Here is a 144,179-nt window from a genome sequence, read left to right as displayed (position 1 = left end):
GACTCGGTAGGAGGCGATTTTTGTGAAGAGATTTTCATACCAAACTATTGGGTAAGTGATTTTAATCAATTTTCAACTATATTTGATGATTATATATTAGATTTAACATCAAATTCATAAGAATCTAAGAGGAAATTTGAGAATTTTGTCAAAGTTTTGAAAAATGAAAATTTTGAGATTTGAGAGTCGAATTGGACTCGGATTTGAAAACAAATACATATATGGACTCGTGGGATTATGGATAGTCAAGGCCTGCCCTTAGACCCGGGTTTTGACCGGGCGAGCCTAGGGTTGACTTTTGTTGACTTTTTGGAAATTATATAAAGATCATAGCTTTGTTAGTTGAAATTATTTCATCTTGCATTGTTTGATGTATTTAAGTCGTCTTTGGCTAGATTGAGCTGAGCGGAGGTGAATTTGTAAAGGAAAAGCTAATTTGAGTATTGATTTGGCCAAATTGAGGTAAGTATCTTGCCTAACTTTGTGTGGGAGAAACTACCACTTAGGTTTTGGATTTATGATACTAGTTGAGTTATATGGAAGGCGTGTATATGAGGTGACGAGTGTGTATACGGGCTTATATATGATATTTGACCGATTTAGACTATTAGGCTTCTTTCATGCATTTAATTGAAATTATCATTTCATGTTATATCTTTTGTTGCTAGGCTCGCCCTTACGTGTTATATTTGAAGTTGTTAGTACATGTTCTATCTTTTATTTGCCAAGTGCACCCTTATATGTTTTTAATTGTTAAATTGCAATTACTTGTTGAATACATGTCTTGTTTGTCACATGCCTTCATTGTCAATTGATTCTCGGAGATTGTGTCTTGGTTTACGAATTGTCATTTCTTGTTATTTGATTTTGTGAGTTATCGTGTAACTTCTTCAACCATTGTGACTTCTTTGTGTAGCTTCGTTATTGCGTTGATTTTCTGATATGTCGTAGTTGGGTGTAGCTCGTTTGCTTAATTCACATTGCTAGGGGAGCGGATTGCGCGCTGCAATGGTACTAATAATGATGATATGGTGGAATAAAGAAGGATTATGGTGTTGATTAATAATGATATGGAGGGATCGGTTACGCGCCGCAACGGTTTGTGTACGTAATACTTAATATTGATAATGATGATATGGTGGAATAAGGGAGGATTATATTATTGATAAATGATGATACAGTGGAATCGGGTTGCTCGCCGCAACGGATTGTATATGTGATACTTGATATTGATTAATGATACTATGGTGGAATAAGGGAGGATTATGATATTGATAAATGATGATACGGTAGGATCGGCTTGTGCGCCGCAACGGATTATATGTATTGTACTTGTTGTTGTTGTATCTTGTGTGAGTCATGCATCCTATGTGAACTGTTGTATTACTTCAATGTGTCAATCTATGCTTCCGTCGTTACTTGATGAACTAATTTTCAAGATATATTTACTGCACGGAGTCATTATCTCATACCCCGTTGAGTTGTGGGTAATGCCACACCCCCTTTTTCCCTCGCGGGAGTCCGAGTTTCGACGTTCATGGGGGAATAACTCATTTCCTTTTGGGAATTTGGGTATTTGGAGAGTCGCCACCTAACGAATTATGGTGCGTAAGGGCACCTAGAGCGATTAACTCATGTAACTAGTTTGCATTACCAGAGATTAGGGTAAGGGCTCGAAATAACCTTGAGGGGAAGGTGTTAGGTACCCCTCGCGGTCCACAACGGTGGGCCCCGATCGAACTTAAACTATGTGAATCAGTCATTTTAACAAATAGATAGTTTTAACACATACTCGCAAATAAAGGCATGTTTTGACATTCTAAGTGTATGATTCAAGTAATGAAAACAAGGAAAAAGGTTTGAAAAAATTGCACACATATAAAGAAAAGTAAATTCAACTAAACAACGGGAGTTGGGAAAGAGGGGTCCTAGGTTGGTTAGTCTATAGGATCATACCCACACAATACCCGGTAATCACTCCTCAATAAGGGGCTACACGTGACATTAGCGTGTAGTCATCATATCTTTACTACCCAATTTCCTTCCCTTGGTCATAGCCTAAAGCGTTATAGCAACCTTGAAAGATATCCTATGCGTGCACTACCCGTCCCTTCCCTGTGGACTTGGAGGTATTTAGGACCTCTAATTTAGGTAGTTCTAAACCATCCTAATGTATTTAAAGGAGAAAATCTAGGCTTCAACCAAAACAATTAGGACTGCATTAAAGAGGGAACAATTAAAGGCTCACATTTTACCTCCACAAACAGAACAAGTAAGTGCACATCTCAAATAATAGTTTTCAGATATTTAAGAGGAACTCTAGAACAGGATATCTAGGTGAGCAGAGAATATGCAATATTAAGTTAAGATCAAAGTGTAAAAGAACTTAATCCATTTGCCTACTAATTTTAGACTTGTTGAACATGAGCAGTCACAAATAACAAAGCGTGGTTTTTGCAGTTTGCAGAATTTTAGTCACCCTACAGGCTTGCCTAGGCGTATAATAGTGATGTCCTATGAGCATGGTATCTAATCATTGATTAGGAATGCAGTAAAACAGTAAATAATTTAAACGGGCCATTTGGATCCTATAGGCATGATTTCTAGTGATGTTAATTAATGCAACGTGGAAGAGATGAGTAGGTTAGTTAATTAAATCGATTCAGAATCTACAAACCTGAGTTAAAGTTCATCTGATTTTAGGTCTACCTAAACTGGTTTTTGATCCTAGTCATGACTTCCAATTAAACAAAAGGTGAAGCAAGCAGAATTTATTTGACCCAAGCGAAATCCCTATAGGCATGATTTCTATTAAAGCTGATTTTAAATTCTATATGCATGGCTTGTAATTATGTAAAAAGTAAAGCAATCAGAACTTATTTAAACCAAAACAGATCCTATTGGCATATTATCTAACACACACATTTGAATCAAAATGGACCCTATAGGCATGTTATCTACCCAACTTTACCCACAGTATACAACTACCCTTCCTTTTCACTAGTCACCCCAATATTGTTTATAATTAATTATTATAGACCAAGAATTGAACGAATTACATAATTATAAATATACATTAAACTATAGGGAGCCTGAAGTAGGCCCAAAGCAATTTCCAGCCTTCAGTAGTCTCAAATGCCCAAAGTTCCATAGCCAATTTCATGTCTAGGTGTGTCATAGTTCCCTAAGGACCTCAAGGATCTCGGACAGTGCTCACACCCAAACCTTTCTCAAATAAGGACTGATTTGTGTGCAGTGTGGAAGTGTCAGCCCTGATATACCAGAGTTCAAGGAGACCTCAGGGATCTCCAAGCAGTACACATACCAGAGGGGCAAAACTTAATGAACTAAGAGTAAGTGGAAGTGCATAATTTTAACAGTATAGAGAAGGGTCTTGGGGATGAGAAGATTTTTGAAAACCAGTACTAGTTTGAGTAAAACAGTAGATGGAAAAAGCATGAAAAGAACATCTTGAAATCAGAAAACCAGTCCCAGAACAGCTTTAGAAAACACTTTGGCAAACAGACTTCACACAAGGAGAAAGGGGTAAGGGACACCTAAAATATACCTTAGTGATATCAAACAAATACACAGATTCCTCAAGAAGTTGTGAAATTGACAAGTTAGTTACAAAAATATGTTGAGAACATATAGGTCTTAGACATAACCAATACACATAACTAAAGTACCTTTGAGAGGACTAGATGTCTTAACAAGATTTCATTAGTGAAGTAGAGTAGGTAATACTTAGATGAATAAACTAGATAAGCACTTTATGAAGCATTCAAAGTCTTTTAGAAATACTAATCACATATAGAACAAGCAGTATTTGGACATGCTGGATGAGACAGTAAACAAACAATGCAGCTTGGACATACTAGTGAACAAATAGGATTCATGCAATTATCTAAAGCAGGATTGGGCATGCTAAACAATATACTAGTTATAGCTTTAACAGAACAAACTTAAACATAGTAATTAGGCAGTGTAATCTACGCATGTTGGTTACACATTGAGCATATGACAGTAGAATAGCAAGTAGAACTGGAAATCACAACTAATGAACTGTAGCAACAAAGAAAGCACATAGTTTTGGAATGTGAATTTAATTAGGACATACCAGCTAAGGAGAGAATACAGAGTATAGAGGAAAGATGGTGCAAATAGCTAACCTTGGCTTATAGCAGGTTGGATTAGTGAAAATTACAAGTAACAGAAGAGAATACAGAGCTTTGAGAGTGTGTGAGTGTAGATAAACTATTGTTTGTGCCTTTGAAGTGAGAATAGGTAAGGGCATATATAGTAATCGAGACTTAAACAAAATAAGGTAAATAATCAATTATGTAGCAATTAGGGCAATTTACAGAATCATTCACACACATGAAATCAGTAAAGTTTTTCCCTTAATCAAGGGGCATTCAATCATCGATAAAAGCAAGACAGATATTTAAGGAAAGAAATTAAGTAGGACTTAGGTACAGAGTACGTAATTAGGGGTGAATGAACATGAGTTCAATTAAGAAAACAATTAGTAAGAATCAGCAGGTAATATTGTTAACTCAAATAAGGTAAGAGAAAACTAATTAAGGCAAGAAGTTCAATCAAACTGAGTGAAGAAGTAAGAATCAAAGGTTTTGTTAGGGAAAAGAGTTCAAATCAAACCAAAAATAAGAACTTCAGAATAGTCAAGGGTTTAATTAAGGAGAAAATCATGTGAAGAGTCAGCAATATCGCAGAAAAAATAAGGCAAGAAAGGAATAATCAGGATTCGACACATAAGTTTTAACGAAACAAATTGGTAAATCAAAAAAACAACACCGATTTAAGGAGAAAAATATAGGTTTACCATGAATAGCCAAAAATGAATATAGAAATATGGAATCACTAGAGAAGTCGAACCAAAAACATTAGTATAGACATATCAGGATAAAAATCACAAGACATCTAATTAGGCTAAAGCAAAGTCACAGGATCCAAAGCATAAAACAAAGTCGGTACACAAGTAACTCAAAAGCCAAACTACATGTTGAAAAAATTAGGGGTTTTAGTATAAACGAGTTATGGTTAGAGCAAAACTTACGAAATCGGTTAAAACACATAAGAAATAGAAGATTAAACACTCAAAATTATCAAATATTTTGGAGAAAGAAATATTCGAGAAATCCTAGGTTAGAAAAAAATGAAAAACCATTCGAACATCATAAGGTTCTTGTAAAAATCAAAAAGTTCTTGTAAAACTTATACGAAATAAGTTCAATCTATCTCAGATCTTGCACAGATCTGAGAAGTTCAAAGGACAAATATTAGGGTTTCGAGAAGAACAACACAGAGGTGAAGAAGCAAGCTTAGAAATCCATAGATCTAAGGCGATATAGGAAGATCTTACTCAAAATCGAACAGGAACAGCCTGAAACAGGAGAGAAAAGACCAAAGGCGTAAGCAGACTAAACATAGTCCCTTGAGGACCCTGGAGATGGTGATACCAGTACAGGAGAGGCCATTAGAGGCCTGGGGGTGGTGAGCAACCACCATGGATGGCCATAGACAAGTGACGGCGAGGGTGGATTAGGGTTAGGTTTTGAGAGCGTTGGAGAGGAAAGGGGTTTCAGGGCGACTATTTCGGTGAGAATGGACGGGTTTAAGGGGTCGTTTGGAACTAAAAAAAGGTAAGGGGTAATGGCGGCTGTTGATCTTTGTGATCAACGACAGGATTGAAAGGATATGGGGCCGGGTCGGGTGTTATAGATTGGGCTGGGTAAGTTTTGGACCCGATTGGGATTTTGTTTTTTTTTTGGGGGGGGGGGGGTGGGGGGGTTAAAATTGGGCTAATTTAATAGGCTAGGTCCAAAAATAAAAAGGGTTATTTGTTAAATACGTAATTAATTGCTAAAATAATTTTAAAAGATGGTTAATAAATTTTTAAAAATGATTTTCATGCATGTAAATGTTTTAAAGTAATTACTTAATATTTAAAAAATATAAAAAGCTATTTTTCGGTAAAAATAATGTAATAATGCATGCATAGTCTATAATCGCAAAGTAATTGCAATTGCATCCTAAAAATATCAATGTGGTTGTTTGTGCAATAATTGAAACTTAATATTAATGCAAATGATAAATTAAGCCACAAAAATTATTATTAAACTATTTTGTGATGCAATGAGTGATAAAATGCTGGGATAAATTAATTAAAATATTTTAAAAATGCAAAAATTTTATGAAAAATACTAATTGGTGTCACACCTCCTTTTTACCCGACCCGAGGGCAGATGTAAGGGAATTTTTCCAATTTAAGTGACATTATTTGAAATGGTATTATTTTATGTATTTTTCAGAGTCGCCACTTGGAATAGTTAATGGTGTCCTAAGTCACCGGTTTATTTTTAAATCCCAAATCGAGGAAATCTACTTTATTTAAAAGACTGTAAAACCAGAAATTCTAAGTAAGGAATTCTGTAAATTCGGGAGAAGGTGTTAGGCATTCCTGGGTTTCGTGGTTCTAGTACGGTCTCTTAAACTATTAATAATTGGCCTATTATATGATTTACTACACATTTTAAACCTATTGTGCATTTTTAACTTTATAACCGCTTTTAATTATTTTATGAAATTAATCTGGAACAAGTTACGATTATCGTACACTTGTTTGTTTGATACACATTTCGAATCATGTCACGGGAACCATACCCACGATCTACAACATGTTTAATTTATTTAAATTTATTAGAAATTGTGACCGGGTCACATAAATGTACCCCCGAATTTGGAAATTAGGTATCACAAACTACGTCACGGGAACCGTACCCGTAGCTATGATAATTTTAATATAAACGTGCCTAAAGCAAACTATGAATGTTCAAAATATTTTCTACACTAAGTTATAATATTAATGTGAGGGCCATATATTAGGGGGTTCATTTGTGAATGGCACGCCTCAATTTATTTCAAAAGGTTTTACTAAACTAAAACAAACTATGGATGTTCATATTTAAAACTAATTTGAAATTAGATATCACAACTATGCCACAGGAACCGTACCCGTAGTCGTGATGATTTATTATTAATCGCGCCTAAAGCAAGCTACTATGTTTGTTTTCTTTCCTAATCTATTTTGAGATTATTGCAAGGCCGTAGATTATGGAATCACTGTTGGAGATCAAGGTGAACCAATTTGGAAACAAAAGGATCAATCTGCACATGTGGAGTCATTAGGAAATTACTCTATTCAAAAGTTAACACTCCAAGCTCGCTACTGTTTCAAGGAATCATATGCTAATCTAGTGTAGGTACTTTATTTGTCGTGAATCAATTCATGGCATTTTCGAAAATGTCCAGTGGCTTCTGCAGAATCAAAGCAAACCACAACCAACCAACTGTGATAATGAAGGTACACAAAACATAATTTATCTTTGAAAAGAAGGAGAGATTGGTTTATTTTACAGCGGCATTATTTATTCCAATCGAATTATAACGTAGCTGCATCTAACATATATACCTCTATTTTTCCTGGAACATTCATCTATTATATAATGAAATTAACAGTAATCTTGCCTTGGAATTAACCTATCTATAGCATTAATTTAAGTATGAATTACTAAATTCTAAAGTATTAACTAGAAAATAGCAGTACATTCTTCCCTTAATTAAACATGAGCAAACATCTAAATACACTAACAACATTTAGAAGCAAATAAAACTATTCAAAAGCAATATATCATTTCAAACATGTATCCTTTAGTCACTTAAGTTTATCTTTGCAGCATTTACTAAACAAGAAAAAATAATTCAGAGTGTAAATATTTAAACCAATTTCTAAACATATATACAGAGTATTCAATAACTTAAAATAAACCAAAACCATATATCTACTTCAACAATTTAACTGACTTATGTCCATCATTTTCCGCAAAGCCTAAAATCATCTAGCGTCCATGGAAGAATTAATGTTTTATATCATTTAAAATTCAAATAATTACAGAGCTTTCATGTTTACCTTCTACGCGGAGAAAATAGCTGAATTTCCAAATAAAGGCAAGAAAGCAGTGAGAATGAGGCTCGGCAAAGACTCCAGCGAAACAACCCCAGATTCAGCAATCAACAGCATTGAGAAAACCCAGCAGAAAACTTATAGCTTGAAAACCAAAATCTTTGAAGAACCAACACTAGAACAGTAACACTAGAACTTACAGAATTTTCTAAGCTCTGATGGAATTTCTGTTTCTTTCTTTAATTTTTAGCCTGAGCCGGCGGCGAAAGACATTCAAGAGAGTGAAGAAGACGGAGAAGAGGAACAAGGGAGTGGTGATGCACTGTATCTCCTTCTTGAGAGAAAAATCAGAGAGGAATCCCTTTTTGAGATCCGCCGGTTTTCATTGTTGAAGATGAGAGAGTTGCTTCTTTGTCTCTAAGGTAGGGAATCCGATTCTTGGTTTTTTGATGAAAATGAAGGAGAAACCTCAAAAAACCAGATACGCCGTTGCTCTCCTGATGAAGGGGTTCAAATCCTTTTTGTGTCAAAGATCTGATGTCTTAGGTCTAGGTTTTCTTAGGCATTTTTAGGGAGATGGGTCAGGCGGGTCGATTTTAATGGTTTCTGGGCTGGAGCAAATTTACACAATTGGGCCACTGAAATTTTCTTTGGCCCAAATCCTAAGCAAGACCCAAAGAACATTAATTCCTCTTCTTTTCTTTTCTTTAAAAATTCTAAATTAAACCCTATCTAATTTGCAACATTAATTCTATTTATCCATTTTCTAACAACTAACTAATCTTCCAATTTTAACAAATGCATGTAAAATATTTAAAAAAATTATTTTTGTTTCTTTTTTATGTATTAAATTTAAACGATTAAAGAGTAATTAATTTCTAAAAACGCACATTAAACCTAAAGTGACATGAAATGAAAAATGTGACAATTTTTATGGTTTTTCGTATAATTTTAAAATATTAAAAATGCATGAAATGCAACTAAATAAAGAAAAACTTCTAAAATCCCTTAAAAATTATTTTTGGTCTATTTTTAGGAGTTATTTCCATGCGGAACAAAAATTAGGTGCTCACAGCTGCCTCTCTTTGCTCAGAAACATGAAGAGTTTTCGGGCAAAGATAAAGTGAGCAATTGAGACTCCATTTGGAAGCATTTTGAAAAAGTTTAACCGAACCTTGCTTCGGAGGTTGCCTAAATATCCTTGGCTATAACGTAATCAGGTCGGTGTAGTTCTGGAAGTTTTGGTAGCTGGGACTACAGGAAAATTGTGATTCACTGTTGTTTCTGCTTGCTAAGCTCCTTATTACACCAAAATAAAAAATAAAAAGCTAAACTAGCTAAGCCTATCAACTACGAGTTACAAGATTCCTATCTACAAATCTTTTGAAGCTTGATCTTGAGTCTTGGCTAGTTCTTCTTGCAGACTCTGATCTGGATCTTGATGGTCATTAGCTGCAACTGCTGGATCAAGGCGGGACATGCGAAACTTGTCACTTCAATAAAATTTTGAGTAGTTCGCATCTTTTCTCCGCTTCTACGCCTTGAGTTCAACTTCTTTTCTTTTATCTGGGTTGAGACTTCTTCTTTTGGTCGTCTCAAACCTTGTGCCTCACGGTGAAAACCTGTTAAGGCACTAAAGCAAACAAATGAACGAAATTTTCTGCCTCTGTTTTCGCTAGGAATATTTCGTGAGTTATTGTAACAAAAATCTAAACTATTTTTTTATTGAAAGCAATATAATCAGGATTGTGTATCCTTGAGAAAAAGAGATTAGGGAGTGGGGACACTATATCCAAAATGCGATCAAACGGGGATCAGAGGCCCCAAGTTGGGAAAATTACCAGGTTATGTTAGGGAAATGACTGAGTTATGCCGGAAAAGAAAAAAAGGTCCTCATATTATGTCGGGGAGGTCTACGGGTTATGCCGGGGAAGGTCATCGGGTTATGCCAGAAAAGAAAAAGGTCTTTGGTTATGCCGAAAAAGAAAAAGGTCCTCGGGTTATGCCAGGGAGGTTCACGGGTTATGCCGGGAAAGGTCATCGGGTTATATCGAAAAAGAAAAAGGTCCTCAGGTTATGTCGGGGAGGTCCACGGGTTATGCCAGAAAGTCATTGGGTTATGCCAAAAAAGAGAAAGGTCATTGGGTTATGCCGGGGAGGTCCACAGGTTATGCCGGGAAAGTCATCGGGTTATGCCGGAAAAGAAAAAGGTCCTCGGGTTATGCCGGGGAGGTCCACGGGTTATGCCGGGAAAATTATCGGGTTATACCGGAAAAGAAAAAGGTCATCGGGTTATGCCGGGAAAGGTCATCGGGCTATGCTGGAAAAAAAAAGGCCCTCGGGTTATGCCGGGAAGGTCATTGGGTTATGCCGGGAAAGTCATCAGGTTATGCCGGAAAAGAAAAAGGTCATCGGGTTATGCCGGGGAGGTCTACGGGTTATGTCGGGAAAGGTCATCGGGTTATGCCAGAAAAGAAAAAGGTCCTCGAGTTATGCCGGGGAGGTCATCGAGTTATGCTGGAAAAGAAAAAGGTCCTCGGGTTATGCTGGGGAGGTCCACGGGTTATGCCGAGAAAGTCATCGGGTTATGACGGAAAAGAAAAGGTCCTCGGGTTATGCCGGGAAGGTCCACGGGTTATGCCGGAAAAGTCATTGGGTTATGCCGAGAAAGCCATCGGGTTATGCCAGGAAAGTCATTGGGTTACGTCGTAAAAGAAAAAGCTCCTCGGTTTATGCTGGGGAGGTCCACGGGTTATGCCGGGGATCAACTAAGGAGTGGAACCCTATAATGGAAAAGACTACCAGGTTATGCTGGCAGCGACTAGGGAATGGAACCCTATGTTGGGAAGACATAGCTAGAGATTGGAGACCCTATGCTTCCATGGTTTTGAATTTTTCTTCTTCTTTTCATTTCATTTTGTTTATTTAATTTTAGTTAAGAAAAATGAGTAAAAATGCAGGAAGAATTTGGAAGAGACTTCCCTTTTGGATTGATTATTGCTGCAAAGCTGTTTCTAGCTCTTGTGCAGTTTCTTTTTGGTTGCACCTGCTTCTTGCAAGGCCGATTTTGGATTGCACTTGTTTCCTGTTTTCAAACAAAGAACAGCTATTAGTTTGAAACGGTGGTTGGTTTTGTGGCCCTGATTGTTTTGATCACTTGATCTCGGCCAAACCCTTTTTGCTGAAATCCTTTACTGTTGGCTGGCTTTCTGGAAATCGATCTCTTTTCTAAAACAAGGTAACTTGACTTCTACCAGAATTTCACATGATGATTCACCCATATGGGGCTTTGGCCTTTCATTTTATTCTGCCTTTATGGGCACTTAACTTTGGATTTCTTTCGTTTTTCAAGATTTTGATTTCGGAGCATCGGTCATCATGGCCAGTCGGGATCGACTTGATGTACCCGCTGAGGATGGGTGCTTTTCATTGGATTTGGCTTTGTTAAGCAGAACCCTGTAAACCAATCTTGCCACCTTTTCTTTGTATTAGTCTCGGAAAAGAATCAGACCGAAAGGGATTCAAAGAAAAGTAAATGAAGGACAAGAAAGTGAATTTAAACAGAAGTGTCCCTTTCGGGAAGGATGAGAAAGAATTATCTGGAGTGCGTGCAGACTTCAATAGACATGACATGCTTCTTAGACTGGATACCCGATCTGTGCAACCATCCATCTTCTCATAAACCCATGATGAACCGAGTTTTAAAACCGGAAAACCTTGCCAGGACTCCTTCAGTGCCCATGGTTGTAAGGGATTCTCTCTTTTCGATCAATGGCGCCCTTTGCGGGTTTTCACTAATTGACCTCTTTCATTTCTCTCCTCATCGTCGCCTTGTAGTGCTCTTTTTACGAGTTTCACTAACAAGACTCTCTCATTTTTCAATTTCTCTGCTCACCATCGCCTTACGGTGCCCTTGGGTTTTCACCAATAAGACTCTCTCATTTAATTTCTCTTATCTAGTTGCATTGGATCCAAGAAACCGCATTCTCCGATTTTGAACACCTTTCACTGATTGATCGGAAGGACTTGAACAAGGTTTGGGTAAAAAGAGCTTGGATCGAATTACATCTTTGGAACCGTTCAGGCAGTATCATTGCCGAACCATTATAATATCTGCCCCAGTTTTACTTTGGGGAAAATGGATTTTTGTTTTGGTGTGACTGAACCCAAGGGAGAGGTTGCCTGCATATCCTTTCGGAATCAAGTCGAACGTAGTTTAGGGAAACATTTTGTTTTGTTGTATTTTTTTTTACAAACGTTTTCAAGTTCCAAAGAGGTTAATGAAAGAAAAGTAACCGGCTCAAGGGGTTAGCAAAGGATTGGAGTGTTTGGGGTAGCGAGAATGAAAGCCTTTGTCATCCCAATCAGATAATGTTGTTGCTGCAAAAAGACAAGACATAATATCTTTTGACTGCGTCTGCATTTATAGCTGTTTCGGGGTCATTTCCTTCAATGTCTCCCAGGTATAACGCCCCTCTTGGCAATATTTTTCTAATAATGCATGGGCCCTTCCAGTTAGGAGCAAACTTTCCTTTTGCTTCCTGATGGTGGGGGAGATTACGCCTCAAAACGAGTTGCCCCACTTTAAAGTTTCTAGGCCGCACTTTCTTGTTGTAGGCACGAGCCATTCTTTGTTGATACCAGCTGCCCGTGGCAGACTGCGGCCATTCGCATTTCATCAATCAAGGTTAACTCTTCCAGACGGGTTTTGACCCACTCACTGTCCTCAATTTCAGCTTCAACAATGATCCGAAGAGAAGGGATTTCAACTTCTACGGGTATTACGGCTTCAGTGCCATAAACCAAACGATACGGGGTTGCTCCGACTGATGTGCGCATAGTTGTGCGATATCCCAACAATGCAAACGGAAACTTTTCATGCCATTGCCTGGAACTTTGGATCATCTTTCTCAGAATCTTCTTGATGTTCTTGTTTGCTGCATCAACGACACCATTAGCTTTGGGCCAATAAGGGGTGGAATTCCGATGCATTATCTTGAATTGTTTGCATATCTCCCTCATCAAATGACTATTCAAGTTTGCAGCATTATCCGTAATGATAGTTGTAGGAATACCGAAATAGCAGATGAGATTGAGTGCATGAAGTCTACCACAGCTTTCTTGGTGACAGATTTGAGAGTAATTGCTTCAACCCACTTTGTGAAGTAGTCGATAGTGACAAATATGAATCTATGCCCATTTGAAGCTTTTGGCACGATCGGCCCAATGACCTCCATACTCCAGGTAACAAATGTCCAAGGTGCTGATATGTGATGCAGTTCTATGGGCAGTGCATAAATCAGGTCACCGTGCACCTGACACTGATGACATTTCCGGACGAAACTGAAACAATCTTTCTCCATAATCATCCAATAATAGCCCGCTCAGAGGATTTTCTTTGCCAAAATGTACCCATTCATGTGAGGTCCACACACTCCTGCATGCACTTCATACATGATTCTTCCGGCCTCTTCAGCGTCAACGTATCTTAACAAATTGAGATTTGGAGTCCTTTTGTACAAGACCTCACCGCTCAAGAAGAAACCACTTGCGAGCCGTCTAATGGTTCTCTTTTGGTCTCCATTGGCTTGATCGATATATTCTTTCGTTTTCAGAAATCTCTTAATATCATGATACCATGGCTGAACATTTGGCTCCACCTCGACCGTATTGCAGTAACCATGCCTTTCCCGGATTTGGATTTCCAATGGGTCAATGTGGAGATTGTCCTGATAAGGCAACGTTGAGGCCAAAGTAGTGAGTGTATTGGCCAACTCATTGTGAAAACAAGGAATGTACCTGAACTTGACTGACTTGAACCATTTACTAAGATTTTCCACATGTTTCCGATATGGAATAAGCTTGATATCCCGGGTTTCCAATTCTCCCTGAGCTTGTCGGATAATCAAGTCTGAATCTCCCATGATCAAAAGTTCTTCGACATCTTGGTTGATTTCCATATTCATACCCATAATGCAAGCTTCAATCTCGTCACTGTTATTTATGTAGAAAAACCAAATCCGGGTTGTGGCTGGATAGTGCTGGCCCGTGGGTGAGATCAAGATTGCCCCAATTCCGATGCCTTTTGCCTTCACAACTCCATCGAAAAACATTTTCCATGCATTGGTGTCTTCTAATGTCACCTCAACGAAATTCACCTCCTCATCTGGAAAGTAAGTACTTAGAGGTTGATATTCATTGTCAACAAGGTTTTCGACTAGGTGATCTGCTAAAGCCTTTGTTGTGCGGGTAACATAGACTATGTCAAATTTAGTGAGTAGGATATGCCATTTTGCTAACCTTCATGTGGGCATCGGCTTCTGAAATATGTACTTTAAAGGACCCAACTTGGTGATGAGGTAAGTGGTATAGGCCAACAGGTAATGCCTAAGCTTCTGAGCGACCCAAGTTAGGGCGCAGCAAGTCCTTTCCAACAGGGTATATTTGGCTTCATAACTTGTGAACGTTTTGCTCAAATAGTAGATTGCCTGCTCTCTTCTCCCGGTCATATCATGTTGCCCAAGGATACATCCGAAAGAATTCTCCAAGACTGTCAAATACATAAATAAAAGACCTCCCAGGTTCAGGTGGGACCAAGACTGGTGGGTTCGATAGATATTCTTTGATTTTGTCAAAGACTTCTTGACACTCATCCATCCATTTAATTGCTACATCTTTCTTTAACATCTTGAAGAAGGGTTCACATGTAGAAGTCAACTGGGCGATGAATCGACTAATGTAGTTCAATCTTCCCAGCAGACTCATAACCTCTTTTTTGGTTCTTGGAGGAGGTAAATCCCAAATAGACTTTATCTTTGTTGGGTCTAGCTTGATACCCCTCTGACTGACTATGAATCCCAGCAGTTTGCCAGACAGAACCCCAAATGCACATAGCTGGATTTAGCTTCAAATCAAACTTACGCAGCCGCTCAAAGAACTTTCTCAGGTACCGAACATGGTCATCCTATGTTCTGGATTTAATGATTACATTGTCCACATATACCTCAATTTCTTGGTGCATCATGTCATGAAAGATGGCAGTGATGGCCCTCATATAAGTTGACCCAGCGTTCTTCAAACCGAAAGGTATGACCCTATAACAGTAGGTGCCTCATGGTGTGGTGAAAGCTATCTTTTCCGCATCATCTTCATCCATCAACACCTGATGATATCCTACATAATAATCCACAAAAGACTGTATCTCATGTTTGGCACAGTTATCAACAAGGATGTGGATGTTTGGTAAAGGGAAATTGTCCTTGGGACTTGCTTTGTTCAGGTCCCTATAGTCAACACACACTCGGGTCTTCCCTTCTTTCTTTTGTACGGGAACTAAATTGGCCAGCCATGTGGTGTATCGGACCACTCGGATCACTCCTGCCTTTAACCATTTTGTGACCTCTTCTTTGATCTTGTCACTGATATCAGTTTTAAACTTTCTCTACTTTTGCTGGACAGGGGGACAATCGGGGTAAATCGGCAGCTTATGGACCACCAAATCGACACTTAATCCTGGCATGTCATCGTAAGACCAAGCAAACACATCTTTAAATTCGAACAAAAGTTGGATCAATGCATCCCTGGTTCTTTCATCTGTGTGAATGCTTATCATGGTTTCTTGGACCTCTTCAGAACTACTCAAATTAACCGGCTCGGTTTCATTTAAGTTCGTCTTAGGTTTATTCTCAAATTGTTCCAATTCTCGGTTTACTCCCCTAAAAGCCTCTTCTTCATCATATTCCGGTTCTTGGTTCATTATTTCACAAGTAGACAGCATGTTTGGATCTGGGTATGAAGTCCGTAAGCATGTCATGTTATTTAAAGCCGCATTATTAGAACTGAAAGAAGAAATAAGAAAAAGTAACAAAGATCAAAAAGAATAAAGAGATATGAACGATGAAATATTGATTTCATTTCATTGAATTTTGAAGACAACAGGGTTTACATTGGAAATTAAAGACAATAAACTGAAAGAAACATCCGAGTTACACCCTGAAATAACTTGTGATGTAGAAAAGGTGGCAAGACTGGACTACCGAGATTCCCGCCTGACTAGGAACGGAGTAGCCTTCCAATTTTGCAACTTGGCATCGGGCCCCATATACAGCACCTCAGTGGTGCTCGAGCCTTCTCTCGGCTGAACCATGTGGGTTTCATACAACATCTGCCTCATAGCCCCACAGATTTCTTCAATTTCCTCGGTCGTGAAGGCCTCATCTTCTTATTCTTCATTGTACTTGGGCCTGAAGAAGGTTCTGAACAGATGTGGGATCGGCTGAGGCAAGACCCAAATGTTGTTCTTTAGCTCATTTGCCCATGTTTTATCAGCTGGCATGGCTTGGAAACCCACACCACAGAACTTCTCGCTAGTAGCCAGAGTGATAGGTTCTGTGATTCCTTGCAATGATGTCCCGAGCCCCTTCCTAGGTTTATAATCATGCCTGATCATTTCCTTGGCAACCATAATTGACGCTTTTGAGAGAAAGGGTTGAGGACAAGGGCTTCCTTCTTCACAATGGTCTGCGACCACAACCTCGAAAGCTTGATAGACTATATCTTCACTTCCTTCCCTAGCTTCGAGACATGGGACTAACAGGTCTCAGTAAATTGACTGCACGTCCTCTCCATGGACTACAATCTCCTGATCTTCACATTCAAATTTCACCATCTGGTGGAGAGTGGAAGGTATAACCCCTACTGTGTGAATCCAAAGTCTTCCCAAGAGGAAATTGTAGGAAGTATCCATGTCTGGAAGCTGAAAGGTCACCTCGAAATCTATAGGACCAATAGTCAAAATCAAATCGATCTCCCCTATGGTATCTCTCTTTATGTCATCAAAGGCATGCCCACAGACATTGTTAGACCTAATTCTCTCAGTCCCAATCTCCATTCTTTTCAAAGTTGAGAGAGGGCAGATATCAACTTCGGACCCGCCATCTAGCACGACTCTTTTCACATAGTACCCCTCACATTTAACTGTCAGATTGAGGGCTTTGTTGTGGGAGGCCCCTTCCAGGGGCAAATCATTCTTGATGAAGGAGATCTGATTGATTGCGAAGAATCTTTCTGCCATCCTTTCCAGTTGCTCAACAGTGGTTTCAATTGGGACATAAGCTTCATTGAGGGTTTTTATCAACACCTTCTGATGCTCGGTTGAATTCATTAACAAAGACAACAAAGAGACTTGAGCAGGAGACTTTCGGAGTTGGTCAATTATCTCATAGTCCGCAGTTTTCATTTTCCTGAAGGACTCTTCTGCTTCTTCGACACTAACTGGCTTCTTGAGTGGAAAATGCTTTTTCGTGGCATTATTCACTTCCTCCAAATTGAGGTATTTCTCAGCCAGGTTAGTTTCATTTGCTTCTCCCGGGACTTATTTTCCTTTGTAGGTCACTACCTCCTTGTTATAATTCCATGGGATGGCAATAGGATCTGTCATGGGCCTCTACGGTGCACGGCTAATAACCACGGGCTCATTTAGCCTTGGTGATATTGCTGGCCCCCGTACCACATAGGTCCCTTTAGGCACATACATTTTAGATCCCTTATTCAACTCAAACCTTCTTGGTAGGGCTCAATGTCACTTGTCCTTTCCTGTGACCCCGGGGAACATAGAGAACGACATCTTTCGAGGGTACTGGCTCAGCTTTGGTTTCCACTGCCTTTTCTGTGTTTTGAGGGGTGGGTTTACTCTTCTTCTCCCCTTTTTCTTGTTTTGCATCAGCCTTTGGCTTTTTCTTGATGTTAGCGATTGCAATGATGGCTTTCAAGGCAGGATCAAACTCTTTATCTTCGCAGATCATTCCAATAACCGGTCTGTTGTTGTGAGCTGGTAATGGGTTGTTGGTCACATTAGGAATGTCTTCGTCCTTTAGCACTATCTGTTTTTGTTCTATAAGATTTTCAATAGCCTTTTTCAAAGTCCAACAGCTGTGAGTGTCATGCCCTTCCACCCCAGAATGATAGGCACATCGGGTGCCAAGTTGGTAAGAAGGTGACTTTATGTTTTGCCTATTCGGGGGTACGGGTTGTACAAACCCATTTAGACCAATTTAGGGAAAAGGCTAGAATATGACTCACCAATAGGTGTGAAGTTTGTTTTCCTGGGTGGCTCCCGAGCACGGGCATTATAGGGGAAACTATTTTGTGGAGGTCGGGGATTATACTGAGCTTGGTGAGTAGGTTGATTTCTGGGAAATGAAGATCGGTTTTGGTGGAATTGTTGTTATGGCCTAGTGTATGGTTAGGCATTAATTACTGCATATGGCTGAGGAGCCATATCATAGGCCGCGTCTTGATGGGGATAATAATGTTGTGGGGGTGCTTTTATAGAAGTAATTTTTTGGTGGACGAGGTTTTCTTACACTTGAAGTTTCCATTGCCACTTCTTCCTTCTTCTTTCGGTTTGCTACACCTTCAAACCTGCCTTGAATTTCTTGGTAGGTAGCCCTTATAGTAGATTGACTCAATATGCGCCCTGTTTTTAGACCATTCTCAGCTATTTCACCAATTTTTATGGCCTCGGCAAACAGTTTCCCCATTGCAGACATCATGTTCTGAAAATAATCAGCCTCTCGGGCTTGAAGAAAAACACTAACCATCTTTGTTTCATCCATTGGTGGCTTGACTCTAGCCACTTGTTCGTGCGATTTGACAGCATACTCTCGAAAGCTTTCCGAGGATTTTTTTCTTGAGATTCGACAACGAATTCCTATCAGAGGCTATGTTGATGTTATACTGAAACTACCTGACAAAATCCCGAGCCAGGTCATCCCAAATATGCCAACGAGATATATCTTGATCCATGATACGCTCAAATTACACATTAATAAATAGTGTAAGGCGATCGGTGTCAAATATAATAACCCAACAAGGTTGGGTTTGAATCCCACAAGGAAGAGGTGTGAAAAGGTTACTCAAATAGTGTGTTGCTCGACTAAAGTCGTAGTTCTATCCGGTTAACAGTAACAAGAGTATGAATTAATGGTAACAAGAGTATGAGTTGAGTTTAATTTGAAGTAACAGCTAGTTGATATATTGAAAATGCAAATAATTTGATTAAAGAAACCAAGGTTGTGTCCCCTTTAATGAAGTGTAATGTTATCGGTGTTAATATGATATATTTCTAATGGAAGGTCCTTTTGATATGCAAATGATGTCTAAATGACTACCTAATATTTTCAATAGTTGGGTAGTATTTCCTCTTTATGATTTTTTCCAAATATAAAAGAGCTACAATCAAGGACAATCAATATATGCCAAATAAAACCCACTTATTCCTAAGCGATTCTATTAAACAAGGGTTAAAGCCTTGAGTCATTGATATTTACTCCTACCAAATTCCTACCCACTTTCCCAAGCAAAGCAAGAATTTAATGGGACTTGTTAATGTTTGCAACCACCAACAATAAATGAAGAATGAGAAGTAAATAAACATCAAAATGAAAATTAAATAAACATCAACCAACCATTATATATATATATATTCAATGTTAAACACTCATTAACATAACACCCATTTAGGGTTCACAACCATAGTATTTAAAGTTAGCTACACATGCTAAAATACAAAAGGAAGAGAATATTTAATGCCATAAAGCTTACAAATAAAATATTCTTGGCTCAAAAGCTTCCAAAAGAGAGGAAAAGTAATGCCTTGTATTGTCGTTTCAAAGTCAGACAAGATGAGCCCACAAAATCACAATAAATCTATTTATAGAGGGCCAAAATTCGGAACAGAAAATGGACAAAAATTCCCTTCTAGGTCAAATATGCGACCGCATTTCTATCGCATAACAGACATGCGGGCTGCATTCTCGTCAAGCCCATCGCACTTCAGAACCCTAGTTTCCAGCGTCCACCACATTCATGGTTTGCGATCCGCATTGTGGAAATGCGACCGCATTTTGCGTCGCATTTTCTTCCTTCAGCAGCCTTCGTGTTTAGTTTGCGGTCCATTATGCGGCTCACAGACACATTATGCGATCGCAGACTGGACTGCATTTTTGACGATGAACTTTGCCCAGAGGACTGTTTTGGTTTGTGATCTCAGTGTGACATCTGCGGCTTGCATATGGGTTTTGCGATAGCATTTTCACACTTGCGATGCCTTTTTGCTCTTTTCTTGTCTTTTTGTGGCTTTTTGGACTCCTTTTCATGCTCTTAGGTCTTTAAGCACTACACACTGCAAAACAACACTAAAATAACATAAGTACACAAGGAAATTGCATTTAAAATAAACTAAAATCGAAGCAATTAGTACCAAATGTGCCGAAATTCTCCGGCACATCAACACCCCCAACTTAAACTCTTGCTTGTCCTCAAGCAACTAAGACAACACTATCCTATTCTAGACTCCATCTACAAAACATGAAACAATAGTGACCATGGATGGTGTTTGTTGTTAGTACTTCAAGCATGCATCTTCGATTGTTTTACCCTTCCTGAACCATCAATATATACAAGGAAAACTAATCAACTTGTGAACTTTGAGCCTCAGACAATGTGACAAAATGCTACCTTCAGCTAAGTGCACTTGCATTTGACTCAAAAACTCACTCTTGTTCAATCTCACGGTTCATGTGCCCTCACTAGAAAAAAAGTCTCAAAATCACACTATTTACAATCACAACAAGAAGGGACGAATTCACAAATACACTCACTCTCAAAAAGAGTTTCAAGTGTTGCAACACACCATACCATAGGCTTGCCCTTATGTTAATTCATCGCTTAATTCTAAGAACTCTCGGTTGAAGATCCTATAAGGACTTTTTAAGCTTGTAATGTAGGTTTAGGGAAGGGTCGGATAAGCATTTAGGTACAAGTGGCTAAACCTTCCTTGAATACTAATCACATTTTTCTTTCTTGTTGCTCTTTGCTTCTTTTTTTCAAACTACATAGCCTTCATTAGCTTCACTTTCTCTACCATTTGGCCACCTTAATTACCCCTTCAATTCTTTTCAAGACTCCGTATATATAGATAATCAATTTTCTCTCTTTTTTTTGGTTTTGCAGCTTAAGTAGTTTCACACCTTGAGGTATACTTTACTACACTCATTGTACAACCTATCCCATTTTCGGCGTGACACCACACCCCCAACTTAGGCTTTTAGCGTCATTCTTAATGCTCAAGGAGGGACGGGTTCAAAAGAGGAAATTATTTCACAAAAAGGGAGAGTTTTGTAATGAGGTAGTCAAAGAAAAGGTTAAAGGCTCAAATGGGGTGACTAGTGATACTATCTGTGTAATGGGTGGCTTGAAAGGCTAATTGGCTTTCTAAAAATCACAAAGACTGCCTAAGGTCATTTCTCCAACCAAATGTAATTATTATAAGCATCGAAAAACCAACTGGGCAAGTTCTAGATGGCAGAAGTAAACATAAGAATTATTTACACAAAGAACTCACACACATGGCACATGAACTGTTTGGCTTACATAGTTTGAAGCCCTCGAGTCAACACTTGGCAACTCAAAGCTTTCATCATATATACATGTATAACTCTAGGTAGACATAGAGTCACAGAGCGAGCCTCAAGTTCACACAGTTGATATTTCTTTTTTTTATATTAATGGAAGGCTATATATAGACACACATGCTTGAGACAAGAAAATTACACCAAACCGGTCAACATGTTTCTTCTACTGTCCTGGTTCTACTATTACACCCTTAGAAAAGAACCTGGTGAAGAAAAACCAAGGGGAATTCATTGCTAATTACTACAGATGGACAACTATCTACTTGTTTTTGTTTTGTTTTTTTTTTTTTGAACAAGGATAACATAACTTATGTACGGAGATCACAAAACACTAATATATACACAATCACAAACTACACAACATAACTTAAAGCATAAACACAAAACACTGATATATACAGAATCATAAGATACACATGGGTACATAAGTCTATTTGTAGCACAAGAGCATCAACATGTACAATAATTCCCAATGTCATAACTAATATTCACAACCAAAAGTATATACACGGTTACCATCCACTCACAACTAAAAGCATGCATTGTCCCTAATGCATAAGAACATAGAGTATAGTTTAAGGGGCTCCCTAAGGCGCACTAAGAGCTATGGGAGTCGGCAGCTGGCTGAGTGATGATGGGGTCACCCTCTGATGCTGAAACTGGGATCGATGAGACCTCGGCCTGAGAAGTGACCTCTACTGATGGAGGAGGGATCTTTGGCTGGTCCAGAACTGGAGCTGGGGCCTATGAGCTGCTAGCCTTGCCTGCTGATGGCTAAGTGGCCTATGGATCTGCAGGGGGGCCAAATCTGCTAGCGAATGTTCTATCGCCATCTGAATGTCTGCTTGCTCCGCATCCTTAACTGTAGGAGCAGCAATCTACTTGCCCTTCTCCTGAGGGCCATCCTCCTCCGAGGACCATGAACTTTCATCATCCTCGCCCTCATCTGCCTCTTCACCCTCGGACTCAGTAGAGCGTCCAGAAACCTCCTTATCAGGAACATCAATACGTACAGGAGTAGCTAGAGGCTGGGAAGCCCTGGCAGTCCGAGGGGCAATATCAGTCATCAGCGTGGAGAAGTCAAGGCCTAAATCTGGTGCTGCTATGTTTGCTCCCTGCTCACCTTCCTTGGGCAGGAGGGATGATATGTCAAACTCCAAAGTCTGCATCTTATGAAGCTCGGTATTCATAGTGGCAACCTCCTCCCAGAGCTTAGGCAGGTCACCAACCTCACCTCGCTCGATATTCTCAACCCTCAACTCAAGATGCTCCAGGCGATCCCCAAATATTGTTTGTTGTTGTTGGAGGGTTGTCACTGAGGATTGTGTTGGAGTCGGGGCTTGTTTGATGAGGTTGGGCAAGGTCTTCAAAAGCTGGTCTACCTTGGCATTGGCATGCTGAGCAATAAGACCAAACCTCGAGCCAGTTGGCAGTGCAGCAGAAGGCGAAGCAATGGTAGACTGAGAGGTAGGCTCTAAAGTAGAAGTGGATGCCACTAGAACCTGAGGAGTCATAGGAGTCTGGGAGTCTGAAGGTCTACATCAATTGGGGCTTGAATCTGAACCTCTGGTGGGGCAACAACATCACTAATATGTGTGATATCAATGTCCCTCGTATCCTTCAATGTCCTGTCAGAGTGTGGCATGATAGGGAACTTCAAAGCCTTACAGAGGGCTATGATCAAACAAGGAAACGGAAGCGAAGTGGCATGCTGCTTTGTCTTGATCCCTATCTCTTGGAAGATCAGAGCTCCCACATCAATCTTGAAGCCCTCCATGATACATGCAATGAGAAGAGCCTTCTTAATACCTATGCCAGTTTCGTTCCGGGACGGTATCAATCGAGAGGTAATAAAGCTGAGCCAGAATCGACCCTCTCTTGTGAGATCCTCCTTGTATATCTTATGCACAGGGTTGATCCAAGCAGGGGTCCCCTTTGCTATCACCTAAGCAATCCAACCACGTTCATTCTCCCTATTCGCCCATTTGGCAGCATATTCAGCGGCGCTCGATCTCCAGTCAGGGAAATACAGCTCATTAATGGTCTCACTGCTGCAAACCAAGCTCCTCCCCGAACAAACACAGTGTCAATAAAGATCCTGTCGCGTTTGTGGTGTGCATTCCGGGAGGCCCCATATGAGGAATAGAATTCCTGGACGAGGGTCTCATTATAATCCGCATGTGGCTCAGTGAAGCACTCCCATTTTCTTGCTTTTATGTCCTCCAAGATGTGGGGGTACTGTTGTAGCCCGTTCAAGCTTAATTGTTTCTCGGCCAGGATTTTTTGTTTGGTGATCCCTTCTCTATCCAATGCCCTAGAACCCTCAACCCCAAATCGGAGTTGGAAAACATCTCCTTGCTTCCTTCTTGCCTCAGTTTGTAAGTCAACTGAGGGCAAGAGCTCCTCCTCATTAGACTGGGAGGGACGTGGAATATTAGGGTCCGTCCAGGGCCGTTTTGCTTGTGACGCTTGATGAATGGCGGAGGCCCTTTTCAGTGTAGAAGATGCATGCTTATTGGGAGCCATATCTGACAACTTTGCGGTGGGAAAGTCACCGCATAACACACTATGCGACCGCATAAGTGTTATGCAGTGGGTTCAATTGACTTGTTGAAGGGTAAAGAATGTGGTGCACAATGCGATCGCATAGTTGAAATGCGGTCCGCAAAGTGCACCACCTTGTCGCATTCTGACCAACAATACTAGCCAAACTCACTACTTTGGTTTGCGATCAAAATGTGGTCCACATAGCGAAAATACGACCGTATATTTATAGCAAACTTCACACGGTGATTTTTCTTCCCTTTATTATGCATTCCTACCCGGTGTTGTGATCTTTTGAATCCCCTGCACTCTAACACACACTTTAAATTGTTCAAGTAAATATATCTATCAAAAATTAAAAATTTAAAGAACAAAAGGATGTTACCACACATGGGTTGACTCCCATGAAGTGCTTGATTTAACGTCGCGACACGACGAAGTTGATGTTCCTTTGGATTCACTCAATTGTCGGGAACAAACCATCTTTGAGAGCCAGCTGCTCCACTAAATGTTTTTCTCCATATGTGCCCAAGTAGTGCTTGATGCGTTGGCCATTTACTTTGAATGTCTAGAGCCCATCTTCCGATGGTAGTTCCACATCTCCAAAAGGAGAGACATTGACCACTTTGAATGGACCGGACCATTTTGATTTGAGCTTGCCCGGAAACAATTTGAGCCTTGAGTTAAAAAGCAAAACTAAGTCACCCGACTTGAACTCTCTTTTCAAGATCTTCTTGTTATGGACGAACTTCATCCTTTCTTTGTACACGGCTGCAATTCATAAGCATGGAAACGGAATTCCTCCAATTCATTGAGTTGCGTTAACCTCAAATTTGCAGCTTCAGCCCAGTCCAAGTTCAACCTCTTTAACGCTCACATGGCCTTGTGCTCCAGTTCCACGGGTAGATGACAAGATTTGTTGAAGACTAACCAATAAGTAGAAGTACCAATAGGTGTATTGTATGCTGTGCAGTACTCCCACAATGCGTCATCTAGCTTCCTTGACCAGTCGGTCTTGTTTGCATTAACAGTCTTTGCTAGAATGCTCTTGATCTCCCGGTTGGAAACCTCAACTTGACCACTTGATTGGGGGTGAAGGGTGTGTCCAACTTGTGCTTAACACCATACTTCTCTAGTAGCCCCGTGAAAGCCTTGTTACAAAAATGAGACCCACCATCACTAAGAATGGCTCTAGGAGAGCCAAACCGAGTGAATATGTTTTTCTTCAAGAATGCGGTCACACTTCTTACCTCGTTGTTTGGTAAGGTAGTTGCTTCAACCCATTTGGACACATAGTCCACAGCTACCAAGATATATTTCATCCCACAAGAGCTCACAAAGGGACCCATAAAATCAATTCCCATGCGTCGAAGATTTCGATCTTCATCACAAAGTGCATTGGCATTTCATGCCTCTTGGAGATTGATCCTTGCCTTTGATATTGGTCACAATCCTTGACCATTTGATTGGCATCGTGATTTATTGACGGCCAATAGTAACCACATTCAAGCACCTTAGCCGCCGTTCGGTTTCCTCCATGATGACCCCCAACCAGTGAGTCATGGCATGCCTTTAGAATTGGCACAATCTCTTCTTCTGGAATACACCTTCTGATAATATTGTCAGCACGAACAAGAATAGTTCCTCCCAATAGTATTGCCGGTAGTCACTCAAGAACTTCTTCTTTTGATAGGATTCCAATCCGTCCGGAATAAGGTCACTAACCAAATAGTTAGCAATATCGGCATACCAAGGAGCAAAAGCGCTAGATAGTGCCAATATGTGTTCATCCGGGAATGCATCGTTGATTTCAAGATCTCCTTTTGGTCTCCCTGCCTCTTCAAGCCTTGACAAATGATCTGCCACTTGATTTGAGTTCCCTTGCGATCCTTGACTTTGAAATCAAACTCTTGCAACAACAAGACCCATCGAATCAGACGAGGCTTTGCATCCTTCTTTGCTATGAGATAGCAAAGAGCCGCATGATCTGTGTACACTATCACCTTGGATCCCAACAAATAAGCCTGGAACTTCTCAAAGGCATAGACAATGGCAAGAAGTTCTTGCTAAGTTACCGTGTAATTCATTTACGCCCCATAGAGTGTTTTGCTTGCATAGTAGGCCGGGTAAAGAACTTTGTTGTGACGTTGGCCAAGCATTGCCCCAATAGCTACACCATTGGCATCACCCATGAGCTCTAAAGGAAGAGACCAATCGGGTGTGACAATAATAGGTATCGTGGTGAGCCTTTGCTTCAACTCCTCAAAGCCTTGGAGGCATTTCTCATCAAACACAAATTTGGCATCCTTCTCAAGCAGTTTGCACATAGGAGTTGCAATCTTGGAAAAGTCCTTGATGAAGCGCCTATAGAACCCGGCATGCCCTAAGAAACTTCGAACACCCTTAATGGAAGTAGGTGGAGGAAGCTTAGAAATAATCTCTATCTTTGCCCGGTCAACATCTCTGCCATGCTTTGAAATTTTATGCCCCAACACGATGCCTTCATCCATTATGAAGTGACATTTCTCCCAATCGAGCACAAGGTTGGTCTCTTCACATCTCTTAAGCACTTGTCTAAGATTGTTAAGTCAATGCTCAAAAGAATCACCTACCACTGAGAAGTCGTCCATGAAGACTTCTAGAAAATCCTTTTCCATGTCGGAGAAAATGGACATCATGCATCTTTGAAAAGTCGCTGGAGCGTTGCATAAACCAAATGGCATCCGGCTAAAAGCAAACGTTCCATAGGGTCAAGTGAATGTTGTCTTCTCTTGATCCTCCAATGCTATGTTGATTTGGTTGTAGCCGGAATATCCATCAAGGAAACAATAAAATGACCTTCTTGCTAGCCGATCAAGCATTTGATCAATAAAAGGCATAGGGCAATGGTCCTTGCATGTGGCACTGTTGAGCTTCCAATAATCCATACACGCCCTCCAACCGATCACAGTTCTTGTTGGGATGAACTCGTTTTTCTCATTTTCAATTACGGTCATGCCTCCCTTTTCGGCACACATTGCACCGGGTCACCCAAGAACTATCGGCAATGGGGTAGACTACCCCGGTACCCAACCATTTGATGATTTCTTTCTTTACTGCCTCTTGCATTGACAGGTTCAACCGTCATTGATATTCCACCCTTGGTTTTGTTTCACTTTCCAATTGGATTCTGTGCTCGCAAATTAACGCGGGAATCCCATGGATGTCCGCAATTGTCCATCCAATGGCTTGCCTATGCACCTTAAAGACTTCCAACAATCGTTCTACCTGCACATCATTCAACAAAGAAGAAACTATTACCGGTAAAGTATTATTTGAGCCAAGAAATTTATACCTCAAGTGCGGTGGAAGTGGTTTGAGCTCTAGTTGTGGTGGATCAATAACATATGGATTTTTGGGAGGTGTGGCTCTATTCTCCAAGTCGAGAGAGAGCTTTGCCAGAGCATAATCGTAGGACCTAAGCCCCTCCAATGCATTGACCGACTCCATGTACCCCTCCATATCTTCACCATCAAAGTTCACCAAAATAGCTGCCAACGCCTCACCGAGGCATTGTTCTTCCATTTTCATTTCGACCGCATCTTCCACCTCATCAACAACATCAATCACCAAACTTCTTTCATACTCATGTGGTAGTTTCATACCCTTGCTTGCTTGGAATGTGACCTCTTCATCATTCACACAGAATTTGATTTCATTCTGTTCTGAATCCATGAGTGCTCTTCCCATGGCTAGGAATGATCTCCCCAATATGATAGGGATCTCTTTGTCAACCGCACAATCAAGGATTACAAAATCGGAGGGTAAATGAAACTCTCCCACTTTTACAATCACGTCATCAACAATTCCTACCGGTCTCTTGATGGAACGATTGGCCATTTGAAATCTCATAATTGTTGGCCTTGGAATCCCTAATCTTGCTATCTTGTAAATGGAAAGCGACATTAAGTTAATGCTAGCCCCATTATCACAAAGAGCTCTAGCAAAATCATGCGCCCCGATAGTACATGGAATAGTAAAGGCTCTCCGGTCTTCTTTCTTTTGAACTGTGGTTGTGGCAATAATGGAACTAACCCGATGAGTCATGTTCACCACCTCATTCTTAGTGGTCCTCTTCTTAGTGATCAAATCTTTCAAATACTTAGTAAAACCCGGCATCTCTTGAAATGCTTCCACAAATAGAATATTCACTGATAATTGTTTGAGAATGTCGTAGAACTTCTCGAGTTTGCTATCATCAACCTTCTTGGCGAGTATTTGAGGGAACGGAGGAGGAGGTCTAGGAATAGGTGGAAGAGTTTTTGGTGTCTCTTTTACCTTTTCCTTTACCTCTTCCCGGTTCTCTTCTCTTCTTGCACATCTTCTGGAATTATCTCAATTTCGACAACACTTGGCTCTTCAACCTAAACCCCTTTCTTGAACTCTTCTACTTCAACCACTTGTTCACCCTCTCCTTGTATTACCTTCCCACTCGTATTAGTAATTGCCATGACATGAGAAGTTGGGCCACTCCCACCACCCTTTGGGTTCACAATTGTGTCACTAGGGAGTGTTCCCTTTTGCTTTGGATTTTGTTCCCTAGAGAGGTCTCTCATTTGCATCTCCAATTTTTGAATGGATGCGGTATGAGAGCCAACAAGCTCGGTCATGTTTCTCATAGAAGTGTCAGACTTTTCTTGATTTTGAAATATTCGTTCAAGCATACTTTCCAACTTAGACTCACTAGAAGAACCTTGATTTGAATATTGACCCTTTGGGGGAACATAAGGGTTTGAACTCCGGTTTGAGAAGTTGTTGTTGTTCCAATTTCCTTGGGTTGAGCCACCTTGATCATTTCGCCATTGTTGGTGGCCTTGCCCTTGAGGGATTGGCCTCCATTGATTTGGTTGTCCTTGACCTTGGTATTGTTGCCTTTGATAGCCTCCTTGAGAGTTGTTGACATAATTTGCTTCCTCAAAATCCTCATTTGATACGGGTTGCACATACTAAACCACATTTACCTTCTTCGTTTGGCTTTTGGTGAACATCTTTGTCAACACATTGACATTTTGTAGCAAGCCCTACAATCACCTGATCTCTCTCTTGATTTTCCTTGATCGTGTTGCTCAAGGAAGGAGAACCATATGTAATTCCACCTGTGGTGTCCTCGAAATGCCATGCTTGATTATGCTTTGCCATTTTGTCAAGTATTTGTGTCACCCTTGCAAATGATTTGTCCATGAAAGATCCGTCAGCTGCATTCTTGGCTATAGACCGGTTCATAGGATCCAAGCCCATATAGAATTTTTCCAACAAGATAGAATCCGAAAAGCCATGGTTGGGAGACCTCACCAAATATAATTTGAAATGATCCCATACCTCATGTAGATGTTCTCCTGGTACTTGCTTGAAAAAGAAGATTTTATCCCCGAGCTCAGACTTCTTACTTTGCGGGAACCATTTAGACAAGAAGGCTCGGACAAGTTCGGTCCAAGAATGAATGCAGTTTGGGGGCAGATTTTGAAGCCATTTCCTTGCGTCCCCAGCTAGAGGGTACTTGAAGCATCTCAACCTTAGGGAATCATCAGAGACGTTGTTCTGCTTATGCATTGCACACACACCCAAGAAGTTTCTACGATGTTGTTTCGGATCATCATCAGTGGAATTCCTGAAAAATCCCTCCGCTTTGAGCAAAAGGATTAAACCATGTTCTACCTTGAAAGTTGCAGCGCCAACGGCGGAGGTGCAATAGCATTTGTATCCGCAATGTACTCCTCGATGTCCGCAAAAGGATTTTCTTCCATTTCTACCTCTAAGTCTTCACCATATTCAGACATGTTTTCCTATCAACACCAAGCAAAACAAGCAAAGTGTGATGTAATAGAATAAGACGTAAAGTAAAGTACATACTAATTAGTAATTTCAAAATCGTATTCCCCGACAACGGCGCCAAAATTTGATACGCTCAAATTACACTTTAATAAATAGTGTAAGGCAGTTGGTGTCAAATATAATAACCCAACAAGGTTGGGGTCGAATCCCACAGGGAATAGGTGTGAAAAGGTTACTCAAATAGTATGTTGCTCGACTAAAGTCGTAGTTCTATCCGGTTAACAGTAACAAGAGTATGAATTAATGGTAACAAGAGTATGAGTTGAGTTTAATTTGAAGTAGCAGCTAGTTGATATATTGAAAATGCAAATAATTTGATTAAAGAAACCAAGGTTGTGTCCCCTTTAATGAAGTGTAATGTTATCGGTGTTAATATGATATATTTCTAATGGAAGGTCCTTTTGATATGCAAATGATGTCTAAATGACTACCTAATATTTTCCAATAGTTGGGTAGTATTTCCTCTTTATGATTTTTCCAAATATAAAAGAGTTACAATCAAGGACAATCAATATATGCCAAATAAAACCTACTTATTCCAAAACGATTCTATTAAACAAGGGTTAAAGCCTTGAGTCTTTGATATTTACTCCTACCAAATTCCAACCCACTTTCCCAAGCAAAGCAAGAATTTAATGGCACTTGTTAATGTTTGCAACCACCAACAATAAATGAAGAATGAGAAGTAAATAAACATCAACCAACCATTATATATATATTCAATGTTAAACACTCATTAACATAACACCCATTTAGGGTCCACAACCTTAGTATTTAAAGTTAGCTACACATGCTAAAATACAAAAGGAAGAGAATATTTAATGCCATAAAGCTTACAAAGTAAAAGATTCTTGACTCAAAAGCTTCCAAAAGAGAGGAATATTAATGCCTTGTATTGTCGGTTCAAAGTCAGACAATATGAGCCCACAAAATTACAATAAATCTATTTATAGAGGGCCAAAATTCGGGATAAAAAATGGACAAAAATGCCCTTCCAGGTCAAATATGCGACCTCATTTCTGTCGCATAATAGACATGCGGTCCGCATTCTCGTCAAGCACATCGCACTTCAGAACCCTAGTTTCCAGGCCTCCACCGCATTCATGGTTTGCGATCCGCATTGTGGAAATGCGACCGCATTTTGCATCGCATTTTCTTCCTTCAGCAGCCTTCATGTTTAGTTTGCGGTCCATTATGCGGCTCGCATACACATTATGTGATTGCAGATTGGACTGCATTTTTGACGTTGAACTTTGCCCAGAGGACTGTTTTGGTTTGTGATCTCAGTGTGACATCTGCGGCTCGCATATGGGTTTTGCGATAGCATTTTCACACTTGCGATGCCTTTTTGCTCTTTTCTTGTCTTTTTGTGGCTTTTTGGACTCCTTTTCATGCTCTTAGGTCTTTAAGTACTACACACTGCAACAAAAACACTAAAATAACATAAGTACACAAGGAAATTGCATTTAAAACAAACTAAAATCGAATAAATTAGTATAAAATGTGCCAAAATTCTCCGACACATCAATCCATGTACCATTCAGAAGCGATGCCGACCAGGCTCTCTCTAAAATAAGTCATGAGAAGCTCTTTTTTTCCACCTTCTCCCTGCAATTGGTTGCAGTACCTCTTGAGGTGGGCTATGGGATCCCCATGCCCGTCATACTTTTCAAACTTTGGGGTTTTGTAACCCAGGGGTAAATGCACGTGTGGGAACATACACAGATCAGCATAGGATATGCTCTTTTGCCCGCTTAAACCCTATATATTTTTGAGACTCTGCTCCATGCTCCTCATTTTTCGGGTAATCTCCTCTTGTTCAGGGTTCTTTATGGTTTTCTCCTATCCCGCGGTAGACTTGTACCGGGATGGCTGAGGGTAAGCATTGGTAGTGAACTTGGTATGTTCTGCTGGGAAGGATGGTACCTGGAAGGTGAAAGATGATAGATCAAAACTAGGCCTGGGCAAAGTGGGTTGTGTCGTGGCTGAACAAGGTGGTGCAGTGAAAATGTTGGAGGCCGCACCTAAAATCAACACTTGAGGGCGAACCTCAGAAGGTGTTCCGGCAAAGTGGGCTGAGATGGTAGGATATCCAAGTGGGGTGTTCGGATAACTTATTAGGACGTTGGAAGTCCCACTTGCCCTGGGAAGTAACTCAGGGAATCCAGGTATTGCACGGACCATGCGTCCCACATTTCCATCATGCGGAGACGCAGAATTCTGTTTTCCTCAGTAGTTGCTGACCCAGAAGTTGGGATGGCCGAGATCGGGCTATCCTCCAGGATAGGAACTGTTGGCAGATGACTTTCTGATGACGTTTCTACACTTCCTTTTGATCTTGTAAAGTACGGATGTGAAGCAAGATTACCACAAAATCAACCACCTTAATATGGAAACTTAACTCAATAGTAGACAACAAATTGGTTAGTTTGAAGCAAATAACATATAGGTAATCGCACATTGGGGTGTGATGCACCTATACAGTTGAATGTGTTTATAAATGTTTCGCAACGGTTGCGTGTTTCATCTCGGATTTTGTTTATCTCTCCACTTTTCCTTTCTTTCCACTTTGGCTCTTTAATGCTTCTCCTCTTATTCATGTCTTCCTCTCTTTTCTTTCCTCTCTTTTCTTGCTTTTCTCGCTTTTCTTTTGGTTTTTCTTTTGCTCTCTTTCTTTTTTTTTGGTTTTTCTTTCATTTGAGTTATTTATAAAATCATGACCGGATCCGATGAGGATTCCCTACGTATCACGACGCTGTGTGAATCAGATCATCACGTAATTCAAGGAATAAATGCGAAAAATAAAGAAATAAATTTCGGGGTTTTCCAAATTTTCATTAATAAAACTTCTACTTTACTGAGTTACACAAGACTCAAAACATACTTTTTCTAGGAATTTAAAACTACAAATAGACTCAAAACATACTTTAAAATGAAAATACAGACTCGAAAAAGAGAAAACAATCAAGAGTATATCAGTGCTTCCAAATCTGCCCTAGGAGCACCAGTTGGTCTTGTTGCTAGCCTCTGCACCATGTCGTCCTGGAGGCAATAGATATCATCCATTATTTGGCGGACGAAGATCATCACTGTGGCAAAAAACATGGAGCTAGTCATGTCCTCGCACTGATTGCATTTCATCACAATGTAGTCGGCTATTCTTCTAACCATTTCCTTGATGATGCCTTTTTCTTGCAACAATCGCCCAGTCTGATGTGATCTAGCCTCCAAGACCCGGGTGGCTGCATGATTCTGTTCTTGCAAATGTTGTATGTCTCCCTCTAGCTGTGCTATCAAAGCGTAGCATTGTTCTCTCTCAGCTTTGAAGCTCTTGGCTTGTTTAGCCATTTTACCTTTGAGGCTATTGAGCTCCTTTTCCCAACCTATGATCCCTCTTTCATATCTTTCTTTCATCTGTCGAACGAAAGCTGCATGTCCTTCTGCATTTTTGGCCAACTTTGTTCGTACTTTTGCTAGCTTAGACTCAGTTTTTTGCAAATTATCTTCACAGTCACGTACCTTTTGTGTAAGGTTGTAGATGAGCCTTTCATCTTTTCTACTTCTGCCTGGGTTCTCGGCTGCTATTCTCAATTGTCGAACCTGGGCCTTGAGAGCTTCATTTTCCTGGGCCAGCCTTTTTCTTTCACCCTCAACTTCTCGTGCATGTAGATCATTGTTGAAGGTGACATTTCTCTACTCTTCTCGCAAAGCGTGAATGCTGGCTTGATATTTCTTTTCCTTTTCTCCCCATGCCAACCTTTCCTAGATTTTGTCATCAAAAGCTTGAACATGGGGTCTTTTTGTAGGCTTCTTGGGTTCGGGCTTAGGTTGTGGCTCATTGTTCACATAAAACCTTCTTTCAAACCATACAACAAAATTGGGATCAACTTCGCCCCTAGCCGAGTCTGGTACCTGGTTGTCATTTTTTAGACATCGACAATCGTTCCAGTCCCGTTGAACTAAAGCCTCGGGTAGCATTGCTTCTGGGTGTAATTCAATGACTTAGGTACTTAGATCTGCATCTTCAGGTATCACTCTATATCTTCCCAGTTGTCTCAAAGCTCTTTGTGGTGCATATGGTTGGATACTCCTCAATCCCATCATCATCAAGTAGCCTTTTGAAGATGTCATGTATATGACTTCTGCTATCGGAAGCCATCCTATGGTCCATTCAATTTGATTTGCTTTCAGATTTCTTAAATGGGAGACCCAAGCTTCAACTCCTTCTGGCGGTTTGTAGTCTTCAACCCTTTCCTCATAATTCTTGATGAAATTGTTCCCGTGCGAAGCATATCTCATGAACTTAGGATGACGGCGAAGGTGTTCGATCATCCACATTTAAAGAAGAATATTGCAACCCTCGAAGAACTGAGCCCCAGATTTGCATAAGGTTAATGCCCGGTAAATGTCTGCCAGCACTAACGGGACAACTGTGTGATCTTTTTTGGTAACGAGTATCTATGCAATTATGGCCATATGAGTGTCTATTATGCCCTCCGCATTTGGAAAGATCATGATTCCTAAAAATGCCACGATGAAAGCAAACCAACGATGAATTTTCCATGTGCTCTTTTATTTTTTGTTATTCAACCCCTTTTCATGTGTTTCAAACCCGGCTGAGTGCCCGAACCTGAAGTACAAGAAGTAGAAAGAACAACATCCTTTGCTCACGTGGGCCTTCTTCATTTCTTTACTAATGTTCAGAAGATCGAAGAACTTGTGCACAGAGGGAGCCCTTGGGAATATGAGTTGCTGCTTTCTTAACTCTTGGCTAAAATCAATATCCCCGGCCATTTCTTCCATAGTGGGGGTGAGCTCAAAATCCAAGAAACGGAACACATTATGGACGGGGTCCCAAAATGTCACCAAGGCTTTGATCAAAGCTTCTTGGGGTTTAACGCTCATGATGTCTATAATGGAACCTAATTGCTCTTTTACCCAATCCTTGCCGTCTTCATCCAAGTCATGCCACCACATGCGCAGTTGCAGCTGAGCCTGCTTTATGACCAACTATGACGGGTTCTGGACAACATTCATTTGTGAGGGGTCCTGGACAGTATTCATTTGTGACAGGTTTGGACAGTATTCATTTGTACCTGCGGAGGATTAAGGTTAGGGTTGACTCTTGTGGACTTTTTTTGCAAAACAAGTCTTTCAATTTCTAAAGAAAATCAACGGACAAAGACCCCTTTTATTGCTACTTTAGCAAAAATGGTCGTTTTTGCAAACGTGGCCCCTTCGCAATTCCAAACAAATTTTAAGGCCAGGGGCGAGTATTTTACTGGAAAAAAGACACCTTACTGACAGACTTGCTCGTTCTTTATGAAAAATAGCCTTTCGACAATTGAAAGATAATCTAAGGCTATTCCGGTAAGAACGACTTAAAATACAAGCGAAGCTGGGTCGGCTTATTCTTTTGACCAAAGCCCTAAACTGCACTTTACTCGACTATTTATTTATTTATTGTAAAAAATGAGGCCAAACCATATGTGGGTTGCCTACGTATCTCACATCCTGTGAGAATCAGACCTGCGTAGTTCGGTTAATTTTGACATAAAAAAACATGATATTCAACTCACTTTTTTTAAACACTTTTTCCCTTTTTTTAAAAAAAACAATTTGGCAGAGTTTTGAGACGTTTGTCAAATACCGGGATTTTTTCAAAATCGGGTAAATTCTCTATCCTAGCTTACTCTTGGTTTTTCTCTTTATTTCCTCTTCCTATCCAGTCAACATGCAAGCCGAAACAAATAAATATCCGCATAGCACGTAGGATGCATCAGGATGGTCTTTATTTTCGGGTACACCTGTCCTAGACGGACCCAACCCCTGTATTGAGTCCCCAAGGTCAAATGCATGTGATGAAAATAATCGTTCCTACTAGGGATTCGGCATGAGGTTGCGTTATTCTAGGTTTAAAACCTGGGGTTTGTGTTCTAGACCTGGCTTACCCGAGCGGACAAACTCGAGTCGAGGAGGGGGCAACGTACCAGGAGCAATAAAGTCTGCTCGGCCTTGTTGCTTGCCCATCCCCGTCCTATTTGGTATAACTCTAACAAAAAAGTGAGCCACGCGAACGTGACACCGTTTCTGAGAAGACTCAGAAGGGAGGCGTAAGAAGACATTTAAATACAGTTCAAATAATATCAAAGCGGTAAATTGCAATTAGCACATTCAGTCTACAAAATACAGTAATATCAACAAATAATAAATCCAAGCATAGATCATATTAACAAGCTCGAATTCTTGAACCCTGAACCAGAAGTTCGGGGTTCATGTTCCTCAGCTGAGACGCCAGAGCTGTCACACCTCTTTTTTACCCGACCCGAGGGCAGATGTAAGGGAGTTTTTCCAATTTAAGTGACATTATTCGAAATGGAATTATTTTATTTATTTTTCAGAGTCGCCACTTGGAATAGTTAATGGTGTCCCAAGTCACCGGTTTATTTTTAAATCCTAAATCGAAGAAATCGACTTTATTTAAAAGTCTGTGAGACCAGAAATTCTAAGTAAGGAATTCTGTTAACCCGGGAGAAGGTGTTAGGTATTCCCGGGTTCTGTGGTTCTAGCACGGTCGCTTAAACTATTAATAATTGGCCTATTATCTTATTTACTACACATTTTAAACCTATTGTCCATTTTTAACTTTATAACCGCTTTTAATTATTTTATGAAATTAATCTGGAATAAATTATGATTGTCGTACACTTGTTTATTTGATACACATTGCGAATCGTGTTATGGGAACCGTACCCACGATCTACAACATGTTTAATTTATTTAAAGTTATTAGAAATTGTGACCGGGTCACATAAATATACCCCCGAATTTGAAAATTAGGTATCACAAACTACGTCACATGAACCGCACCCGTAGATATGATAATTTTATTATAAACGTGTCTAAAGCAAGCTACGAATGTTCAAAATATTTTCTACACTAAGTTATAATATTAATGCGAGGGCCATAGATTAGGGGGTTCATTTGTGAATGGCATGCCTCAATTTATTTCAAAAGGTTTTACTCAACTAAAACAAACTATGAATGTTCATATTTAAAACTAATTTGAAATTAGATATCACAACTACGCCACGGGAACTGTACCCGTAGTCGTGATGGTTTATTATTAATAGCGCCTAAAGCAAGCTAGGATGTTTGTTTTCTTTCCTAATCTATTTTGAGATTATTGTAAGGCCGTAGATTATGAAATCACTGTTGGAGATCACGGTGAACTAATTTGGAAACAAAAGGATAAATATGCACATGTGGAGTCATTAGGAAATTACGCTATTCAAAAGTTAACACTGCAAGCTCGCTACTGTTTCAAGGAATCATATGCTAATCTAGTGTAGGTACTCTATTTGTCGTGAATCAATTTATGGCATTTTCGAAAATGTCCAGTGGCTTCTGCAGAATCAAAGCAAACTACAACCAACTAACTGTGATAATGAAGGTACACAAAACATAATTTATCTTTGAAAAGAAGGAGAGATTGGTTTATTTTACAGCGGCATTATTTATTCCAATCAAATTATAACGTAGCTGCATCTAACATATATACCTCTATTTTTCCTGGAATATTCATCTATTATGTAATGAAATTAACAGTAATCTTGCCTTGGAATTAACCTATCTATAGCATTAATTTAAGTATGAATTACTAAATTCTAAAGTATTAACTAGAAAATAGCAGTACATTCTTCCCTTAATTAAACATGAGCAAACATCTAAATACACTAACAACATTTAGAAGCAAATAAAACTATTCAAAAGCAATATATCATTTCAAACATGTATCCTTTAGCCACTTAAGTTTATCTTTGCAGCATTTACCAAACAAGAAAAAATAATTCAGATTGTAAATATTTAAACCAATTTCTAAACATATATACAGAGTATTCAATAACTTAAAATAAACCAAAACCATATATCTACTTCAACAATTTAACTGACTTATGTCCATCATTTTCCGCAAAGCCTAAAATCATCTTACGTCCATGGAAGAATTAATGTTTCATATCATTTAAAATTCAAATAATTACAGAGCTTTCATGTTTACCTTCTACGCGGAGAAAATAGCCGAATTGACAAATAAAGGCTAGAAAGCAGTGAGAATGAATCTCGGCAAAGACTCCAGCGAAACAACCCCAGATTCAGCAATCAACAGCATTGAGAAAACCCAGCAGAAAACTTATAGCTTGAAAACCAAAATCTTTGAAGAACCAACACTAGAACAATAACACTAGAACTTACAGAATTTTCTAAGATCCGATGGAATTTCTATTTCTTTATTTAATTTTTAGCCTGAGTCGGAGGCGAAAGACATTAGAGAGAGTGAAGAAGACGAGGAAGAGGACCAAAGGAGTGGTGATGCGCTGTATCTCCTTCTTGAGAGAAAAATCAGAGAGGGATCCTTTTTTGAGATCCGTCGTTTTTCATTGTTGAAGATGAGAGAGTTGCTTCTTTATCTCTAAGGTGGGGAATCCGATTCTTGGTTTTTTGATGCAAATGAAGGAGAAACCTCAAAAAACCAGATGAGTCGTTGCTCTCCTGATGAAGGGGTTCAAATCTTTTTTGTGTCCAAGATCTGATATCTTAGGTCTAGGTTTTCTTAGGCATTTTTAGGGAGATGGGTCAGGCGGGTCGATTTTAATGGGATCTGGGCTGGAGCGAATTTGCACAATTGGGCCACTGAAATTTTCTTTGGCCCAAATCCTAAGCAAGACCCAAAGAACATTAATTCCTCTTCTTTGCTTTTCTTTAAAAATTCTAAATTAAACTCTATCAAATTTGCAACATTAATTCTATTTATTCATTTTCTAACGACTAACTAATCTTTCAATTTTAACAAATGTATGTAAAATATTAAAAAAAAATATTTTTGTTTCTTTTTTATGTATTAATTTTAAACGATTAAAGAGTAATTAATTTCTAAAAATGCACATTAAACCTAAAGTGACATGAAATGAAAAATGTGATAATTTTTATGGTTTTTCTTATGATTTTAAAATATTAAAAATGCATGAAATGCAACTAAATAAAAAAATTTGGTGCTCACAATTGGTGCCAAGGCATAGTTTTAAAAATATTATGGGAAAAATTGGGTATCAACAGGTAACACAACATTTTTAAATAAAAGGATTAGGAGAATGCTTACCTTATGTGACTCTTAAGTTAAGACTCATCGTTTCATTCGGTACTTTACTATTCTTAATAGTTGTCATAGTTTACTTTAATTAATTTCACAAATTAAACTCCTTATCCTATGTGACGTTTTTACTTTACTTAAACACCATTGTTACGTTTTATTTTATCAAATTCTAAATTTTATTCGGCGACTTATCCGATTCTTTGTTTTATTTGAAAATATTATTTTCTTTACCCTAATGACTTCTAAACTAAACTCATTTGATACTATATCTTCTATAAATTTTACCTTATTTCATTTTATTTGGTTCCTAAATAAAACTCAAATTTTCTCATTTGATTCCCTACTTAATTCGAGGTTGTTATTATGCCTTATTGTATATAAATAAATCTCTTGAATATTTTAATTAGCATTTGACATGGAGACAATTTACATGGTAGCTCCTGGATCTTGCCGTGCGAAAGTGATTTGAAAAATGTGGGCATGAGGTTCTATACGGGTAAGATTTGGAAGTTGTGACCTACGATTTGAGATTACGAGGAGCAGTATCTCGGGTGATTCTTGTTGTAATTCGTGTATTAGGGACGATTTGATTGATTCAATTGTCATCGGTTCTCCTTGCTTGAATTTATTCATAATTTATTTGTATTCTAACTATATTGTTGTTTTATTACCTGGTTGTTTCTTGTTGCCATTCATGCTTCTATTATTGTTACTATTGATTGTAAATTGGTGATCTTTCTGTTGTTGGTCTTACATTGATGTTCTTTTCATTGTTAGCTCTATGATATATCTTGTACAGGTTTATATGTCTGGTAGGTGTCTTGACCTGGCCTCATCACTATTCTACTGAGGTTAGGCTTGATACTTATTGGGTACCACTGTGTTGTACTCATGCTACGCTTCTGCACATTTTTGTGTATATCAAGGTACTTATGATCGAGTTGGTTTGAGACTTATGTTTGCGCGACTGGAGACTTCATTATATACATGCTCGACGTTCGCAGGCCCCGAAGTCACCTTCTGTTGTATTTTATTTCCATTGTTTCCTATTATTCCGGGATAGTGATGTACTTGTTATTTTTAGTTACTCTTAGAAAAGCTTATGACTTGTACTACTGGTTTTGGGATTGTATGACGATGTTGGTTCAGCTATGTTGTTATAGTTATTATTTAATGTATTGTAGTTAAGTTAGTTAAATTCCATTAATAATCAGCACGTGTTAAGCTTACCTAGTCTTAGAGACTAGGTGTCATCACCACATACTAAGGGGGAAATTGGGGTCGTGACAAGTTGGTATCAGAGCCAGGTTCATAGGTGCTACGAGTTATAAATAAGTTTAGTAGAGTCCCGTGGATCGATACAGAGACGTCTATACTTATCTTCGAGAGGCTATGGAACTATTAGGAAATTCCACTTCTTTCATTCATTATCATGCGGCATTGATTCGGCTTGAAGCATATATTTAATATTCATTTGCATCTACTTATGTATGATATTGCACACTCGGTATTAGCTATGCACCAACGGTTTTTGATGCTGCAGATGGGCTATGAGGGAGCCATGGATGCTCAAGCATTATCTCAATGTGTAATCCAGACTGAGGATGCAGATGTACTGAGAGATCATTTAGTTGTCCACGTGGGGGTACAACAAGTTTTGATATCTAGTTGATAAGTGCGAGCTCGGGAAGATTTAATTGGTTGCCTAATTGCCGCAATCGTAGTAGGGTCATGACGTGGATATTGATTTGAGGATAGTTGGTGATATTAGAGACTAAGTTGTTTGTGTGGAATTTCTACTCAGTGAAAGGCACCTATTATCATTCAAGGCACTGGAGGAGTGAGTTTGACTGCCACGAGGATGGGCATTCGCTTAGTAGATGATTTGAGGAATCTTATAATTGGTGTTCTATGAACTATGATGGTTATATTATGGATCATCAGATGTTGTGTCCTTTGGCTTCGCGCCAAGTAGGGGGGTCATGTGTTATATCAGTTTTGGTCTGAGAAGTGTATATGGTATTGAAGGGTTCCTCGAAATTTGTATATAATTAAGATCTGAGATTTGCATGGTATTGCTGGGACTTGCGGTATTTCTGCATCATTAATAATTCAACATTTCAGTATCAAAGAGGTTAGAGAAACAACTTTAGATTCACATAAGGTCTCTATAGCGTAGGTATCTCGGTTGCGGCATTATGGGGTGCTTCAGAGGGAATGCAATGATTTATGAGCTTATGGGCTACGTTGTTCGTGCTAGGATCTTCTGCTTTGATCTTTGGTTTTTGGATTGTTGTGTACCAATAGGGAAAAGTGTTACACTAAAGAAAAGTTGAGGAGGATCCGAAGGAACGGGTTAGCTCAGTGGTGTTGGGTCAGCATAGCTATAAAGGTAATTGGTCCTTTTTGGGTAGTAATTGTCTACCAGTGTTTATGGCAGTACTCTTGGGTTGGACGGTTTGCATGACTTGGTTGAGTTGGGGAGACTCGGTCCTAATGGCTTAGTTATGTCCGGGCGGGTCTTAGAGAGTTCTCAATGGTGTCAACCACGGCTTGAGCCGGCTGTCTGCTACGGGCATAAGGAATATGTTGTGCATTATGGTTTTCTCCTGGATGGACATCAAAAGTTAAGAATATGCTGGCACTATTTGGTACCGCATGTGATGAGCGTGCATTTTAGGAGGGCACCTTGTGTTTTTGCTTGCGGATGCTTGACTAGTGGTATAGTGATTGCCTGGTTTTAGGGCTTCTAAAGTTCAAGTTTTGCTACGCTGTATGGAAGGTCTATGGAGGTATTCCGTAAGATGATGGAGTATGAGTGATGTATCAGCCATTTGAGTAGCGTAGTTGAGATGAGGTATGGAAATTCTGGTATTCATGAGGTTTCGGGACTGGATGTTCTCGTAGGCGGACTATCCCTTGATTGCATATTGCGAAGAATATTGAGAATATAATAACTAATGGCGCATGTTATGGATAGGTTGCTATTGACTTTTGAAAGGTTATTTACCTGTTTGGGAATGATCGAAATTGGTTTGGGGGCTATTTGAAAGCCCAATGAGAACGTGTATTCTATATCAGATCAAGTTTGGTTACTCTTACAAAATTGATATCCTCGGTTTAGTATCGGGCAGAATAGATGCCATTCATTCCCCAATCTGTGTCATGTACTTCTCTCTTATGCTATGATGGGTTGTGAAGTTATGTACTCACACACATGTTGTAATCCCATTCAGGCCTTATGGCGATATGGGCAAGATGTTCCTCGTGATGTTTATTTGCTCATTGCACCTTAGTTGTGCTTGCTTTCCTCCATATTGTATTATTTCTATTCATCTTCCCACAGTTATATTTGTGCACTCTATCGTGCTTAATGTTGGCATATATGTTATCAGTGAACCCGAGCACTTTGGCTCGAAGGGTATCCTATGTGAATTGATATATTTGGGATCAGGTTGCACGCCGCAACGGATGTTATGTGGGATACCCTTCCTTGTGCTTATTTCGTGTTTTATTTCCCCTACTGTGGGATAAGTTGATGAAATTGTACTTTTGTTGTTATATCTTTCGTACTTGTTAGACAGTCTCTGTACTTTGCTTTCGTTCTGTCTTTAGAAAATTTCCTTATGAGTTATTGCATGTTTGGTGTACAGACCGCGTGTGTGGGAATCCATGCGTTTTGGTGTGACTTGTCAGTGGGATGCTTGTATGGGCTGAGAGAAGGTTTCTAGACCTAAGATTTGCGCTATCGTATCATGATGAGGAGTGTTTGGAAGGATGATGCTATATTTCTGCTCGGAATTGGGCAATGGCCCTTAGAGGATGAGAGAGCTTCTTGGCTTGTTGATTTCATGGGTGGTTATGAGTTTCCTACATGCTCTTTTATCATAGGCAACATTGCGGAGGTCCGAAATGAGGTTTTATTCAATATGAATTGTATTACCTGTCGCGCCCCTTTTTCTCGCAAAAGCGGTTCTCGATATGTGACAGCTCTTTTAAATGGGTAATAAAATAGAAGAGTCGCCACCTAATGGTGTAAAGTGCGTTAGAGCGCCTATTTGCTAATAACTTTGTTTAACTAGTCTACATTACCAAAGATCGGGTAAGGGCTCAAATTACCTCAAAGAGAAGGTGTTAGGCACTCTTCGAGGTCTACAACTATGGGTCTCGGCCGAAATTTTACACTATGTGGGATTATCGGATTATAATTATCATATGTGATCATGTAAGCGAGGGAAGACAAGGAATTTAAAAGTTCTACTATGATGTAAATAAGTGTAAAGAAAATTGCGCAAGAATTAAACTATAAATAATCAGTACAGGTCTTTGGAGGTTACATGATACAACTTCATTGTTTCTAAATTCAAAGAGACGAAGCGCGAACAATAAACATAAAAAGGAGAGGGCTCCTAAATTTTTTGGAGATCACCTCATACAACATAAATAATACTTCGTAACTCCCTTAGGGTATGGGTTGCTCATATTATTCATCAGGCACAGACTATCATCTCCTGCTACCCAATTACTAGGTTAAAGTTGTTTACTTAAAGTGCTCTAATTCAATTCTAGATCGTGTCCTATGTGTGCGCTACCCATCCCATGCCTATGGTCCAGGAGGCTTTGGCGCACATTCAAAACATGTAGGACTACACGTAGAGACAATAAGTTGCTCTAGTTAGCCTCCACAGATAATCAACAAATGCATGCGGACAGATTCTTATATTAGGCAGTAGACAGTTTCAGAATTAAGAAGCATTAGAGTCGTTAAGTCCTATAGGTATGGCTTCCATATGATTCCGATTTCAAGCATCTTATAGGCAGTACTGCTGTTTTAGACTAACGAATTTGCATATTACAGGTATTACAGACCCTATAGGCATGATCTCTAAATTGTTTGCACAATGAGGCAGTAAAACAACTTGGTGTTACCAGCATTTGACTTTATAGACAGGCTTTCTAGGCGAGTAACAGTATCCCATATGCATGATTTCTAATAATTGGTGTTTGAACGCGATTTTATCATACTTGTTCCTAAATGCATGTCATCTAGGTGAGCAATATGATGAAAGTGACAGAAACAGTCAATTAATTAGTTAAAACCCTATAGTCATGGTATCCAAATGACCATTAGCAAAGGTATGTATTTTTACATCCTCTAGGCATGCTGTCTAATAATTAAACAAGTAGTTATTGGCATTTGTGTCATGCTCCAAGCCTAGGGGCGAGACCGGCACTTAGTGCCTCACCTATCCTTGCGTATCACTTGCGACTAAGAGTCTCTGAACATATAATGTCATACTTTGGCCATGGGCAACATTACAAGATAATGTGCAATGCAAAATATAAAAACTGAATAGAGACTAACGCTGACTAAATGTCAACATAAGGCTAGGCGGGCAAGGCCGTCATAATTACTACAACTGACAAGCCAACAAAATATACATACAGGGCCTACAGGCCCAACATACTGTACTAACTGACAGGATATGTCTACAAGCATCTACTGATAGATGTACTATGATTGGAACAGGGCCTCGACCTACCCATATCTTATCTACATATATACAAGATGCACACCAAAACTTCTAGACCCGGCAACTCCGAAAGACGGGGAGCTTATCGATAAAGCTGAACTCGGGCAAATACCTACTGGGGAGGTCTACCCGTCTGTCTATCTGAACCTGCACGTATGAAATTGCAGCGCCCCCAAAGAGGGACGTTAGTAACTGAAACTGAACTGATAATATAATAACTGAAAACAACTGGGGTTCAAAGATAATCTGAAGATATGCTCACCTACTGATACCGACTCTGTTCTCTCTATATAATAAGTAAAATAGTTGTCCGGCCTTGTGTGTGTGTGTATATATATATATATATATATATATATATATATATATATATATATATATATATATATATATATATATATATATATATAATTGTTCTGTCGTAGTAGGCTCGCTCATAGGCGCTCGGCCATACTAGGCTCTGTATCTCGACCATTCTAGGCTCGCTCATAAGTGCTCGGCCACAGTAGGCTTGGTGTATAACTTACCATCTGATCAGAGGCTGCCCAATAGGGGTCTGCCCATCGATTATAGCTCGATGGTAATGAAAATAATGTAATACTGTATATATAAACTCCCTGCTCTCTTAACTGGAAGAAGAAAATACTCAATTGAATATGAGTCCCTATAAGGAGAATACGATGACTTACAAAACTAGAAAAATATACGTAAATTTCGGGATATGAATTTTTCTTTATGTCTCGCTATCAAATATAAAAATCTTTTACTTATGTTGATGCTTTATTTTAAAATTTCCTTATTTCTGTTATGTTTGTCTTAAAGAATATATCTACTTTGTAAAAGTTCTAAATGCAATCTGCTTCCGAAAAGTTAAAGAAACTCAATTGCTTTTATATACAAATTTATACAAATATCTTACAGAAAATTCACGTTCACTCAAAAATGTATATAATACAATTTTTCAACTATTATTAAATAATTACCTAACCATTTTATTTGAAACAAATGATACGGTTTCATTTATGAATAAGCATAACAAATATTGCTACATTTTTCCTCATAAATATTTATTATTCCTAGAAGAACACTGGTTGAATAGGATAAGCTCAAAAATCTAATTCGTGTGCGATTTATTTATATAGGATCATCCTAAAATGAAAGAAGGGCTTAGCCTTAACATACCAGGAGTAGGAAAAAATCCGTATAATATTCTTGAAAAAGATTGCACCGTACTCCTTTAGAACCGCAAAATTTTACGTTGCTATGGTTCTAACAATTCTCGTTGGAATTGTTTGGTTGCAAGAATTTTATTGAAATCTTGCTGGATGGAGTTTGAACGTAATGTCTATGAAATCAATTCTAGTTTGAAAATGTCTGGAATTGGAATTTTAGGAAGAAAATCAAATCTTGTAATCTTATGAAACTAAGTATTATAAGGTCTTACACTTACTTACACGTAAGTGCCTTGTAACTTTATATGGACACTAAGCCACTATGACTAAGTGTCATAGTCCATAGTAGTGGCTTTCTGCCACATGGGGGTGGGGTGGGAATTATTAAATTCTTATCCACTTATTAGGTGATTAGGTAATGTCTCGTTACCCGGTAATTAACCAATTACCCGCACAAATTAAGAATTATCTCAAATTACCTAAAACTACTACTCATTTTTAATATACTTTATACATCATACTATTACGGTCATAAGGTACCTTGTATGGTACTAGTCCATAAATATCGGGTATTATAGCTTGGACCGTGTTTTATCCCAAATCGACAACCTTCAACGAAACTTGTTTTCTTTAGTTCGTGTACCCTTTACCTTTATGGCACTTACCTATTGCTTGTTATAAATAGCATAAATATGCTAACCTCAGGATAATCTCATCCCCGAGTTTACGTCAATTAACTGAAGACGAAACTTTAACGTACAAAAAATGCGAGATGTAACATCCTTCCCCCTTAGAAACATTCGTCCTCGAATGTTCAACTCCTCCTGATCTATATATCTTTGGCAGGGTCGCCCTGAAACATTCGTACTTTCACGGAGGCATCCTCCTTATTCCGTAGCTTGAAAACTTGTCGGTCTAGGATGGCAACCGGAATTTCCACGTATGACAAGTCCTCTGTAATCTGTATATCATTCGTGGGCATCACTTAGGTAGGATCACCGATATACTTCCGTAACATAGATATGTGAAAAACCGAATGAACAGACTTTAACTCCTAGGGTAATTCTAACTCATAAGCTACTTTTCCCACTCTCTGAATGATCCTGTAAGGCCCAATATATCGTGGGCTAAGTTTGCCTTTCTTGTCAAACCTCATCACATCCTTCATTGGTGACACCTTTAAGAACATCCAATCATTAACCCCGAACTCTAAATCTCATCGCTGCATGTCAGAATATGACTTCTAACAACTCTAAGCTGTCAGCAGTCGCTCCTAGATAAGCTTTACTTTTTCTATGGCCTGCTGAACTAGGTCTGGCCCATGTAACACAGATTCTCCAACATCAAACCACCCTATAGGAGATCCACACTTGCGCCCATACAAAGCCTCGTACGGGGCTTTCTGGATACTAGAGTGATAACTGTTATTATATACAAACTCGATAAGAGGTAGATGTTCGTCCCAACTTCTTTTAAAATCTAACACACATGATCGTAACATATCCACGAGCGTCTGAATCATGCGCTCGGGTTGTATGAATGAAAAGTTGTGATGAGATTCACTTGAGTCCCTAGACCTTTCTGAAATGACCTCCAAAAATGTGTTGTAAACTGGGCCCCACGGTCAGATATAATTATACGGGTACTCCGTGTAGTCGCACTATCTCCTTAATGTATAATTTGGCATAATCCTCTGCTGTATACATAGATCTAACCGATAGGAAATGAGCTGATTTCATGATCATGTCGACTATCACCCATATGGAATCAAACTTATGGTGGGAACGAGGTAAACATGCGATAAAGTCCATGTTTATCGCCTCTCATTTCCATGTCGGGATCTCTATAGTCTGCATTAGCCCTCCGGGCTTCTGGTGCTCTATTTTCACCTGCTGGCAACTAGGGAATTGAGCGACATACTCAGCAATGTTCTTTTTCATATCGTTCCACCAATACACATCCTTAATGTCATGATACATCTTTGTCGACCCAGGGTGAATGGAATACCATGAATAATGTGCCTCTGACATAATCCTGTCTCGTAGCCCTGCTACATCTGGAACATACAAACGACCCCTGTATCTGAGAACCCCATCTCATTTGAGTCCTAACAACGGCTTCTTCTGTTGTGGAACCCGCTTTCTCAACTTGACTAACTCTGGATCCTCGTACTTAATATCCTTTACTTCAGCTATGAGATATATTTTACAATATTTTGGAGTACAACTCCTACATTGTCAGAGTCTACTAACCGAACCCCCAAACAAGCCAATTGATGAATCTCTCTTGTTAATTGTCTTTTCTTGGCCTCTACATGTGCTAAGCTACCCATAGATCGACGACTAAAGGCATCTGCTATAACATTAGCTTTCCCAGCATGGTAAAGAATGTTAACATCGTAATCTTTCAAATAACTCAAGCCATCGCCTTTCTCGCAAATTCAACTTTTTTTTGCTTGAAGATATATTGCAGGCTTTTATGATCTGTGAACACATCAACATGAACACCATATAAATAATGTCGCCATATCTTAAGTGCATGAACAAATGCAGCTAATTTGACGTTATGGGTCGGATAACTCCGCTCATGCTTCTTTAACTGCCTTGAAGCATACGCACTTACTTTCCCATGTTGCATCAGGACACATCTTAACCCGACATCTAAGGCATAACAATACATGGCATAACCATCTAGACCTTTTGGAAGTGCTAGAACTGGCACTGAGGTCAACCTGTTCTTAAGCTCTTGGAAAATCTGCTCACAGGCCTCTGTCCGCTGAAACTTAGTCACTTTCTGCGTTAGATTTGTTAATGGTGTTGAAAGAGAAGAAAAACCCTCTATGAACTTCCGATAATATCCTGCTAAGCCTAGAAAGCTACGAATATCTGTGGGAGTGGTAGGTCTAGGCCAGGATTTCACAGCCTCAATCTTCTGAGTGTGTACCTTTATACCTCTGTCGGATACAATGTGCCCCAAGAATGCTACGGACTTCAACCAGAACTCACACTTAGAAAACTTAGCATACAATTTATTATATCGGAGGGTTTGGAGTACCACTCGCCGGTGGTCCACATGCTCATCCTTTGAACGTGAATAAACTAGAATATCGTCAATAAAGACTATCACGAACAAGTCTAAATATGGCCGAAATAGGCAATTCATCAAGTCCATAAATATGGCAGGCGCATTCGTCAACCCGAAAGACATGACAAGAAACTAGAAGTGGCCATATCGAGTCCTGAAGGCTGTCTTGGGAATATCTTTCTCCCGAACTCTGACCTGGTGGTACCCTGACCTCAAATCTATTTTTGAAAGCATCTAGCTCCCTGCAACTGATCAAACAAGTCGTCTATCCTTGGAAGTGGATACTTATTCTTAATAGTTACCTTGTTCAGTTGCTTATAATCGATATACATCCTCGGCGAGCCGTCTTTCTTCCGGACAAATAGTACCGGTACACCCCATGGTGAGGTACTGGGTCTGATGAAACCTTTCTCCAGTAAATCTTTTAACTGCTCCTTGAACTCCTTCAATTCGACAGGTGCCATTCTATAAGAAGGGATGGATATTGGTTGTGTCCTCGATAGCAAATCGATGCCAAAATCAATCTCTCGCTCTGGAGGAATACCTGGAAATACATTCGCGTACTCCTTTACTACTGGAATAGACTGAAGTGTAGGTATCTCAGCATCTGAATCTTTAACTCTCACAATATGATAAATTCACCCTTTTGCGATCATTTTCCTCTCCTTCAGATAGGAAATAAACCTGCCTCTAGGTGTCGCTGTATTACCTACCCATTCAAGGACTGGCTCACCTGGAAAATAAAATCTAGCTGTCTTTGCTCGACAATCAACTGTGGCATAACAAGCTACCAACCAATCCATGCCCATGATAGCATCGAAATCCAACATCTCTAGTTCAACTAGGCTGGCTGAGGTCTGACGACCACAAACTGATACCGTACAACCTTGGTAAACGCATCTAGTGATAATTGATTTTCCGACCGGTGTAGATACCGCAAAAGGATCACTTAGTATTTCAAGCACTATACCAAATTTCCTCGCGACAAATGGGGTAATACATAATAAGTAGATCTTGGGTCTATCAAGGCATAAACATCGTGAGAACAAATGGTCAACATACCTATCACAACGTCGAGTGAGGACTCTTAGTCTTGTCGACCTGCTAGCGCATAGATACGATTCTGGTTACCACCTGAACTGGACCCTCTACCTCTGCCTCGACATTTACCAGCCGAAGATTGAGACTCGCGCCCTAAAGGATGCACAGACATAGCTGATCATATTGTTGAATTTGCTGGTTGCACCATACTCCCAGAATCTCTATTTGGGCAATCTCACATCTTAATCCCTGGACATCAACATGTATAACAAGCATCAGAACCGGTTCAGCATTAGCCCAAGTGTCCTCGACTATAGATGGCACACCGCAGCGGAAATGGCCCTATCTGCCTCGAACCTCGTTGTCGTTGCAAAACTTGACGCCTGGGAGCTCTCACCTGGTTCTGACTGAGTATAGCAGTCATACATGTAACCCTATAGCTGAGGTGGCGGAGGTCTAGGTGGCCGTTCGAAGTACTGGGGCCTGTAACTACCCTAAGACTGCTCCTGAGACCTGGCAAATCTCATCCTCTTACGCTGCCCTGACTCAGTCCTCTCCATACCTTGCTGTTGATGCCTACCCCTCTCTATATTCTTGGCAAATGCCTAAATCCGGGAGATATCCATACTATCCTATAATGCAACGGTGGCACATGCCTCAGTCAACTTTAGGGCCAACCCTGCTATAAACCTGTGGATCCTATCCCACATAGTAGAAACTATGGATGGTGCATATCTGGCCAATGAGTCAAAACGAAGACTATACTCTCAAACACTCATATTTCCCTACTTGAGGGCTGGAAACTGATCGAGTCAGGCCTGTCGGATCTCTCGCGGTAAGTACTGAAAACAGAGACTATACTCTCGAACACTCATATTTCCCTGCTATGGTTCTAACAATTCTCGTTGGAATTGTTTGGTTGCAATAATTTTATTGAAATCTTGCTGGATGGAGTTTGAACGTAATGTCTATGAAATCAATTCTAGTTTGAAAATGTCTGGAATAGGATTTTGAGGAAGACAATTAAATCTTGTAATATTATGAAACTAAGTATTATAAGGTCTTACACTTACTTACCCGTAAGTGCCTTGTAACTTTAAATGGACACTAAGCCACTATGACTAAGTGTCATAGTCCATAGTAGTGTCTTTCTGCCACGTGGGGGTGGGGTGGGAATTATGAAATTCTTATCCACTTATTAGGTGATTAGGTAATGTCCCCTTACCCGGTAATTAACCAATTACCCGTATGATTAAGAATTATCTCAAATTACCTAAAAATACTATTTATTTTAATATACTTTATACATCATACTATTATGGTCATAAGGTACCTTGTATGGTAATAGTCCATAAATATCGGGTATTATAGCTTGGACCGTGTTTTATCCCAAATCGACAACCTTCAACGAAACTTGTTTTCTTTAGTTCGTGTACCCTTTACCTTTATGGCACTTACCTATTGCTTGTTATAAATAGCATAAATATGCTAACCTCAGGATAATCTCATTCCCGAGTTTATGTAATTAACTGAAAACGAAACTTTAACGTACGAAAAACGTGAGATGTCACATTCTTTACCCCTTAGAAACATTCGTCCTTGAATGTTCAACTCCCCGTGATCTATATAACTTTGGCAGGGTTGCCTTTGTAACAACACTACTACCAACTCTCCCTGTATAAACTTAATAACCCAACGCCACACAGGACCACAATTATGAATAACGACAATGGCCTCACATGACCAACGACAATAACTAACACAAAATTCTATACACGTACTTTATGGTTATGATGTCTCAGTTGGACCCTTCTATGGAGATGGAAATAAGTAGTGATATCTAGACTTCATGTCTTCCTCGGCCTCCCAAGTTATTTCTTCCACATTGTTGTTCCTCCAAAATACTTTCACGGAGGCAACCTCCTTATTCTGTAGCTTGCGGATTTGTTGGTCTAGGATGGCAACCAGAATTTCCTCGTATGACAAATCCTCTGTAACGTCCTTTCTTTCTATAAGTCTCACCTAGCAAGCCACCCCAACCCTACAGCCAAAAAAGGTAAGCGCCTAGCGCGAGCCTTATTTATTAGTTTAGTAAAGTCAAGTTTTGGCTCCCTAAAGACTAAAGAAATGCATAAAAAAGGGGGGACTTATGCAACGGGCTATGCCACCCAAACCAACTGAGGGAAGTCGCATCCGTCCCATCGCAAGCACCTACAATGTCATGATCACATTGGTTTTGATGTACTTCTGTAACATAGATACGTGAAAAACCGGATGGACAGACTCCAACTTCTAGGGCAATTCTAACTCATAAGTTACTTTGTCCACTATCTGAATGATCCTATAAGGCCCAATATATTGTGGGGCTAAGTTTGCCTTTCTTGCCAAACCACATCACACCCTTCATAGGTGACACCTTTAAGAACACCCAGTCATTAACCCTGAACTCTAAATCTCATCGCCGCACGTCAGAATATGACTTCTGACGACTCTGAGCTATCAGCAGTCGCTACCGGATAAGCTTTACTTTTTCTATGGCCTGCTGAACCAGGCCTGGCGCATGTAACCCAGATTCTCCAACATCAAACCACCCTATAGGAGATATGCACCTGTGCCTATACAAAGCCTCATACGGGGATATTTGGATACTGGAGTGATAACTGTTATTATATGTAAACTCGATAAGAGGTAGATGTTCATCCAAACTTCTTTTAAAATCTAGAACACATGATCGTAACATATCCTCGAGCGTCTGAATCATGCGCTTGGCCTGTCCATCAGTGTGTGGATGAAAGGTTGTGCTGAGATTCACTTGAGTCCCTAGATATTTCTGAAATAACCTCCAAAAATGTGTTGTGAATATGTCCCCACAGTCAGATATAATAGATACGGGTACTCTGTGTAGTCGCACTATCTCCTTAATGTATAATTTTGCATAATCCTCTACTATATATATAGATCTAACCGGTAGGAAATGAGATAATTTTGTGAGCCTGTTGGCTATCACCCATATGGAATCAAACTTATGATGGGAACGAGGTAAACCTGCGATAAAGTCCATGTTTATCGCCTCCCATTTCCATGTCGGGATCTCTATAGTCTGCATTAGCCCTCCGAGCTTTTGGTGCTCTATTTTCACTTGCTGGCAAATAGGGCATTGAACAATATACTCAGCAATGTTCTTCTTCATATCGTTCCACCAATACACATCCTTAATGTCATGATACATCTTTGTCGACCCAGGGTGAATGGAATACCATGAATAATGTGCCTCTGACATAATCCTGTCTTGTAGCCCTGCTACATCTGGAACACATAAATGACCCCTGTATCTGAGAACCCCATCTCCTTTGAGTTCTAACAACAGCTTCTTCGATTATGGAACCCGCTTTCTCAATTTGACTAACTCTGGATCCTCGTACTGCCTCTCCTTTACTTCAGCTATGAGAAATGATTTTGCAATATTTTGGAGTACAACTCCTCCATTGCCAGAGTCTACTAACCGAACCCCCAAACAAGCAAATTGATGAATCTCTCTTGTTAATTGTCTTTTCTCGACCTCTACATGTGCTAAGCTACCCATAGATCAACGACTTAAGGCATCTGCTATAACATTAGCTTTCCCTGGATGGTAAAGAATGGTAATATCGTAATCTTTCAATAACTCAAGCCATCGCCTTTGTTGCAAATTCAACTCTTTTTGCTCTAAGATATATTGCAGGCTTTTATGACCTGTGAACACATCAACATGAACACCATAGAAATAATGCCGCCATATCTTAAGTGCATGAACAACCGCAGCTAATTCGAGGTCGTGGGTCAGATAATTTCGCTCATGCTTCTTTAACTGCCTTGAAGCATATGCAATTACTTTCCCATGTTGCATCAGGACACATCTTAACCCGACACCTCAGGCATCACAATACATGGCATAACCATCTGGACCTTCTGGATGTGCTAGAAGTGGCGCTGAGGTCAACCTGTTCTTAAGCTCTTGGAAACTCTACTCACAGGCCTCTATCCACTGAAACTTAGTCGCTTTATGCGTCAGCTTTGTTAATGGTGCTGAAAGAGAAGAAAAACCCTCTACAAACCTCCGGTAGTATCATGCTAAGCCTAGAAAGCTACGAATCTCTATCGGAGTGGTAAGTCTAGGCCAGGATTTCACAGCCTCAATCTTCTAAGTGTCTACCTTTATACCTCCATCGGATACAATGTGCCCCAAGAATACTATAGACTTCAACCAGAACTCACACTTAGCAAACTTAGCATACAATTTATTATCTCTGAGGGTTTGGAGTACCGCTCGCAGGTGGTCCACATGCTCATCCTCTGAACGTGAATAAACTAGAATATCGTCAATAAAGACTATCACGAACAAGTTTAAATATGGCCGAAATAGGCTATTCATCTAGTCCATAAATATGGCAGGCGCATTCATCAACCCGAAAGACATGACAAGGAACTCAAAGTGGCCATATCGAGTCCTGAAGGCTGTCTTGGGAATATCTTTCTCCCGAACTCTGACCTGTTGGTACCCTGACCTCAAATCTATTTTTTAAAAGCATCTAGCTACCTGCAACTGATCAAACAAGTCGTCTATCCTTGGAAGTGGATACTTATTCTTAATAGTTACCTTGTCAGTTGCCTATAATCGATATACATCCTCAGCGAGCCGTCTTTCTTCCGTACAAATAGTACCGGTGCACCCCATGGTAAGGTACTGGGTCTAATGAAACCTTTGTCCAGTAAATCTTTTATCTGCTCCTTGAACTCCTTCAATTCGGCAGGTGCCATTCTATACGGAGGGATGGAAATTGGTTGCATCCCCGGAAGCAAATCGATGCCAAAATCAATCTCTCGCTTTGGAGGAATACCTGGAAGTTCATCTGGAAATACATCTGTGTACTCCTTTACTACTGGAATAGACTAAAGTGTAGGTATCTCAACATCTGCATCTTTAACTCGCACAATATGATAAATGCACCCTTTTGCGATCATTTTCCTCGCCTTCAGATAGGAAATAAACTTGCCTCTAGGTGTCGCTGTATTACCTACCAATTCAAGGACTGGATCACCTGGAAAATGAAATCTAGCTGTCTTTGCGCGACAATCAACTGTGGCATAACAAGCTGCCAACCAATCCATGCCCATGATAGCATCGAAATCCAATATCTCTAGTTCAACTAGGTCGGCTGAGGTCTGATGACCACAAACTGATATCGTACAACCTCGGTAAACGCATCTAGCGATAATTGATTCTCCGAATGGTGTAGATACCGCAAAAGGATCACTTAGTATTTCAAGCACTATACCAAATTTCCTCGTGACAAATGGGGTAATACATGTTAAAGTAGATCCTGGGTCTATCAAGGCATAAACATCGTGAGAACAAATGGTCAACATACCTGTCACAACGTCTGGTGAGGACTCTTAGTCCTGTCGACCTGCTAGCGCATAGATACGATTCTGGTTACCACCTGAACTGGACCCTCTACCTCTGCCTCGACCTCTACCAGCCGAAGATTGAGACTCGTGCCCTGAAGGATGCACAGACATAGCTGATCCTGTTGCTAAATTTGTCGGTTGCGCCATACCCCCAGAATCTCTATTTGGTCAATCTCGCATCATATGCCCTGGATGTCCACATGTATAACAAGCATCGGAACCGGCTCGGCATTGGCCCAAATGTCCAAACTAACAAACCACACAAAATAATCACTTAAAAGATTCTGGGACCTACTAACAGCGACTAGATAACAAAATTTACAGGAAAGTGTATTTTAGAAGCAAGCATGACATGATTGATTAAACAAAAGAACATGAAAACTAAGAGAATCAACAGCGCTTAGCTTTAACATGGCAAATTTGATATGGCAAACTAACATTACGGATTCAATCACTTAGCAGGGGATAGTATGCTGAGCATGAACAACACATTGAGAGAGAGTTAGGGTAAACAGGTCATTTGGGGCTACATGGTAAACATATACAAGATGCACATGCCAAATGAGTTCATAATAGAGCATGGTCCATAATTAGCCTTAAAAGGAGTCTAATTTATGAAGGTCAAATAGAGTCATAGTTAGGGAATGACAATATAACAAACAGACAAGCAAACAATCAATAGAAAACCTAATCGTGATGAGTGTAACACAAAGATCCCCAAGTCCAAAGGTATCATGGTGGGAAGACACATTAACTCCAGACTAACATGTCAAACATGCATTAGGACTATCCAGTTGACCATATAGGGAGAATAAGTTGAATATGATGAGATTCCTCCTAGTAGTCTTAGGCAATCAGTGAGCATAGAGTGATAGCATGACATTAGAGTTTACAAACAACAAAAAGACCTGGTTGGGATGGTATTAGCATATAGGTTCCTCATGAATTGACTCTAAGAAAATAGCATATTGTACATGAAGGACTTGACAGGAAAGTAGTTTATTTGGACAAATTCTGGGCATAAATTAATTCCTCACAAGAATTTAAGGCATAGACTCATAACAAGAAAAAGGTATAAGTAACCAGTTATATATAAACTTAATGATTAGAAATCAATCAGGTTGGACACATATACTGGGCATGCGTTAAAGCTATCAGTGGCAAGAGAACATATTAGGCTAGGCATTTGGACAGTATGGCCACATGAAAGCAAAAAAGCACCGTAAAAATTACATGGTTAAACGACAAAGGAGAAGATGGGCGAATTTTGTAGAAAGTAAGATGGTGAAGCAGAGCAAAATTAATAGCTTGTTTGGATGGTTGTTTACCTATTGTATTGTATCGTATTATTACTTTAAATATAATATTTGTTTTGATTGTTACTTAAATTTTATTGTATCTTATCGTTAAATCCATTGTTACGTAACGACGAAAAGTGTCACTCTATGAAACTACGGATTTTAATGTAGTGCTGTCGTTTCCTTATTTTTTTTCTCTCATCTTGCACGTCCTTATTATTAAATAATCATATTTTATCATTTGCCTTATTTATATAATAATTTTACTCCGTGTCCTATTTTTTTCTTGTAATATTACAAGTTAATTTTTCATATTGTTAGTGCGTGACATCATGAAATGACGGCAAATAATACAAACTTTGTATTTATTAAATAATACAATGCAATACAATACAATACTATACATTATAAAACGACATGTAACAACAATCTAAATAAGTTGTAAGCGGTGGGTGCAAAACTACCTAAATGGTCTTTCTCTTAACTAACATAAATAGCGGTGTGCATAGTTTGGGCAAATCCAAATCGAATTTCGATTATTTTGGATTTTTTGGAACAGAAGTAGATTTAGAATTGTGGCTCAAAAACAAGAAAGTTAGAGGCTGTCCATTCTGAATCCCCAATTTAAAAAATGACAAAACCTTCAAATACAAAGAAAGATGTAAAATTGTTGGATAATCATTTTCTTTTGAAGCATTTGATTGAGTTTCACAAACAACAAAAACTGGAACAACAAACTAATAAGAACCCTGAAACAAAATAATCAGTCACCCATATGAAGGTGAAGAAATAGAACAGTAAAATTAACCTTTCAATCATGTGATTATCTTAGTGGAACAAATATGAAACTGCAAAAAATTCAGCCAAAACCTCAATTTCCTATTAAATTATCACGTTATATTCCAGAAATTGGTATTCAATTTATGAAAGCAAAAAGTACCACAAGGGTTAAGCGACAAAGGAGGAGAAAATGGGCGAATTTCGCACAAAGCAGGAGGCTGAAGCAGGCAAAATTATGGTGGCAGGGATACAACAGGAATTTTACCTAATATAGAAGTACTGCAAATGCCAAATTGCGGCTATGCTATCTGAAGATTATACAAAACCATTTCCCCTACTCTTAAACCCTACTACCAGAAAATCTCGAAAACGACTTGGAAGCCATGCATAGAAGGAACATTAGGTTGCGAAGAGAGTACCTTTACAGGAAAAGCTTAGAAGGGAAGGAGCGTTTGCTCTATGAGAAGAAACGCAAAATCAAAGAAGCTTTGGAGGGTTAGTTTTCACACTCAATAAATGACAAAAATTTTGAACTTTTTTAACCTTCTTTATTAACGATTTCAGAGGGAAAACCGATTCCAACTGAGCTCAGGAATGAAGAGGCTGCTATTCGCAAAGAAATCGACCTTGAAGATGAAAATACTGCTGGTATGTTAATTCCCTTTTTGCTTTTGCCCTTGTTTTGGGATCCTGCTACATGTCTTGGTTATTTGGTATACTTGATTGAATTGGGAATGGAAGATGTCTAGAATAGGAAAAGAAGTGCCATGTTTACTGGAATTTGTTTAAAATGATTGATATAAATAACTTGAAGGCCAAAATATGGATTTGTGGCAAATATTAACACCAAGGGTGTGACTTAATGTACAATGAAGCTGAAATGAATCGTGGGATATAAGGGTTCAAATCCTAGCTGAGTCAATAAAACGTCTCAAACTTCATCCACTTTATGCAATTTTATAACATCTATAGGCTTGGAGAAATAGTGCTTTGTTGATTGAAAATTGTGGAACATTGGTCAGCTTAAGTGACTGAATGCCATGAAGAGGAATTTATTTGGTCTTCTTATGTGATATAAATTTTTATAGTTGTAGAGTATGAAAGGGAAGGTAAGAGAGAAGCAATGAGGAGTGTCATGACAGATGATAGAAGGATATGGAACATAAAATAAACTGGAAATTATTAGATGCCGGAAATGCATGAGAAAGGGGATTACATGCCTTATTCACTTTTACTTCTGCCTATAATTTGTCTTAGTATCAGTAGGTCAAAAAATTAGAGTACCTTCTATGAAAATCAAATTCCCATCATAGAGAAGCTATGTAAATTTTGGCATAGTTCTCCTTTATAAAGTGTAGATCTGTCGTGAAATGCATTATATATTAGATATGATTTGCCTCCTACACTTTGTGCTGTTTGAATGTCTTGGCTTACTTGAAAAGTTGTCCCTAACCTCATTGTTACCCTAAAACACAAGGCCAGGGAAGAGCCAAGGAATTGTGGAAACATTAAACATGAACTATCTCCTTAACAGCTGCACCTTGTGTGGTTAAAGAAGTTCAACATGGCGATCTTTTTCCTTTCTTGAACCCAGTTGATTCCTGCTATGGCTCTTTCTTCATCTTTCTCTATATTCTGCTCCATATCCTTTGCCTATTGTTCCTCACTTAAATGGATCTCATGTTTCAAAATCATATTCTCTGTCCTGTGGTGGATGATCATTTCTTACCTTTTTCTTCAGCTTATAGTATCAGACTTAGAATACCTTTCTCCGCCTTTTGGCTAAAATCAACTATAGGTCATTCTGCTTCATTGCCAAGTTGCCAGAACTTTTTGGTTGTTTTGGCATTCAATGGGCGGTGTCTTCCTATGGTGCAAGTTAATGTCCCTCGGGAACATAGATACATGCTGTTTGCTGTCGTCCGCCGGGGTTATGTGGACCTTATGGAAGAAAGGAGAAGTTCCATGATCTCAATTTTGATTTATCAACCATATAAAATAAATAAATAAAAAAGAAAAGAAAAAAAGGAGTTGTTTTAGGATTTGTTGTAGAGCCAGTCCCTGAATGGAAGTTTCTTTGCTCTAGACAACTGCCTTTTGGTGTTAAAGACTCTGCGATTGGAACCTATAACCTTTACAGTTATTGTTCCTTTAATGCTGTATTTTTTGTCATGCTCTCTCTCTCTCTCTCTCTCTTGCTCTCTCTTTCTTTCTCTTTGTTCTTTTGAGATAAGTATTCCAGATGGAGATGAGGTGGTTTCCAATTACGTTACTTGTTGAGTTGTACGTGCTATGTATTTGCTAGGACTAGTCCTTTATCTTTTTTAATGATGTTGATGCAGTACCTCGATCAACTATTGATGACGAATATGCTAATGCAACTGAAAAAGATCCCAAAATTTTGCTTACCACTTCAAGAAATCCTAGTGCTCCTCTTACTCAGTTTGTCAAGGTTGGTGTACCTATCTAACCTAGTCCCCTAACACCCCCCACCCCCACCCCACCCCCACCTCCCCGGTTTTATCAGTCATTTATTTGATAAATATATTGTTTCAAGGTAATGATTTCTCTTGTTGTCCTTCTCTTTATTTTTTCCCCTGTTGTTGTATGGAGACAGGAATTGAAAATTGTGTTCCCTAATGCTCAGCGGATGAACCGTGGTGGTCAGGTTGGTTTACTATTGTGAAGTCTATTCTTGTTTGATGCTTTAATGCATTATGAGCTAACTAGTGATGGTTTTTGGAGCATTATAGCTTAAGAGTTTCATAATATTTAGAATTGGAGCTATTTTGTCTCTAAGAATAGGACGAGGTGTTCCTTTAGTGTAAATTACAGTTTGGACTTATTGGTATATGTACATATTTGTATCTGCATGGACATGTTCAACCTAATGCTGGGGTTTAGTCAGCTTAATAATCTTTACTGGATGCTTTTCCATCTTGAAACTTGACCTTCTTTAAACTTATTCCATTGTACTTGGGAAGATTTAGTTAGTGATAATGTGTATTTAAGGAAGCTAATTGTTTTTGCACTGTCGCATACTAGTTCAATTTTGATACTGTTCCTCACTTCCTTTAACCTTGGCTCTTTATGTGGTTGGGACTTGGGAATATCATATATGTTACAATAAAATGTAGTATCACTATGATTTTTGAGAAACCTGTTAACATAATCCTTCCTCTTTGGTGGGAAGAAAACAAATCAGAATCTTAAATGCTAGAGTTTTGAGATTGATCTTCTCTCCCTTGTTTTACTTTCCATGTCAGTCCGTTCTTCTACTGAGCATAAAATAGGGAAGATCAGCACCCAAGGGTGTGGCCTAGCAGTAAGAAACGGGCATGAGAGATCAAGGTTCAAATCCCATCAGAGCAGCAAAATACCTTATGTGATTTCTTCCCATTCGTAAGCCCTGGTGGATAGAGTTGGGCATCACCTTGAGCCGATCTTATTCAATGGATTGTGACTTCCTCACTTGAGCGTTCTATCGAATTTCCATTGATGGACTAGTGGACTTATTCGACTCATCTAGTGGATTAGTTGAGGTGCACACAAGCAAGTGGAATACCTCCCTGTTATTTAAAAATAAAGGAACATCAAGATAAAAGGGAAGAAATTGGATCGATCCTCCTACATGCTAGTTTGAACGATGATAATCCTCTCTCTCTCTCTCTCTGTTGTTTATATGTCAATCTCCTGTTATACTTGGCAGAAAATGGGGCATTTTGGAGAACACTTTACAATTGGCATGTTTATTTCACAAGGTTTTACTGATCACAAACAAAATTTACAAGGTTTGGCACTTTGGTTAAGTGTTTCTTGGGACAAGCCAATAGTATAGGCAGCTGGGCAGCTCTCTCTGCTGTCTCTCGAAGACATTATTTTTTTTGTGTTGTTTTATTCTAATAGTCTCTACTCCATTCTATTACATGAAAATAAAAGGTAAGGAATTGAAGTAACCTGTATCAGCTTTGTGTCTTTGCTTCAGAAAAATTGAAGTGGCCCGTATTTTACTCCACTAGGGCAAGGACATATTTCAGTCGCACTTATTAATAGAATATAAAAAGAAGAGAGCACATGGCAATGGATGTCACATATTTTTTTTTGTAAAGAAATTGCTGTGACTCTTCGTCTTCTGGACGTTTCTTTTTCTCAACGGGGAAAATGATTTGGCTTAAGCACTTCATAACTTTTATGTACTTGCATACGTATTTAGTCCTATTTTATACACTTATTATGTGTTTGCATTTTAGTCTCTTTTTCCTCTTTTTGCAGGTTATATCAGAAATAATTGAAACCTGCCGAGCTCATGATTTTACAGATGTAATTTTGGTCCATGAGCATCGTGGTGTGCCTGATGGTATTATCATTAGCCATCTGCCATTTGGTCCAACTGCCTACTTTGGATTGCTCAATGTGGTAAGTGGTCTTACTCTTCCCTTATATAGTTCCAGAAGTCTTATGCTGGCTGTGAAGAGGTGCAGATGATGTCCTCATTCAACCATTTTCATGCAGGTCACGAGACATGATATAAAGGACAAAAAATCTATTGGAACCATGCCTGAGGCGTACCCACATCTTATTTTTGACAAATTTTCAACAAAGGTTATACCTAACATCCTTTTTTGATGAAGAGTAAAACCTATCATTTTTTTCATGCATTTCCAATGGACTTGCTAGGCATATTAACAAAAGAAACAAGAATTCTATGTTATCTCCATATTAAAGTTTATAGCTTCACAGTGGCTCCCAGTTGGTGACATATTGACATCAAGAGTTTTTAATTTGGTCGCTTATGTCTGCAAACAATCCAATCCTAGAAGTTTTAGTAATATATGAATGTCTGGAGTCTTTGTATTCTTAGTGTGGCATCTAATATACTGTTCTATACTAACCAGGAGTACTTTGATCATGCAGCTTGGTGAGAGGACAGTTAACATCCTAAAGCATTTGTTTCCAGTACCCAAGCCTGATACAAAACGTATTATCACATTTGCTAATCAGTCAGACTACATTTCATTCAGGTTAGTTTCTTGTTTGTAGTAGTTAAATTACTTAAAAATTAATGGTGTCATACGAGCAGAATGAAGCTTGTAAAGTGTATCTTTGGCATTGGCTATCCTTAAACAAGTAGATATATATCTGACTTCTGTTTCAATAGATTGCACCCGACCATGTTCTATTATTTTTTCTTTTTGGTAACATTTTATTTCTTTTTCAAAGTCCATCATTTCAAGGATGTCTCTGTTAGTTGTTTCAGTCATTAGATTCTACACTTTTGTTCTGGCAAGCTTAGCATAGTGAATCTTTTAGAAAATCGCTAACCTTTGTTTAGTTCTGTCATGGTGGCGTACATGGATTTGCCTGAAATATTCTAACAAATAGAAAGGTGGCAAGATCCATGATATGCACCATAATTCTGCGTCTCAAAAAGTTAAAATAGACAATACAAATGGATTATGACAAGGCGTATCCTGGTTAAATATCATAACCAGGAATATAACAGTAGCTTTTACCACTTTACTCTCTTGATTGTTTCAAACCACCAACCTCATGGTTGGAGGTGGAGGGTCCTTACCACTAGGCTATCCTTTGTGTTGTCAAAGAACCTTTTATATAGACCTAAGCATTACAGGGAAAAAAAGAGAAGGGCCTTTTCTGATTGGCAGAGAGGATAGTTGAAAAGGAGGTTAAGTTTTGATCATTTACCAAATATACAGCTTCTTCTTTTCCTCCTTGCTTGGTACTAAATTTGATCGAAACATGCAGACATCACATCTATGAAAAGCACGGAGGTCCAAAATCAATTGAGCTGAAAGAGGTTGGTCCTCGATTTGAACTACGGCTTTACCAGGTAACCACAATTCAAATGAGACTTGATTCATCATTCTTGTCCGCATCCGTGTTTATGCATAATTCTGAAACTGTGTTATAGCTTATCTAAGTTTATTAGCAGACCGACATATCTATATAATTTTCCTCGTTGTATTGTGGGGGGGGGGGGGGGGGGTTGTCATAGTTTCAAATCTACATATTCCTTATAGAAAATTTCGGAATGATAAAAAAAGAAAAAAGTGCTGCAGGCTCTCGTATCTGTATCATGATAATGGATGTCAAGTAACTAGACTGTAAGTGGTATTGGACCCTTGTCTCCATGAGTTTATTAATCTGTGATTTCTCTTGTTTGTGAACAACAACAGCAACAAACAAACCCTGTTTAATCGCATGTTGTTTTCGATAGACCATCGGCTCAAGGAACAATAAAAATAAAGCAACAAGCAATAGCAACAGTAATGTAATAGGGTAATGGAAGCGAATGACATGACAAGTAATAAAGAACCAGGAATAAGAGAATACAGATTTAATACTAGTACTACTAATAAGCCTAGGAGAAACTCACAACTACCTGTCAACGTACCACCTTAATCCTCGACCTCCACACCTTCCTATTGTGGGTCATGTCCTCGGTAAGGTGAAGCAATGACATGTCCTGCCTAATCACCTCTTCCCAATACTTCTTTGGCCTACCTTTGCCCTTCCTCGGGCCCGCCATGGTCAACTTCTCACACCTCCTGACCGGGCATCTATGTCTCTCTCTTCACATGCTCGAACCATTGCCAGCCTCATTCCCACAACTTGTACTCCATAGAGGTCACTCCCACCTTGTCCCTAATAACTTTATTCCTAATCTTGTCTTTCCTTGTATGTCTTTACATCCATATCAACATCCCCATTTCAGCTACGTTCATCTTCAAGAAATTGGATTTCTTGACGGGCCAACACTCAGCTCCATACAACATAGTCAGTCTAACCACCACCCAGTAGAACTTGCCCTTAAATCTAGGTGGCACATTCTTATCGCACAAAACCCTCGAACTTAGCCTCCATATCACCCACCCCGCTCCAATATGATGAGTAACATTCTCGTCAATCTCCCCATTGCCTTAGATTATAGACTCAAGATACTTGAAACTATCTATTTCTCTTGTTTGTGAAATTTGTCATATTGTTTAACATCATTGTTTTGGTCTTAAAGATTCCGCTTTTGAAATTGATATTGTGGAGGACGGTTGAAGTTAGGAAAGAACATATCAAACTCCGCGTTTGATATTTCTTTTTTCGCAGTTCTCTGATTTGGTGCCAGATAATAGTAGTAGTTTTTTTTTATGAAGTAAGGTGTTTCATTAAAAAAAAAAAAAAAAAAAAAGGCATCATGCAAATGCATATTTACATAGTTACAGAAGGCCTAGTTACAAAAGACAAAAACAAAAGAGAGAAGCACCCTATACAAAGTGTCAATCTAGGACAAGAGTACTAACAAAGTCCCAAAACTGCAAAAAAGTTCAAGTAGCCATTTTGCCTTGAGAGAGTGATTTGGAATTGAGATGCCATCAAAACATCTTCTATTCTATTTGTCCATAAACACCAAAAAATAGCTGTAGGAATCATCAACCAGATTTTCTTGATGGCCATAAACTTTCCACAAACTCCAACTAATGTGTGCCTGTCTCATATTCTGTGGCATAACCCAGCTCAGGCCAAAAATATGGTAGAACATATTCCATATAGTAGTTAATCTACCTCTAATCTCTGAAAGTTCTATAATTTACATCCAATTTGATTTTATGATTTGATGTAAGATAATAGTAGCGCTTCATACTATTTACATCTTACAGTGTAGTTCAACTTTTGTGTGCCTAACAGTTTCTGATTCTAAATAGATCATTCTCTCCATTTTAAAGTATAACATGGTCGAACATAATGGCCTCATCGAGATGCATGATTTTCTTCCATAGCAAGTTTCCAAGTGCTTGTGTTGTCTCTTTATTGAATGTCAATTACATAATGTACAGCTTTCGTGCTATGTTAGCATCATGTGATATCTTTTGGTTTTGCTGAAAGTCTTGATCAGCGTTCCATCTGTCGTGTCTGATCAAGTTACTTGTTTCCTTTCTGTAGATAAAACTAGGAACAATGGATCAGGATGAAGCTCAAACAGAGTGGGTCATAAGGCCTTACATGAACACATCCAAAAAACAGAAGCTTCTAGGAGACTGAAGCTGCAGAATATAAACTTTGAAGCCCCCGAGCATTAACAGAAGTTGATTTCAAACTTTGGTGGTGGTTGCTGCTAAAATCAATTTTGTTAGCGAGAAAACATCACAGAGCAAGATATGTGTTTGATCATTGAATCGCAGGAGAGCTATATATCTCATCTCAGAGCAATATTTGACGCAATTTATGTAATATCGAGTTGCCTAAACATCTTGATTTAGAAATTGATACTACAATTTTTGATGTTGAAATACCCTTTGATTTTGTAAAGATAACTTGATAAAATTTAATTTTTCATGATAAGTCAGTTCCACGATAACTCCAGGACCAATTGCTATAATATTTTTGGTTGACACAGCTTTGGCCTTTTCATTAAAACTGCAACTACTGCCAGAAATTTTGGTTTCTTTAAGTATTGAGTGTAAGATCACTGGACCACTTCAAAACCATAGTGAATAACTTATAATGTTTTTCCTTTTCTTCTGGAGCAAAGCTTTTACTTGCATGAGCTCCTATAAGGTTGTTATGGAGCTTTCAGATGAGATGATCATACAATTAACAATGAGAGCATAGTAAGTAGAGGTCAATGAATTTTCACGTAGTTGGTTCATTAAAAAAAAAAAAAAGCAAACTCGTATATGTGGTCACACACTTCAACAAGTAATGTCAAATTGTTAGTTTTTAAAATATATCAAAACTTTCACCGCATCTCCTAACTGCCATAAAGTACTTTTCCCAAAAAAAAAAAAAAGAGCTGCAAATCATTAGCTATAACTGTGTAATTGTGTTCCTCTTGATGCTTATTTTTGAGCAATAAGAGGTCAAATAATCACAAAAGAAATTTGAGTTCCAACACCAGAAGCATCCTATGCATTAGGATAGAAAAAGAAACTACTCAATCATTGTTAGGAAATGCTTTTCTGTTATCTTATTAGCTTCATTCAAATGTTAATGTTCTTCACTTCTTATGTTTAGTGAACTTGTAGTCCTTTTCTGCTTCTCGGAATACCTTGTAAGTTTTTCACATAATATCTCATAATTTAGACATATTTTTATAACTCAATTTTTAGATATTTAAATTACTTTCAGTCAAATCCCCGCACCCGTATCCGTAGCTAGATACGTACGCCTAATCTTAAAATTTGGATCATAAAGGATTTAACCTATAGATCCGCACCCGTATCGGATAACTACAACCGAGTCCGAGCAACTTAGCTAGCCACACCCTTGGATGCTAAAGAATAGAAAGAGAAACTAACTCATTGATACAGATGGACTATTGCTCTGCTAGTAGTTCTATACATAACAAAACAATGAAATCATAACACTTAGAAAGAAACTCCTAGATTGTCCAATTTGTTTCCCAGCAGAAGTGGCGTGCCAACCAGGATACATAGCAGAATTTTTTTTTATGAATGATCAGGACAAAAAAACAATTATTTTGATTAAGGCTTACGCTGTGCACAAGTTGCTCTACAAAACTTAGTGCATGTAGCTATTTATATACATCATAATTCTAATCCATTGAGTCAAGACTTGGTGCATACCAGCCCAACTCTTCTGTGATCTTTTTCATTCTTTCTTCTTGTCCTTTTGAATCTCCTAATGCTGTAGTAAATGGGTATATATAAGTCACTTTTGTGGCCATTGCTCTGTAGGCAACTGAATCTCCTTTCACCAAAAATTCTAGAACATCTCTACCAAATCCCCCATCTACCTCAGCCTGCAAATATTTTCCTGCATGCAGTTGTTTCCATCATCAGCAAACAGGAATTTTTCCTTTTCAGTCCTAAATTCTAATTAATCAATGTTCGATGAAATAAATATTCAATATATCTTGATTTCATTTGAACGCTTTGAGATCTTTTTTGCAGTTTCATCTGTATCTATCTAGTCATTTCAGGCATCTATTGCATATCGATTGAGTAAAGTGCAGTGTTTGATGCATCTAGTTTCAGTATGATTACCATCAGGGATATCTTCAATAACTTGAATCTTTGCATTCTTCTGCGTCTTCAAAATGGCGTCCTGCAATTGCTGCAACAGATGAAGAATTTAACAGACAGACAATTGCTTGGTATCAGAACAAAATCGAATCGACAATGGGAAGTCCAGGAAGTCTACATCTTCTTTACCATGATAGCATTGCCAGTAGAATTTTGAGGAATCATCCAGGGGAAGGCAGAAGAAGAAGACTGGGGATTTGTCGATACACACCCCGGATTAACTGAAGGGCAAGGTCTGATTTTTCTGCAATAGCAGGCGACATTATAAACCATAAGCCAATGGAAGAAGTAAACCTTAATTAATTCAGAAGCCTGGCTTTAGATAATTGCCTCAATTGTATATACGCAAGAGAACAGAAGAATGGTACTTTGCAAGCTAAATTAGCAACATTATATCACCAAGTAGGCAAGGAGTGCATCGCATATTTTACTTATGGAGTTAAATTAACACGACGGTTCCTAATACAGTATCTAAAACTACAAAAAATCAGATTCAAATAACATTTGGAATTACCAAATAACACTATAGACATTAAGGGACTAGGTGAATTCCAAAAAATCTATATCATTGTCTATTGAAGTGACTTTGTGACAGTAGCATATTTGAGGATGAGTACATGAGGTACCTGCTACAAACTAGTAGTACCAATACTTGGTAAACATTCTTAGCCGAGGAGGTTCGCAACTAGACTATCTTCCTGCAATCATCATTTATGGATTCTACTCCTTCAACATAACGGAATAATGGATAATGCGTGCATTAAGCTGCGGACAATGACAAAATTTTACCTCTAGCAGTTGACAAAATTAACTTAGTTGTGCCTTCTTATTGAATTGTGGACGACCACATAAAAAAACTTGAACCGTTGGAGGGGACAGATTTCTACAATAGGCATCTCATGTGCTGGCCTACTCTTTTTCTTCGCCCTAGTATGTTGATATTATTTTTGAAGAGGTAATTGTGAGAGTTGCACCATCTCATACCTTATTTTTGATATCATACTGAATCGCAGGACAAACTTATTTAAAAATTTAAACACTTGGCATGACACATTTATTTATTTACTTTAGTCTCTGGCACGTCTCATCACATGCGGGCCAAGCACGTGGAAATTCACGTGAGACTTGAACTCAGAACCTTAGTATATATGCTCTGATATCATGTTGAATTATATGACAACTTTACCTAAAAGGTTTAAACTTTTAGATGAAATGGTCATACAAGGTATCATAGCCAATATTTAGTAAGCATATTCTCACACTTGTAAGTTCATATTCACGTTTACCCGTGAACACCAAAATCCAATTTAAGTTACTAATTGTCCCACATGACTGTGTTATTTTTAAAATGAATTTATAAAGGTGTTGGACCAGTCCATCCTCTGCCTTAAAGTTTTAGGTTAGATGCTTAAAGTCTTACAATGTAAACATGTTTGATCACCAAATTCCATCGATGGCGCAATAGCACCGTGCAACGAGCAAAACGGATCAGCCCATTTTACAGATACCAATTTCTTCGATGATTTGACCAATTAAAGAAACAAAGCATGCATAGCACGAGAGTGAAAAAAATAATTGGACTACTAGTTTAATTACCATAAGTTATACAAAATCCTCCGACTTCACAATGAGAGAGATTTAATGGCCCACTTGACTTTCCTCAAAGGGCGTAACAGATAACAACATAATTATAAACTTGATTAGGATTAGCTAAAATGATAAAATACGGAGTGCAGAAAATTACCCATTTTCGAGTCCGGTAGGCAAGTTCTTGGATTGTGAAAATGGGGTTGTGGGAGCTAGTGAAGAAGATTTGGAGTCGAGAAAGGGTATTGCCGAAGAAGACAGGGGAGCGACCAGCGACACTGCAACTGCCAGAGGGAGTACCTTGGACCAAAAATATGGTACTGTTGCTATGGATTGGTGGTGTTCGACTTTAGTAGCTGCTACATTGAGAGTACAAGAATACTTCTTGGTCGGAGAATTGTGTTTGGCAGCGACTTTGGGAAGCACCGGAAGAAGCTGACCGCTCATTCCCAATGCGGCCATGTTTGTTATTCTTCTATACTATAGTTGCTGCTCTTTCTACACAGGCATTTGTAAATTCTATTTATGGTCCACGGTCTGCCACGTTGGATAATACAAACTTTGATGTCTCTCTTATGTTTTGCTCAACAAATAACTTTTTTCTTTTCATTCGTTTATTCAAAACTAGTAAATCTATACTCGTTTCGTGCGGTTATAATTTTTTTTCCTAACAAAAAGTAGTCATCATTCGCTAGAATTGTTTCTTGTTTTTTGGCATTTTAGGACCATAAAACATGAATTCAGATAATTTTTAAATTTTTGTGTGCGTATGAATTCAGGTTACATATCGAAATCAGTCAATCCACATATTAACAATGTCGTTATCCTAGTATTTATTCAAAATTCATTGACCTAATTATTTTGAATTTGTGTTGCATAAGGTCTCCCGAGCAAAAAATTATTCTCTATCACTTTCTTCATTCTTAAGATTCAAATTTGTGACCTTTAATTAAAAATGGAGGAATTAGATGAGTTCCATCACACTCTTTGATGGTGCTCTATAGACTACTACATCTTTACAAGATCAAAATTACTTTATTTTTGTTTTGCTAACAATAATTTCTTTTTAGCTTATGATATCAAATCTAGTGCTATATATATTATTGTAGATAATAAGTTATAGAAAAGTTATAAAGGCGGTTTACTTTATCTTTGAAGTAAAAACATTCTTATGAAAGTTTCTATAAGATGGTAACAACAGCAAAATTGCTATTGGACCGGTGCATCCACAAAAATTGGGGGCATTTGTATCTATACCCGTTTTTTATGTCACGTTTTAATTTGTGTCCGCTTTGTAAAAAAAATTGCAAGCGTACCCGCTTTTTCACATAACTTCAGCATACGGGACTGAAGTAGCAAAGGCAATCACGCAAAACTTCAGCATTCTAGTAGCCGGGCCTGAAGTTCATCTCTAAAGCTGAAGTTTTTGTTTGTAACTGGCGAATTTTTGTTTTTGTAACTGGCGAACTTCAGCTCTAGAGCTGAAGTTTTTATTTTGTAACTGTCGAACTTCAGATCTAGAACTGAAGTTATTTGGAAGCTAGCTTTAGAATAGGATCTACTCAAATAAGCTAGGGATCCATCCATCAAACAACTTGCTAGTTTGTTAAAATTTTTGGGGTAAAATCTCAGCACCGGGCTCAAGAATTTTTATGTGCTAACATACTCAATTTAGCTTTACAAGAAACAACTTTCACCTTAATAATATTTATCAAAACAACCCAAAAAATAGAAGTAAATAAATGCAAATTAATCATCCCTGATTGCGAGAACAAATAATGAGCTCCGTAATACGATTAAAATGCAAAAACATCGTCACTTAACAATGGTATCTTCATAGTTTCCACTCACAAAAGGAACTATGGGAAATAATTTCTTTTTTAATCATATAAAGGTACAAAAGAAAGTTTTAACTTCTATGCACCAACAGTGTAAAAGAAATTTTACCTAAAAAATAATTTGCACCAACAACAGCAGAAAGAAGAAGAAAACGAAAGAGGAGAAGGAGGGGGAGAAAGGGGGATGAAGTTATTTAAAAAGTGGGTACAAGTTAAAAAAATTTAAAAAAATAGGTATAAGTTAAATGGGGGCGACCAAATAGGGCGCCCCGTGCAATTTTTACCAAAAATTGTAGCTAGTCTTTCTTTTAGAATTCGCCAAATACAGATACAGTTCATTCAACTTGGCCCCATTTTTTATTTTGACACTCTATTTCAATCTTGTTCCATTTTAGCCCTCCAATTCTATTTTTTATGTATCACTTTAACACAAAAGTTGAAACCAGTGCATAAAATATAGCGCGTGTATATACACAAATCTGATGTGTAATAAATATCCAATTAAATATTGCCACCTGATTTTCATCCATGTCAAACGGGTCAATACTAAAATACCCTAACCAAACAATAGTGATAGCCGCTAAACAATTTGTGGATGCACCGATCCAATAGCTATAAGAAATTAATGGCCGCTAAACAATAGTGATTTCTGGCTCTATAACCCCTCAAAATTTTAATAGCCCATATTTTTTTTGACTCGAAATGCCCTTTCGGCCCAAACATATTACATCTACTATCCTGAAATGTCTATTTTGTATATTTTTTGTAAAGTGACAGTCTATTTTGTATATATTTTGTATAGTGATAGTCTATTGTATATAAATTGTACATTGACAATCTATTTTGTATATAGTATTTCGTATATTTTTTATATAGTGACAGTTTTTTTTGTATATATTTGTATAGTGATATCTATTTTGTTTTTTTTTTTTGTATAGTGACAGTCTATTTAGTATATAAATTATATAGTGATAGTCTATTTTACATATTTTTTGTATAGTGACAGTCTATCTATATATTATTTTTGTATATTGATAATCTTTTTTGTATATTGAATGACAATACGTTTGTAAAACCAGTCATTACATAATTGATGTGATGTGTCTTACTGTAATTTTTAATTATTTATTATCTGTTAGTGTATCTAGGAATTGTAACAAATGGAGTATGCTCCCCAGATCCTATGTTTGAGCTTACGTAGTATTATAAAAATAAAAAATTTAATTTCTAAAAAAACAAAGAAAAGGAGTATACTCCACAATTCTTAAAAGGAAAGGCACAAAACAGAAAATTGATTTTTTTTTTGGCAACTAAAAATTTTTCGTTATCAATGAAATAATGTACAGTAAAACGGCCAGCCATGTATTGCGAATTTTTTTCTCTCTGTGTAACCATATATTGACAAAAAATAAAATTTATTAAGTGCATATAATATCAATCTTACTATATGAACTATCAAATTGAGAAAGTAAAGATTGATATTTATGATGGGTTATGATAATTGTTTGGATGGTGGAGCTGGGTGTAGCAAAGAGGCCGAATAAAAAAAAGGGCATTTGTATCTATACCCGCTTTTTGTGTCACATTTTAACTTGTGCCCGCTTTGCAAAAAAAATTGCAAGCGTACCCACTTTTTCGCATAACTGCAGCACACGAGGCTGAAGTAGCAAAGGCAATCACGCAAAACTTCAGCATTCTAGTAGCCGGGCCTGAAGCTCAGCTCTAGAGCTGAAGTTTTTGTGTTGTAACTGGGAAACTTCAGCTCTAGAACTGAAGTTTTTGTGTTGTAACTAGGAAACTTCAGCTCTAGAGCTGAAGTTTTTATGTTGTAACTGGGAAACTTCAGCTCTAGAGTTGAAGTTATTTCGTTCTCTTTTCTTTCTAGTGCTTGTGTGTTCCAATCCTTTTCTTTCTTCTTCAGCTTCTGCTTGTTTGTCTTTCGTTTTGTTATTTTAAACTCCATCCAAAAAAAAATGCAGGCTAAAAGCGGACGTAGTAAAATCTTTGAGTGCAAAACATGCAAAAAAAAACAATTTGATTCGTTTCAAGCACTGGGTGTACACAGAGCAAGTCATAAAAATACAGTTATTAAACTCATGTTGATGACTACTTTTCCTAACGAGTTACCTACTGTTAAACCTAAGAAACATGAATGTTCGTTTTGTGGTGAAGAGTTTGTTGTCGGCCAAGCTTTAGGTGGACATATGAGAAAACATCGCGACGAGTTGAATAAATTAAATCAATAGTAGCAATACCAGTATTAGAAGGAGGGGGAGAAAGGGGAAGGAGGAGGAGAAAGGAGCTGAAGTTATTTAAAAAGTGGGTACAAGTTAAAAGTTTTTTTAAAAATAGGTATAGATTAAATGGGGGCGACTAAATAAGGCGCCCCGTACAATTTTTACAAAAAATAAGGTGGGTTAGCGAATGTTTCGTTGTAGCCAATATAAATTTTTTTTGGCTATAACTTGCAATCAAATATAATGGGTTAGCGGTTGTCTTAAGTTTGTGCCGACCAGCCAATTATGTCAGAACCTCGTGGTAGTTCTTTCCTTTAGCTCGTATCACTAAAAAAATGGCTTATTTAATGATAAATAACTTCACTCGAATTATCATGAAATTAGATCAAATCGCCAAAATAACATCTAGAACTACAGATTTAGCACCAAAACACATGAAATTCCTAAGAAGACTTTGAAATTCCTTCCTAAGGCTGTATTGTGGTCCGGGCCAAACGGGCCTAAACAGGCTGGGCCAAACGGGTCTGGGCTTTAGGCGGGCCGGGCTGAGGCGGTCCCGGGCCAAACGGTCCCAATGTGTGGAACCGGCCCACGGTGGTCCTAAGCCCACATGGTCCCGGGCTAAATGGGTCGGGCCTGTGGGCCTAACGGGCTTTTTTAGTTTTGGGTATAGTTTATATGTATTAGATATATATTTATATATATATATATAGTTTATATGTATTAGATATATAATATATACTATATCAAATTTAAACACAAAATAAATTACAAAGAAATATTCAAGGGAATGTCTTATATATTTTACTATTACGACATTAACAAAGAATGACAATATCTTTCTTAGTCTTCCTCCCCCCCAATGGAATGAGCACAACAAGGTACTAATACCACCATTAAAAGGAAAAAAAACTAAGGAAGATGTGCCAAAATACAAGTTACATGTTAGTCTATGTATTATCTCTAACAAATCTCATAAATCCTTCAAGGTCCGGAGGAATTTCCGTTGCTGGTGGTAGAAAAGAAGTTTGTTCATCACCGCTTCCGGGCGAAGCAGCATCCTGCGCAAGTTCCGCTAGCATTTCTTCATAAGCTTCATCTATCTTCGGTTGTGATTCTGCAAGTCCAAAATTTCTTCTTTCCGAACGGATCCAATCTATGAAGAGTACTGATTTTTCCAAGCTCTCCTTCATAGACGCTCTATGATCACCGATTTGAAGTCTCGCTTGACTGAATGCGCTCTCTGATGCCACTGTTAAAGCTTGAACACTTAAAATATCTCGAGCCATCCTTGAAAGAACCGGATAGTGTTTTTGTTTGTCCTTCCACCATTCCAAAACATCGAAGGAGCCGTCAGAATTCTCTGATTCAAGTCCGTGCGACAAATAAACTTGAAGCTCATTTAGTTGTGAACTATCACCAAAATTATCACATTGAGAACCCCTGAACTCCGTCCAAGAACTAAGGGCTTTTAGGGCCGCAGTTCTTTTAGATGCTTGCGAACTAGACGAAGTAGGAGTTGGAACATTTGGTCTAGCCTGATCTAAGTCAAGTTGATAAGCATTATAAATTGTTTGAGCATTTATTTTAATTGAGGCTTTTGCATCTCCAAGTGTAGCAAATTCCTCAGCTGAAAGTGATAAAGCGTTATAAAGTTTTGAATACCAGAAGTGAGGACCTCCTAATTTCATTGTAGGATTTAACAATGCAACAACAACAAAAATAGGGGGATAGGGAAAAAATATTTTTTAAACTTAGCTTTCATAAAATTAATAGCTTCTTGATAAATTACTCCACCCTCTGAAAATTGAGTAAATAAATCTACAAGTGCTGCAATATAAACTAAACAGTTAGAAATAGTAGGATAATATTGGCCAGATAATTCATTTGTAGCAATATGAAATTGTTCTAAAGAGTCTACAAGCATTTTAACATTACTCCAATCTTGATTTGTAAGGTGCTTATCATCATCATCATCACCTACACGAGCATTATACGTTGCGCTTATTGGGTTACTATATTCATATGCAACAACTAAACTTTCATACATGTAATTCCATCTAGTTGGACAAGGTTTAGGAACCTTTCTTTCTCTAAGGCCAAATTCATCACATTTTTAAAATAGTTTCTAAGTTTACTTCTACGGTTTGAATAAAATATCCAATTAAGAGCCATTTTAACCTTTTCAATTTCTACATTTCAAACTTTCATACCAGCACCGACGATTAAATGGTAAATATGACAAATACATCTAACATGAAAAATATTACTAAATGCAGGATTTAGTGTGGTTGTAAGCAAGTCTATAGCGTTAGTGTTACTAGAAGCATTATCTGTTGAAACCAACATAATTTTATCTCTAATGCAAAAATATCTACAAATATCTGCAACCGTGTTAGCAATAAACTTACATATGTGGCGTGAATTAATTATTCTATAAGCAATAATGCACTTTTGCATTATCCACTCCTCATCTATCCAATGACTTGTAACAATTAGATAATCACAATCATTACCACTTCTACCAATATCAGTAGTAATAGCAATGCGACAATCTATATGAGTAAATAAATAGCGCAAATATTGTTCATATTCATGTTTATATTTATAAATATCGCTCTTTACGGTTGCGCGAGGTCATCCTTTATAAGTAGGATTAAAAACTCTTCTAATATAATGCACAAAATGAGGGTTAGAAGGAAAACTATAGGGTAAACACATAACAGTAACCATTTTGTCAATTCTTCACGATCTTTATTTGGATCATAATATAAAATGCCACCGGTAACAGTGTTAATTCCCGGTTGAACTAGATTTGAACTTGTACTAGGGTTAACCGTACTATCTACACTTGTTCCCCTCTTGCGCAACTTTCATTTGTAAAAATATAGCTTTATCTCTAGGGTGTTTCAATATGTGTCTAATTCAAACTACCCGTACCGCTACGGTCTCTAGTAAATTTATGAACTAGTTGAGACCCACAAGTTTTACACTTAGCCTTATTTTGTTCTCTTAGTTGAGTAAAAAAGTGTCAAACAAGAGATGTTTCAGGCCGTTTAGCAGGTTGTCTATTAAAGGTAGAGGTTACTACAAGAGGGTCAGGCGGGACATCATTTGAGTTATTAACAAGACTAGTAGGTGTATCATCTAAATCCGGTTGCGTTTCATCTAAATCATCATTTTCCTCATTATTTTCAAAGATAGTTTCATTAGGATAAAGAACATTCATAACTTCTTCATTTAATTGTTGACCTGGTGCAACATCATGGCAAAATTGACTATCAGAAAATTGAAAACAAGGGTTATCACTATCAAGAATAACAGGTGGAGGAGGACGGATAACAGGTCTGGGTCAGGGAGCCGGGGGAAGAGTAGTAGCTTGGTTACTAGATTCACCAATTTTAGATTTTCCTTTACCGTTACCACCAAAAAAAATTCAAAGAAAATGCCAAAATAATTATAATTATACTAAATAAAACTAACAAAACTATAATATTAAAACTTAAGAGTTGGAACAAGTTTACCGAATTGACGAACAACTTCTTGAAAATTGAATATCGTTGAAGACTTGAATACTTCAATTCACCAACTTCACAATTTTTCACGAAATTGCAATAATATAGTAAGCAATTATAGAAGAAAATTAGAGAGAGATTGATAAATTTGTGAGTAAAAATGAAAGAATGGGGGGTATTTATAGTTGGGAATTGGGAAAAAGTATAATTAAAAAAAGTTTGGGGGCCAAATGACTATTTTTTAAAGTGCCAAACGGTTGAATTTTGATGGCCAACGGGCAACGGCTAGATTTTAAAAATCTGACCGTTGGTCATTTTTAAAAAAAAACAATTTTTTTTAAAAAAATAGCCGTTGGGGCCCATTTGGCCCGTTGGGCCCGGTTGAACCGGCCCAGGCCCGCCTGCTGGTCCCGGGCTCACGAACTATTTGGGTTGGACCGGCCCGCTACGGGCTTATGCACCACTAGAGACCGGGCTCGCTTGAACCGGCCCGTTTGGCCCGTTTGGCCTGCCGGTCCCGGATCGGGCCCGGACCACAATACAGCCTTACCTATATCACATGAATGTGTAGTCTTTCGCGCCAAAATGAGGCCAACTTGGAAATATAAAACTTTTACTCGTAGCTAATAAAAAGAAGAAGAAAAAAATAACATTGTATCGCCGTTTTCAAAATAATAGCTCAAAAAGTATATATTTTTTATATAATTTTGTGTCTGTATATATAAAATTTCTTGTGCAAGGTAAAAGTGAAAAAACCCCAATAAAGAACAAGCGTTCGATACAACATTATTTGCCTTTTTCTTCTGCTCAACTTATTGATGTTACCCCTCTGGAAAACTGCAATTTTTGTATACTTCGGACCAACTCATTATTCTTGTGTTCCATAAGATGACTAAGGACATAAAATCGATTCAAAATTCAACTTCGTTAAAGAAAAAAACCTTAAATCATGACATTGTCAAATTGAATTATCATCCTCAAAATATCGGTTTCAAACTAGTTATATACTATATTATAAGCATGGAGATCAAAAGTTGAATGTGAAAGACTAAAATAACGCTATACTATTATTGGACTTTTACGCCCTTAAAAGTTATTTCAATAATACCTTCAAATTTAATAACAAAAGTTAGTTTTGTAACATTAAATTTGACTTGGGATTATCAAAGAATTTAGTAAGGTCCATGTATCTAAATTCTTCACTTTACAAGGTCTCTTTAACTTTATAATAATTTTTTTGAGCTAACATTTACAATTCTTAAAAAATCAAATAATTTTTTTGAGCTAACATTTTTTATTCTCCTTTTATTTTTCTTAGGTTAAATATTTAGATTGTTATTAGAAACGATTTCTAAGATCAATCTTTTTCTTATTAATATAATCATAATTCTAAGTGTTTTACCATTCATATACAAGACTATATAATTTTTTACTAATTATATGGGACAGACGCGCATCGCGCATGCCCAAGCACTAGTATGTAATAAACTCGATACATAAGATTAAAAGTGTAAATAGATTAGACTTACAGAAAAGTATATAATTCCAAAGCATGTGATTATAAAAACAAAAAATATAATAAGACTTATGTTTTCAATGCATTCTTTCAATATTTCATTCTCCCGTGACTCTTTTTTTTCACAACTTGTACATTCACATGTCTAAACTTACAAACGTTTCCCAAAAATCATAGTTCTTGTAAAAAGCCAAACCATTTGGGGAAGCTCCAGAAGGAATTAAGCAGATCCTCTGAACCTAAACTATTTTATCTACCTTATATCACATTGCTGACAAAAAAAATGACATTGCTAGAGGGCTACTAAAACTTAATCTCTACTGCAATTTCTTCTTTCTGGGGATTTAAGCGACGAATCTAGGAATAACACGAACTAGATGGACGTCAAAATCCACAAATAATATAACTAAACTTCTAAATACTCTTTTCTTCGATTTCAACCAATTATTGTCCAAACGCCTTTGCTTGTTACTAGTGATGAACTGAGGATCTAGTGGTGAGAGAGGATCTCATGTCTACAATTGTAGACTCATCTGCTCCTAACTTAGTAGCTTCTTTGCTTGCACTAATAAATCTTGAAACTGCACCTGTTACGTAATTATGAGCTTCTTTCACGTTCATTTTCTTCCCCATTTCATGAGGAAAACTGCTCAAGAAATGGTCTCCATTCAACACGGCTGCTAACTGTACTATTTCACTCTGAAACTCGGACAACCCTCGAGTTTCATCCGCTTGTGTCTTCCTCAATGGAGCTACATCAGGTAGAACTTCTGCAAATTTTTACACTATCAGGTCGCATATACAAAACAATTACTAAGTAGTTGTAAAGAAGTACTTAGTTAAAATATGACAGATCACAATTAAGCTACAAAATGTTAAAATACACTGAGTAACGGTCCTTCATGCTGCCATTGTAAAGAAGTTAAAATCATATCAGTATACTTTAATTTTGTTGTTTCTTTAAGTTACAAATCTCACTATTTACGATGATTACCTATAGACTATAGTTATCTTTTAAATGACTTAATAGTATAAAAGCTCTTTTACACTATTACAATATAAAAATCTAAAGAAGGGGAATCTTGGAGCAACGATCAAGCTGTCTCTGTGTAACATATAGGTCACGGGTTCGAGCAGTGATATCACCCGCTGATGCTTGCATCAGGATAGGCTGTCTACATGACACCTCCTTAGGGTGCGGCCCTTTCCGAACCCTGCGTGAACACAAGATACTTTTTGTACATCGGGCTGCCTTTTTACTGTATAAAATCTAAATTCTTGTTAAGAATTGTAGCTCAAAAATAACAATATAGAACAAGAAAAAACAAGTTAAGAGATATAGAGAGAAAGAAAGAAGGAAAAGATTTTCTTCTTCAATTGTGTGTATTTTTCTATTTATTACAAGGCCTTTATATAGGCATAAAAAGTGAAGAAAATATGTCATGGAATATGTCATTGAACATACAAAATATGTCATTGAATATGTCATTAAGCATTTGAGATGAAGATCATGGAAGAAGAGTAGACATCCACCAAAATATGATATTTATCATAATACTCCCCCTTGGATGTCCATAGATAATGTGTCTCGTTAAAACCTTACTAAGAAAAAAAAAACATAAAAAAAATCCTAGTGAAGGAAAAAGAGTACACATGTTTAGAAATACGCCTTTTGGTTGCCTCATTAAAAACCTTGCAAAGAAAACCTAGTGGGACAAAACCTTGTAAGGGAAAAAGAGTACAACGCGTATTAGCTCCCCCTAATGAGAGCATCAACTCACATCCTTGAGCCTTCGCATCCCAATCTTGTACACCAGTTTCTTGAAGGTTGATGTCGGTAGAGATTTGGTGAACAAATCAGCCATATTATCACTTGAACGAATCTGTTGCACATTGATATCACCATTCTTTTGAAGATCATGTGTAAAAAATAACTTTGGTGAGATGTGCTTTGTCCTATCTCCTTTTATGAATCCTCCCTTCAATTGGGCTATGCATGCTGCATTGTCTTCCTACAAAATTGTGGGTAGTTTGTCACACTTCAAACCACATTTGTCTTGGATAAGATGTATTATAGACCTCAACCAAATACATTCTCGACTTGCTTCATGAATAGCAATTATCTCAGCATGATTAGAAGAAGTAGCCACGATTGATTGCTTAGTCGATCGCCAAGATGTGGCAGTGCCGCCACATGTAAACACATAACATGTTTGAGATCGAGCCTTATGCGGGTCAGATAAATACCCAGCATCGGCATAACCAACAAGATCGGGATTGCAATCATTGCCATAAAATAAGCCCATATCGGTAGTCCCTTTTAGATATCACAATATGTGTTTGATCCCATTCCAGTGTCTCCTTGTAGGAGCAGAGCTATATCTTGCTAAGACATTAACCGAAAAAGTTATGTCAGGCTTTGTAGTGTTAGCAAGATATATTAGTGCACCAATTGCACTAAGATATGGTACTTCAAGACCAAGAAGCTCTTCATTCTTTTCTTGAGGTCGGAACGGATCCTTATTCACATCAAGTGATCGAACAACCATCGGAGTACTTAATGGATGTGCTCCATCCATGTAAAACCGTTTCAATACCTTTTCTATGTAGGCAGATTGATGAACAAAAATTCCGTTTGCCAAATGTTCAATTTGCAAACCGAGACATAATTTTGTCTTTCTGAGATCTTTCATCTCGAATTCCTTCTTTAAACATTCTACGGCTTTGGGAAGCTCTTTAGAAGTGCCAATGATATTCAAGTCATCAACATATACAACTATGATGACAAATTCAGATCCAGACCTCTTAATAAAGACACAAAGGCAAATAAGGTCATTTTTGTACCCTTGGTTTAGCAAATACTCGCTAAGGCGATTGTACCACATCCTCCCTGATTGCTTCAATCCGTATAAGGATTTCTGAAGTTTTATTGAACAAGTTTCTCTTGAATTTTTATGTGCTTCAGAAACTTTAAATCCTTCAGGGATTTTCATAAAAATCTCATTGTCTAGTGAGCCATATAAGTAGGTTGTGACAACGTCCATCAACCTCATATCAAGTTTTTCATGGACTGCCAAATTTATTAAATACCTGAAGGTAATTGCATCTACCACAGGAGAATATGTCTCCATATAATCAATGACATGCCTTTGCGAAAACCCTTGTGCCACAAGTCATGCTTTATGCCTTATGATTTCACCTTTTTCATTTTGTTTTCGCACAAAAACCCATTTGTACCCCACTGGCTTGACACCTTCAGGTGTTTGGACTATTGGTCCAAAAACTTCATGTTTAAATCCTTCAGGGATTTTCATAAAAATCTCATTGTCTAGTGAGCCATATAAGTAGGTTGTGACAACGTCCATCAACCTCATATCAAGTTTTTCATGGACTGCCAAATTTATTAAATACCTGAAGGTAATTGCATCTACCACAGGAGAATATGTCTCCATATAATCAATGTCATGCCTTTGCGAAAACCCTTGTGCCACAAGTCGTGCTTTATGCCTTATGATTTCACCTTTTTCATTTTGTTTTCGCACAAAAACCCATTTGTACCCCACTGGCTTGACACCTTCAAGTGTTTGGACTATTGGTCCAAAAACTTCATGTTTTTTGAGTGAAGCCAATTCCACTTGAATTGCATCTTTCCATTTTGGCCAGTCATTTCTCCGTCTACATTCATCGATAGATTTTGGCTCAAGATCCCCATCTTGTTGCATTACTTCAACTGCAACATTATATGCAAAATTGTTGTCAACAATAACGTTATTTCGGTTCCACCTTTTTCCCATAGAGATATAACTTATTGAGATCTCTTCATTTTCATCATTTCCAGGTACTAGAACCTCCTGTGAGGTCTTGTCAATTATTATGTCTTTATGCTCCTCTTGAGCAATTGCCTCTATGTTATGATCAACTTGATCATTCGCTCATTTCCTCTTTCGGGGGTTCTTATCCTTGGAACCGATTGGTCTACCACGTTTAAGGCGTGGCCTAGACTCTTTTTCATTATCATACTATCCAGCTGAGACATCAATTCGAATTGGAGCATTTACAGCTGGAATATGCGATTTAGTAACCCGTGGAAGGTTAGTAAATGCATCTGGCAATTGATTTGCAACATTTTACATATAAATGATCTTTTGAACTTCTCGTTCACATTGATTTGTACGAGGATCCAAATGAGATAAAGATAATATGTTCCAATTTATCCCTTTTTTCACCTGTTTATTTTCTCCCCCTAATGTTGGAAAAACTGATTCATCAAAATGACAATCAACAAATCTGGCTGTAAACAAATCTCCTGTCATAGGCTCCAGATATTTAATAATAGAAGGAGATCCCAACTTTCTTTGGGGGCCCATCTTTGTGCGTTGTGGTGGAGCAATTGGAACATATACCGCACATCCAAAAATTCTTAGATGGGAAATATTTGGCTCCTGACCAAAAACCAACTGTAATGAGGAGACTTCATGATAACTGGTTGGCCTTATGCGCACAAGTGCTGCTACATGCAAAATAGCATGTCCCCACACTGAAAGGGGAAATTTTGTCCTCATTAGTAATGGTCTAGATATTAATTGGAGGCATTTAATCAATGATTCTGCTAGACCATTTTGAGTATGAACATGAGCAACCGGATGCTCAACTTTTATTCCAGTGGCCATACAATAATCAGTAAAGACTTGAGATGTAAATTCACCAGCATTATCAAGACGAATTGTCTTAATTGCATAATCTGGAAATTGTGCTGTTAATCTTATTATTTGGGCCAACAATCTCACAAATGTCATGTTACGAGTTGGCAATAAGCACACATGTGACCATCTTGTAGATGCGTCTATCAAGACTATAAAATACTTGAATGGTCCACATGGAGGGTGTATAGGCCCACATATATCACCCTGTATACGTTCCAGAAATGCAGGGGATTCAATCCCAACTTTAGCTGTTAATGGTTTAATAACCAATTTTCCTTGAGAGCAAGCAACATAGGAGAATTCCTTAAATTGAAGAATCTTCTTGTTCTTCAATGTGTGTCCATTTGAATTCTCTATTATTCTACGCATGTTAGAACTAGGATGACCCAACCGGTCATGCCAAATGATAAAATCACTAGAAGTAGTAAACTTTTTGTTTACTATGGCATGTGGTTCAATCACACCAATGTTTGTGTGGTACAACCCAGAAGAAAATGCGGGTAATTTTTCATGCACATATATTTTACCCGTTTTTATTGTAGTAATATAAAGGTATTCAACCTTTCCTTCGTTTGATGTCTCAACATGGTAGCCATTTTGGCGAATAGCTTTGAAACTCAAGAAGTTTCTTTGAGACTTACTACAATACAATGCATTATCAAGTTAATATCGTTCCTTCAGGTAATAATAAGGCCGCTCTTTCGGAGCCCTCAATCAACTTTGTACTACCGGATATTGTATTAACATAGGCCTTTTTCATAACCAAATAAGAGAAAAATTTCTTTTCTCTTAACATTGTATGAGTTGTAGCACTATCCAAAACACATAAATCTTCATTACTCATCTTGGATCCAATTGAAGACTGGGGAATTTTAATTTCTTCATAAAAAAAAGAATAAAAGTACATCATGAGAAATACGGAAAACAAACATCTCCAACATAAGACAACATAAGTACTACTTAAAAATAAAAACAACTTTAGATGAGATAAAAACACTAAAAATAACAACGTAATTGCAAAACCCAATAAAATGATCAAACTTTAGTTTTGATCTCCAAAGAAATCTTCAACTTCCAAATGAGTAAGATCATCGAGGCCTTGAAAATCATCATCTTTCAAAGCAAGATCTACCGCGGCATCGTCATCATTTTTGTTTGAAGGCCCTGCCTCAAAATCATTTTTAAAGGTCAAGTGTGACTCCACTGGGGCATTAGCAGAAGATGCTCCAACATTATTTGCCTTTTTTTTTATGGAGTTTTGATAAAGCCTGACAAAATGCTCAGGTGCACGACATTCAATTTTCCAATGACCTTTCATGCCACAGCGGTGGCAGTTACCACTTTTGCCTCTTGAAGGATAGTTTTGAGAACCCATATTGTTCTCTCGTTTTCCATGACCACCACGATGACGACTATCATATCGTCTCTTACCATTGTCATACCCACATTCATTCATATGGCCATGATTATTATTCTGTCTTTTTTCAGACTTATCACGTCTAACTGTCATATTTGCTTCAGGAAGCGGAGCTGACCCTGTGGGACGAGCTTCATGATTTTTCAGTAAAAGGGTGTTATGTTGCTCAGCCACCAGAAGGCATGAGATCAATTCAGAATACTTTTTAAAACCCCTTTCACGGTATTGCTGTTGTAATACCATATTTGAGGCATGGAAAGTTGTAAGAGTTTTTTCCAGCAAATCCTCATCATTCATAACTTCCCCACATAATTTCAATTGGGAAGTTATTTGAAATACAATAGAGTTATACTCACTTACGATTTTAAAATCTTGCAATCGTAAGTGCATCCACTCATATCGAGCCCTTGGCAATACCGTAGCCTTAAGGTGATCATACCTTTCCTTCATGCCAGTCCACAATTCAAGTGGATCTTTCACTGTTAAATATTCAACCTTCATCCAAATGATGACGAAGAAAAATCATGGCCTTCGCCTTGTCCTGGCTTGATGCCTCATTACCCCGAGTAATGGTGTTACCAAGGTCTTTAGCGGCTAAGTGAATCTCAGCATCGAGAACCCATGATAGGTAATTCTTTCTAAAAATGGTGCCACAAACTCAAGCTTTGACATAGTAAAAACTATCAAAGAAAATAAATGAATTAGAAATGATAGTGAAAATAAATAAATGGATATAAACATTACGAATGTTTAAATTGTGTTGCCATATAAAACATATAGTGATAATGATAACATTAATCTATTTATTAGTACTTATGCAGATTTGAGAATGAAAGGTTACGTATTATATCAAACAACAATTTCTATAAATGAAGGCAAAATATACATAATAATATAGGTTTAAGGTGATGGATTTTAACGCCAATAACTAGCAATTTATCATGTTTGCCACAGTGTCGTGTGATTCATATTGATTCGTAATGATCACTTGTCATGATAACAATTTGACTTAATTCATACAATACAATACCATTAGAATGGCAAGAAGAGAAGAAGAAATGTAGAAGATAACTTGTTATACCTTTTGGATGAAGAATTGCACTTAACTTTTGACAAGGCTAGAGTCGTGCTGATAACGTGTTAAGAATTGTAGCTCAAATATAACAATATAGAACATGGAAAAACAAGTTAAGAGATATAGAGAGAAAGAGAGAAGGAAATACCCGAATTGTATTGATAATGCATTGTATTTTCAAAGTTATTACCCTTAATGGATATTGTATTAAGTACTCAAAATGCATTAAGGGTAATGTCGTTTTGAATACAACTCTTTTGAATACAATGCATTATCAATGAGAGGGACCTTACTATAGAGGGCAACGACTGTGACATGGTTCTCTTCTAATTGAAACAAGTATCCAATGAAGAGGGCGGCCGAGATCTCTAGATTCCCACTAAGTTCTCTTGGAACACTTAGGACATGCAACACAACATATCTTGATGGTTGTTGCCTCATACATAGTCCCTCTATCGGATGTTCCTTCACAATACTTTGTCAGCATACGCCGCCTACACGACTGACATTCGTCCTGGCGCACTGTAGTACGCAGAACTCATGGATGACATGACCCTCAAAATGTGGGGTGTGACATCCTCCCACACTCAATCTGTCATCGTCCCCGATGACACATCAATGCCTACGACAACCCCGAGTCTTCCCCCTCAGGGATGTGCACTGGCTTCCTTAATCCTTGTGGGTCGGACTTCCTCAAAGTCCAGCTCAAAATTTTGGCGGGTAATATTGTATTTTCAGAGTATTGTATTAAGTACAATACAATGCATTAACTTTGTGTGGGTCGCCACAAAGTTAGACACCAGAGGGTGCAAGTGCGGAGGCACTTTCCAAGCGAACACCGATAGGAGGTGCAGTGCAGAAGGCACACTTGGAAGATACTTGGGAGGAGAAGTGCATGGGGTACGACTCCATTTTGAGCTATAATTCTTAACACGTTATCAGCACGACTCTAGCCTTGTCGAAAGTTAAGTGCAATTCTTCATCCGAAAGAAATTAAAATTCCCCAGTCTTCAATTGGATCCAAGATGAGTAATGAAGATTTATGTCTTTGGATAGTGCTACAACTCACACAATATCAAGTACTCCGATGGTTGTTCAATCACTTGATGTGAATAAGGTTCCGTTCCGACCTCAAGAAAAGAATGAAGAGCTTCTTGGTCTTGAAGTACCATATCTTAGTGCAATTGGTGCACTAATATATGGTACTTCAAGACCAAGAAGCTCTTTGTTTTCCAGCTGTCACTTCCTTAGCAAGTACCCAATGTTCCCGGTAGTACCTCTGTACTCGCCCTATAGACAAGAACCCTCTTGGTTCTGCTAGCACGGCTTCCCGGTTCGGTGTGCCTCGCACATGGCCCCATCTCAATGGTCCCCGATCACTTGGCGTACCCCTTTCTAGAACAATACCTTCTAACTTGGAATCCCGCTCAATTCTGGAGCTTCGCTATTTCCTTCGATTTCGTCTCCTCACCTTAGCAATTCAGCACAATGCCTCTCCATCAAATGGCTCAGCTCTTTTTCACAACCTTGGTGGCTGACTCCACCCCATTGTGACACTCATGTACTCCCGCTAAGAAGCCCGACATAGGTCCTTCTTTGCGGTTGTCAAGGGACTCTCCTGCCATTCATCGCAACCCTTGAGATGGCTAGGTACCTCTAAATGCCCTTAGGCATTCCATAAGTCTATCCCGCAGGAAAGACACTCAACTGATGCGCTTCTAGCATCCTTGGCAGGATCTCTTCATGATCATGCCCTTTGTTTATAGTCCATGGCTCACACTCATTGCAATATGGCTGCCCGACCTGGCAAACAAGGCCTTTTCTTGACCACCCTACTCATCGGCATATCATCACATTCAACTGGAGCACAGACTTACGAAAGAAACTGGGGTTGTCCATTTCCTTCGTCAAAACGGCCAACAGCTCCAGCTTTCTGCTTAACATGAACAAAACGCCTCAACCTGACGAGCTCCCAAATGCTACTGAACCTTCATGGTTCAAACGGTATTCAACCTGTGCAAGGAACACTCTCAGTCCGTTCGACATTCCTTACCATGCCTTGCTTAGCAAAGCTGCTAACCAACTGTTGGCAGAGTTTCGGACAACCTATATAGTATCCCTCTAAAAACAGCACCTACTGCATGAAAGACATCCCTTACGATATCTCAATCAAACTAGGATGCCCCAAAATTACCTCTCAAGACACAGACGATGGCGGAAACAACGACTGTGACATGGTCTGATTCTGTAGGTTGAAGTTCATGGCTGACAATGCACATTCTAGACATAACTCACGCAACTCATCCCCTCTTTTTAGACCAGTTGTATCAGGTTCTCAATCTCTGGTGGCATATGAACATCAATCTCTACTTTGATATGATCTCCACACTGACATCCAAAATGCACTCGCCATCTCAACTTCTGCTTAGATATCATTTGTCATGGCAGAATATGGCCTAACATCGCTCTGATACCACGTGTCACGAGCTCAACTTTTCACCGACGCTAGCGGCACCAAAATGCCCGTGCGGCGCCTATAGTCACCCCGCACTACAGGCCAACCCTTCCTTATCCCAGGTTTTCTAGCACGATCCTGTGCCTGTGGGTGGAGCTTTCTCAAATGGCCCACTCCAACTGTGCCGCCCGTATGATGTCTAGGCTCATAGCTTAGACTAGCTGTGGCGCTTCTCGTCTGCTGGATCATCATCCATGCGCACACCCGGGGTTGGCTAGGGACACGTACATCCTTCGCCTAGCACTGAGCATCGCTCTCGCATGAACAACCTAATCCTCAAGCTTGACACTCGCCTCGTGCATCCGCACTCAGCTTGTGCTTCGCCCGAGTAGGGCAACCTTTAGTCCTTGGCCTTTGTCATTTGCGTCTTTCATAGCATGCCTATCCTTGTCTTATGGCATGGCCAAACATAGCCCTCGCGACATACTTCCATCCCACATAGTGTAGTGTCGCCCCACATCTGCACGTCTAGGCCAATGGACCCTTGCTCGCCTAGCTGAACCCAAGCTAAGCTCACAAGTCGACACATGAGGCCCCTAAGAAAGGTGCTTCAAGTATCCAATCGGCACGGTGGTCTTCATCCATCATTTCGATAGCCCGTAGGGCATAATCATCCCTCATGTCAAGCCTTCAGTGCCCGTTTGGTGCCCAACGCTGGCCCTAAGGCGTCGCGTCGTCCATAGAGTTCCCAAACTCGTATGGATACCTTAGACACTCCTTTGAGATGTCCAGGCAGGCCCTTGAGGTTCTCCCCCAAGGTAGCTCACTTGGTGCGGCTTGATGGCAGCGCGCACGGGGGAGGCAGGCTGAGCTTCAACACCTATACCCCCCTTATATATGCTTAAAATTAAAAAGCCCAAGATTCAGTAATCGTCTAGTTCTTGTCAGAGAATCAGAATCAGCACGACTCTAGCCTTGTCGAAAGTTAAGTGCAATTCTTCATTTGAAAGGTATAACAGGTTATCTTCTACATTTCTTCTTCTCTTCTTGCCATTCTAGTGGTATTGTATTGTATGAATTAAGTCAAATTGTTATCATGACAAGTGATCATTACGAATCAATATGAATCACACTACACTGTGGCAAACATGATAAATTGCTAGTTATTGGCGTTAAAATCCATCACCTTAAACCTATATTATTATGTATATTTTGTCTTCATTTATAGAAATTGTTGTTTGATATAATACGTAACCTTTCATTCTCAAATCTGCATACGTACTAATAAATAGATTAATGTTATCATTATCACTATATGTTTTATATGACAACACAATTTAAACATTCGTAATGTTTATATCCATTTATTTATTTTCACTATCATCTTAATCATTTCTAATTCATTTATTTTCTTTGATAGTTTTTACTATGTCAAATTTGTCAAAGCTTGAGTTTGTGGCACTTGACATTTCTGGAAAGAATTACCTATCATGAGTTCTCGATGCTGAGATTCACTTAGCCGCTAAAGGCTTTGGTAACACCATTACTCAAGGTAATGAGGCATCAAGCCAGGATAAGGTGAAGGCCATAATTTTCCTTCGTCATCATTTGGATGAAGGTTTGAAGGTTGAATATTTAACAGTGAAAGATCCACTTGAATTGTGGACTGGCCTGAAGGAAAGGTATGATCACCTTAAGGCTACGGTATTTCCAAGGGCTCGATATGAGTGGATGCACTTAAGATTGCAAGATTTTAACACCGTAAGTGAGTATAACTTTGCTGTATTTCGAATAACTTCCCAACTGAAATTATGTGGGGAAGTTATGAATGATGAGGATTTGCTGGAAAAAACTCTTACAATTTTCCATGTTTCAAATATGGTATTATAACAGCAATACCATGAAAGGGGTTTTAAAAAGTATTCTGAATTGATCTCGTGCCTTCTAGTGGCTGAGCAACATAACACCCTTTTACTGAAAAATCATGAAGCTCGTCCCACAGGGTCAGCTCCGCTTCCTGAAGCAAATATGGCAGTTAGACGTGATAAGTCTGGAAAAAGACAGAATAATAATCATGGTCATATGAATGTACGTGGGTATGGCAATGGTAAGAGACGATATGATAGTCGTCATCGTGGTGGTCATGGAAAACGAGAGTACAATATGGGTTCTCAAAACAATCCTTCAAGAGGCAAAAATGATAATTGCCACCGTTGTGGAATGAAAGGTCATTGGAAAATTGAATGTCGTGCACCTGAGCATTTTGTCAGGCTTTATCAAAACTCTATCAAAATAAAGACAAATAATGTTGGAGCATCTTCTGATAATGCCCCAGTGGAGTCACACTTGACCTTTAAAAATGATTTTGATGCAGGGCCTTCAAACAAAAATGATGACAATGCCGAGGCAAATCTTGCTTTGAAAGATGATGATTTTCAAGGTCTCGATGATCTTACTCATTTGGAAGTTGAAGATTTCTTTGGAGATCAAAACTAAAGTTTGATCATTTTATTGAGGAATGCAATTATGTTGTTATTTTCAGTGTTTTTATCTCATCTAAAGTTGTTTTTATTTTTAAGTAGTACTTAAGTTGTCTTATGTTGTTGGAGATGTTTGTTTTCCGTATTTCTCATGATGTACTTTTATTCTTTTTTTTTATGAAGAAATTAAAATTCCCCAGTCTTCAATTGGATCCAAGATGAGTAATGAAGATTTATGTCTTTTGAATAGTGTTACAACTCACACAATATTAAGAGAAAAGAAATTTTTCTCTTATTTGGTTATGAAAAAGGCCTATGTCAATCAACTTTGTACTACCGGATATTGTATTAACATAGGCCTTTTGTCATAACTAAATAAGAGAAAATTTTCTTTTTTCTTAATATTGTGTGAGTTGTAGCACTATCCAAAAGACATAAATCTTCATTACTCATCTTGGATCCAATTGAAGACTGGGAAATTTTAATTTCTTCATAAAAAAAGAAGAATAAAAGTACATCATGAGAAATACGAAAAACAAACATCAACAATTTTGTATGAAGACAATGCATCATGCATAACCCAATTGAAGGGAGGATTCATAAAAGGAGATAGGACAAAAACATATTTCACCAAAGTTATTTTTTATACATGATCTTCAAAAGAATGGTGATATCAATGTGCAACAGATTCGTTCAAGTGATAATATGGCTGATTTGTTCACCAAATCTCTACCGACATCAACCTTCAAGAAACTGGTGTACAAGATTGGGATCAGTGGCGGACCCAGGATTTTGTGTAAGCGGGTTCAGTCGAAGAAGTCCATAACTAACATAAGCGGTATAAGCCGTATAAGTGGGTTCAAAAATAATTTTTATACAAAATTTATCTTGCTTTAGCCATAATTTATACATATATACAGTATTATTTTTTAACGAAGCGGGTTCAATTGAACCCACTTCTCACCACTTGGGTCCGCCCCTGATTGGGATGCGAAGGCTCAAGGATGTGAGTTGATGCTCTCATTAGGGGAGCTAATACGCGTTGTACTCTTTTTCCCTTACAAGGTTTTGTCCCACTGGGTTTTTAATGAGGCAACCAAAAGACGTATTTCTAAACATGTGTACTCTTTTTCCTTCACTAGGATTTTTTTTATGGTTTTTTTTTCTTAGTAAGGTTTTAACGAGACACATTATCTTTGGACATCCAAGGGAGGGTATTATGATAAATATCATATTTTGGTGGATGTCTACTCTTCTTCCATGATCTTCATCTCAAATGCTTAATGACATATTCAATGACATATTTTGTATGTTCAATGACATATTCCATTAAGCATTTGAGATGAAGATCATGGAAGAAGAGTAGACATCCACCAAAATATGATATTTATCATAATACTCCCCCTTGAATGTCCATAGATAATGTGTCTTGTTAAAACCTTACTAAGACCTCTTAATAGGTGTGGATCTGAATTTGTGGCAACCACATTGACATCGGGCTGCCTTTTTATTGTATAAAATCTAAATTCTGAATTTGTAGTACTTTCTTAACGAAAACAATGGTTACATAAACTGAAGTGGAATGGAGGCGATTTGTTAAAATTAAAATAGCCAGCGATGAAGCATTAAAAAATTGAACAAACCCTCGTGACAAGATCGATATCATTTATGAATATTCTAAGTTTATCTAAAGACTTCCGACTAGTATATTAATATAAATATATTCTCATCAATTAATTAAGAATATTTTTGTGGCAATATTATAGTCAATAAAATAGTTATATCTTACCAGGGCAATCAGACCTTGGAGATGACAATTGACCTACAACCTGCTCAAAAGTGCCAGCCCAAGCATCTCTATGAGTTAAAAAGCTGGATGTGAGATTGAATATCTTCTTTATTGTTGCAGGAATTGATGAGTGCTCGAACTCTGAATTTGGTTTTGGTCCCTTCGGTTTGCTTATCACTGTAATACAGAACCAAAAAAGGGCTATTATATTATTTAATAAAAAATTCACAAACTTAGAGCTATTTATACAGAAAAATAAAAACAAGATTTAATGAATCCCGTGACTATCTTCGATAAGAGTACAGTACAGATAGATCTGCACATCTTGACGTATTAAAAGATATTTTAGCTTATCCATCTGAAAGTAGCACGTACAAATTTGGATCTATATTTTCTCTCTATGACAAGCTACTAAAAGAAGGTGCATCAACTACCAAAAATCAGTGGTGGAATGAGAATTTAAATTCTATGGGCTCTAAATTTTAGGATAGCGATATTAGATGTTAGTAACTAGGTTCAAAATGGGGGGCATAACTATCAAAATAGGACCATCTAGTTGTTCCCCCGAATTGACCAATGCAGCTACCTATGCTTTGAGTCTTAGGGTGCTAATTGAAATATATACCTATTATTTAAGATATGCACATATAATTTTTCCGAATTTACCACGGGCCGGTGACCCCTCTACCGTAAGGGTAGGTCCGTCTCTGTTCAAAATCGTGTAATCAAGGCGGTCAAAATGCTACCCAAATCTAAACATATGAATTTAAATTTGAAGATCGAAAATTATGCAAATTTGAAAGAACTTAAGCTAATAATTTAAGTTGGGTCATGATCAAAATGCAACCCAAACCTTAGCAGACAAGTTGAGTCATGATCCATTTATTGATTTGATATGTTTTGACCGTCGAAATTTGACGCCACCCGCCCACTTGCCACGTCTAATGGCAAAGTAATCAAGTTCCTACAACCAGTAACTAGTGAAAGAAAGTTTTAAGCTTACCAGTTCCTTTCTTGATCCAAGGGGAGACCATAATGGTTGGTACACGAACGCCAAGCCTATCAAACTTAAAGAAATTAGGTGCAGGTCCAGTATTTCCATCTGGGTTTGGAACATCACCATAAGGAGTTCGGACATGATCATAGAATCCCCCATGTTCATCATATGTAATAATAAAAAGTGTCTCATTCCACTGTGGACTACTTTTTAATGTCTCATAAACCTCCTTTACTAATTTCTGCCCATTAGCAACATCATGTGATGGATGATCATCATTTGCTGGATAACCAGTAATATCAAAATACCTTGGCTCAATTACTGTCAAATTCGGTAAATTCCCATTTTTGGCATCTTTCTTGAACTTCAAATCATATGAATGGTACTTAAACATATACTTCAACATCCTCAGATTTCTGAAGAACAAAGTTGCTGGTAATGTCTGGTGATATATACCAAAATCAATTCCATTTTCGTGAAGTGAATCGAATATGGTTTTTTGTGGATATCCTGTAGCAAGCTGCTTCTTTACATGGCTAGTGGAACCATGAGAAGTGGCAGAGTAGAGAAATAACCTGTTTGGTTGAGTTGGACCAGGAATTGAACAGAACCATCTATCAAATACTGCAAATTCACGAACTAATGTCGCGTAAATTGGGACGTTTTCGGGCTTAAATCCTCTCATGACTGTTCTTGATAGGTTTGGAGACATACTGAGTGCTTGTTCAACAAAGCCAGACATTGAAGGAATGGACCCTGAACCAAATACCTGTTGAGACATCAGCTCAAATTTTTAGACGAGACAGTCACATAATTTAATATGGTATCAGAACAGACAAGAGGATCTTGAACCAAAAAGAAAAAAAGTATTTTTACGTATTGGGCTCATAAAAACGAGTTGATTGTCATATGTGAAGGGGCGTGTTTTGAGACATAAAGTTAAAGCTTTTAGATGAGAGGTCATACAATTCAATATAGTATCAGAAAGAGACTCTGGATTCAAATCCCATTGTGAACCAAAAAGCAAGAAACTAAAAATAAAATATGTTCGAGTGCTTGGCCTATTGAGCACAATCAGCGCCCATGTTAGGGACCGTGAGACATAAGCTTAAACTTTTAGACAGATGATTACAGGCGTCAACAATACCTGTTGCTCCACGGCTTCAAAGGAGTGACCAGGGTCTGGATCCACATACTGAGCATCATCAGTGAAGCATATTGTTTCAGTAAGTTGGGCTTTAGTTGACATTGGATTGCACTCTTTGCCACTGACACCATTAATATGCGGATTCACTGATTTCTTCATCCATCCAAGCAAGTGATCAAAAGATCTGTTTTCCAACACCAACACAACAACTGTTTTAATGGGTTGTTTTTGTTGTCCGTAAGTGTTCTGAGAAACCCATGAAAGAGTGAGAAAGAGCAAGAAAACAGTGGCAAATGGTGGAGCTTTGCTTCTCAAGTGGTCCATTCTTGAATCTTGATTGGTACTATACTTTCTTTAAAAGATTTGGGGTTGCAAAAATGAATATAATAGAGCAAAAGCAAATGAACAGTACTGTATTAAAGAGCCCCCTTTATTTTCTTTTACTTTTTTAATGATTGATTTAATGTCAGTAAGGTAAAATGGGATGCTGCTAAATAAGCTGAGAGGTTTGTGGTTAGGATGAGCCAAAAAGAGGAAGGATCTGGTAGTAGAGTAGAGGTGTAAGGAGACAGATGAATGAATGAAATTAAATGTATTGATGCTATGAAAGCTTTAAATGGAGATTGTCCTGATCTGATGTGGGTCTTAGTGGGGTGAATGTTAAGTGGTTAATAAGATAGCAGTAAGTTGTAAAGTGGGAAAAGGGAGGAGTAAAAAAAATCTGGGAGAAGTGGCTTTGGAATTCAAATTGTGAAATAGGAAAAAAGTTTATTCACACCCCCTTGTATATATTTATAACAACTCAATAAATGCATAACATTTGTCTTCATATACTATATCGTCACTTAAATCATATTCCCTCCATTTCATATTAGATGAGGTAGTTTGACTTGATACGGAGTTTAAAAATAAAGAAGATTTTTGAAATTTGTGGTCTTAAAAGCTTAAAAGGTAAAAGGTTTGTGGGGTCATGACATTTGTGTGGCTATAAAAGCTTCTCATTAAGAGTAAATGAGTAAAATGAAAGAGTTTAAAGTTGAATTATTTTTAAATTTAGAAATGTATCATTTGTTTTGGAACAGACTAAAAAGGAAAATACCTCATCTAATATGAAACGGGGGGAGTACTAGTTAATTTAATATATATTTATTTCTAATTTACCACCTAGATATGATTAGTTAATATGATTCGGTTAAATACCAAGTGGAAGTAAATTTTTATCGTGAAATACCACGTGAAGTGAGCATATGTTTCACCACCAAAACTTGTAGTTTAATGGTACTGGCGGGAGTCATTCGCATAATAATTGCTTCGATTATCACTGTCCCCCTTTTCCTCCCTTCTCCTTCTCCCTCCACAATAGTAAAAAGTTGCCATATGTTTCAGAAAATATGAAGTTTCCTTTTGGTACTGTTGCTTAACTAGTTTGCTACCACAGCCAACATGGAGGCTTGATGCTTGTCAATTGGAACATATTCTGGGAATGGAACCTTCCTCCCTGCTAATTTTCTTAACGTAACTCATAAAGTACCAATCATGAGTAGAGGACATTCCATTTCTATTGAGATATCAATGTATTACCATTGAATTGAAGTGGCTTAAGCTATCTACTAATTGGGTCTTCTATACTCCCTACTAGCGAAGACATATTAAATCTTTTATTTCCTTTAACAACTTGTTTGGATGGTTGTTACTTATTGTATTGTATCATATTGTTACTTTAGTATAAGGTTTGTTTTAATCGTTACTTAAATTTTATTGTATCGTACCATTAAATCCGTCATTACGTAAATGACGAAAAGTATTCACCGTATTGAACGGCCGATTTGGTGTCGTTTTTTCTCATCTTGCCCTTCCTTATTATTAAATAATTCTATTTTATTATTTATCCTACCTTTTAATATAATAGTTTTACTCCGTACCTTACTTTTTCTTTGTAATATTACAAGTTTATTTTTCATATTGTTGGCGCATGACATCACGAAACGACAACAAACAATATAATCTATCTAAATATTGTATGTATCCAAACGATACAGTATAATACAATACTACATGGTAAATTTTGAAACTATAAATAACAACCATACCAATCTAGCTGTAAATTTTGTGAAGTTCTTCTTTTTCTTTCCAAAAAGTTCAAATTATATGGTCATTAGTCAAAGAAGGAAGCAAACCGACGAAAAATTATGACAAAGGAAATCACTAATCTCCAATCTCACTTGCTATTCTCACGTGAAATCATGCACCGACAAATCTTGAGTTATTCTCTTTCTTCTTTTCTTTTCCTTACTTTTCCTGGGCTGGTTTTATTGTAGCCACGTTCTAGTTGGACCCTCTTTATCTTATTTTCTCCCGTTGTGCCCCTTTATCACCCCCTTCTACCATTAAAAGATTTGATTGTGCCATTTCTAAAATTAGGTGTCTCAAAAAATCGTACTCCTATGAAGTTATTTTAAGATGGTATTCCAATTTGATTAAAGAAAAGGAAGTCGGACGAGCAACTGCACAATATAAAAGGTTGAGAATTAACTTCTGGTTATACTGTTTAAACCATAATTTAGAGACTGCCAACGAATTGCTATGTGATGTAAACTTTAATTCAAAGGCCAAAACTTGAAGGTATTGAACTAGTAAACTTTTACCGTTCTATTCCGTTGGGTTTCACCAAACCCTTTCTCATCCCAAAGACCACTGACGTTGTACCCGAAAAAAAGGAATTAAATAAAAACTAAACTAACCACCACAATTAATCAAAATCAAAAGGAAACAAAAGTTTGGACACCGCAATTCAACCAATCTGTTTTTTTCCCCTTTTCACTGACATGAACAATAAATGTAAGTTTGTCATTACAAGCACAAACAAATTTGTTTCGCAAAATATCTGTGCATAAATATCAATGCAGATATGATCACCTGAATTCTGTTACACTCCGGGAACTAAAATTTGCTTAGGTCAGAGAGCTAATTACAAAGGGTGTAGGGGACACAATTCTCAGCACTATAAACCAGTGACACCTGCAAATTCAGCTTCCAGGCAAAATATAAAATGGACTCCAAAATTTAGAGCTACCGATCCAAATCCTATAGCACAATACAAATCAAACTGACCCATTAATATTTCCAATCTGCTGCTCCTGGTGCAGAGTATATCAAGTGGCAACTTCGATGTGATCATTCACTGGATCTCCTTAAGAAAGCAAATAAACCTAAACTCGCAGCTAATGCAGCACCAGCTGCTACAGCGGTATAGGCTGAAGCCCATGCAGTTTCTGGATGAGCATAATCCAAACTTTCGGACTGCGAACCTCTCCTCCGGCCAGGCGTTCCTGAATAGTCTAAATGCAATCTTAATCCCTGTACAGGTCCATTTCTATTATCAGTCCTTAATTTGTAACATGAAAGACAAAGCAGCATCTAATAATTAAAAATCTAAGTCAGTATTCCTTCCCTGTTATTACGTCTCTTATCATCCAAACCAACAGAATAGAGCTGGTTTTGAACCAAGGACCAGAAAAGGCCAATCATACCTTCCAACCTGACAACCTTGCATGTTCAACTGCTGTTATAAGATCACTATCTGATGCTAGAATAACCTTGTCATGATCTTCATCTTCATACTGCAAGAGAGCGATTAAACATGAACATAAAAGTCAACTAGTTAATACAGCACAAGAGAGGACAAAGAGATGTGTACAAGGAAAAATTCATGCATCCTTACCAGAATCTGCGGAAGGTTGTTCCGGTCAATGTCGTCGCCCATTCTCTGAATGATTGAAGTTATGAGATCTGTCATGCTCCGTATATCTGAATTATAAAAACATTAGGACCATATGGGAGTCAAATTATTAACTGTTAGCTTTGACGGAGAATAAGGATTTCACTGAGATGAAGACAAACTCTGTACTGCTAAATGCCCAATGCATGACGGAGATTTTCAAGAGTGCCAACACATATGATAAGTAAGCCATCCTTATTAGTTCATCAAATCCCCATAACACACCCTCACTATATAGATACTGACTTGTATAAGGATCACTCGTGGAGAACCAAAGAAGAAAAAGAGTAACATGGAGAAATCACATGTGAAATGCTAATGCAAAGTTGAAAGGAATCGAGAGCTTCAAGGAGAGTATTATATCAGAAGGAAAGTCTCCAGATGTCAAAAAGAAGAATAAGGTTCAAAATTTAGTTTGTATGTGGCAGTAATAAACAGCAGAAGCTTAGTTTATTCTTCTTCTTTTTTTCCTTTAACAAGGGCTCATCAATAGCATACCACAGTTGAATCTGTGCATCCTTCCCTTTCGATCTTGAATCTTGAAAGCAAAAGTATTTGGCAGGCTTGCCGGAGGATAGGGAATTGATCTTCCTGTTTCTGCACCTTCAGAAGCTAATTTTTGTGAACCCTCGCTGAAATACATAGACAAATGTGAAAGATAAGTAAAAAGTAAAAGAAAATACTACAATTTAACAGAAAATATGGAAAACGAGGCTGGAACCTCGGTGTCTCTTCATCATCATCCGGAGTCAACGCCATAGCTGAATCCCAAAATTTTTGCATCATAGTGTTTGCAGCTTCATTATTCGCTCCAGCAGCATTTCCCACCTGGTTAGTGAGGCACGGTTAAGGAATAATTCTGTACAAACTTGGGGAACAAGAAAGCTTGTCCTGTTATACACAGCCGAGATTGTAAAGATGTACAATGAAAAAAATTCAGTACCCTCCAAGACCGTTTGCCTTATTTAACAATAATGGCGTTCTCTAAAACTACTTTGAATTTTGATATTTTTATATTTGAAGAGGGTTGTTGGAAACAAAAATCAAAAAGAAAAAGAAAACAGAAATAATCATATTATGCATTTAGTCAGTTAGGGAAACAACAAAGATTTTCTTATAAATCAGAAATGTAATTAAAAATTCTAACCGTTAGTGCTTCAAACTTTAATCAAATATGATTTGTTCTGCCAATAGAGTGAAAAATTCTAAGGACTGGAAGTCTAGACACATCAAAGGAAACAGTACATTGAAGGAAGGTTTGAAACTTCACCAATATGAAAAGCTGAATCTTAAAACTAGCACCAAGTCAGGAAAGGTCATAATGACGTTCAAGATTTATCGTAACATCCTCTATCTGATTTCACTTGCGAATGCTGACAAAAATTTATTTCCAAAATCTAGAGCTGCCTTTCGCATATGGAAACATAGTTGACCCTTCTGTTAAATGCATAAACTAACAGTCTTAGCAAAGAGGCCCCAAGATTCCAACTTGAAAGATCCCCTAAAAGAACTTATAAATTTCAAATGCAAATGGATACACAGAAAGCTCATCATCATGGTGAAGCGGAAGCCAAGGAAGCTCATGGACTTCAACGAGGATAGCTATAATCAAAACAGCACTAAAAAGGTGATTTGACAAGCGAATTTACCTAAAAGTTTTCAATTACTTATGATGAGCTTCTTAGAAAATGCATATAGGAGATCATAAAAGGTTTGCAAGGAAGAGTCTGAAACAAAGTAATTGCTCATTAAAGTTCATAGTTGGGCTTTAAGGCTAGTTTTGTCACGATAAGCGCCAGAAATGATGTTCAAAGTATTGCTCCAATTCTTAGTTGAGCCGCTTAAGGCTAGTTTTGCCTTGACGAGTATCCCAAACTTAGAAAGCATACTTTAAAATATTATGTTTCTTTGTCTAAAGCAATGTCATCTAAAATCAATCTATATTAAAGTTTGAACTTTTTTATTTTTCAATAAGTTGCGTGATGATAGAGGGTGCCGTTTGCCCCACACTTCAGAAAAAGTAAAAAAGTATGGATGAATTAAAAAAAGTGCTCATCAAGAACTGAAGAATTATGTGTTCTTATTTACACTCTTTCCGCAACTGACAGCTGACATGGATGAATTACTGAAATAATGGCTTGTCCATGATATGTCAACAGCATCTGGTACTTCATAAACTGGTCAAAGGAGCTCGGAGCACTACTTTCCTCTTAGGGATGACAATTTCTTATTTTCTTTGATCAGGACTCTTACATGCAAATATTACTAGGAAGTCATTAATTTCAGAAGCTTGTCAACTTACAGAAAAAGCATACATATGCATAACAACTAGTGAGTTCTGATATGTCAATCTGTTCAAATTAAACATCTGTGTGCATGCTTCATACCGTGGCTACAGCTGCATGAGTGATATGAAGAACATCAAGGACAGCAACTACCGTTCCCTCTGCACCACATTAGAATTAAAAAAGTTTTAAGGAAATCTGGATAAGAAAATAGCAGATTCCAAAACTGCATTTCGGAAGATCAAATCTAACCTTTATCAACCACAGGAAGGTGTAAAAATTTGCCATCATGCATTGTATGTAAAGCATCAACAATAGGTGTATCTGTTGTAGCACATTCTGGACTAGGGGTCATTACCTGAGCATTAATGTGTAAGAAAACAAAAGTTCACAGAAATAATATAGCTTTTTCTCCTTAAATTCAGATATAGGAAAGAAAGTGAAAAAAATTTAAGATCTCATTTACTTGCAGAACTATACAAGAAAGAGACAGCTAACTTAAGGAGATAGAGATTTACCCTCTCAACGAGAATGGACTCAGGGGAAAGATCTTGAGCTACGACTCGCATCAACATGTCTTTTGACCTGCAGCGACAATAAGGCAGATTTTTTCATTAGATGATTAGTGTTCATTACACTATAGCTCATAACTAATTGCTGACATGTCGAAAGGAGAGAAACCTTACGTTAAAATTCCTCGTGGTTTGTTGTCAACCATTACTATAGCAGAGCTTGTTCGAGATTCAAGCATCTTTTTTGCTGCCGCTAAAACAGTATCACTTGGTTCAACTATAACAACCCTGGAAACACCACAAGTAATAGCAATTACACAAAATTTATTTTACAGATTACAAGCTATGCATCACAGATTAAATAATATAAAAAGTAAGGATATTACCTACTTTGAATTCTCAGAGATGATGGTTGACAGTGAAGGCCTGAACATCCGCTCCTGAAGTGTTTCAATAAATGTATTAGAACCTGAGACAAACAAGAAAAAGAAAAAAAAAAGGTTAATAAATGACACCTGCAATGGAAGATCAAATAATGTATTCAACCACAGGGAACTTGGAAAATCAACCCCAAGTACTCCTACAAGCCACAAGCTATATCAATGAAATATAGAAACAATGCAAAATTCTCTACCAACCAGAAACAGATGAGCCCCAGTGCTTTTCAACTCCCTCAACAGCAGCTGCAATGGCCTTTCCTTTCTCAGCTGCCCTTTCAAGTCGAGCAATAGCATCATAAAGACATTTTGCTATATCAAGCAAAGCAATGACCTCTCCATTTTCCACAACTGGCAAATGCCTAAATTTTCCTGTGGCCAGGCATGACAGTGAGATGTTGACCATGCATGAAAGAATGAACCATTTGCTGTATCCAAATATTCTAACCTAGCACCATTTTCTGCAAGGCTTCTACAGCTAGTGTGTCAGAAAGCACAAAAACTGGATTTTTTGTCATAACCTTTGAAACTGGTGTTTCCTGAGTATTAACTTCACGAGCAATAACCCTTGTTGCTATGTCCTTCATTTTTCCCAAACAAATACACGAAAAGGACACAAAGAGAAGTTAGTCAAAGATACTCTTTTGGAGTCAAAGGAAAAATCTCGTAACTTGATTTTATTTGGTCGGATTATGATAGTTATGCAAGATTTAATTAAACCTTATCTGTCAGGATACCACATAGTAATGCATTTGAGTCAGTTAGCAATAAAGCATCAACTCTGCGAGCAGCCATCCTGCGGCAAGCTTCATAAATACTTGTAGTATCAGGTACTGTTAGGGCTTTCGACAGTCGCAGTCTCTTCACTGTCCGCTCTCCGGTCAATCCCCTGAAAAAAAAATGTGTTGGGGAACCAAATATTATTACTAGAAAGAAATGATACATAAATGATCACTTTGACTACCCCTAACCTGAAATCATAATTTTAACATTCGGTACATTCACTAGCAAAAACATTTCCAGCTATGACTGTCACTTAATACATTTTTCACGTTGTGGTCAACAAGTTAAGGATGAAGAAGTGGGTGACTTTTAATGGCTAAGCAAAGGCAGAGATAAGTTGCATACAAGACAAACTCAACCAGCCCAAACGAAGAACAGACTAAAGCCAATAAACTGAATTGGCAAGAACCTTAAGCAAACTTGTACAGCCTAATGAACCACGTAACACACACTCGCTTTTAATATTGAACGTGGATATGTAGCAGAGAAGGTACATTCATTAACACAGCTTTTCCATGTATTTTTAAGGATAGTTATGGACTCCCTACGCCCAGTTTGATATGGATCCATTGGTATAGAGGAAATCCAGGTAAACGGGCTGTCACAACCATCTATATGCAACTGCAATTCACTCTATTCCAGCTCTTAATCCAGTTTGCTTTGACTTAGTATAATATAAGATAGCGACCTATATTTGGATTTCGATTCCAAAAGCTTAATTTCCAGAATGCTAGTGCATTAGGCATGCATTATTCCATCTCACATTTAGCTTTGGTCCTTGTCCCCCAGAACACAGCTCTAGTGCCAAATTTCCAATACTTAGAATAAGTGAAAAACTAAGCAACGAGAGTATCTAGTACAGCAAAACCAACATCCTATCTCACGCTTAATTGTTTTGAGTCAATGACAGGATTAATTGGAGCATATTGCACCAAGAGCCCCCCAAAAAATCTCGATCATTTCTTTTTCTATTTTTTATGATGGTGTCTCCGGGCCAACCTGCACGCCGAATACTTGCTAACTCCCACCAGCACAGGTACCGGGTAATTCTGTCCACCAAGGGACAAGGCTTACGTAGATGAGATTCATGAGAAGACCTAGTGTTTTTTCACATACATACTCATTCCAGGATATTGAGCCTCAATGACATTTTACATAATTGAACCTAAGTTAAATTATACGTAATGAAAGAGAACGAATAAAGATATTGCTATTCATGTCTACAAAAACCATTGCAAGAGAGCTTTATTTAACAAAGGATGATGATGATGAATTAAAACGCACATGGAACGAGACGACGACATGGACTTTCGAGGAGCGGAATCAGGTTGTCCTCCTCCTCCACCATTAATATCACCCGCTGTTTTCTTCTTCAAGTTAGATGTCGTGCTCGTCAACGACATCGAGCTCCTCCTCGACGACGGTCCTCCTCCTTGACTCGTTGTCATCTCTACTCCCAATTCCAATCAAAATTATCCACAGCAATTTTCAAATTGAACCTAAGAAAATCACGTAACTACTTAATACACAAAATTGTATCAACAAACGATCAAGCAGTAGCAGTGGCTAGATAATTTTGGAGATAAATGAATTGAGTAAATGATGAAGATGCCTTTTCTCCGGGAAAATTCTTGAGATGAATTTTCCAGGAAACGGCACGGAAGAGAGAGAAGGAACGGTTAGAAATGGGAGAAGGAAAGAGAGGAATGGCAATTGCAATTGAATATTTTGGGAGGAAGCCGGTTTCTTAGACCAATAATATTATTCCACGTCAACGAATGTCCGCCTCCGGAATATGATCCCAATTTCACTGGAGACGTGCGGCGTTGAATTTTGGACACTGAAATTTTTTCTGTTTTTTGTGGATTTTACTGCTTTCCTTTTTGTCTCTTTTATTTCTTTCCTTTTTCTTTTGTTTTTTACTCTTTTTGTCCTTGTAACTCTTACGTTGAAAATTTCTGTCTTCCGAGTTTGGCACAAAGTAAGGTCAAGCGTGCTGTGCCGCCGTCCCCTTAACAATAGTACCTAACCACATAATTTTCCGTGACAACTTTTACTCCATTATTTTATTTTGATTCAAAATAAGTGTTTATTTATATAATCAAGAAAAATTCAATCTATTTTTTCAAAATTACCCTTATGTACGTATCCCTAAAAAGTTTTCTTACTCCTCACATTAAATAGTTAATTAAGGGTAGTTTAGTCATACTAGGTATTTTTGTATAGAATTTAGTATTATGCCAAAAGCAAATTGGTCACTTATTATGGACCGAATGAAGTACCATTTTAGCATAATAATTGTTTCATTAAATAAGATGGATGTCACTTGCTAGCTATAGGAATGTGTAAGTTACTCCTACTGGCTACCACATTATAACAACGTATATAGCATCGTGGAGGGTGATGGAACGAATAAATTTTTCGCCCTTAACCAAAAAACTCGAATTCAAGCTTTAAAATAGGAAAACTTCTCGTAAAGAACGTGTCTTTTTTTTTTTACGTCTATAAGTTTCGAATATTCAACTTATAAAATCAAATCTAAAATCACGACCTTCAGGATCCAAATGGTTAATTACTATTTTTTTTTTGGAAAACAATGGTAATTACTACGGAGTAGCATAATAAGAAATCCGGGGGGATTATCTTAAAATAAATAGAAATGTGTTCAACACAAAAAGAAATGGACAACGATCAACGTGTTGACCTTTGCATAATGCTTTTTTAAAATAAATATATTAAGCCTGTCTTATACAAACGCACCAATGTTTCCCGATGACCTAGTGACGCAGAACTATTCTTCCTTGCCTTTACACATTTACAAGGGGCAGCATTTTCCTTATTTTTGCAATCTTTGGACAAAGTGCCGTTGTTCCTGTTTTAAACGCGAATCTTCACCCCTTAATCTACAAATAAAATAAGATAACTTTGGTCATCGTTTTTATATTCTGAAAATTCAAGCATTATTAACCCAAATAATGTTTACAGTTAATGAAGGTCACAACTCACAAAGGAGTGAAAAGAGGGACTAAATGGCTGAGTGGCGCAAATTAAATTGTAGGATTAACGCAATCACGTAAGTTTAATTGGTTGTCCAATACATAGTACAGTGAAATAATTAATCACGTAAGCCTAACTGAGTAGTAGTAGTAGTTTTTCTCTTTCTTTCCTAAGCTGAGTTGTACTTCATTAAAATAGAAATGGTAATACACAGATTATGGATATGTTTGATACGAAGGAAAATGCTTTCCATGAAAAATGTTTTCGTAAAAAATATTTTTATGGAAAATGAGTGATTTTATCACTTATTTCCCCTTGTTTGGTTGGTGAGTGTTGACCTAGACAGCCATGACAGAAGAATAAAAAAAAGTCGGTGAAGAAGAAGTAAAAGCTTCATTCTCTGTATTAGAAATAAACTGTTCTAACTAATTATGAGTAGCTACTGTACATATATAACTAACTCCTATTTATACTACTAACTAATTAACCCACCCTTTTTATCTACTAACTTCATCTAATTACAAAGTATTAAATTAACCACTAGACTCTACAACTGTTTCTTCTACACACCCCCTCAAGCTGAGGGATGAAAACACACTCTTCATTCCAGCTTGCAGAGTAAGTAATCATGTTGTGGACTGCATAGACTCTTGGTGAAGATATCTGCCAGTTGCTTTCTTGTACCAATATGCTGAGTTTGAATCATTCCTTCTTGAATCTTTTCCCTTACACAATGACAGTCTATGTCTATGTGTTTGGTTCTTTCGTGAAAAATAGGATGAGCTGCAATTTGAATTGCAGCTTTGCTATCACAGTGAAGTTGAACTAGAAGCTCAACTGATACTCCTAACTCCTCAAATAATCCAACCAACCACTTTATCTCTGCAACAGTAGTGGTCATGCTTCTGAACTCAGCTTCGGCTGAGCTTCTTGAAACTGTTCCTTGCTTCTTTGATTTCCAGGAGATTAAGGCATCGACAAACTTCACAACATAACCTGTAACTGACTTTCTTGTCTCTACACAAGCTCCCCAATTTGAATCACAGAAGGCAACCAGCTTTTGACTGCTAGTTGATGGTAGAAATAGCCCAAGACTAGGATTGCTTTTAATGTACCTGCTAACTCTCATAGCAACATTTAGATGTGACTGCTTGGGAGCATGTATGAACTGACTCAAAACCTGCACCACAAATGCTATGTCAGGTCTAGTCATGGTCAAATACAACAGTCTTCCCACTAATCTTTGATAGCCACTTTTGTCTTCAAGCAACCTGTCATCAGACAAGTCCTCCTTGTTGAACACCTTATCAAACTCTATGGAGGTAAGCTTGTAATTGAATTCCAGTGGAGTATGTGCTGGTTTTCCTTCTAATAGACCAGTCTCAGATAGCACCTCAAGTGCATATTTCCTCTGACACATATGGGTGCCTTTTTCTGATCTTGAAAACTCTATGCCAAGGAAATACTTCAGTTCCCCTACACTACAAAAAACTGAAACTAGCTACGAACGCCGTCGCTAATTTGTCGCTAAAACGCTCGTAGCTAGTAGAATTTCTTGATAATCCGTTGCTAATTCGTCACTAAATGAAATTAGCAACGGATTTTTCTGTTTAGCTACAGAATTTTTCCGTCGCTAAAACCTGATTTTTTTAGTAGTGCTAAGTCTTTCATCTTAAACCTGTTCTGCAAGTCCTTTCTAGCATTCTCAATCAAGTTTAGATTATTGCCAGTCACAAGAAAATCATCAACATAGACAAGTACAATCACCAAATCTGCTCCCTTCTTGTGTGTAAACAAAGAATAGTCATAGTGTGACTGTACAAATCCTAGATCTGTTAATGCTTCTGTCAACTTTAAGTTCCATTATCTAGGAGCTTGTTTAAGTCCATACAAGGACTTATTTTACTAGCACACCTTCTAATACTCCCCCTGGCTTGAAAAGCCATAATCTGCATATAAACTTCTTCACATAGATCTCCCTATAAAAATGCATTATAAACATCCATTTGAAACACAGACTAATGAGAAGCAACATCAAGAGCCACTATAGACCTTACTGTGACCATCTTAGCTACAGAGGAGAATGTTTCAGGGTAGTCCAACCCTCCTTGCTGGTTGTAGCCTTTGGTAACCGGCCTTGCTTTATATCTTTCCACTTCTCCTGTGGACTTGTATTTGACCTTGAACACCCACTTGCAGCCTATGAGAACTTTGTTTGGAGGAAGGTCTACAATTGTCCAAGTATTATTTCTCTCAAGAGCTGACATTTCAGACTTTATAGCATCCACCCATAATGGATCAATACTGGCTTCAGCATAGGTCTTGGGTTTTACAATTGCTGAATAAGCATCTAAAGAGGACCTGTAAGCAGGAGTGAGATGGCCATATATCACATAGTTGTACAGTGGATATGGGCAAGAGGATTTCTGTTGAACAATATAATCTCCCATCCATACAGGAGGCCTTGATTCCCTCGAGGATCTTCTAAGTTTTACTGGCTGAGGAGAAGAATCACTGGCAGGAGATGATGGAATAGGCTGAGAAACATCATCAGAAGTGAAGTTCGAAGGAAAAGGAAATGGAGCAGACACATCAGAAGACTCAGGAGTATCAGGTTCAACCAGTTGCACCACATGGAATATAGGAGAAAGACCAATGTTTATGTGCTTGAAGGGAAAGATATCTTCTTGAAAGACAGTGTTTCTGCTTACAAAGAACTCCTTAGAGGTTAGTTCATAGAGGTAATATACTTTCTGAGTTGTGGAATATCCAAGGTGGACTGTTGGAATTGCTCTTGGACTAAATTAGCTTCCTTTCCACTGTTTTGGACAAAGCATTTACACCCAAAAGTTCTTAGATGTGTCAGTTAGGGCTTCCTTCCATTCAGTAGTTCATATGGAGTTTTGCTCAAAATGACCTGATCATGCACCTGTTCACCAAGTAGCACGCATTATTAACAGCTTCATCCCAGAAATATTTGTGATCCCAGTGTCGATTATCATTGTCCTTGCCATGTCTTCAAGAGTTCTATTCATCCTCTCTACAATACCATTTTGTTGAGGTGTTCTTGGAGCTAAAACATTGTGAGTGATGCCATTTTCAGTGCAGAACTCATCGAATTTGACATTGTCAAACTCCGTCCCATGATCATACCTAATGCAGGCTACTTTATTACCCATATTCACTTGGATCTTCTTGACAAATGCAACAGCACTACAACAGACTCTGCTTTAGTAGGCATTAGGAAGAACCATGTATATCTAGAGAAATCATCTACTAGAGTCAAAAAATATCTCTTACCATCATGTATAGGAACCTTATAAGGACCTCATACATCAGCATACACAAGATCAAAAGGCTTAGCAGAACAAGTAGTACTTGTAAGCATGTGATTTTTGCTTCGCGGAAATTACTCCAAAAGAAAAAAAGAAAATATATGCATAAGTGTTTCTTGTTATTGGTTGATTTTTACTAAGTGTTAATTTGTGGGTGTATAAATTTATTTTAATTATTCAAGAGTTTTGTTTAAATTAAAATGGAAAGGGAAGGAGGACACTCGGTATTGGGCCAGGAAATTAAACAAGAATAGGCCCAAAACGAGTTGGCCCGATGAGCAAAATGGCCCGTCTCTTTAAAGGGGTCCAAACGGCATCGTTCTATCCCGTCTAAGCTGGGCCGTTGATCTCAAACGGATCAACGGCCAGGATCACACCCCAGATCCGTTAGCATGACCCGGTCCATCCCCATACCCGGTCTTAACCCACCATCACCCCCCGAACGACGTCGTCCCTCTTCAATGATTAGATCCTGGCCCTTGATCTCACATGATCCGACGGCCAGGATCTAAACCTCAAAATCATATATAAAGCCCAACTTGGTTACCCCGCCCCTATCCAAAACACCCCCCGGCTTCATCGTCTCCCTGACCAACCCTAACACCCAAACCCTAGCCGCCACCCCACCCCTTCGCCTGAAAGCCGGCGGCAACGGTGCCGTTGGCCATGAGTCTAACACCCCTGAACCACCATGACCCCCCTCTCCAAATCCACACTCAGCTTACCTCGAATCTTCCCCGAACGTCTCGAATCTTCATTCGAAGATCCGAGACCAAACCTAGATCTACACCAAACCACCCCATATTCACCCTAGTCACTCCCCTAACGTCCCTCAGGCCTTAATCAGCTTTGGTTCCGGTCAGATGCAAGCAGAACTTGTCGAATCCCAAACCTGAGTTCAAGAACCCTAAAAAACCAAACCTGTTTCGTTTGAGGTAAGTGTCCGATGTAATCGTCTTTTCTTTCCTCTTGTTTAGGTTTATGCATATGTTTGTGGATTTGTTCTAGATTATTTTTGATTATTTTCTGTCCATCTTCAAAGACCCTTTTGTTTGGTCGATTTCTTTTCTCAAATGTTAGTTGAGTGTTATAAGATGTTTAGTCGCCTCGATTGATGTTGTCGACCAGTTAAGTTTCATAAACTCCATGTTAAATGCCCCGAGTTTGGAAATAAATTGGTGCTTTGTTTAATCTGTGATGTTTGTCGATTAATTGTTACGTATATTAGTTTGTATAGTCGACCTGAGTAACGTCGTCAAATAATTAAGTGTTGTAAAGTTCCATTGTTGTCCGAAAAAGGCCTGAAACACTCAGTTTGTTTCTGTTTTAAGTTTAGTTGATTAGCGACTAATTAGTATACGTTATAACTCGCAAAGTCGACTCGACACATGTTTGACGTTAGTTTCGCAGTATTGAATAACAAACGACCTAACTCTTACTGGCTGATTTTGTTGATTGTTTGTGTGGGACTGATTATAGGTTGGTTTGTTAGCTGTAGCTGTGGGGGGGTTCGAACTAGTTCTCAAAGGGTCATAACTGACAGATTCAATAGAATGAAAGGATGGGGCAAAGCAGCAATGATCCAGGGTTTGTTGGGTAATCTTGGTTGGGAAAAGACTGATTAAATATTCAGGATTAATGGGCTATCAATTGTTTAATCAGAAATGCTATTAATCTAGTATTAGTAGGGACAAAACATAAGAGTATGGGAGTTTAATACTTAACTAAACCCATGACTCTTGAATAGAGAAATAGGCCAGGCGTGGGGAACTAAATAACTGGCATCAAGAAGATGCCTAGGCATGGGGAATGAAGGGGATGGGCAGACCATAGGCTGGAAATTCTAGGCAGACCTGAGGGGGTTCTCTTTTAGGTTATAAATAGAGCTATTTTTAGCTAAGAAGGCTGGACATTTTTTAGTCTTCAGAGAGGTTTTAAGTTGGAAAAACTAAAAGAAAGAAAGAAAAAGAAAAATTTCAGAATATCGTAACCAAACATTGTCTGAAAACTACATAAGAGTTCAAGTTGGTCAAGCTGTCTTTGCCAATTGCTGTTAGTTATCTGCCGAGCTGTTTGTGATTGTTGAACTGCTGGTGTTGTTACATTGAATACTCTGTTTTTCTGCTGGATTCATTGTTCTGTTTCTGGGATTGTTTGTTTGTTGCTCGACCACTTGTGAGCTTCATCATTGTTGGCTGGTTGTTGTTGCTGTGTTGTTGCTGTGTATCTGCTGTTACTGTGTTTGTTGCATACTACTCAGCTGATCATTCTCCTTCTTCTTTTGCTTTGCTATTACCAGGTACACGATTAATACACTGTCAATGTAACTTGAAAGTTGAGCATGGATACAAAAGAGAAGAGTTGAAGATGTTTATTTCATACATAGACTGTTATATGGAACATCATTATAATGCATAATAGTTTACATTTTTGTTTGGATACTGGCATTAGACCTCATACTTAGCAAAATGACAATTGTAGGGTAACTTGATATTTTAGTATGTGTGTAGGTTGATAGATGAAAGGTTTGACAATATACTAGGTTATAGCTCAGAAACTAGTTATGTCTGTGATTAACATGACCATGAATGCATGAAAGCTGCCAACCATTAGTTAATCTTTTTCCCCTTTGATCAACTGCCTTGTTATAACTGATAAACTACATCTTAGAACAAAGAACTAGTTCAGGGCCTCAACCTCACGAAGGTCGAGCCCAAGTCGAAACGGGCTAAGCAGGCTTTCACCGGAAATCACTGGCTCAGGCCTGGCGAATCCCGCATAAGCTGGGTTTGGGCCCATGAGGTCCGATTGCTCGCCCATGGGTGTGGTCCTGTTTCTAATTTTTGTTTGAAAAAGCATTCGGAATCCTGCTGTAAATAACTGTAAACATGTAATTAACTAGGGCTATTTCTGCTTCCAACTGGTAGAGACAAATGCGACAAGAAACATAGCTGCTATAGGATACCCTTTAAAATAAAAAGATGAGATGAGCCTCAACAAATAAAGAACGCACAAGCTGCGGGGCCCTCGTTAAATGTATATGTCGAAGCATTCAGTTTCCGGGGCGGACCGTTTAGCAAATTCCACGGCCCTACCAAAAATAACAATACGCTAGTCGCTTTAGGCGCGTATCTTAATAATCTTATCTTCTTAAACTCGGGTGCGCATTTCATGTGACCCAAATCCAAATCCTAAAACATTGAACAAAAATATATTCCGGACCACGGGCGCATTTCATGTGACGCGAGCTAAAGACATGTTTTAAGCAATGTTCATGTTTCTTTTAAAATAATAATAATAAAGCGGTAAAAAGTTAAAATTGGCACATCGGTTCATAATTGTATTAAAATAAGATAAATAAGCCGAATATAACAGTTGAGCGACCGTGCTAGAACCACGGAACTCGGGAATGCCTAACACCTTCTCCCGGGTTAACAGAATTCCTTATCCGGATTTCTGGTATGCAGACTGTAATATGGAGTCATTCTTTTCCTCGATTCGGGATTAAAATTGGTGACTTGGGACACCCTAAATCTCCCAAGTGGCGACTCTGAAATAAACAAACCAATCCCGTTTCGATTGTCCTTTAATTGGAAAAAACTCCCTTGTACCCTCGCGGGTGCGTAAAAAGGAGGTGTGACAGCTCTGGCGACTCTGCTGGGGATTTACACCCAGAACCACTGGTTCAGGGTTAGAAATTCGAGCTTAGATAAATTGTTATATTTGGTTTTACCTGATTTTTACATGTTGAGCCTAATGTGCTAAATGCTGCTTTTACCGCTTTGATATTACGTGAACTGTATATAAATTGTGCCGAAACCCCTATCTTTTCTGAGTCTTCTAAATCATGAAGAAGGGAGTACTTCGTACGACTTCTTTTCTGTATAGTGTCAAATCCCAATTTAGAACGAGGTTCGGACAAGTTGCTAAGCCGGTGAAGCTTCTGTATTCCCGGTACGCTGCCCCCCTCGGCTCGAGCTGTCCGCTCGGGTAAGCCAGGTCTAGAACAAACACCCAGGTTCTGAACCTAGAATAACTCAACTTCATGCCAGATCCCTAGTAGGAACGCTTATCTGCATCATGTGCATTTTTGACTTAGGGGACTCAACACAGGGGTTGGGTCCGGCTAGGAATAGCAACCTGAAACAGAAAAGGCCATCCTGATGCATCCTGCTCACTGCTTGTGCATTTATTTGCTTTGAACATGCATGATGACTGGTTTTGAATGTTGGGAAATTTTTACAAAAAAAATGACAAAGTTCAAATAGAAGAGAAAATGGGTATATTTTATTTTAATAGTTTGGTTTTACTAAAAACAAAGGAAAAGAGAAAAGAGAAAAATAGCATGCTGAGAATGAGGAATGAGTTTTTATTTTAATTTTCTTTATTTTCAAAAAAAAAATATATATATATATATAAACTAGTTAGTTTATTACCCGAACTACGTCGGTTTGATTCTCACCGGATGTGGGATACGTAGGCAACCCTCATCGGGTCCAACTCCTTGTTTCATTTTACCAATAATGATATACAACAAAGTATATATGTATAAATATATATACACATGTATATATATACATATATTGTTTTTTCGAAGATTTTTTGTTTGGAATCAAAATAAAGATTTTTGCTTTCGCCTAAAAACACCTTAATAAATGTGCAGGATGAGCACAGAGCAAAATGAACCGTTCTCGGCCCTCAGCGAGGTCCATCTACAACTCCACATGTGGTGGAATGACTTGGAAGTCGATGGCAAAGAGATAGCGGGAAGAGTATTGGGAGGTTTTGTCGATTTGCTGAGTGTTAGGCCAAGGACAGATATTCTTGAAGCTCTAATACCATTTTGGGACCCAACCCGCAGTGTATTCCGTTTCGTTGACTTTGAACTTTCACCAACACTGGAGGAAGTCGCCGGATATGCAGGATTGAATGGGAGGTTAAGAGGGCAATACCTACTTTCGCCAAGGCCGGTATCTCCGCATGCGTTTTTGGATCTGCTAAGCATCAGTCGAAAGATACAACATGATGATTTATCGAGAGGATATTGTGATCTCCATTTTTTGTATCAGCGGTACGGAACTCCGCAAGGTTTCGAGGAACCAAGCCTCGGACTAACTCATGGCGGGAACAGAAACAAATGGGAAGCAAGACGTACTTTGGCTTTCATCACAGCGTTCTTGGGAGTCGTGGTCTGTCCAAGGAAGGATAAAAAGATAGAGATAGGCCTTGTAGGGATGGCCAACGTTGCAATCAAAAGAACCGACAGTACTGTGGTTCCTTTGATTTTGTCCGAAATCTACCGAGCTTTAACTGTATGCCGAGAAGGAGGCAAGTTCTTCCAAGGTTGCAATCTGTTACTTCAGCTATGGATGCAAGAACACCTCCATCACCGAGTAGGATACATGAACCACGGGTTGACCGAGAGGAATTGTATCAGCGGCTTCGAGAAACGCATGACAGGCGCCAGATTTCCTAAAGGTGTCGAAGCATAGTTTACACGGTTGAGGTAAACAACAGCGAACCAAATTGAATGGGCATTCGGTTAGTTGATTGATACTGAGGTGATCTACATGTCGACTGAAGAATGTCATGTTCTCTTAATGGGACTTCGCAGCATCCAACCATATGCTCCTCATCGGGTATTACGACAGCTGGGCAGGTTTCAAGTAATCCCTACTGATGAAGATCTGAGCAAGCATGCTATTGAGCTGAGCCCGGGAGTCATCTTTCCCGAGGGGAAGATTAGAAAGTTGTGGCACGAATGTAGATTCTTGGAACCCAAGACCATGGTACGAGAATTAGCCAAAGGTGAGGCAGACCCAAAGTACGATGCTTGGTTCGAAAGAAGGTTTCAGATTCGGCAAAGACCTGCTAAAAGAGCCCATGTCCAACAATTCACAGATGATTCGCAGGAGCAATGGGGATGGTTAAAAAGGGAGAAAGGTTACTGGGTTGAAATCGGGAAGCTAAAGCAACAATTTGAAAGGATTGTATTTGAGAACAACGTGCAAGTCGCCTCGGAGCAGGCTGAAAGAAACAAGCTAGCCCAAGAGAACCAGACACTGAAGGCCCGCCTTCGCCAAGCCAGTAAGAGTAACATTGACCGACAGAAGCGTCGCTCCGACGAAAGATTGATAGCAAGTTTGAAAAATCAGGTCATCCAAAGCCAAGAAGAATTAGAACAATCAGAAGCTTGCATAGCAAGGATGAAGGTCAAATGGGCAAAAGGTACAATGGCCCGGAGGCAGCATCTGCAACAGGTCATAAGGGATTATGAAATGAGCATCGGGATATTAAGGAAGACGAACTCCACTCTTCATGATCAAATCATCAAACAAGCACGAGATGCTCAGGCCGACATAAGACATTGTTACGATGCAATGGCCTGCATGGAAAGACAAATAGAGATATTCCAAGATCGACTTGCTGACAATGCTCAAGCACTGGGATTAAAGAACCGGCGAATAGAGTAGTTGTTCGCTGAAAGGGACAACATTCGAGGAAGGATCGACGAGATTGGGCGCCACATCTACATGAGATGCCTAGCATGCGAGCAAATGACTCTCACACCTCCTTTTTACATACCCGCGAGGGTACAAGGGAGTTTTTTCCAATTAAAGGACAATCGAAACGGGATTCGTTTATTTATTTCAGAGTCGCCACTTGGGAGATTTAGGGTGTCCCAAGTCACCAATTTTAATCCCGAATCGAGGAAAAGAATGACTCCATATTACAGTCTGCGCACCAGAAATCCGGATAAGGAATTCTGTTAACCCGGGAGAAGGTGTTAGGCATTCCCGAGTTCCGTGGTTCTAGCACGGTCGCTCAACTGTTATATTCGGCTTGATTATCTGATTTTATACAAATATGAACTTATGTGCAAAATTTTATCTTTTTACCGCTTTCTTACTTATTGTTATTATTTTACGAGAATTGCAACGTCGTGGAAACATATCTCGAACCACGTTACATCAATGCACCCGTAGTTGTTTGGCATATCTCGACTCGGTTGAGATTTGGATTTGGGTCACATAAATGTGCACCCGAGTTAAGGAAAATAAATTATTAAAGGCGCGCCTAAAGCAACTAGCGTCTTGTTATTTTGGGGAAGGCCGTAAAATTCGCTAAACGGCCTGTCCTCGAATTCTAAGTATTTTAATATATACATTTAGAGGGCCCCGCAGCTTGTGCATTTTTTGTTTGTCGAGGCTCGTCTCATTCATTATTAAAAAGAATTTGTAATGTCATGGAAATACATCTCAGACCACGTCACAATCAATGTACCCGTGATTAGAGACACATTTCGATTTCGTTGAGATTTGGATTTGGGTCACATAAATGTGCACCTGAGTTTAAGGAGATAACATTATTAAATACGCGCCTAAAGCGACTAGCGCAGGGTTATTTTGAGAAAAGGCCGTGAAGTTCGCTAAGCGGCCGATCCCGAGTTCTAAGTAATTAACACATACATTTGTGAGGGCCCCACAATCTATATATTTTACTAGGCGAGGCTCATCTCATTTATTTTAAATGGACAAATCCTAAAGCGACTACATCTTTTCTATTAAAATTAGTCTCTAAAATAAATAAAGAAAATCCTAATTAATTACGAGCTTTTTTTTATTTAAGAAAGCATGGCATACTAATTGCTATATTAATACAAATATTGATGAACAAAAATTTTACTAAAAAAAATTCGAAATTATAAATAAAATAAAAATTTGACAACTAATATTCAAAAGAATTAAATATAGTTAGATTGAAGCTCGCATTGTTATATATAAAAAAAAACTATTGGTATTAATTATTCACAACCATTTGAAACTGGATTTAACCATAATTACTAAAGCTTAATAGAAAGTTTATTAGACTTAAACGTTCTTCTAATTTTGTTTGAACTCAAATCATGCCTTAATACCTAATTCACGAAATTTAGTTCAAATTCATGCCTTAGCTAAATTTAAGTACTTGTTCACAATTAACCTACTGTTGATAATCTTAGAACCTTCATAGCTAGTGAAGTAACCCGTTTTGCCAAGCCGATTCATTAAAGACTAACTTATGTTATTTTCTCTTATTCCAATTATTATTCAATAATACATAAAATAGCCTAAATACAATCAATAAAAGGAACAGAGAAAAAGCGAAATTAAAACTTCAAAATTCGATTCTTCATATGTATTCATGCTTCCACATTTTTAGCTTGCAATAACTAGTATTACATTCGTGTACCTGGTATTGGAAAACAAGAGAAGATGAAGCTGAGAAGCAGCAACAGTAGTAACAATGTAGCACAACAACGACAGTCCAGCAACACAGGAATAGACCAGTAACAGTAGGAATAGTAGAAAACCCAGGAGACTATAAACGACTCCAAGTATAGAGAAGAAGTAAAAGGCAGGAAGGTTCTGACTATTTCAGATCTTAAGCGAGGCAATGAAATAGTAACTATTCTTTTTCAACTTCAAAACTCTCCAAAATGAATTCTGCCCCTGTATATTCAGTGTATCCAGAATGTATATCGGGTGTATACTTCTCACTCCGCCCCCTCTTTTTTCTTCTCTCTATCTAGTTTTTCCTCTTTTTTTCCACCTTCTTCCTAAATTTTCTCTTCTATTTATAGCAAAATTTTCGAAATTTTCAGATTTGTTTTTTTTATTATTTTATTATTTTTTTAATTAAAGGAAATCCCACTTACAAATTGCTTTTATTTTTTTTGAAAAAGAAATCCCACCTTTATTTACTTTTATTTTTAAAATTCCAACTTTAATTACTTTATCTTATTTAAAATCCCACTTTTTATTTTTCTAAAAGAGAATCTCACTTTATTTAACTTTTCTTTAAAAAACAAACCACTATCTTTTCTTTTTCTTTTAAAAATGCTACTTTCAATTACTTTAATTTTTTTTAAATTTTCAGATACCTTTATATTTATTTTTTAATTCCAACCTTATTTTACTTTTAAATTTTTTAAAACTTTTTACTTTTTTTTAAATTTTCTACATTCTTTTACTTTTTTTTATTTTTTTATTTTTTATTTTTTTAAAATCATTTCCGAAATTACTATATATATATATTTTAAAATAAAAATAATAAATAAAATAAAATATTTTCGGATTTTTTTTTATATATAAAAAAACAAAAACTAAAACTATTAATAGTGATAATTCACTTTTTATTTTTTATTTTTTCGGTTTTGTTTTGTGTGGGACAAAAATGAAGAAGGGGTGTTGGGTTAATGGAGCGGACCGGATCGACCCGGTTTGAAACGGACCGGGTCATGGGGAAAGTTGGGCAATTATTTGGGCCTGTGGTTTGAAATTGAAGAAGTGGCCCAATCCGATTTTTCTTTGTATTTTTGTTCTCTTTTCTTCTTTTATTTTTCTAAAACTAAATTATAAAAGTACTTAAATTATTATCAAGAACTAAATTAAGTTATAAAAGCGCAAATTAACTTCCAATAACAATTAACGCACAATTAAGTAATAATTAAGCATAAAATTGTATATTTGGACATTAAATGCTAAAAATGCAAAAGGTGCCTATTTTTGTAATTTTTAATTTTTGTAAAACTAATTTAATTACTAACAATTGTAGAATTAAATCCTACATGCAAAATGCGACATATTTTTATATTTTTTATTAATTTAACAAATAAGCAAACACAAACAAATACAAATAATTATCCAAAAATATCACAAAAATACTCAAAATTGCACACCAAGGAAAATCATTTTATTTTGCATTTTTTGGGAGTATTTCTCATATAGGGCAAAAATCACGTGCTTACAATACTTGCATTATTGCCGAGCTTATCAATCGTGCATCCATTGTTGCATATGTCCATGCTTCGAAAGTATCACGGGTGAAGCATTTTTTTTAAACGATTTAACCAAACCTTTGCTTCAAAGGTTTCCTACATATCCTTGGCTAAAGGGGAATCAGGTTGATGTAGTTCGGGAAGTTTTGGTAGCTGGGACTACCGTGGGGCTGCAATATTACTGCTGTTGCATGCTGTTATCACTACTTACCGATCTCCTTGTTACACCGTGCTTAAAAGAAAACAAGAAGCTAGGCTAGACTAAAATTTGTTCTTGTTGCCTTGCTTTCTTGTCGGCTTGTGTTTCCTCTGGTGCTTTTCTTCCGTGGATTTGGGAATGACACTGGCCTTTTGCTTTTCTGAATACCAGTTTTCATCATTTTGCTCGGTCCGCTAGGGACATGGCTTTCTTCATAAAGCTTTTTGGCGGTTCCTCTGGTGGGTACGGCTCTCTTCATCAGACTTGTTATGCTGGGCATGATTTAATGTTCACCAGCTGCTTCTTTCAAGACGCCTCTTTTCTTCCTTTTGACTCATGCGCCTGAATTTGTGCTGGGACCTCTTGTTGCAACCTTCTGTTTCTAGTGCTGAGATTTTATTGTTTCCTGCTGGAGATTCTTGTTGTAACCCTCTGTTTTATTGTCTTCTGACTTGATCTTGAAATGTATGCCTCTGTTATTATGGGCGGGCTCCCAACTTCAACACTTGAAAAGTCAAGACTGGAATGTATGCCTCTGTTATCTGGGCGGGCTCCCAACTTCAACACTTGAAAAGTAAAGACTGGAATGTATGCCTCTGTTATCTGGGCGGACTCCCAACTTCACTACTTGAAAAGTAAAGACTGGAATGTATTCTTCTGTTATTATGGGCGGGCGCCTGACTTCATCATCTTGAATTTAACAACCTTTATTCTCCAGGTGGGATCCTACAACCAAAACAAACAAAACAAACGAGAATTTCCTAACCCAGTTTGCACTGGGAAGATTTGTGAGTCGTTAGCAAAATTGTAACCTATTTATACTACTGATGCAATGATGAGAGTAAACTAAAGACTAGGCTAGGTTGTGCATCTCCTACGAGTAAAACCAAAACTCTTGCTAGCAAATGTGTCTGCTAAAAAAACCTCAATGACTCAAACTAGAAAGTGCTTCTTCTATAGTTGAATCGGAATGAGCTAAACTAGGAAGTGCGTCTCCTAAGGGTGAAAACTTCAAAGAACTAGACTAGGAATTGTGTTTCTTATGGTCGAACTCAAAATGAATCAAACTACGAAGTGCATCTCCTAAGGGTGAAATCTCAATTCCGGAAGTGCGTCTCCTGAAATAAAGTATAACCTGAAAAAGCCAAACTAGGAAGTGCATCTCCTAAAGTAAAAGTATAACCTGAAAAAGCCAAACTAGGAAGTGCGTCTCCTAAAGTAAACTTAATTCAGGAAGTGCGTTTCCTATACACGAAATTAAACTTAGGAAGTGCGTCTCCTAGGGGTTAAATAGTCTTAGGAAGTGCGTCTCCTATGGGTGAAACCTTAATGATTTTGAACTAGGAAGTGCGTCTCCTATGAATGAAAATAATTTAGGAAATGCGTCTCCTATGCGTGAAATCTTAATTTAGGAAGTGCGTCTCCTATGGGATAAAAGTAAACTTAGGAAGTGCGTCTCCTATGGGCAAAACTAAACTTTAAGGAAGTGCGTCTCCTATTGGGTACAAACTAAACTTAGGAAGTGCGTCTCCTATTGGTAGAACTGAACTTAGGAAGTGCGTCTCCTATGGTAAAACTGAACTTTAGGAAGTGCGTCTCCTATGGTAAAACTGAACTTAGGAAGTGCGTCTCCTATTGGTAGAACTGAACTTAGGAAGTGCGTCTCCTATGGTAAAACTGAACTTTAGGAAGTGCGTCTCCTATGGTAAAACTGAACTTAGGAAGTGCGTCTCCTATTGGGTACAATAAACTTAGGAAGTGCATCTCCTATTGGGAAAAACTAAATTTAGGAAGTGCGTCTCCTATTGGTAAAACTTACTTAGGAAGTGCGTCTCCTATGGGTACAACTATACTTAGGAAGTGCGTCTCCTGTTGGTGGAATAAACTTAGGAAGTGCGTCTCCTATTGGTGAAATAAACTTAGGAAGTGCGTCTCCTATTGGTGAAACTTTTCTTAGGAAGTGCGTCTCCTATTGGGTAAAACTAACTTAGGAAGTGCGTCTCCTATTGGGTGAAATAACTTAGGATGTGCGTCTCCTATTGGGTGAAATAACTTAGGAAGTGCGTCTCCTATTGGTACAACTAAACTTAGGAAGTGCGTCTCCTATTGGTGAAGCTATTCTTAGGAAGTGCGTCTCCTATTGGTAAAACTTGGCTTAGGAAGTGCGTCTCCTACTGGTGAAACTATTCTTAGGAAGTGCGTCTCCTATAGGTGAAACTATTCTTAGGAAGTGCGTCTCCTCTTGGTGAAACTTATCTTAGGATATGCGTCTCCTGTTTGTGAAACTAACTTAGGATGTGCGTCTCCTCTTGGTGAAACTATTCTTAGGAAGTGCGTCTCCTTAGGATGTGCGTCTCCTATTGGTGAAACTTAGCTTAGGAAGTGCGTCTCCTATTGGTGAAACTTAGCTTAGGAAGTGCGTCTCCTATTGGTGAAACTATTCTTAGGAAGTGCGTCTCCTATTGATGAAACTATTCTTAGGATGTGCGTCTCCTATTGGTGAAACTGACTTAGGATGTGCGTCTCCTCTTGGTGAAACTTACTTAGGAAGTGCGTCTCCTCTTGGTGAAACTTAACTTAGGAAGTGCGTCTCCTCTTGGTGAAACTATTTTTAGGAAGTGCGTCTCCTTAGGACGTACGTCTCCTATTGGTGAAACTTTTCTTAGGAAGTGCGTCTCCTCTTGGTGAAACTAACCTAGGAAGTGCGTCTCCTCTTAGTGAAACTTACTTAGGATGTGCGTCTCCTCTTGGTGAAACTTAACTTAGGATGTGCGTCTCCTGTTGGTGAAACTTAGCTTAGGAAGTGCGTCTCTTATTGGAACAGACGTGGAATGTATTCCTTTGTTATACAGGTGGGCGCCTAATGGTAAAGACATGAAATGTATTCCCTTGTCATACAGGTGGGTGCCTGAAATATGAAATGCACAGACAAAAAGTATTCCTCTCGTTATTCAGGTGGGCGCCTGTCTATACTAAGACATAAAAGTATTCCTCTCGTTATTCAGGTGGGCGCCTGTCTATACTAAGACATAAAAGTATTCCTCTCGTTATTCAGGTGGGCGCCTGTCTTCGAGAAAATTTTCACAATGAGAAAATTTTCTGCCCCGGTTTGATGATTTTCTTTATGGCCTGTCTTTCTGAGGGCGGATGAACCCGACATATCCTATTTGAGGACGGATGAACCCGACATATCCTGTTCGAGGGCGGATGAACCCGACATATCCTGTTCGAGGGCGGATGAACCCGACATATCCTTAAAACTTGAAAATGTCTTACCTCAATACTTGCTGGGGATTATTTACTTACATGCTGGGGGATAAGTGTTATGAGCTGGGGATAACGCTGTTGAGGATAACACTGCTGGGGGATTTGCATTCCTTCAAAATTGGTGATCCCCTCTTCTGAAACCTGTTGGGAGCGACACTGGCCCTTTGCCTTTCCAAACACAAGTTCCAATCTTTTTGTTCGGTCTGCTGAGGATTCAGCTTCCTTTATTAAACTTGGGGATAACACTGGTTCAAAGATCAGCTCCCTTGAGACTGGTTTTATCTTTCTTCTCCCCTAAATGGGCACCTGCCTTCAAGAAAATTTTCACAATGAGAAAATTTCCTGCCCCGGTTTGATGATTTTCTTTATGGCATGTCTTTCCGCCATCAATAACGTTCATTTTCCCTGTTTCTAAATCAAAGAAAATTTTGTTAGTTTAAAAACATGGTAAGCGGTCATACCACTCTTGTTGTGGATGGTTTCCTCTTTCTCCTTTCCCAACTTTGTGTTCCATTATGCTATCAAAACTTGCTGGGGATGATATTAATTGCTGACACTGGCCCATCCCTTTTATCAATCTCATCTTGATGGGGATACCCTTCTTGACACGGGTTTTGCGCCTGTTCCTTGTACCACTTGGGTGTACTAGTTGATGGCCTATTTTGAAGTCATTTCCCACTGGTTCTGACCAAACAGACTCTACTAGGGAAGTTTTCTATGAAAGGAAAAAGATAAAAAGAAACAAAATAAAAGACAAAGGAAACGATGACTCTTTTACAAAAGAAACTATAAATAAAAATCTATCAAACGCAGATACCGACTCTAATGGCCATGACATGCGTATGTGGCCTATCCTCTACTGTCAATCATCTTTCAAGATCTTCAATTGGCGATTCCCCATCTGATTCTTAATCTTATTTGACTTGTAGTGCCTGAAGGGTTTTCACTATCAAGCCTCTCTCATTTTGGTTTTCTCTCAGCTTTCATCGCCTTATGGTACCTGTGAAGGTTTTCACCAATAAGACTCTCTCATTTGTATCACTTTCCAGCTGGGGATTTGGAGTGTTGCCGGTATGACTCTTTTTGTTGGAGATTAGAGTCCTTTCTGATGTGGAACAGAATGTTATGTTCGCCGGTAAGACTCTTCATTTGTCTGACTTGGCATTTTTTGAAAACTGATCAGAAGGTCTTTCTTTGGACCGTAATGTAGGTTTTGGATAGGCTAGAAAGAAAGGGTATAAATGGCTCAAAAAATACATTAATTTTGGGTTATTAGTTACAACCTTCGGAATTAGGTTTATTTACAACAAACGCAACTTTTGCCCCAGTTTCTTGCTTGGGGATATTTTAATTGATTTTTTTTTCATTTTTCAAAACTATGACCGAGCCGTGAAGCGCCTACGTATCCTCTTTGAGGAATCAGGTTAAACGTAGTTCCCAATTCCTCTTTTTTTCTTGTGACTTTCTTTTCACTCATTTCTTATCTTTGTTTTCTTTTTCTTTTGCTTTTTTTCTTCTTGCTCTTTTTTTTTCTTTTTTGTTTTTGTTGTTTTGCTATTCTCTTTTTCATTTATCTTCCATATTCGTATCTTCTAGTCGTTGATACTGATTCCGAACGAGGGGTATGAAAGAAAAGTAAGTAAGGCTCAAAAGGGGTAACGAATGATAAAGTGTTTAGGTAGCAGAACAAAATGCCTTCGTCATTCCAGTCTTCAAAACATGCCAAGTGCAAACAACACAATTAAACAAAGATTTGCAGTCTCTTCCGATGGTGCTGGATTTTGACAATTATGTTAAACATTTTATTTTTCCTTTGTCATTTCTAAAGCACCGTTGGGAGACACTCTCATTATCATGAACGGCTCTCATGCCAATTTGGTGAATCTTGATTTTAACGGTTTTCTTTGTATTTAACTTGCCCCAGTTCCACATGACTCGGGCTTCAAATAATCCCAAACCGTTCTTATTTCCTTTGAATGCTTTGATCACCTTCCCAGGATTTTATGATTAACTTTTAAGATTAGGCCCAAACTGGGTGCGCATGTCATGTCCCTAGAATCGGCATTGAACGAAATGATAAAAGGACTAAACAAAAAGACGACTGGAAATAACAAAAGACCGGCTTTGTATTAGACTACCAGCTAAATGGTTTGATTAATAAAACAAACAAAACAACCAGAATAAAATCCTAACACAAACTGGACAAAATTTAAAACAAACTGCTATGACAAAATGGAAAGATAAGAAGGTTTGACACAGGACAAAATCCAAATTACAACCTTAATAATCCGGACAACAGAAATGACAACAAAATAAGCCACCAAATGCTTCTTTCTTATTAACCAAGGAACAGAGCGTCCTTCCACTTTATCAAGACTGGCATCTTAGCCACTGAGCTTTGCATCGATACTGCCAAGACCATTACCAGCTTCAATATCATCAACATCGGTCAACAAGTTCTCAAGAGGATTCACGTGCTCCATGTCACTGTCATCGATCACAATTGCCCCTTCCTGAATCATTCTTTCTATTTCCTTTTTCAAAGAACGACAGTCTTCAATGCTATGTCCTTGGACATTAGAGTGATACATGCATCGTACAGCAGGATCGAATCCTTTTGCATATGGGTCTGGAGTATATCCAAGGAGCGGCTCAATCAATCCTGAAAGCTTTAGCTTTTCAAACAAACTTGCGTAGGACTCCCCAATTGGCGTGAAATTGTTTCCTTGCCTTTTGTTTTCCCCCATGCCCCTGTTTTCTAGGGTCGTTGGGTGCTTGAAAACGTTGTGAAGGCAAGAATTCATTACATGGTGCTTGCTCTCGCCAGCGGGGGTGACCTGATGGTTGACCCTGCGACCGGAACTTGTTCGGAGGATAATACTGAGGCGGATTATATGGAGCTCGGGGGCAGGCTTGGGCATGATGGTCTGAAAAGAGTGGCTCTGATGGTGGGTAGTAGGGTTGTGGAAGGTTGTATGAAGTGTGTGGATAATTTGGATGACTGGGCCTGGGCTGGTAGTGAGGGAAAGGACCTCTGAATTTGGACCCAGTACCTGCTTCGACTGATGCGACCTCGAGCGCACCTCCCGCGCCGCTCTGAATAGCCTGGGTCGTCGCCTTGAGCGCTGAGTAATTTAGGATTTTGTCAGACCTTAGGCCCTCCTCTATCATGACCCCTATCTTTACCACTTCATTGAAGGATTTCCCAACCGTTGTCACCAAGTAACCAAAGTAAGTTGGATCAAGCGTTTGCAAGAAGTAGTCCACCATTTCTCCCTCTTTCATGGGAGGATCAACTCTGGCCGCTTGTTCTCTCCAGCGGAAACCAAACTCACGAAAACTTTCCCCAGGCTTCTTTCCAGTCCTTAACAATGTGAGACGGTCCGGGACTATCTCGAGATTGTATTGAAAATGACCTGCGAAAGCCGACGCCAGATCATCCCAAGTGTACCATCTGCTGGAATCCTGCCTGGTATACCATTCTAGTGCCGATCCACTCAGACTTTGGCCGAAATAAGCTATCAGCAGCTCATCTTTGCCACCTGCCCCTCTCATTTTGCTACAGAATTCCCGCAAATGCGCCATGGGATCACCGTGCCCTTCATATAAATCAAACTTAGGCATCTTGAACCCAACCGGGAGTTGGACATCCGGGAAAGGGCATAGATCCTTGTAGGCCATGCTGACCTGGTTGCCCAATCCGTGCAGGTTCCTGAAGGACTGCTCCAGGCTCTTGAACTTCCTCGTCACCTCATCTTGTTCGGGGATTTTAACCGGCTTTTCAATCTCTGCCGGTACCTCTAAGTGCGGGTTGTAGGTATGGGGTTCTGGTGCATGAAATGTGGGCTCAGGGGGATAGTATTGCGTATCAGGAGCCTGAAACAATGGCTCGATGGTCGTTCTTTGTAGGGTGACTGATGTGGGTCCCACAAAAGTGGGAACATTTGGTGTCGGGAGAGGTTGAAGGGATGGTGGAGCTTGGGAATCATGGAGGCTTCTCTCCTGAAGACAACGGTGATTTGGGAGGCTTGTTGAAGGGCCGGAGTGGGGGTATTCGGGCACGTGCCCTAGTGGCTCAGGGCTCCTTTGTGCTTTGGCTAGAGCTAGCTGCATTGTGTTCATCTCTAGTCCCATCCTTTCCATCTTTTCCATCGCTTCCTTTAACAACTGGCTCATCGGCCTTTCTTCCTCGGTACTATTCTGTGAAGTAGTCAAGCTTGTTGTTATCGGTCCTTTGGGTCTAGTTTGGTAAGGGTGTGTTGCCAGAATTCTTTAACAACTAACTTGTCTGGAAACAGACAACAACAAACTTTGTTAGCGTTAGATTTTAACAGATTTGATCACAACACATAGAGGATGCAATGTTCCTAGGCAGTTAACCGTTTCTACATGCTTTGCTTCAAACAACATGCGTCATCCCGGCTTACTCATTTGTCCCTTTTTAAAGTACTTTGGGAAACCCTGTATTTTATTTTATTTCTCCTTTTTTTCTTTCTTAAAAGCGGTCGAATCTTATGGGGATTGCCTACGTATCACGTCCCCGCGCGAATCAGACCAGGCGTAGTTCTGCCCAATACAGATAAACAATACTCAACATTTTATTTTATTTTTTTAATTTTCATATTAAAACCAACTCGGTTTCAAAGGTTTAAAGATGACCTACAAACTTGAAAATCAAACAACCCGCATATTCTAATCAAAAGATTTACAAACTCAAAAACAAACGGCCAGCTTCCTTTCCCCGTTTGTCAAATGCAACCAAACGGCTATTTTTGCAAATGTGGCCCCTTCCAAATTTCACATGAGTTTGAGGCCGGGAAGGATTATTTTATGACACTTTACCAATTTGTCCATTCTTTTACGAAAATAACCTTTCGACAACTGAAAGATACTCTAAGGCTATTTCGGTAAGAACGGTTTAAGACGCGGCCGAAGCTGGCTCGACTTATTATGACAAAATTCAAACGGTATTCACCTGACCGCCGACTCTTTGTTTTTTTTTCTTTTCAAATTATAATAAAAACCTGGTATTGCAAACACGGCCCTTAAGCGCCTCGGGGACGAAGATTTATAGGGCTGTGTGGGTCAACTAGACCAAAAATCCTAAACATGACCCAAAAGTGGCTGTTTATGCAAAGTCAGCCTTCCGGCGTTCCTTTCGGGAACATTCGGCTATTTATGACATAACAACATCACCTGACTTATTTATGACTCTTTTTATCGTTTTTCAAATTAGAAAACTCAATATTGCAAACACGGCCTTTCAACGTCTCGGGGACAAATTTTTAAGGCTGTGTGGGTCAACTGGACCAAATCTTAAATATGACCCAAAAGTGGCTGTTTATGCAAAGTCAGCCTTCCGGCGTCCCCTTCGGGAACATTCGGCTATGTCTTGATAAAACAGCGTCACCCGACTTCTTAGAAATTTGACATATATATTTTTGCTATTTTTTTTTGTAAAAGGGGAAGTTGGACATCACCCGACTTATTTATGACAAAATTAAAAATCTTGACATGTTTTTTTTTGTTTTTTTGTTTTTAGCAAAAGGTGGGGGTTGGACCCGATGAGGGTTGCCTACGTATCTCACATCCGGTGAGAATCAAACCCGCGTAGTTCGGGCAATCAAGAATAAGTAGATGAACTAACTTCCTTTTTTGAATTTGTGAAAGAACTACTTTAAAAGGAGAAAGGAAATATTTTTGATTGATTTTCTTTTTAAAAGAAAGACTTCTAAGATATATATATTTTTTTAATTTCCATTTGTTTTTTTTTCTTATTCTAAAGGAAGAAGAAAATATTTTTCGGAATTTTACCTTTAATAAAAGAAATGCTTCTAAAAAATATTTTTTTTTGAATTTTGAATTTTCTTTTCAATTTTGAAAGAAGAAAAATATTTTCGGATTTTTTTCTATCTTATTATACTTTTTTTAAAAAAAAATAGTTAAAAGACTTTCTAAAGAAGTTAATAATGGAAAATATTTTTGGATTTTTTTTTTGTTTTTGAAAATTGGGGGTCTAAAAACCTTTCTAGACTTTTTGGCAAGACAAATATTTTTGCAACAAATAAAGACATATATATATTTTTTGGAAATAAAAACTTTTGGATATATATATATATATATACATGTATATATTTGTGACAAATAATGAAAGACTCTTTTTTTTTTATTATTATTATTATTTTTTGAATTTTCATAAAAAACCCATTTTAAAAAAAGTAAGACTCTTTTTAATTTTTGTTTTTATGACAAGACAAACTATATATTTCTATATATTTTTTTTTGAAAAACAAAACAGAACAACGATTTTTTTTTCTATTTTTCCTTTGCTTTTAATAAAACAAACTAATAAGACGTTTTTTTTTCTTTCCAAAATTTCGGCAGAGTTTTGACAGTATTTGGGTATTGGGTTTTTTCAAAAATAAACAATCAATTCCCTAACCGTTATTTCCTTTTTTTCAATTTCACAATTTTCATAATATTCAAACACCGGTCAGCATGCGGGCACGAGACAAATAAATGCACGGAAAACAAATAGGATGCATCAGGATGGCCTTTTCATATCAGGTTGCTAGTCCTAGACGGACCCAACCCCTGTGTTGAGTCCCCTAAGTCAAATGCAACGTGATGCAAATAAGCGTTCCTACTAGGGATCCGGCATGAAGTCACGTTATTCTATGTTCAAAACCTGGGTCAGTGTTCTAGACAGTGTACCCGAGCGGACCACTCGAGTTGAGGAAGGAGCTCCTGTCTGGGAACCAAAAGGCCAGCCTGCTTAGAAACTTTCCGAGCCTCTTTTATTTAGGGTATGACACTAACAGAATAGGGAGTCTTAACCAGTAAGCACATCCCCGGAGGTAAGAAGAGTAGGTTTCGGCACAGTTTATATACAGTTCAGATAATATCAAAGCGGTAAAGGCAACATTTAGCACATTAGGCTCAAAACATGTAAAAATCAGATAAAGCCAAATATAACAATTTATCTAAGCTCGAATTTCTAACCCTGAACCAGTGGTTCTGGGTCAAAGTATTCCCCAGCAGAGTCGCCAGAGCTGTCACACCTCCTTTTTACATACCCGCGAGGGTACAAGGGAGTTTTTTCCAATTAAAGGACAATCGAAACGGGATTCGTTTATTTATTTCAGAGTCGCCACTTGGGAGATTTAGGGTGTCCCAAGTCACCAATTTTAATCCCGAATCGAGGAAAAGAATGACTCCATATTACAGTCTGCGCACCAGAAATCCGGATAAGGAATTCTGTTAACCCGGGAGAAGGTGTTAGGCATTCCCAAGTTCCGTGGTTCTAGCACGGTCGCTCAACTGTTATATTCGGCTTGATTATCTGATTTTATACAAATATGAACTTATGTGCAAAATTTTATCTTTTTACCGCTTTCTTACTTATTGTTATTATTTTACGAGAATTGCAACGTCGTGGAAACATATCTCGAACCACGTTACATCAATGCACCCGTAGTTGTTTGGCATATCTCGACTCGGTTGAGATTTGGATTTGGGTCACATAAATGTGCACCCGAGTTAAGGAAAATAAATTATTAAAGGCGCGCCTAAAGCAACTAGCGTCTTTTTATTTTGGGGAAGGCCGTAAAATTCGCTAAACGGCCTGTCCTCGAATTCTAAGTATTTTAATATATACATTTAGAGGGCCCCGCAGCTTGTGCATTTTTTGTTTGTCGAGGCTCGTCTCATTCATTATTAAAAAGAATTTGCAATGTCATGGAAATACATCTCAGACCACGTCACAATCAATGTACCCGTGATTAGAGACACATTTCGATTTCGTTGAGATTTGGATTTGGGTCACATAAATGTGCACCCGAGTTTAAGGAGATAACATTATTAAATACGCGCCTAAAGCGACTAGCGCAGGGTTATTTTGAGAAAAGGCCGTGAAGTTCGCTAAGCGGCCGATCCCGAGTTCTAAGTAATTAACACATACATTTGTGAGGGCCCCACAATCTATATATTTTACTAGGCGAGGCTCATCTCATTTATTTTAAATGGACAAATCCTAAAGCGACTACATCTTTTCTATTAAAATTAGTCTCTAAAATAAATAAAGAAAATCCTAATTAATTACGAGCTTTTTTTTATTTAAGAAAGCATGGCATACTAATTGCTATATTAATACAAATATTGATGAACAAAAATTTTACTAAAAAAAATTCGAAATTATAAATAAAATAAAAATTTGACAACTAATATTCAAAAGAATCAAATATAGTTAGATTGAAGCTCGCATTGTTATATATAAAAAAACTATTGGAATTAATTATTCACAACCATTTGAAACTGGATTTAACCATAATTACTAAAGCTTAATAGAAAGTTTATTAGACTTAAACGTTCTTCTAATTTTGTTTGAACTCAAATCATGCCTTAATACCTAATTCACGAAATTTAGTTCAAATTCATGTCTTAGCTAAATTTAAGTACTTGTTCACAATTAACCTACTGTTGAAAATCTTAGAACCTTCATAGCTAGTGAATTAACCCGTTTTGCCAAGCCGATTCATTAATGACTAACTTATGTTATTTTCTCTTATTCCAATTATTATTCAATAATACATAAAATAGCCTAAATACAATCAATAAAAGGAACAGAGAAAAAGCGAAATTAAAACTTCAAAATTCGATTCTTCATATGTATTCATGCTTCCACATTTTTAGCTTGCAATAACTAGTATTACATTCGTGTACCTGGTATTGGAAAACAAGAGAAGATGAAGCTGAGAAGCAGCAACAGTAGTAACAATGTAGCACAACAACGACAGTCCAGCAACACAGGAATAGACCAGTAACAGTAGGAATAGTAGAAAACCCAGGAGACTATAAACGACTCCAAGTAAAGAGAAGAAGTAAAAGGCAGGAAGGTTCTGACTATTTCAGATCTTAAGCGAGGCAATAAAACAGTAACTATTCGTTTTCAACTTCAAAACTCTCCAAAATGAATTCTGCCCCTGTATATTCAGTGTATCCAGAATGTATATCGGGTGTATACTTCTCACTCCGCCCCCTCTTTTTTTCTTCTCTCTATCTAGTTTTTCCTCTTTTTTTTCCACCTTCTTCCTAAATTTTCTCTTCTATTTATAGCAAAATTTTCGAAATTTTCAGATTTGTTTTTTTTTATTATTTTATTAGTTTTTTAATTAAAAGAAATCCCACTTACAAATTGCTTTTATTTTTTTAGGAAAAGAAATCCCACCTTTATTTACTTTTATTTTTAAAATTCCAACTTTAATTACTTTATCTTATTTAAAATCCCACTTTTTATTTTTTTAAAAGAGAATCTCACTTTATTTAACTTTTCTTTAAAAAACAAACCACTATCTTTTCTTTTTCTTTTAAAAATGCTACTTTCAATTACTTTAAATTTTTTTTTAAATTTTCAGATATCTTTATATTTATTTTTTAATTCCAACCTTATTTTACTTTTAAATTTTTTAAAACTTTTTACTTTTTTTTTAGATTTTCTACATTCTTTTACTTTTTTTATTTTTTTATTTTTTATTTTTTTAAAATCATTTCCGAAATTACTATATATATATATATATTTTTTAAAATAAAAATAATAAATAAAATAAAATATTTTCGGATTTTTTTTATATATAAAAAAACAAAAAATAAAACTATTAATAGTGATAATTCACTTTTTATTTTTTATTTTTTCGGTTTTGTTTTGTGTTGGACAAAAATGAAGAAGGGGTGTTGGGTTAATGGAGCGGACCGGATCGACCCGGTTTGAAACGGACCGGGTCATGGGGAAAGTTGGGCAATTATTTGGGCCTGTGGTTTGAAATTGAAGAAGTGGCCCAATCCGATTTTTCTTTGTATTTTTGTTCTCTTTTCTTCTTTTATTTTTCTAAAACTAAATTATAAAAGTACTTAAATTATTATCAAGAACTAAATTAAGTTATAAAAGCGCAAATTAACTTCCAATAACAATTAACGCACAATTAAGTAATAATTAAGCATAAAATTGTATATTTGGACATTAAATGCTAAAAATGCAAAAGGTGCCTATTTTTGTAATTTTTAATTTTTGTAAAACTAATTTAATTACTAACAATTGTAGAATTAAATCCTACATGCAAAATGCGACATATTTTTATATTTTTTATTAATTTAACAAATAAGCAAACACAAACAAACACAAATAATTATCCAAAAATATCACAAAAATACTCAAAATTGCACACCAAGGAAAATTATTTTATTTTGCATTTTTTGGGAGTATTTCTCATATAGGGCAAAAATCACGTGCTTACAATGCCTCGGAAAACCCTCCTTGTTTCCATCATGGGCTGCATCCACCGGATCATGAATGAATTGAAAAGCTTGCAGAGAGACCTCACACCTAGAACCACGAAAATGCCGAATGATGCCTCGAGGGCCCCCAAGTTGGAAAATTAGTCTTCAGTCAAGTCCTGTTCATTTGACCTTTTGTTTTCCCATATGTTGTTTTCTTTTCTTTTAGTCAAATCGGGTTAAGAACTGTGGAGTCTGTACTATTGCTATTCTTTGTTTGAAGTAACTTGTAATAGCAAAATTTTGAGAATGAATTTAATGATTCCAAAAGAATTTTGCGTTTCTTTATTTTATGGCAGAACTACGCATGGTCTGATTCGCGCGGGGACGTGATACATAGGCAATTCCCATAAGATTCGACCGCTTTTAATAAAGAAAGAAAGAAAAAAAAAGAGAAAAAGAAAATACAAAAATAAAATAAAATACAGGGTTTCCCAAAGTACTTTAAAAAAGGACAAATGAGCAAGCCGGGATGACGCATGTTGTTTGAAGCAAAGCATGTAGAAAACGGTTAACTGCCTAGGAGCATTGCATCCTCTATGTGTTGTGATCAAAGATGTTAAACTCTAACGCTAACAAAGTCTGTTGTTGTCTGATTACCAGACAAGTTAGTTGTTAAAGAATTCTGGCAACACACTCTTACCAAACCAAATCCAAAGGACCGGTAGCAACAAGCATGACTACTTCAGAGAATAGTAACGAGGAAGAAAGGCCGATGAGCCAATTGTTAAAAGAAGCGATGGAAAAGATTGAAAGGATGGGACTAGAGATGAACGCAATGCAGCTAGCTTTATCCAAGGCACAAAAGAGCCCTGAGCCACTGGGGCACATGCCGGAATACCCTCACTCCGGCCCTTCAACAAGCCTCCCGAATCCCCGTTATCATCAGAAAAGAAGCCCCATGATTCCCAAGCTCCACCACCCCATCAACCTCTCCCAACGCCAAATATTCCCACTTTTGTGGGACCCACATCAGCAACCCTGCAAAGAACAACCAGTGAGCCATTGTTTCAGGCTCACGATACGCAATACTATCCCCCTGAGCCTACATTCCATGCCCCCGAACCACAGGCCTACAATCCGTACTTGGAGGTACCGGCAGAGACTGAAAAGCCGGTTAAAGCCCCTGAACAGGAGGAGGTATTGAGGAAGTTCAAAAGCCTGGAGTAGTCCTTCAGGAACCTGCACGGATTGGGCAACCAAGTCAGCGTGGCTTACAAAGATCTATGCCCTTTCCCGGACGTCCAACTCCCGGCTGGGTTCAAGATGCCCAAATTTGATTTATATGAAGGGCACGGTGATCCCATGGCACATTTGCGGGGATTCTGTAGCAAAATGAGAGGGGCAGGCGGCAAAGATGAGCTGCTGATAGCTTATTTCGGCCAAAGTCTAAGCGGATCTGCACTGGAATGGTATACCAGGCAGGATTCCAGCAGATGGTACACTTGGGATGATCTGGCACAGGCTTTCGCGGGTCATTTCCAATACAATCTCGAGATAGTCCCTGACCGTCTCACATTATTGAGGACCGAGAAGAAAGCCGGGGAAAGTTTTCGCAAGTTCGGGTTCCGCTGGAGAGAGAAAGCGGCCAGAGTCGATCCTCCTACGAGAGAGGGAGAGATGGTGGACTATTTCTTGCAAACATTGGATCCAACCTACTTTGGTCACTTGGTGACGACGGTTGGAAAATCCTTTAACGAGGTGGTGAAGATAGGGGTCATGATAGAAGAGGGTCTGAGGTATGACAAAATCCTGAATTACTCAGCACTCAAAGCGACGACCCAGGCTATTCAGAATGGCACGGGAGGTGCGCTGAGAAGAAAGAAAGAAGAAATTGCCACGATCGAGGCAGGCAGTTGGTCCAGGTCTGGCAAGCCACACTACAACCAACCCAGACCTCACAGGCCAAACTACCCATACAACCCACCACATCACTACTATCCACCCCAAGAACCGCATTTCACCGTCCATCAAGCCCAGACATACACCCAACCTCCGGTTCGCCCACAATGGCGTGCGCCAGCTCCCCACGATACATACCCAGCTCCACATAATACCTACCCACCACCACAAAGTACCTACCCTCCACCCAGAGCATACAGGAACCCTCCAGGGACAGGTTTTCGAGGGAGTCAAGCTGCTAAGAATGATAGGCTACAAAAACATAGAGCCTTTACTGAGCTGGGAGAGTCCTATACCGCCGTATTCCACAAACTGAGATGGTTGGGTCTGGTGAGTCCTGTCGAACCTAGAGAGCAAAACCCCCCATCCCAAAATGTGAACATGTCAATAAGCTTTGAGTACTGCTCAGGAATGCTGGGACATGAAACTGAAAAATGTTGGAGACTGAAGCAGGCGATACAAGACCTCATTGATGCTAACAAAATCGAGGTCCAGACGCCGGAGGCACCTAACATCAATCAGAACCCACTGCCAGCGCACCACGAGACTCACATGATTGAGTTGGTGTATGAGGGAGGAGAGTTGAGACAGCCCTCGCAGACAGTGATGATGATCCAGGCTGCTCCGAAAGAAGGATCGACTAATGGAGGGACGGGGGTACAGTCGCAAGGAGAATGCGTCAAGCCAGTAGTGATATTGGGAAAGAGCCCGTCCGCCATAACAAGCAAACTCGAGCCCAACAAGTTGGTAACATCAGGGACTCCACCCACGCCTGCAGTTGTGTTGAAAGGGGTGTACAGGGAACTGGTCACTATAAAGCCTGTAGTCCAGCTGCCGATGATTGATAGCAAGGCTGTGCCTTGGAAATACGAGAAGGCAGTGGTGATGTACAAAGGAAAACAGGTGGAGGAAGTTAGTTGTGAAGCGCAAGGGCTGACTCGATCAGGTCGGTGTTTTGCTCCGGTGGAGCTGAGAAGAACCAACCCAGCTGCAACCAAGAAACCTGTGTCCGAAGAAGAGGCTGAGGAGTTCCTGAGGAAGATGAAAGTGCAGGACTACTCCGTGGTCGAACAGCTGAGGAAAACGAAGATATTAAACGAAGCTCACGTGGTCGAACAGCTGAGGAAAACGAAGATATTAAACGAAGCTCACGTGCCCAACGAGATTTCTGTAAACCACCTGGAAACCATTGCCAACAAGATTTTCGAGGTGAATAGGGTAACATTCTTAGATGATGACCTGCCAATGGAAGGTACGAAGCATAATAAAGCTCTCTACCTATCTGTCAAATGTGAAAACTCGGTAGTTACTCGGGTATTGGTGGATAACGGTTCAAGTGCCAATATTTGTCCATTATCCTCTCTGAACCAGTTAAAGATCGACCACGGAAGAATCCGCAAGAATAGCATCTGCGTCCGAGGGTTTGACGGAAATGGAACAGCCACTGTGGGGGATGTTGTACTCGAATTGACCATCGGCCCAGTCCTGTTTACCATGGAGTTCCAGGTGTTAGATGCCACAGTATCTTATAACCTTCTGTTAGGACGACCGTGGATTCACGCTGCCAAAGCAGTGCCTTCCACCCTCCATCAGATGGTCAAGTTCGAGTGGAATAGGCAGGAGGTCGTACTACACGGCGAGGACACGGCGTGCACCATGGGCGGCGCCATTGTACCCTTCATAGAGACCGATGATGACAAAGGTCCTTGGGTCTACCAGATTTTTGATACAGGGTCGGTGAACAAAATTGCTGAAGGAGAAATCATCCCGCACCATAGGGTAGCTGCCGCGACAGTCATGATGGTCTTGGAAATGCTGGGTAATGGATTTGTGCCGGGAAAGGGCCTGGGAGTCGAGCTTCAGGGGATTGTCCAACCTGTCTCCTTACCTAAAAATTTGGAAACTTTCGGATTGGGGTTCAAACCAACCGCAGCAGATGTAAAGCTAGCGTGGAAAATGAAGAAGAAAGTCTGGCATCTTCCCAAACCCGTGCCACGTCTTTCAAGATCTTTCATCAGAGCAAGCGCCAAAGGGCCACCGGTCCCAAAGATTCTAGGACCATTGATTGGTATGGATGAAGACCTGAATCAGATTTTCGAGAGGCTATTCGCTGATGTCAATATGGTATAAGCTGGAGAAGGTTCCAGCATAGCAGAGACACAGTTTGTTGGGCCTGAGGCCAAAACCAACAATTGGACAGTTACTCCTCTTCCTGTCCGAGGGGAGTCTTGGTAGTAGGCTTTGATTTATGTTTTGTTTGTTTTGTTTTGTTCGGATTATTCCAGGATGTAATCCAAATTTTACTTTTGTTTCGTAAAAGTGTGAACCCTTTTATCCCGCAAGTTTAATAAAGTTCTCTTCTTTTGTCCCATTTTAATTTTGTTTTGTTCTTTTTCTTTCTGAACAGTTCTCTTTTTACTGGTTCTAATGACATGGCATGCACAGCGGATCTTCGACCTAGTCTAATAAATCAATCTGAATTCGACTTAAGGATACAAGAGGTCGTTTGTGATGATGAATCTGAATATGACGAAGATAAAGCCTTCTAAGAGATAAACCAAGAACTGTGCCAATTTGAAGAGAAACCCAAGCCTAACCTAAATGACACTGAGGCTGTGAATCTAGGAGACGCTGATAATGTCAGAGAAACCAAAATCAGCATCCATATTGAGCCGAATGTCAGGGAAGAATTGATCAAAACCCTCGTGGAATTCAAAGATGTTTTTGCATGGTCATATGATGATATGCTGGGATTAAGCACCGATTTAGTGGTTCACAAATTGCCCACTGACCCGGCATACCCTCCGGTCAAGCAAAAGCTAAGGAAATTTAAAACAGAAATGAGTGTAAAGATCAAAGAAGAGGTGATTAAGCAGTTGCAGGCGAAGGTCATTCGGGTCACTCGATATCCCGAGTGGTTGGCCAATGTGGTACCAGTCCCAAAGAAGGATGGAAAAATCAGGGTGTGCGTCGACTACTGCAATCTCAACAAAGCAAGTCCCAAGGACAATTTTCCGTTGCCCAACATCCATATCCTGATCGATAATTGCGCTGGGCGCGAGATCGGATCCTTTGTGGATTGCTATGCAGGTTATCATCAGATCCTGATGGACGAGGAAGATGCGGAAAAGACAGCTTTTATTACGCCATGGGGAACTTACTGCTATCGGGTAATGCCGTTCGGACTGAAGAATGCCGGGGCAACGTACATGCAAGCGATGACTGCTGTGTTTCACGACATGATACACAAAGAAATTGAGGTGTACGTAGATGATGTGATCATAAAGTCTTGGCGTCAGGAAGACCATGTAGCAGACCTAAGGAGATTCTTCCAAAGACTCCGAAGGTATGATATCAAGCTTAACCCGGCCAAATGCGCATTCGGGGTTCCATCAGGAAAGTTGTTAGGATTCATCGTCAGTCGACGGGGGATTGAGTTAGACCCATCCAAAATCGAATCCATCCGAGATTTGCCACCGCCAAAGAACAAGACAGAGGTAATGAGTTTGCTGGGTAGACTCAATTACATCAGCAGGTTCATCGCTCAACTCACAGCAACTTGTGAGCCCATATTTCGGCTGCTGAAAAAGGATGCTGCGGTAAGTTGGACGGCAGAGTGTCAAGAGGCTTTCGACCAAATCAAAGGGTATCTGTCTAATCCACCCGTGTTGGTCCCGCCTAAGCCAGGGAAGCCCTTAATTCTTTATCTGACGGTCCTGGAAAATTCATTTGGTTGTGTACTGGGGCAACATGATGACACAGGAAGGAAGGAGCATGCCATTTATTATCTTAGCAAGAAATTCACAGTATATGAGGTCAAGTACACTCAACTCGAGAAAACATGCTGCGCCCTAACTTGGGTAGCTCAGAAGTTGAAGCACTACCTGTCCTCGTATACTACTTATCTCATATCCCGTTTGGACCCATTGAAGTATATCTTTCAGAAACCTATGCCCACAGGAAGGTTGGCAAAATGGCAAATTCTGCTCACAGAGTTTGATATCGTCTATGTGACGAGGACAGCCATGAAAGCCCAGGCGCTGGCCGACCATTTGGCAGAGAATCCTGTTGATGAAAAATACGAGCCTTTAAGAACGTATTTTCCCGACGAAGAGGTAATGCATACAAATGAGCTGGAATTACCCGAGGAATCGGGTTGGAAGCTTTTCTTCGATGGAGCTGCGAATGCGAAAGGGGTTGGAATAGGAGCAGTACTCATTTCTGAAACAGGACGCCATTATACTGTTACGGCTCAGCTACACTTCTATTGCACCAATAATATGGCCGAGTACGAAGCTTGCATTTTGGGTCTGCGATTGGCTGCGGACATGGATGTCCAAGACGTTTTGGTCTTGGGAGACTCGGACCTCTTGGTACATCAGATTCAGGGTGAATGGGAAACACGGGATTTGAAACTCATACCATATCGACAATGCTTGCACGATCTGAGCAAGCGATTTCGATCGGTGAAGTTCAAACATATCCCGAGAGTTCATAACGAGGTTGCGGATGCATTGGCCACCTTAGCATCAATGTTGCACCACCCTGACAAAATGTATGTTGACCCTCTGCACATCCAGGTTCGTGATCAGCACGCTTATTGCAACACGATGGAAGAGGAAGCGGATGGCAAGCCCTGGTTTCATGATATCAAGGAGTACCTCAAAATGGGGATATATCCGGAACAGGCCACTGGAGACCAAAAAAGAGCCATTCGGCGTCTGTCAAATGGTTTCTTCCTCAGCGGAGGAGTGTTGTACAAAAGAACCCCGGATTTGGGATTGTTAAGATGTATAAACACCGGTCAAGCCACGACGGTTATGGCAGAGGTACATGCTGGAGTTTGTGGGCCACATATGAGCGGATATGTATTGGCAAAGAAGATCCTTCGAGCAGGGTATTATTGGCTTACCATGGAGCATGACTGTATCACTTTCGTGAGGAAATGCCATCAGTGTTAGATACATGGAGATCTGATTCATTCTCCGCCAACAGAGTTACATAATGATGTCGGCACCCTGGCCTTTGTGGCATGGGGCATGGATGTCATTGGACCTATCGAGCCGGCAACGTCCAACGGTCATAGGTTCATTCTGGTAACCATTGACTACTTCACCAAATGGGTTAAGGCTAAAACCTTCAGGTCGGTAACTAAAAAGGCAGTGGTGGATTTTGTTCACTCCCATATCATCTGCAGATTTGGGATCCCAAAAGTGATCATTACGGACAACGGTGCAAATCTTAACAGCAGTTTGATGAGAGAGGCATGCCAGCAATTCAAGATTACACACCAAAATTCCACCCCATATCGCCCCAAGGCGAATGGAGCGGTCGAAGCAGCCAATAAAAACATCAAGAAGATACTGCGAAAGATGGTGGAAGGATCTAGACAATGGCACGAGAGATTACCCTTTGCTCTGTTGGGTTATCGCACTACCTTCCGGACTTCCATAGGTGCAACTCCTTATTTGTTGGTGTACGGAACTGAGGCCGTAATACCGGCGGAGGTCGAAATTCCGTCCCTCCGGATTGTCGCTGAAGCCGAGATTGATGATAATGAATGGGTCAAAGCTCGATTGGAACAGTTGAGCTTGATAGACGAGAAAAGATTGGCAGCGGTGTGCCATGGTCAGTTGTATCAGAAGAGAATGACAAGAACATATAATAAGAAGGTACGCCCCAGGAAGTTTGAAGTAGGGCAGCAGGTATTAAAGAGGATCCTCTCGCACCAGGTCGAAGCAAAAGGCAAGTTCGCCCCAAATTGGCAAGGGCCTTATATCGTGACCAGAGTGTTGTCCAACGGTGCTTTGTGTCTGACGGATATCGAGGGAAGATGTGTCGACATGGCTATCAATTCGGATGCAGTCAAGAGATATTATGCGTAATTTCTTTGATTGTGGCAATTATTGGTTCGTTTGTTTGTACTTGGTACTTATTGGATAATGAAATGACGGAGGCAATTCTTTCTTCTATCCAAACACTTTTAACCCTTGTTTCCCCCTTTTTGAGCCTTAAGTTATTCTTTCATACCCCTCTTTTGGAATCACTAACGGAAAAGATATGAAAAAGAGAAAGAAGAAGAAAAGAAAATTTTTAAGAGAAAATGAAAAAAAAAGAAGAAGAAGAAAAAAAAAGAAGAAGATAAAAATCACAAGAAATACAAAACCGTGGGAACTACGTTTGACCTGATTCCTCAAAGAGGATACGTAGGCGCCTCACGGCTCGGTCATAGTGTGCATAATGTCCATAAGTATGCATAATAGGCACAGTGTGCATAATGCACATAGCTCAACATAGTGTAAAAATAAAATCCCCCAAGCAAGAAAACTGGGGCAGAGGTTATGTTTTTAAGTTCCAACAAAGGTTTGATCCCAAAAGTTGTAGCGTATCAGCCATCAAGTTATTTCATTTTTGATAGCCTTTCTTTTAGCCCCACACCAAAACCAACATCGACGTCCAAAAGACCTCCCGATCAATATCCAAGAGGTGCCAAGTCAGGCAAATAAAGCCGAGAATAATACACTGATCCCCGGCAAAGAAAAGGAGCATAAAACTGGAAATGAATTGATATTCCAAAGGAATCTCCAGAAGAGAGGGTCATATCGACAACACTCCAATCCTCCGTTGAAAAAATAAAATGAGAGAGTCTTGGCGGTGAAAACCTTCGCAGGCACCGCAAGGCGACGAAAGATGAGGGATATAAAACGAGAGAGTCTTATCGGTGAAAACCTTCACAGGCACCATAAGGCGCCGGGAGCTGAGAGAAAAGAGAGAGTCTCATTAGTGAAAACCCCTCAAAAGTCACTATGAGGCGACAAGACAGATCAACAAAAGGATCCACGTTCACAAAGAAATGGACGCCCATTTATCCCCAGCAAGTAAGGTCATCAGGCAAGTTGATTGATACAAATAGACTGGGTCGGGAATCTATGGTGCACGTCATGATCACAAGGACCAGTCATGTTATCCAGATAAGTTCTTCTCTTTTCCTTTTCCACCAAGTATTGGTTTAGAAAGATTTTCCTCCTTTTCTATCTTTTTTCATTTTTCTTTCTAAGAATTCATTTTGAAAAAGATTTTTCAAAGTTTACTACCAGAGGCCGAAGGGGTGCGAAAGCAAAATACAAAAAGGGTAGGCCAAGAGCCGAGGCAATAAGACAAAAGGCATCGGCTGCAAAACCAAAAGACGAATTGAGTAGAAAAAGGGTAACGTAAAGAGAGCGGAAAATGACGGGTGAAGGACTTGTGGACCAAGTTCCGAGAAGGTTTCCCCGCAGAATGTTGATAAATCCAGGACCCAAATCCGAAGTGGTCAGACGCCACAAGAAAGGGAAATCAATCCGGTGCAAGATATCCCCAGGCAAAGCAATTCTATGCCTTGCAGTTCCGGGAGGAAGTAAACTCTTGAAGGGAGTAGTTTCGAGATTAAAAGCAGACTCCCACAGCATGTCCTGAAAAGAGAATGCAGAAAAGGGGATAAATGGAAAACCACCCCCAAGCAAGCAACATCGTCCACCAACCAGTTGTTAGAGCATAGAGCAAGGAAAAGAAAAGGGAAGAATCACCCCCACAGCGGAAGGATCACCGTTGCCCCACCATGATTAAAACTAACTAAATCCTTTTGTCTGCTGCAGGAAAATAAAGGTTGATGATGGCAGAAGGACGCGATACCAGTAAGGTCACCAAAACCGGGGCAGAAAATTTTCTGCCGTTGCCAAATACTTTCTCGGAGGAACGAGAAAACAAAATCAAATATGTCTTAGTTTAAATAGGCGCCCACCTGTATAACGAGAGGAATATTTTCAGTCTTAGTTTAAATAGGCGCCCACCTGTATAACGAGAGGAATACTTTTCAGTCTTAGTTTAAATAGGCGCCCACCTGTATAACGAGAGGAATATTTTCAGTCTTAGTTTAAATAGGCGCCCACCTGTATAACGAGAGGAATACTTTTCAGTCTTAGTTTAAATAGGCGCCCACCTGTATAACGAGAGGAATATTTTCAGTCTTTGTTTAAATAGGCACCCACCTGTATAACGAGAGGAATACTTTTCAGTCTTAGTTTAAATAGGCGCCCACCTGTATAACGAGAGGAATACTTTTCAGTCTAAGTTTAAATAGGCGCCCACCTGTATAACGAAAGGAATACTTTTCAGTCTTAGTTTAAATAAGCGCCCACCTGTATAACGAGAGGAATAATTTTCAGTCTTAGGTTAAATAGGCGCCCACCTGTATAATGAGAGGAATAATTTTCAGTCTTAGTTTAAATAGGCGCCCACCTGTATAACGAGAGGAATATTTTCAGTCTTAGTTTAAATAGGCACCCACCTGTATAACAAGAGAAATATTTTCAGTCTTAGTTTAAATAGGCGTCCACCTGTATAACGAGAGGAATACTTTTCAGTCTTAGGTTAAATAGGTGCCCACCTGTATAACGAGAGGAATACTTTTCAGTCTTAGTTTAAATAGGCGCCCACCTGTATAACGAGAGGAATACTTTTCAGTCTTAGTTTAAATAGGCGCCCACCTGTATAACAAGAGGAATACTTTTCATGTTTTAGTTTAAATATTTCAGGTTTTGAGAGCAGTAACCTCACCAGAAGGCGGAAGGTTACAACAGGAATGGCCAGCAGGAAAACAATAAAAATCCCCAGTACCGGGAATCAGAAGGTTGCTAACTCAAGTGCATGCGTCAAAAGGAAGAAAAGACGCGGTTTGAAAAGAAGCAGCTTAGGAACGTTAGATCATGCCCAGCATAACAAATCTGATGAAGAGAGCCATACCACCGAAGAAACCGCGGAAAAGCTTAATGAAGAAGGCCATGTCCCCAGCGGACCAAGCCAAATGATGAAAACTGGCATTCAGAAAGGCAAAGGACCAGTGTCATCCCCAAATTCACGGAAGAAAAGCACCGGAGAAAAACACAAGCCGACAAGAAAGCAAGGCGACAAGAACAAGTTGAAGATAGATGAGATCTTATGATCCATAGTCTAGCCTAGCTTCTTGTTTTTCCTTTTAGCAAATGTAACAGGGAGATCAGTACGCAACAACAACATACAACAGCATGTAACAGCACACAACAACAGCAAGCATGACAGTCACATGGTAGTCCCAGTTACCGAAACTTCCCGAACTACATTGACCTGATTCCTGTTCAGCCCAGGATATGTAGGAAACCTCTGAAGCAAAGGTTCGGTCAAATCTTTTTCAAAAAATGCTTCACACGGAGTACGCGGATGAGCAAAAATCGCTCACTTTGTCTTTGCACGAAGACCCTTCGTGTCTTCGGGCAAAGAGGGGCTACTTGTAAGCATGTGATTTTTGCTTCGCGGAAATTACTCCAAAAGAAAAAAAGAAAATATATGCATAAGTGTTTCTTGTTATTGGTTGATTTTTACTAAGTGTTAATTTGTGGGTGTATAAATTTATTTTAATTATTCAAGAGTTTTGTTTAAATTAAAATGGAAAGGGAAGGAGGACACTCGGTATTGGGCCAGGAAATTAAACAAGAATAGGCCCAAAACGAGTTGGCCTGATGAGCAAAATGGCCCGTCTCTTTAAAGGTGTCCAAACGGCATCGTTCTGTCCCATCTAAGCTGGGCCGTTGATCTCAAACGGATCAACGGCCAGGGTCACACCCCAGATCCGTTAGCATGACCCAGTCCATCCCCATACCCGGTCTCAACCCACCATCACCCCCCGAACGACGTCGTCCCTCTTCAATGATTAGATCCTGGCCCTTGATCTCACATGATCCGACGGCCAGGATCTAAACCTCAAAATCATATATAAAGCCCAACTTGGTTACCCCGCCCCCTATCCAAAACACCCCCCGGCTTCATCGTCTCCCTGACCAACCCTAACACCCAAACCCTAGCCTCCACCCCACCCCTTCGCCTGAAATCCGGCGGCAACGGTGCCGTTGGCCATGAGTCTAACACCCCTGAACCACCATGACCCCCCTCTCCAAATCCACACTCAGCTTACCTCGAATCTTCCCCGAACGTCTCGAATCTTCATTCGAAGATCCGAGACCAAACCTAGATCTACACCAAACCACCCCATATTCACCCTAGTCACTCCCCTAACGTCCCTCAGGCCTTAATCAGCTTTGGTTCCGGTCAGATGCAAGCAGAACTTGTCGAATCCCAAACCTGAGTTCAAGAACCCTAAAAAACCAAACCTGTTTCGTTTGAGGTAAGTGTCCGATGTAATCGTCTTTTCTTTCCTCTTGTTTAGGTTTATGCATATGTTTGTGGATTTGTTCTAGATTATTTTTGATTATTTTCTGTCCATCTTCAAAGACCCTTTTGTTTGGTCGATTTCTTTTCTCAAATGTTA

The 144,179-nt window shown here is 38.7% G+C and overlaps 5 protein-coding genes across 8 annotated transcripts; 1 reads left to right on the top strand and 4 right to left on the bottom strand.

The window, feature by feature from the left end:
* Window positions 1–27,129: 27,129 nt before the first annotated feature.
* On the bottom strand, window positions 27,130–29,822 carry LOC142182158 (uncharacterized). Its single transcript, XM_075256150.1, has 4 exons — window positions 29,701–29,822; window positions 29,077–29,653; window positions 28,429–28,991; window positions 27,130–28,369 (listed from the first exon to the last, which is right to left on the bottom strand). Exons 1-4 carry the CDS (start codon window positions 29,820–29,822, stop codon window positions 27,130–27,132), a joined length of 2,502 nt encoding a protein of 833 aa, XP_075112251.1.
* Window positions 29,823–57,527: 27,705 nt separating this feature from the next.
* LOC107823580 (uncharacterized) lies at window positions 57,528–65,750 on the top strand. Its single transcript, XM_075255789.1, has 9 exons — window positions 57,528–57,877; window positions 57,947–58,030; window positions 59,725–59,834; window positions 60,000–60,050; window positions 61,655–61,798; window positions 61,895–61,984; window positions 62,297–62,403; window positions 63,149–63,233; window positions 65,339–65,750. The coding sequence occupies exons 1-9, from the start codon at window positions 57,766–57,768 to the stop codon at window positions 65,435–65,437; spliced, it is 882 nt and encodes a 293-aa protein (XP_075111890.1). The 5' UTR covers window positions 57,528–57,765; the 3' UTR covers window positions 65,438–65,750.
* On the bottom strand, window positions 64,594–69,539 carry LOC107823581 (thylakoid lumenal 17.9 kDa protein, chloroplastic). Of its 2 annotated transcripts, XM_016650269.2 has the most exons (5): window positions 69,185–69,539; window positions 67,570–67,684; window positions 67,402–67,471; window positions 66,982–67,171; window positions 64,594–65,332 (listed from the first exon to the last, which is right to left on the bottom strand). In XM_016650269.2, coding segments are annotated over exons 1-5 (681 nt in total). In that variant the 5' UTR covers window positions 69,490–69,539; the 3' UTR covers window positions 64,594–65,331. The 2 variants fall into 2 exon arrangements, with proteins under 2 accessions (XP_016505755.1, XP_016505754.2); XM_016650268.2 differs by lacking the exon at window positions 64,594–65,332 and having other exon boundaries at window positions 66,763–67,171.
* Window positions 69,540–78,207: 8,668 nt separating this feature from the next.
* Window positions 78,208–94,873, bottom strand: LOC107801781 (non-specific phospholipase C6). 3 transcript variants are annotated; one of them, XM_075255785.1, is made up of 4 exons: window positions 94,197–94,847; window positions 93,056–93,818; window positions 92,053–92,229; window positions 78,208–78,903 (listed from the first exon to the last, which is right to left on the bottom strand). In XM_075255785.1, exons 1-4 carry the CDS (start codon window positions 94,518–94,520, stop codon window positions 78,605–78,607), a joined length of 1,563 nt encoding a protein of 520 aa, XP_075111886.1. In that variant the 5' UTR covers window positions 94,521–94,847; the 3' UTR covers window positions 78,208–78,604. The 3 variants fall into 3 exon arrangements, with proteins under 3 accessions (XP_075111886.1, XP_075111887.1, XP_075111888.1); XM_075255786.1 differs by lacking the exon at window positions 78,208–78,903 and adding an exon at window positions 79,050–79,392 and having other exon boundaries at window positions 94,197–94,873; XM_075255787.1 differs by lacking the exon at window positions 78,208–78,903 and adding an exon at window positions 79,050–79,347 and having other exon boundaries at window positions 94,197–94,868.
* A 2,117-nt stretch (window positions 94,874–96,990) lies between these two features.
* Window positions 96,991–103,896, bottom strand: LOC107801780 (CBS domain-containing protein CBSCBSPB1). The gene is made up of 14 exons (XM_016625167.2): window positions 103,276–103,896; window positions 101,929–102,097; window positions 101,657–101,789; window positions 101,410–101,580; window positions 101,162–101,240; window positions 100,946–101,059; window positions 100,778–100,844; window positions 100,512–100,617; window positions 100,362–100,420; window positions 98,696–98,802; window positions 98,473–98,606; window positions 97,918–98,003; window positions 97,727–97,816; window positions 96,991–97,553 (listed from the first exon to the last, which is right to left on the bottom strand). Exons 1-14 carry the CDS (start codon window positions 103,437–103,439, stop codon window positions 97,371–97,373), a joined length of 1,662 nt encoding a protein of 553 aa, XP_016480653.1. The 5' UTR covers window positions 103,440–103,896; the 3' UTR covers window positions 96,991–97,370.
* Between the last annotated feature and the right edge of the window lie 40,283 nt (window positions 103,897–144,179).

The sequence above is a fragment of the Nicotiana tabacum genome, chromosome 6 (genome assembly GCF_000715075.1).
Source record: "Nicotiana tabacum cultivar K326 chromosome 6, ASM71507v2, whole genome shotgun sequence".
Classification (NCBI taxonomy): Eukaryota; Viridiplantae; Streptophyta; class Magnoliopsida; order Solanales; family Solanaceae; genus Nicotiana; species Nicotiana tabacum.
Note: the sequence above shows the minus strand (reverse complement) of the source record. Positions and strands in the feature narration are given on the sequence as shown.

Coding starts and splice junctions, on each gene's coding strand:
- LOC142182158 (XM_075256150.1), bottom strand. CDS start 29,822: ATGTCTGAATATGGTGAAGACTTAGAGGTAGAAATGGAAGAAAATCCT. Junction 29,654..29,700: donor TTGGCGCTGCAACTTTCAAG/GTAGAACATGGT, acceptor GGGATTTTTCAG/GAATTCCACTGATGATGATC. Junction 28,370..28,428: donor CAAGTGGTTGAAGTAGAAGA/GTTCAAGAAAGG, acceptor AGATAATTCCAG/AAGATGTGCAAGAAGAGAAG.
- LOC107823580 (XM_075255789.1), top strand. CDS start 57,766: ATGCATAGAAGGAACATTAGGTTGCGAAGAGAGTACCTTTACAGGAAA. Junction 60,051..61,654: donor GGATGAACCGTGGTGGTCAG/GTTGGTTTACTA, acceptor CTCTTTTTGCAG/GTTATATCAGAAATAATTGA. Junction 61,985..62,296: donor TTGACAAATTTTCAACAAAG/GTTATACCTAAC, acceptor TTGATCATGCAG/CTTGGTGAGAGGACAGTTAA.
- LOC107823581 (XM_016650268.2), bottom strand. CDS start 69,489: ATGGCCGCATTGGGAATGAGCGGTCAGCTTCTTCCGGTGCTTCCCAAA. Junction 67,685..69,184: donor CCTACCGGACTCGAAAATGG/GTAATTTTCTGC, acceptor CTGCTATTGCAG/AAAAATCAGACCTTGCCCTT. Junction 67,472..67,569: donor CTACTGGCAATGCTATCATG/GTAAAGAAGATG, acceptor CATCTGTTGCAG/CAATTGCAGGACGCCATTTT.
- LOC107801781 (XM_075255785.1), bottom strand. CDS start 94,520: ATGGACCACTTGAGAAGCAAAGCTCCACCATTTGCCACTGTTTTCTTG. Junction 93,819..94,196: donor TTGAAGCCGTGGAGCAACAG/GTATTGTTGACG, acceptor ATGTCTCAACAG/GTATTTGGTTCAGGGTCCAT. Junction 92,230..93,055: donor TTGGATCAAGAAAGGAACTG/GTAAGCTTAAAA, acceptor TCTGTATTACAG/TGATAAGCAAACCGAAGGGA.
- LOC107801780 (XM_016625167.2), bottom strand. CDS start 103,439: ATGACAACGAGTCAAGGAGGAGGACCGTCGTCGAGGAGGAGCTCGATG. Junction 98,607..98,695: donor GATGATGAAGAGACACCGAG/GTTCCAGCCTCG, acceptor TATGTATTTCAG/CGAGGGTTCACAAAAATTAG. Junction 97,817..97,917: donor ACAACCTTCCGCAGATTCTG/GTAAGGATGCAT, acceptor GCTCTCTTGCAG/TATGAAGATGAAGATCATGA.